Here is a 144,179-nt window from a genome sequence, read left to right as displayed (position 1 = left end):
TTCCCGCCGGTTCCACCCACCTGCGTCGCTTGCAGGTGCCAGCATCAGCTGGAGCACACAGTGGGAGGACAGCGGGAGGATGGTTTGAGGACGGCGGGGAATCGTAGCGGAAAGGTAAGTATCATTGTGGGATATTCCCGAGTGTGGCTTGGGGTTACTGCTTTTAACCACCAGGGAGGTTAAAGAATCATACTTACCTAGGTGGATGCAGCATCAGTCCGAAATCATGCTCTGTCCAAAGTACTGAGTGTGATTTCTTTCTGCTGCCTCCTTCTGCTATCACCATAAGTGTCTTCTGACAGGTTTTCCATACAACAAGTAATTAAAAAGATGATGGGGAGGAAAATTCCAGCACACAGCCTGAGACTGATATCCACAGCTCTACACATTCTTTGTGTACTATTTGAAGGGGAGGATGTCCCTTCTCTCAAATTAGGGCTCAGAGCTCCCCTTACTGAGATCTGCACTGTGAGACTTTAGATCCCAACCTTCTGCTACTAGAGCTGAAAAAATCCTTTGATCTATGTGTTTTTAGAATGATCTACAGAAAAAAGTCTGCAAATAAAGATGATTTTCAATCACCCTAAGGTAAAAAAAATGCCACAGTAATTTTCTGTACCCCGTTCCCAAACATTTACCTCCGATTCACCAAGGGAGTGGCTTTCCTGGCACTGTGTGTTAAAGGGTTAATGGTGTTTTCATGCTGTATATTTTTCCCTTTTATTCCTGCAATTGTCCCTGATGTATAGTCATAACATCTTGTTTGTTCAGATATGTCTGACTGCAGAAATAGTTACACATAAGAGCATCTTGATAGGTAAATTTGTAATGGAAACAGTTTAAAGTTGTGTAATATGCCAAAAAGTATCATGTGATCATGAGTCATATTGAAACCAAGCCCCTTATTGTGAAAATCATTTTTCTGTTGTTCTAACTAAATATATGCTCGAGACATTTTGTGAAATAATTGAACATGCTTTGACTCTACATTTTGTGTGCGTCTCTGTGTGTTCCCGAATATTTGTAGGGAGCTTATCTAGCCGTGCGGTTCAAAAGTCCCTTACATGTGTGTCTATGGACACAGCTAAGAGACACCTCCAAAGAGGAGGTGGGGATGGCAGCTTGGGGTCTTGCAGAAAAAAAAGAACAGCACTAATTTGAAAGAAAATAATCATCTCAAGTGTGAACATCCTCTTCATGAAAAAAAAAAACAAAAAACGAAGCGATTAATATCAATTTAAAGAAGCGCTGAACTCTAAAGCTGTGTCAAAAAATGGCAGGTGGAGGGCAAAAGACTAGTCCCCATTTTTTTCCTCTTCTCCTCCTTCTTCTTTCCTCATTACAAACTTTCCATGCTTTGTTCTGAACTGTGTCTCTGTCATCTTGGTAGAACCTTGGTAGGACCTTGCTTCCTCATGTCAGAGCCTCCAGCAAGGAGAACAGTGAGCAGCACAGTAGCAACATCACTAAATCTCCCTTCAAATCTTCCGAGACCAATAGTCAGAGAAAGCAGCCGTAAATTCAAGTTGCAAATGAGGCTGTAGGGTAAGTAGGCACTTGGTATGGTGTACGCAGAGTACTGCTATTTTTCAGGAGGATTTCCATTTTTAGGGTGCTGCTTAAGCACAATTAATGCCTCTAGATGTTTCCTACAAATAAGCAAATAAGGGTTCAGCTCCACTTTACCAAGCTCAAGATATACTGTATAATAAAAGTATGCGATGAGAACCTGTTGTGGGTTTGTTTGTTGTTCCTCTGCTTTCTTAAATGTTCCTACAATTTCTTTTGCGTTGTTCTTCCCCTCACACTTGCTGGAAGTGTCAGAACATCTGTCTGTTCCCTAGTTTCTAAGGCAGCCCATACATTATACATTTTTTTCTTTCAATCAACAGGTTGAACTAAAGAAAATGTCTTGATTCCCCCATACACACATTTAATGTGGATTGGGGAGTCCTGTCCATTGTGGTATTGTATTCTGACAGTGGGGAATTGTAGTCTGAAACGTCAATCACAGAATCGGACTTATGGACCTTTACAATACAGTTCTCATAGAACATTCAGGAGGAAGGGGAGTAGTGAAACAGCTTTTACTAGCCTGCACTGAAAAGCTCTTCCTTTTGGCAGTGTGAGAGCTGAGGTGTGCACATCGAGGGGGGCCAATGACCAGACACTGAGACCTGGGTGTGGAGACACCCGGGGCAGCACAGCACAAACCACAGCAATCCCATCTGTACATATTTTCATATACAGTACTCAGTTTTTCAAAAATATCAGATCTATAGCCCTTAGGCATGGTTTGGTTAAAAATAGCCAGCAGCAGGACAATACATCAACACGACCAGGTAGAATAGGCTAAAATGTAAAAAGCAAACAAGGCAGGTATTTTTCAACACCTGATACCTAAGTGTATCATCTCAAAGCAAATTTCTGCACATATGTAGGAACTCGGGAGAGCATCACATAAATAACAGTTATGCAGTCACTGGGTCTACTGTCATCAGAAACAAGATGGTGGAGAGCAGCTGCAGAAGACTTACTGGAGACATTATTCCATTAACTAGTGAATGGAACAGTTAAATATTTCCAAATCCCCTTCTTGCTCCTAACTAAATTCTAAAGAGAATGAGGAAGGCTAAGTAAAGGCTGAATAATAATACAGAAAACCCTCTTGTGATCAATCTACAAATATTAATATTTAATACATTAAAAATATATTTAATAGAGTCAGCATGTAAAAATGTGAATGTTGCAGCCAAGATTACTTTAATGTAAATCTAAACAGAAAAATTCTAATTTATTTTTGGATAGTGTGGGAATGGGTTAGGGCTCCTGTCAGTTTTTCTTTTTTTTTGCTATCCCGGCTGGGGAATTACACCCTTAATATTTTTACTGCCAGTCATTGAGCCATAAAGTGATGGGAAACCCAAAATTCAACAGTTGCACCAGAACAGATATCAAGGAGAAAAATTCCTATGAAGATACATGTTGATGTGACAACCATCTAAAAGGAAATTTCCCTTTACTTTGGAGAGGGATTTTCTCTTACTTCCTGCTGTGTCTCAAGAAAAGGAGGTGAAGATAAATCTCCCTAATTAGACACAGCCAGCAAAAACAAAAGAAAACTTGACGGGTTTTAACCAATTCCCACTCTATCCAAATAAAAAAAAAAATTCTTTGGCTTTAGTTACACTTACCCTACATTCACACCTATGCATTTTTTTAGCGTTTTGCAGTTTGCAGAAATGCACTACAGTCCATTTAACATGGTTTCCTATTGTACACGTTCACATTTATACATTTTGCAGTCGGTGCGTTTTTGGAAAAATCAGGGACTTTTTTTTCCTGCGTTTTGCGTGTAATAGACTTCAATGGAATCACACCAGAAACGCAAGTGTTGTGTTTGTGATTTTATATGGTATAGCCGGTTGCTAAGGAGCTGGCTGGGAAGCCAGCTGCCATGTCCTTAACAACCGATGAGTCATTAGCTGTCAGTGGGGTTCCCTGCTGACAGCTGAATCCAGAAAAAAGTGTTACCAGCAAAAACAAAAATTGTGAAAAAAAATGGCATGAGGTCCCCCCCAAAATCCATACCAGACCCTTATCCGAGCATGCAGTCTGGCAGGTCAGGAAAGGGAAGGGTCGAGCAAGTCACTGGATAGCCATGCCCCATAGCTATATAAGAAATGGTAGACAGCGGGAGCCGACACAACAGAGGCAGGTAGCTTCAGAGGAAGACTGTTTTTTTTTTTTTTTTTAGCGGGTCAGCGGCGGCGGACAAAGAAGACTTTACCAAAGAGCTATGAGGGAAGAAGAAACCACTGGAGAGAGAAGAGGTAGAAGAAACACCGGAGGGGAAAGACAGCAGATGAAGAAGACAGAAGAGGGAGTAGAAACCACTGAAAAAAGAAGAGGGAAAAGAAACAGCAGAGGGAGAAGACAGCAGAGGGAGAGGAAACCACTGGAGAGAGAAGAGGGAGAAGAAACACTGGGGGGAGAAGACTGGAGGAAGAAGACACGATTTTTAATAAAGGACTTGTCAAAAACCGTCTTTTGTTTTTTGTAACACATTTTGGTGAATGGGTAGGGGTACAATGTACCCATACTCATTCAAATGGGGGGAGCGGGATCCGGGGCCCCCTTTCTTAAAGGGGCTTCCAGATTCCGATAAGCCCCCTGCCCACAGACTCCCACAACCACTGCCCAGGGTTGTCGGGAAGAGGCCCTTGCCCCCCCCCCCCCAGGTTGAGGGCATGTGGTCTGGTATGGTTCAGGAAGGGGGGGGGGCGCTCGTTCATCCCCTCTCTATCCTGACCAGGTTGCATGCTTGGATAAGTATCTGGTATGGATTTTTGGGGGACCCCACGACAATTTTTAAAAAGATGTTGGCGTGGGGGGTGTCCCCTTCAAATTCATACCAGACCCTAAGGGCCTGGTATAGACTGGGGGGGCACACCATTATTTTCACAGTTTTTTTTGCCGGCAATTTTTTTTTTACAACTTTTTTTTATATTCAGGTGTCAGCGGGAAACCCAGCTGACAGCTGATGGCTCATCGGTTGTTAAGGACATGGCAGCCAGCCTCCTGGCCCACTCCTTAGCAACCAGCTATATACAGTGTGTTTATAGTGTGTTTAAAGAATAAAAAAAAACCTAAAACACAAAATGCTTAAAAACTACATGCAAAAACGCATTAAAACAAGAGGGTTTAAAAAAAGTAAAACACACCACAAAACGTGCCTGAAAAATGCATAAATCGCAGCCCGCATGGATGTGAAACTAGACTAAAGGTTAAATACTGAAAAAATAGGTGCGCTAAAAAAGAGTGCTATAATGAATCAACATACTGGCACATATGCAAACAATAAATCACGATCAAAATACAGTGATAAGTACAGCGTGGCTGTGTGTAGAAACAAAACAAAATAAATCCAATAGGTGAATGTGATCCAAACAAAAAGAATGAAAAAACCAATAGAGGTTCAAAAACCAATGATAGTCCACAAAATCCAAATAATATTGTGATCTTCACCATGTGACTCAAATGTGAAAAATAGGGTGTTGGAAATCAACCTCTAGTAATATTCAGGTGATATATAAAGTGACCCCCACCACCGACAGGCTTTCCTCCTTACCAGATGGAAATCGGTAAGGTGCAGATAAAGACTCAATATAGCCAGTTGGAGAGGAGGAAAACTTCCACTGCAATTCCACCCCGTTCGATGGCACAAAGGGGTCTCTTACCAGATGGTATGTAGCTTAGTGTTGGAAGAATACTCCTAAATGGATGTCCCCTCGGCTGGCTGGATATCTGGAATCGCATCTGCAACCATGCAAGTCCGCTAACTCACTTCCACTCCCCAGGGTTGTCATGTGAGGAATAAAGGAGCAGACAATAGTGTGATACCCCCGATATTTTATTCAAAAAAAGAGGTAATGCACTTACATGTATGTTGCAAGGAGACAGCGAAAAGATAACCTGTATGAAACGCCTATGCCCGGCTGCAGATCGGGCAATAGGTGACGTATGTGGCGGCATGACACGCCTCCTCTCTGATGCGTTTCCTCTGACAAGACTTCTGCTGAGATAGGATAGTTGATGGTGGGAGTCACTTTATATATCACCTGAATATTACTAGAGGTTGATTTCCAACACCCTATTTTTCACATTTGAGTCACATGGTGAAGATCACAATATTATTTGGACTTTGTGGACTATCATTGGTTTTTGAACCTCTATTGGTTTTTTCATTCTTTTTGATTGGATCACATTCACCTATTGGATTTATTTTGTTTTGTTTCTCCACACAGCCACGCTGTACTTATCACTGTATTTTGATTGTGAATTTATTGTTTGCATATGTGCCAGTATGTTGATTCATTATAGCACTCTTGTTTAGCGCACCTATTTTTTCAACATTTATTCTCACTAGGTTTAGTTCAGGTAGCAGCTTTACCCTTATCAGCGCACCCACACTATTTCACATGAAGGTTAAATACTAACATAATTAAAAATATGAGCTCTATAAAAATGCAATACACCTTCTTATTAAAGTTCCACCTCTCTGATACTCAACTGGATCTTCTGGAGTTTGGGTTCCTACCTTACAAAAAGGTAGAAAGCCTTAAATGACTTTACTTATTTGGTGACAGAGTTTATTTGTTGACTGTGTGGGAATTACACTGATAAATATTGTCTGTGGTAGCCTCCATGTGACATTTTAACCCAGGTTCACAGCCTTGATTACAGTTCAGATCTTTTTTAAAGAAACTTTGATGTTGAGGTCTTCATTCATCTGCTGTTTGTTATTGTCCCATGTGTTTGCCTTTCACTGAGTATAGGTTTCTTTGAGACAGGCATTGGAAAACTGACTCTCCTTATTGGTTACATCATTGCTTGATTAGACAGGATAGAGAACCTTAAAGATAGACCTTGTTTGGTGAGTGGCCATCATCTACCCAGTGTAATCACTTGCAGCCTACCATGAAACAATGTAAACATTACTTACTATAAACGACAGGGTCAGTACAAGTGCACAGTCATTCTACCTATCCCATCTCATCATGTAAACTAATTTCTATGGGTACAGGGTGCCATGCCAACTTAACATTAGGGGTACAGAGTATTTGTATTTTGGATTGTGTTTTGTAATGTGGTTTTTGTTCATTTTATTTTAGTTGTATCCTTGGACATCCCCACTGGGGTATTTATTGAGATAAAATTATTAAAGTCTATAGCCAAATCATGTCTTATAACTTATTCTTTTTGACATATTGGGCATTAATAGGAAGCAGATTTGATGTCCAGATTTAAACTTTCAGATCTAAAACCTTTCCAGCCATGTCTTGCATGGATTTTAATTGGTCACCTATCATGTTGTTAAATAATTGGTTACCAACAATCAGATAGTTGCATGTACAACAAGGAAAATTAGATGCAATAAAACTGAAGTACACAAACCAGCTTGGCTTAAACAGCCAAAGAATTTAAGCCTTCCCGCTACAGCTCAAGCCTGACAGCTAATACAAGGCAAACATCTCAATATGCTGTTTAGTTTTTCCCCTCCATTAGATTTCTTATCTTTGATTTTGAGGTTATTTGAGATTGTAAAGAAAGTGGACATTTAATAAGCATGTCAGTGATGCCTCTATCTCCTCCTAAAGTGACTTGGACAATAAAATGTTTACTGCATTGCTCATCAAACACAAACCTCTGACACTCATAAATAAACCAGGCTTTTCAACATCGCTCAGTCAGCCACAAGTAAAGTTACTATTTAACTTTACCAAGTTAAAGCTTGAAGATTAAAGTAAAATTGTCCACAGACTTAAGATTACAATTGGCCTATCCAACTTATTTCAGTAAGATTTTGGTAAAAATCTTTTTCATGTCATTCTGTAAGACCAAACACTGGTATCTGATTTCTCTGGAACTGGTGGTTGATGTTTTTCATTTCTTGAGTCACTGCTTTTGTTTGCCCCCAAAATAATGCTGAATGTTGCAGTATTTAACCATGTCCTTGTCTGCAGAGGCTTTTTCATGGCTTTTTTGGGCAATTTTTAGGTTAATAGTATTTTGGTGGTTAGAGCTTCTGACAATCATCTGATATTGTCAATGTATAATCTTTAAAAAGACAGCCTTCTTTTAAAAGTGAAAAGCAGGATTCCACTGTCACACTGATAGTCCAGACCTGCAGAATACACTGGGAGAGTTGTCTTCTAGTGCAATCTGCAGGGCTCGGATGTTGGTTTGATGATATAGTCCTGGACAGTGAAGGAGACAGCTGGTCCCCTCCATGAAACTAAGCCCTGTCCATTACCACAGTGCCTGAATTGGGAGCCTTTCCTGCCTCTACATAAACTTGGCCCTACTTAACCTTTCGAGAAAATCAAAATACTCCTTGCAAGATGCCTAACTGAGAGGATGGTTCCTGACCTTATAAGTACAGAATAAGAAAACCCTCTTGGTCACATCTACATTAGTGTCCATTGACAAAAACTACATATTAAATACCATAGGCAGGAGAAGCATTGTTCTCCTAAAGAAGTCAACTATGGACACTAAAGTAAGAGTTGTATAAACTTTATTGATGAAGCAAAAAAATACTACGCCTCAAAGGTTAGCTGAACACTTATCACTCTCAAATCCTTTCCCATATCTTAAAGTTTAACTATTATTATTATTCAGGATTTATATAGCGCCAGCGGTTTATGCAGCACTTAATAACTAAAGGTAAAACGTGTTTTTAGTGTTGGATGGAGTGGAGAGGGATTAGAACCCTTGTCAGTTTTTATTGCTGTATGTGGCCTCGTTTTTGTTCTATATACCTTTATCATTAAACGTGAAAGTAAAAGAAAATCCCCAAATTTTGGGTTGTTCCCAGAAAAGTAAGAAAGAGGAAATATTCCAATTGGGACACTAGTTCTGGTGACCTGGAGCTCCCCAAGGAATTCCCTTAATTTGCAGGGATTTCCTCTCATTTCCTGTTTGGCTATGTAGACAGGAAGTAAAGGGCAATCTCCACAACGGGAAACAGATGGCGATAAAAAACTTGACCGAGGTTATAAACCTCCCATGCTCTATCCAAAATGGAAAAAACAATGTTTTGCCTATAGTTCTACTTTAACCTTACCTAACCCTTAAACCCAATAAGTTAAAGCCTGCTCTCCCATACTTTTCAGTTACTGAAATATCAGGCCATACTGTACAGCTCCCAGTACTGTGTCAAGACACAGCTCCCAGTACTGTGTCAAGATCCTGGAAAAGAAAATAACTGATTGATTATGTATGGATTTATATTTTCTAATCAGTCAAATCGTTCTAATGCAAATGTACAATATTCTTCTTGTCTATGAACTGAAAACATTGCAAACACCCCTCTCTCCCTATTCTCTCAGCAGCTCAGCTCCCCTTCCATGATGGCTTTCTCTGTGTTTATATTAGGAATGAAAAAGCTGGGAGACTGCTGAGTCAGTTCTTATAGAATGACTTGAACAAATTTAGTGCTTCTGTGACAAACTTTAAGGAATAATTGCTCCACAGTGTCTACAGCTACAAATATCAGTGAGAATTGTTAGGAATATGTAAACACTTTGATGTTGGAGCATGGCCACAGATTTATTTTAAAGCTGTGAAAGCCCCCCCCCCACTCACACACACACAAACCAAACAGTAAGGGTTAATTGTTTGTTTAGTCTATTGGGGCGATCAGAGGAATTCCTACCTTATTCCTTGCTCCTGCAGTTTTCCTCCCTGCTGTATGACCATTCACAAAAAGCTGCTCCTCTTTGTTGGTCATGTGACCAGCAGTTCTGCAATGTACATCAGGACACTGAAGGCGTGCCCTCATTCCAGGAGTGAAAGGGAGCACCGACTGTTTGGGGGGGGGGGACACAGAAGTAGTCACCCCCCTAGACTAAATTAGCTCTTAGCTTTTTAGCTCTTACTATCTGGGGGTGGGAGAAGGGGGTTCACATTATACTGGAGTTCATGTTGAAGTGCCCAGGAAAAGTAAAGGATGGTGTAGGGACGGTCCAGTGCAGTCAGGCTCTGCCATTGTTTGGATGTCACCATGCCAATGGCTAGGACAAGGGTCTCTAACCTATCCAACTGTTATTTCCCTTGAGATCTAATACCCACTATTGTCTGCAGGCCACCAACAGACATGACATCACCATGCTAGCTTAGGTCTATAGGTAGATAGAAATACAGACTGAAATAAAGACTGATGCTAACTAATGCTAAAGAAGCACAAAGAGCAACGCTTACTTATTTGATATTCAATAGCAAAGAAAAGTTCGGTTTTCCTCTCTCCCTTTATGTGCTATTGTCTGAAAAAAATGATATGGGAACTAATACTGGAAACTGTAATTCTAATACTATTTTAGGAAATTCATAATGCTGCCGAAGAGAGACAAATGAGTTATTAAGGAAAAGTGTGGGAGGCACGAGTCATCAAGGAAAGGTAGTGTGAATACAGTAAGGAAATGAAATCATAGCTTCTGGGACACAGCAGCACCAGCCTTGAGTACTGTGTAGTGCAAACAGAGGACACTCCACTGTGTGACCTTCTTCAAAGCCCTCCGAGAAGCTTTGTCCAAACAAAGGACTGAGGTATTCCTACGTAGCAACTATGGAGCTAAAGCATGTTTAGACCAAAAACAACATATTTAATATATTGCACATCAGTTAATATTAATAATCATTATTATGTTAACAATAAAATATTGCACAACCGTTGTTATTTGTAGTGGCTCCATTCATTTTCTTTTTTTTAAGCTTTTTTTTTCTTTAGAATATATATAATGCTGCGAATAACACACTTCCTGTTCCTACACGTCTAAGCTTTTTTCTCCACAGTATCTATAGGGACTGCCCTGGTTGTCACAAAAATTGGACTTCAAACATGTCTGCATTTGTTCATTTCTATTACATGGTGGATTGAAGTAGTTTACACAACAAAGCTCACAGGTAGTAACAAGGACACTGCATACACTATCTGGCAAGATCAACAGGTATTTTCTTTACTTGCTGAAAATGTTCTTGGCCTGAATAATGAAAACAAATGCAGCTATTACATCTAAAGACTGGTAGGTTTCAATATTTTAAATTAGTGGTTTTGGATATAGATACACTTTAACATGGATGGATATCCAATAAAAAAAACTATTGCCACTAAATGAAGACAAACCGTAACTTTGATTTAAAATTGCAAACGCTCTATTATTACCAGTCCTTAAGGACTTTAATAAGAAAAAATGCAAACAAGCAAGATTTTTTAAAATTTGTGTATTATGCATTAAAGTCTTCCTATCCGTCTGTTCACACATACTGTAGCTCAGTGTATATTTTCAGCATCTGCCAAGATAAATGAACCTCTGCATATAGGTGGGAGTGATTTCATCTCGGCCTGGCCAATCAAAATGTTTAAAGATTGAAACCTGGAAGAAAACTGGCTATCAGCAGTTGGCAATGAGCTCCTGGACACCATATTGCTGAAGTGGAGGTATGTATGTGTAGATCTGCTTACCTCACAGCTTTTCTAGTGGCATGTTTTCATAAGAGTTAGAAAAAGTAAAGTAGATCCAAACCAACTCACTATAATGGCATAAAAGTTTTAGATTTTATTTCAAGTAGAAAATAAAATCTCTCAGATACAAAAAAAAAAAAGGCACATGTGTCGTCCGCAGCAAGTATACTGTAGTTAAGAACAAATGTTAAGAATAGTTACACCCGTACATCTACAAAAAATGTATGATCAATTTTTACGGAGCATATAGTCAACTTTATCATAGGGGTTTCAGGTGAATTTATAAGCTCAACAGTCAATAATAGCCATATTTATTATTGAAATTAGTGGAAGCTTTGTTTCCTAATGTGGTCCTGAATAGGCACAGTTAGCATCTGCTTCAGATAAAAAAAAAGGAGAAGGAGGGGAGCCTTGTAGGCCTATTCGGAAGATCTGAGAGCATAACATAGCCAACAAGTAAGGAAAAGAAGAAAGAATGTGTTGCCAGCTTCCGCAAAGAAAGTAAAGAGAGCTGTCCCAGGATTCGCTGACAGCCATAGAAGTTTTAATATGCTAATGTAAACATTTTTAAATCTGCAGCTTTCAAAAAAATCGTACCTGTTGATCCTGCCAGGAAAATCCTTGTTTAAATACTTCTTGTTATTGGATGCAACTGGCTCCCAGCTGTGCTCCTGCCAAGGGAACCTCTAATGGTCATGCCAACACATTTTACACCATTATCAGTATCAGAAACCCAATGCAGGGCAATCATATGCAGCTAAAGTTGGAGCAAGTGCATGTAGACAGGAGGTAGCTGAAAGAGTTCAAGAAGATCAGCAGTACTGAGGGGGAAAAATAGAATATGTTGCCCAAGTAGAGTTTAGATCTACTTTATGTCCTCATTCACATGGCCACTTTGGGCCATACACTGACAAAAATAAGCATACAGCTCATCACAGGGATTTGCAATCATCTGTGGTGTACAAACCAATGACAGGCACCACGGCTGTTTGCACGTAAGGGAAGCTTCACGCTAAGCCACTGTGCTTTCACCTCAGCGCATTGTGCCTGCAGTTTTGGTGTGAGTTAGCTATGCTTTTCTATTGACTTTGATTATGTCCTACGGTTTTGGTGCGCTTTCTGAAAGCACACCAAAAGTTCTGTTTGCGGGACTTTTGGTGTGCTTTTGGAAAATGCACCAAAACTACAGGACATTTGGCTGGTCCCTACTGAACAGACCGAGATTTGATCCATCAATGGCCAGCTTTAGGTAGGCACTCACAAGGCTTTTCATTAGAGAAATAGTGGAAAAATAACAAAATTATATTATGCCAACAGTTTGAGTTTCAGCCCACCTTTCTCGAGGCATTTGGCGGCCTGAGATTTGGTGAAACCAAACCTTTTATCATTTCACCATTTCTCAATTGCAAAAGTGTTTATAAGTGTTTATCTTACCTTAACTTATACAGTATATACAATATGTTACATAAGCTGTCTCCTGACTTGCTGTCTTACCTGCTAAATGTTTGCTTAGCCAATATCATAACCGAGGAATCCCTGCCAGTTCAATGACCTCACTATTACTATACTGCAGTTAGGCAGTGCAGCTTTGGTCACCGGCCCACATCGAGACTGCTGGCTGGACAAGGAAGGAGCATACCTGACCGATGATAGATGATTAGTGTGTTGATTTTAAACTTCCTATAACAGACCAAGTTTTACAGCAAAAGTGGCAGTAAAAGTGTTGAGTCAAGCCATTTCACATAGACAGGGGTACTTACAATGATCCACCCTTATTTATTTATATAGAACCGTTATCCAAAAAGGAAAAAAAATGCGTAACTGCTTAAAAAGTGTTATCTAGGGTTTGGCTTTCATTTGCTAGTCAAGTTCATCTTAAACTGCCAGAGCATCTAACACTACCTTCTCCCCAGATTGACAATGCTGCTGCCCAGGGGTCTTTCTGTTGCTCCTCCATCCAGAGTGGAGACACCACAAGACAGGAAGTTACTGACCGAATCACCAGGTGAAAATAAAGAGAAAAAGGCCAAAAAAACACACGCAGACACCAAATTTTAGGCAATGCTGGAGCCTGTGGGTAAACATTTTGGGAAAGATTTTACACAGCTGCTCCTGGTTCTTTTTGAAAAAATGTAGACAACATGAGGCAAGGTGTTTCTGAAATTAAGATATTGATTTTTTAATTTTTATTTAATTGTTCACATAGAAGTGACTGATATGTAACTAATCATCATGCTGTTTAATTACCAAATGCTGAAAATATACAGTATATGTATGTCTATGGAAAGATATAATAATATTTTTTCACCAAAATAATCTTCCAGCAAATTCCTTATATTTTTTTTAACTCAATTGTGACTCTGTTGGGGAGATTTTCCCTTATTTCTTGTCCCTGTGGCACATATACAAGAAATAAACCTAGGGTTCCACTTGTCGGCTGAAATTCATAAATATTCATATGCAATATTTCATACTTACCTGAATAAAACAGGAAAAAGATATATCTTTCAAATGTTATAGTTGCTTCAGAATGTAACAAATACATAAATAAAATAAAAATGAAGAATACAATTTTTTTTTTTTTTATTGTGAAGTAATTCCATGGACTAAATGTTTTACATTACCTGTAAGCCAATAAATGGTGTAAAATTATATTTTGATTTCCTTTTATTTTTCCTTTGTTTTTTGTTTTTCACAATTACATTGAAATCTGAAGTACTGAAGGGAAGTTTCATACAAAAACAAAACTTCCCTTCATTGTGTCCATCTCAGTGTATAGAGGGCTGCGATGGGCATGGAAGTTTTACAATATACTCCTTTATATACTTGTTTATTGCTTTCAGGTATCACCTCCTGGAGAAGCTTCTTTTCATGTATCAGTATAATACAAGCAATATGAGGGCAGATTTTAATATAACAAACACATTGCTAATTAAATGAAATGATGTCAGTATGGCACATATCATTATGTCAAAGCATGTCATTTTGTCAGATGTACCACTGTCAATTCTAAGGATAAGCTTTGGGTTCAGGTTGAGCGTGTATTAGCAGCAAACCCAACCTGCTTGTGGTTTGCAAACATGGCAAACTAACATAGCTGTTCTTCATTATAGCAACCAACTACCAATGCTGCACTGTCTTGTCTCTAAACTTACAGTATCTCACAAAAGTGAGTACACCCCATCTTTTCATGTGACAAAACAGAAGTAATGACACTTTGCTACAATGTAAAGTAGTGAGTGTACAGCTTGTATAACAGTGTAAATTTGCTGTTCCCTCAAAATAACTCAACACACAGCCATTAATGTCTAAACTACTGGCAACAAAATTGAGTACACCCTTAAGCGAAAATGTCCAAAATGGGCCCAGTTAGCCATCCCCCCCCCCCCCCGGTGTCATGTGACCCATTAGTGTTACAAGGTCTCAGGTGTGAATGGGGAGCAGGTATGTTAAATTTTGTCTTATTGCTCTCACTCTCCGATACTAGTCACTGGAAGTTCAACATGGCACCTCATGGCAAAGAACTCTCTGAGGATCTGAAAAAAAAGAATTGTTGCTCTACATAAAGAAGTCCTAGGCTATAGGAAGATTGCCAAGACTCTGAAACTGAGCTGATGCACGGTGGCCAAGACCTTACAGCAGTTTAACAGGACAGGTCCCACTCAGAACAGGCCTCACCATGGTCGACCAAAAGAAGTTGATTGCACATGGTGAGCGTCATATCCAGAGGTTGTCTTTGGGAAATAGACATATGAGTGCTGCCAGAATTGCCGCAAAGGTTGAAGGGGTGGGGGGTCAGCCTGTCAGTGCATCAAATTGGTCTGCATGGCTGTCATCCCAGAAGGAAGCCTCTTCTAAAGATGATGAACAAGAAAGCCCGCAAACAGTTTGCTGAAGAAAAGCAGACTAAGGTACATGGATTACTGGAAACATGTCCTGTGATCTGATGAGACCAAGATAAACTTATTTGGTTCAAATGGTGTCAAGCGTGTGTGGGGGCAACCAGGTGATGAGTACAAAGACAAGTGTGTCTTGCCTACAGTCAAGCATGGTGGTGGGAGTGTCATGGTCTGGGGCTGCATGAGTGCTGCTGGCACTGGGGAGCTACAGTTTAAAGGTGATGGACTGGCCAAGCATGTCTCCAGACCTAAATCCTATTGAGCATCTGTGGGACATGCTCAAACGGAAGGTGGAGAAATGCAAGGTCTCTAACATCCACCAGCTCTGTGATGTCATGGAGGAGTGGAAGAGGACTCCAGTGGTAACCTGTGAAGCTCTGGTGAACTCCATGCCCAAGAGGGTTAGGACAGTGCTGGAAAATAATGGTGGCCACACAAAAATATTGACACTTTGGGCCCAATTTGGACATGTACACTTAGGGGTGTACTCACTTTTGTTGCCAGCGGTTAAGACTTTAATGGCTGTGTGTTGAGTTATTTTGAGGGGACAGCAAATTTACACTGTTATACAAGCTGTACACTCACTACTTTACATTGTAGCAAAGTGTAATTTCTTTAGTGTTGTTGCATGAAAAGGTATAATAAAATATTTACAAAAATGTGAGGGATGTACTCACTTTTGTGAGATACTGTAGGTCAGGTGTTTTAGAATGGACTAAAATGGGGGATTTGTTATGTGTCAGTCCCCTCACTATAAAATGTTTGCAACCATATTGAAAATATGCTTAGCTGGTATAGAGAAGGCATAGGGACTTAGGGGGGACACTTACCAAAACTTTTACATTTAGATACTGGTGTAGCTGTGCATGGTAGCCACTAAGCTTCTAACTTCAGATTGTTCAGTTAAACTTTGGCAATAACACCTGGAAGCAGATTGGCTTATATGCAGAGCTGCACCAGGTTTTGCACGCTCCAGTTTTAGTAAATAACCCCACAGTGTTTGTGCAAAAAGGCATTGGTACAGTAAAGTAGATGTAAACTCTTACTGAATGTCCTTCAGGTTGAAAAGTGCTGTGCATCTTGGGAAATTTGGCGATGTGAGGGGAAGGAGGTTTTACATGTTAAAGTGGCTCTGTATCATCTAACAAGTCATAAAAATAAAAAAAGAATTTTGCTTTTAATTTGCCTAAAAATAGTTCCTATTTCCTGGTTCTTCTTAGGCAGTGGTAACGTAGCCAGAGCCTTACAGATGCCCCCTGGGGAGGCTATATAAGCAGCTTGAGATCTTTGAATTGCAGTGCTGGCTACATTTTTTTTTTAAATATTTTACCTTTAAGTTTGAGTTGATGGGAGCGCATCAAGCATTTGTTGCTGACAGTTCACGTAGGTCATTTTGTTCTTTTTTACTTCAAGAACATTGTGCACCTAAACTATACATGATATCACTCACATTCACCACACCCCTCCTCCATCCACCTAGATAAAGTAAAAGTTAGGCATACACCATTTCCCCTATAATCCCTGATTAAAACTGATATGCTGCTTTACAATTTTACACTGCTGTATCCTCTGTGGTATCTTCCTTTTTAATTTAGAAAATCTCTATTCTATTATTGATAGGTAAATGAAAACAGTCAGTATGGCTTAGCAGAACAAGAAAAAAGGTGTATAACTAATATTAAAGTGTTCACAAACTATTAATAAAATTGTTCAGTAGTTGCCTAAACATGTTTAGGCGTTACAAGGTGAGCTGCATAAACAGATAAAATATATATTTTTTTCTTTCCTTTTGCACAACAAAAAAGGTGATCTGCCACAAGCTTTGGATTGTTTAGGCAATGCCAGTTGGAGCATTCTACTCAAACGTTTTACCTTTGTCAAGAAAGGGAGTAATGTCTTCTTTGGCAATCAAAAATATTTATGAGCTTTGATTTGCTTGGTCTCCATATGATTGCACAAAGTTTGCTGGATCAAAGACCCTTTCCTTTGGCATTCACCTCAATTCTCTATAGATGAGAAGTTACATTTAGCTTTAGTGGAATATCTTTGTTACCATAGCAATAGCCATAGTAAGATCATTCTATTGGTATACACATCTGTGGTAGCAGAAAAAGGCTATCCTGCCTTCACGATAAAATTACACTTTCCACCCCTGTATTCATTGTCCTGCTCAATCTAAACAAGCCAACATTTTTTTGGTTCCTTGACCTTTTTTTTTTTTTTTTAAGTTTCCGGTCAAGCCTATCCTCTATTCATATAATCCTGCAGTCTGTTGGAATATGTGCACCACATATCCCATGAGGCTTCAGCTTACGAGGCAGCACTGAAGAAGGCAGCATATGGCTTTCATCAGGAGCCCAATTGTAAGAACCCAGAAACACAGCCAGCTCCTGAAAGCATAAAAGCATGATGGCGGCCCAGGACCTGTTGTGCAGCAGCTTAGCGGTGAATCACAACAAAACACTGGTGTATTCACTGGGTGTGTGAGAATGTTAAGAAATTTGTGTCTTATGGTAATAGATGTGAGTCAGAAAGATTTAGTAGAAACCAGCCCTATAGCTACATATGAAAAACCAGAAAGGAAGAGGGGAAGAGGTTAATCTAACCCCACATATATTGGGCTTTTAAATGTCGACTCCCAAATGAAAGAACAACCATATCAACAACTTATTAGAAAAGTACAAAAATGCATTTATTTAGTATCCACAGTCATATATAAACAACCTCATAGTATGTAGGGCCATGAACAGAAATATGGCTCATAAAAATATAATACATACAGTGACATCAATAATGTATAACGGATAAAAGGTGCATGATGTGACAACATGTTTTGCAGCCTATGTATTCCGCTTCTTCGGGGCTTCTGCCATCTGTATACACTTCACAGAGAGCTAATATGTGTATAGGAAAAAGGATAGGAAAATATAGGAAAAAGAAAAACAGCAACATAATACACATATAGAAAATATACATACTATATACGCATACAAATAAATCAACATAAATTGAACAATTCAATGTATACATGGGAGGGGGAAAAAAAAAGTTATTTGTTTTGGAAGGGGTATGGTACAAATAGGATACCTACCACAAATAAGCAAAAAGGAAAAGGGGAGGAAAAAAGAACCAGAAAGGAAAAATTGTAGTCAGATGTGTTCCAGTCAGAGGGAGACGAGAGAAAAATCACATCAAAGTCCACAAATTCCCAGATATAATTATCCGTCAAAGGGTGCGTAGGAGCTAACCACTGTAAGTTATGGGGTTTATCATACCATCCTACATACAAAAAATAGAAATGAAGAAAAAACACAAAGAGGACAGATTCTGTATTAAATACATATATAGGAATCCAAAAAGTTTTTTAAGGAGATCCAAAAATAAGATCAATCCAGCCATGTCACATGAATACATAATCATATCTCACCATCATGAGAGGAAGAGAAAAGTGTCCTCCATAAGGTATATGGGTCAACTGCCTACTTAAAAACAGACAAGTATCTGTGGGATTAGCAGCATGATGCCCGGGTCTCCCGAGACCCCACCAAATCACAAAGAAAATGAACCACAAAGGAAACACCCATATTTATGAGACCACAAGATGGGTGATCCTGAGTGGGGATTGGTGGAGGCTCTCTTGTTAGGCCCTAAGTATTCACAGCTGTGCTCACCTTGTTTATAATCAAGATCCCGCGCAATACAAAGCACCACAGGGCACGTGGACCAAATTACTTACGTGAATCTGGTATCAACAAGCCGCTGACGCCCAAAAGTGCCACACATGAGGGTCCCCCAGACCGCCATACGAGTGCCCAAAAAGCACACAACAGCCCTCCACACCAAAGATCTGCCACACATGATCAACCAAGCAGAGGAAACACTGCAATCATGTACACACCCCCAAACAAAAAAGAAAAGAGGGGGTAAAGGAGAGGAAAGGGAGCTCATCATAGATTAACATAACACCCAGAAAAACCCCTCCCAGGGAGGCCGAAAAAGACCTGACTGTGACACATCTAAGAAGTGAAGGGGAAAGAGAAAAAAATGTTTTTGAAATTGAAAATATCAAAAAAGCCCTTAGATAAAGGGGGCAAAGCTTATATAGCCATTTAACCCAGGGGGTATATCAGCCCGAAGGGTGAATATCCACCTGGATTCAAAATGTAAGATAGCATTATTGAAATCTCCACCCCATGGTCTGGGGTGTACAGTATCCAATTAATCAGACAGAAACTCAGATTATCCAGGTTACATACATGGCAGTTTTCAAAATGTCTCGCAATGGGACTTTCAGGAATCCCATCCCATATATCATCAACATGTTCCTTCACACATTGCCATAACATACGTTTTATTTTACCTACTTAAAAGGCATTGCAACCACCCCAAGGAGGCAAATAATGCCTCTAGTCTCGCAATTGGCAAAATGTTTATATCGAATAGTCTTGGAGCCTATTGTTACTGGTTCTCTACCAACTCGTATATAGTGGCATTAATTACAGTGGCCGCAACGGTAGGTACCCCTGGGGCGGTCACCACAAGGGTCCGATCCAGGGGTTCTATCGAAGTGGCTCGATGTAAGAATATCTCTAGTAGATCAATTGCTACGAAAAGTCACCCGCGGGGTTACATCAATATTATTTAGTTTCATAACTGTGTCCTCAGTAAGAAGATACCAATGTTTTTTGAGGACCTTGGTTATTTATGCATGCTGTTTCTTGTATTTTATAATGTTTCTGACCTTCACTTCCTCAGTGTTCTCGCGGTGTTCTCCCTGAAACAGTAACAAATCCTAGGGACCCTCAAGTGCCCTTTTGTATGCCCTTTTTAGTGCTCTGTGGCTATAGCCCCTCTGGAGAAATCTATCTTTGAGTGCTTTAGCCTAAACAGTTCCAACGAACCCGTAGGTATTGACCGTCGGGTATTCCCCCAATTATGTGTCGGGGATGAGTGCTTTTAGCATGAAGCAAAGAGTTGCCTGCTGTTGGCTTCCTAAAGAGGCTAGTAGCCACAGAGCCGTCCTGATGTTTAATGATAATGAGATCTATAAACGGCAGTGTATTCACATCAACATTCATAGTAAAATGTAAATTCAGTTTGTTAATATTCAATCTGGCAGCAAACTCAAACAGAAGTTCATCTGGTCCAGTCCAAAAGATGGGGATATCGTCGATGTACCTTCGTCATAGGGGAATGTGGCGGAGGTACAGCGACAAGTCCTCATTCGCAAAAATTGACTGCTCCCATCTCCCCAGGTACAGGTTGGCATATAAGGGGGCACAAGTGGTCCCCATAGCCACCCCCTGCACCTGGAGGTAATGGGAGTGGTCAAACAAAATGACATTATGAGTGAGTATAAATTCAAGTAGTTCAAGAATAAAGTTATTATACTCCCGATGAATGTTGCTCCTCTCCTCCAGAAACCTTCTGGCTGCAGTCAGGCCCAAATGGTGAGGTATACTGGACTAAAGGGCCGTAACATTGATGGATACCAATAGTGTAATGGGGTCCAGATGTAGGCCATCAAGGATAATAAGTAAATGAAAAGTATCTTTTAAGTAGGTAGGTAAACTTCCCACATGTTGGCGTAGATGATTGTCCATAATAATGCTGGCTCTCGATGTAACACTACCTATCCCTGATACGATGGGACGGCCTGGAGGGTCTCTAAGATTTTTATGTGTCTTCGGCAACACATAAAATGTAGGAGTGACAGGATGTTCAATGATAAGGTAGTCTCTAGGGTTTTGAGTAATAATGCCCTGTACAAAAGATCTGTCCACTAGTCTGAAAAATTCCAATTGGAACTGAGCACTGGTTAGGGGGGGTAGATCTTTTTATACCAAGCTGGATTCAAAAGGATGTTTTCACACATCTGTATAGACTCTTTGGTAAGGATAACAATATTCCCCCCCCCCTTATCAGATGTTTTATTGACAATCTTATGATGTTCCTGTAGTTTAGCTAAGGTCTCTCTCTGTACCTTTTCTATCCTTGACCTTAAGGTTCTTTGTGAATAATTCTCTCCAGATCTTGTGTAACCAATTGAAGGAAGAGATTTGCTCTAGAATTAGTCTGGGTGGGGAATTTCTTTGATTTGTTTTTATAATTCATTTGCCAGGTCGGGGATTCCCTTTTGAGCATAGCTGGGTTGTCACGGTCCTAATCTCTCTTAGGGCCTCGAAGTTGACAACTCCCCCTTCCCTGGCCATTTCCCTAATGGCTTTGAGTGCCCGGCACTCAGAGCGAGTGAATTCCCAATGCCCAAACTTTCTAATACCTGTCTCCCGTTCATTGGCTATAATGTCAGGACCTTCAAATTGGTGTTTGAAATTTAGTTTCCATATAAAAAGATTGAGATCCTTAACAACATCAAATAGATCTATGTCCATCTCGGGGCAGAAGTTGAGTCCCAACTTGAGGAACTCAACTTTTCACTTAGTGAAGGTACATGGAGTAATATTAATAATTTCAAAATTATCATCTTTTAGTGTTCAGGCCGGACCACAAAGGTGTCCATCTTCTCCTGTATTAGGCTTGTCTGTGGAATTCTGTTGGCAAGGTGTGGATCTAAAAAATCATCCTCTTCAGTGTGAATAGATGTTGGGAGAGAGGTACCTTTAAACTCAGTTTTCTTTTTTCTCCTAACGGAGCCATCACCCCTACCTTTGCCCATATGTTTGTAAGATCTATCTAACATGCCATCCCCAGATGGAGGGTCTTTACGTTTCATCGGGACTGGTGTTCTATTGTAATCAGTGCGTGACTCACCGCCGTTCCCCCTGCCACGGCCTCTCCCTATACAGCGACCATTCCTAGTGCCTCTCGCATGAGAAGTCCCCTGAAAAGAGAGGGCTGATGAGGCAGATGTGTGTTAGAATGTTTCTTGATAATAACCAAATAAAATCATGTCTTTAAAGTTATGTTGGCTCATTCCACATTTCAAAATAATGTCTCCGATTGGAAGGTAATTGGTCTTACTAAAGGACCAACTACAGCGCTTGCTAGTTTAACCCTTTTGGATAGCAGTAATAATAACTGAACCAAGTGTTATGTGATGACCATAAAAAATTGTCAATAAATATATATAATCTGTAATAGCAATTAATAAATGGTGTAGTGATTAAAGGTGACTTGTGAATAAAATAAATAGCAATAATAAAATCATCAATATTCTAATAAATAAATACGTGCCACAATGTGCATCAGTGACTTAATGAATAATATATGAAATAAATAAGTTCAACGAATATGATCAAGGATATAGTCCAAAAAAGTGACTGTAGTGCTCAAAATTTTATCAACAAAGTCCTCAGTGATTGTGAGTTTTCCAACAGATTTAAAAGTGCAGGTGCTCAGACGTGATTATCCATGACATCGATTCCTTCCACCGTGTAAATGGATAGAGTGAATCACTTACCGGATCTTATGGGTCCTATATGCCACATGGCATTAGGGCCACTTGAGCTTAGTTGCCCCCTGGGCTGGGATGGCTTCCCCTTTAAGGATCCTATGGGCTGGTGCCAGCTCCTTTGGCTCCGGGGTATACGGCCAGTTAATTATGGGATAAGGAGAAAGAAGCTCCAGATAGTGTAGTATTTCAAATTAGATTATTTTAGTTTATTACCCACAAAATTGGGTTAGATTGCAGAAAATAATAAAAACGAATCAATGGTGGTCAGCGGTGCGGGCTGCGCGTCCTTCCTGCAGAGTGGCGAACGGTACTTCTGGCTTGCATTCCACCTTAATGTCTTTGTCTACGTCTACGTTTATGGTCATCACATAACACTTGGTTCAGTTATTATTACTGCTATCCAATAGGGTTAAACTAGCAAGCGCTGTAGTTGGTCCTTTAGTAAGACCAATTACCTTCCAATTTACCTACTTTTTCTACAGCAGCTGCCGTACCCTATATAATATAATATACTAATCAATATTTATTATTAGAAATACTCCTAGGCACGTGGAATATACCTTGGTATATTTTTTTCACACAAATGTCTCTGATTGCCCTGGTACTAAGCATTCTTCCATAAGTAGGCTGTTATTTAAGTTATTTTTAGGCAACAAGAACATAATTACACTTATAAAGTCACTCAATTCTAAAGCGTACAGAACATAAAAACTGCCATAAATGAATGCCATCTACTAGGTTTTATAGGAATTTAATTTAAAATTATTTAGAAATTTGTATTTATTTATAGATATATATACTAAAAACATTATACAGGCACATAGGAAGAAAAACCATAAGAGGGATTTTCTTAACTCCAAAACAACTTCAAAGGTATACACACTGTGAATAAGTGATCTAAAACAAGGTTAAGCACATTCATCCGCCACTGTGCCACAGAAAAAACTGTATGTAGTGAATGAAACAACAAAAACGAAATCAGCATATTAAAATATTACTCCAGTAAAAACAGTGAGTATCCAGCTGCCACTTTCAAAAATCAAACAATGTGAACCACACTTAAATTCAACTAAATATAGGTGAACAGCGGCGCTCAAGTGTATACCAAAAATATCATATTTGTGAACATACATGAATAAACAGCAATATAATCTAAAGTGCATCTGCTAAAAAATGGTGAATAAATATAATGCGAAAAGCGTGAAAAAAAGTAACACAAATAAAGTCACCCAAGTGATTAAAATAAATTGAAATCAGAAGTTCATCAATTAAGTGCAAAAAATTGTGTTATAATGCACAATAAGCCTGTGAAGATCTTCACACCACACAGCACACTGTTAGTGCTCCATTCACCTCTCCCCATAAGTAAAAAATTCACCAAACCTTCATGCCTCACACTCTCATGTTTGGCAAGTAAGTAATTAAACCACACATGGTAAACTTGAATCCAGCAATGTGATTTCCACTCATATATGGGAAGAAAGGGGAAAGCTCCGCTAGTGTAGTATGTCTCAAAAATCGTAGAAAATTTATTTAAAACTTCAATCTTTGCACTTACATCATACAAAATAAAATAAAGCATGGGGTACACTATCCAATAAATGGCCATCGATTAAATCACACACCAGCAGGCAATGTCTCACCACACTGGGAACCATGCCAGAATGTCCCTTTACGCATTTCATCATAACGACTTTGTCTATGGATTCTGGAAAAAGTCCTAATGATGAAACGCGTCGGGGCGTGGTTATACAGCAACCGAAAATTACGCAATTGGCGTTTGGGGATTTCAGCAGAAGATTTCTATGAATAGCAGCAGCTAGCTTTAAATAATGCAAAATATCAATGGCTCAACAACTGAGCACCAGTGTGACATGAGCATTTCTAAGGTAGACCTGTGTTTTCTGAAAATCCTATTACTAATATCTAATTTGACTTTGGCTGTGGTTTCATGCCTTTCACGCAGTGTGGCATATATCATAATTTTTCTTTTTTATTTTATATTACATTTGTTTTATATACAGTCATACAGTATATATTGCAACATTATCTATTTACTATAATAACCATGGACTTTATCTACTCTTGGAAAGATCTTTTTTTTATTTCAATGGGTTATAAAGCATGAGCATTATCTGTATTTTCTTTTTTTTTTTTAGTTTACCCTCTCATTTATGCTATTGACCTAAAACCCTAAAGTAGGTGTTCCCCGGATTTTTCTTTATCTGACTAGTGTATGAAATAAGAAAGGATGAAATTAATTATCACGCTGTGAACTAATCTCTTATCACAGAAGCAAGCAAAAATTTCCTTTAGGCATTTATTAATAGTTCTGTATTACATGGTGCCTCATTATGGCATATTCAGAGATGCATGAATAAGGAAGTAGAACACTTCCTCTGCCTCTCACTTATCTGTGGAACAGTTATTGGTGAACAAATATCAGCTGGTAACTAAATCATGCTTTGCTATGTATAGCTTTGTTGACTTAGCCGGGCCCCTAGAAAGAACACACCCTAGATTTACCAGACAAACTGTCTAATAAATTCTAAATATTTTCTTGGGGGAAAAAAAGGTAATGAGATATGTGGACAGATATAGGTGGGCCTGATTTTCTTCCTTTTAGAAGGTCACTGAGCAGTTCCCATGCCTTAGAAAAAATATAGATTTTTATCTTCACGTTGACATGATGCATGAATGATCATACCAACTAATACCAAAGCAAAGGCAAGTATAGTAATAAATTATATTTCATCAAAAACATAAGGGTCAGTCCACCAAAACATTACAATAATGATGGGTGGAGGCTGGTGTCCTGAATCATTGGCTAGTCACCACTGGCTTTTTATATCTCTTGGGGACTTAATAAATTAATTATTATTTTTTTTATCAGAGGGAGTAGCCTTTCTGATTTTGCTGCATTCCCTGTAATGCAAACAAAATGATAAACAAAACAAGTTAAGCGGCCATAGATGGGACCGGCCGAGATTCAAACCATCTATAGGCAGGCTGATTGTTCCCTCTCGATTGACTTGGGTACAACCAGCATGTTGGATTTTTACATGTGAGTTTTGCCAACAGCTATAGCTGCTAGCAATAAGCGCTGTTTTCTACCGGCAAGAACGGTGAGCAAGTGTCCCTCTCTACAGCATGCTGGCAGGACACAAGTTTTTCTACTCTGGCTGTGGAAGTTTGGAAACCAAACTTTAAAAAATTGCAAATCTGGAATATATTTAGCTGATATAGGCCCAGGCCAATTTTCAGCTTTCAGTGCTTGCACACTTTCAATGACAATTACTCAGTCATTGAACACTGTACCCAAAAAATGACCGAAAACTGTGAAAAGTTGTATTATAAAATTTTGTAAATTAGGAATTTTTACTTATAAATTTATGACAAAATTTACACCGCTACATCTCTTTGGTAAAAATAACCCAAATCAGTGTATAGAATTTAGTCTGTGTGACAGGTATAGAGTCTACAGGCTATGGAACGTATCATTGAAAATCGATCAATGTACATGATCAATCAATGTCCTGACAACCTATTTCATTTCTTGAGGCCCCAAAACACCAGTAAAGTACAAATACCCCCCAAATTACCCCTTTTTGGAAAGTAAACAGTCCAATGTATTTAGTAAGAAGCATGGTGAGTTTTTTGAAGCTGTAATTTTTTCCCCACAATTGTTTGGAAAATGAAATTAAATTAAATTTGTTTTTCACAAAAATTGTCAATATTTTTCACATATGGCAGGAATACTTGCAGTTACACCCCAAAACACATTCTACTACTCCTCCTGAGTATGGGGATACCACATGTGTGAGACTTTTTCACAGCCTAGCAACAAAGAGAGACCCAACATCCAAGGAGAACCTTCAAGTGGCTGTGACGGATACATCGCTGATAGGTGGCAGTGATGGCCACTCTGTGATGGTTACACTGATAGGCTGCACTGAAGGCTGTTATGACAGGTACACTGATAGGCTCCACTGATGTCTGCCGTAACAGGTACATTGATAGGCTGCACTGATGGCTGCGGTGACAAGTACACTGATAGGCTGCACTGATAGCTGCAGTGAAGGGTACACCGATAGGCTTCACTGATGGCTGGGGTGGGAGGTATACTGATTGGCTGCACTAATTGCTGGGGTGACGGGTACACTGATAGGCTGCACTGATGGCTGCAGTGACAGGTACACTGACAGGCGTCACTGACATGTACACTGATGGCGGCTGTGATAGGTTATTTTTATTATGGGGCAATCAGGGCAGTGATAGGCACAGTAAACAAGGGGTTAAATCTGTAACTTACTGTTCCAGGATTCTTCTCCTCACGCAGGATCGATGTGTGGGGAGAAGAAGCAGGTAACAGCGAGTTACCAATCTTTGTTGACAGTTGTGATCTGCTGTGATTGGACACAGTGATCATGTGGTGAAGATCAAATGTCATTGGCTTTTTACCCTGAATGATGATGCACTGTGCCTGAGGGACACAGCTCACCACCGATCGCCGTGCTGCATGTCCCCAGGGCTGTACACAAGCAGTGAGACCGGGGGGACATCATATGACATCCACCCAGAAGGATGAAAGGCCTGCCCAGCCGTAAATCTGCTATAGGCTGGGCGGGCAGAGGTAGAGGAGGCCAGTAACTCAAAGTATTAAAGCCACTGGGTTAGCATAACAGCCATACACTTTTTGAGCAATGGCAGCTCCCTTATCTTTATTGGGACAGGTTTACTTTATCATTGAATATATGAGATTTAAAATTTTACTATATGACAAAATATCTCGTCTTTTATCACACTGCTACATGATTTGCTTGTATAATTATATTCTTCATGTAGACAATCAATAATCACACAGTCCTCAGATTTTCATTTAATTAGGAGGGAAAAGAATACTTGTATTGTTTCCATCACTGGAGAACATAAATGTAGCCAGAATAACGAGTTGCCAAATGGTTTTATCGAAGGTCCAAAAATGTCTTTACCATTACATATATATATATAGTATATATATATATATAAACATATTGGACTAGGTGGGACTTTATATGAGACCCAAGCTGGTGTTGCCCGGCGTCTCCATCCCTATAACAAAACACAAAATGAGGTTGAAGGATTGTAAGAGGTGCATTAAAGTCAGCCAGCCCCCAGTCTGGTGTACTCACCCTCCAGTCTGTCACCAACCAAATAAAACCTGTCTCCTGGTACAAAGAACAGGGGTTTAGTTGACACACATTTGCAAATGCATGTGAAAGCTGCAGAGCCACTTCACGGCACCCTGTTATATCTGCAGTCCTACACTCTTAATTTAGTGTCCTCACACTGGAGGCACATGGCCGCTAATGGGTGGATGGGGGAACAGGTGAGAGGGAGACAGCCCAACCTCCCCCAACCCATCCCCATCCACAACTGGCTGGCTGTTGTCTCAAAGACTCAAATAATCCTTCAACCTCATTTTGTATATATATATATATATATATATAGTATATTACCAATATATGAAACAGTAATTTTTTCTAAAACAGGGAAAATAAAGTGGCTTTCTTCAGCATAAATGCAACAAAACAGTCTATCAACATCTGGTATAAATCAATCCAAAATTCAGATCAATCAAACCTTCAGTGCACCGCCAGCAAAATCTTGTCCAATTCAACATATAAAGTCCCCACCTGCTCCATGGGTCTCAAGAAAGACCCCCACAGCTCAGAAGTGTCTTAGTAGCCTCAAGACTACATAGCTCCTTTCACAAGTGTGTCTTGCTCCACACCCCATGGTCACCTGCAGATTGCTTCCTGCCCTTTTTAGCCCTCTCCTACAGGTGAGTTAGCCTTTCAGGACCACAGTACCCATAGTCAGGGTTGGAGACTCAACCCACCCAAAATCTCTCTAAGCCTCTGAACTCTAAGTCCCATACCAGGACTTAACAAACTTTACAGGAAAACTGTAAATCGCGTTTCCCTCTTTACCAGATCACCCTGGTAATAAAATATAATAAAGTCCAAATTCAGTTTTTGTTTTATAAGGTGAAGATGTTTCAGAACCTCTGTCTGGTTTTTGGAGATCTTGAGGCTCCTCCTTGAATCTCTGGTGTCGCAGTAGAAGTACAGAAAGTAAAGTAAAAGATGTCTTTCTTTTTTTGTGTACAAAAATCTGCTCTCCCTGTAGTTCCGGAACCTCCCCGAACCCCACAACTTTGCTTTTTGCACAGGCTATGTTCAGTACAGTGCTGATGTTACTACAACTGATAGTTTTTGCACTGGGAGTTCAGGTTTTAACTAGGGATGATCGAACTTTTCAAAAGTTCGGTTCGACCTGAACACCCAAACTTCCCGAAAGTTCAGCCCGGATTTCAGAACCCCATTGAAATCAATGGGACCCGAACTTCGGTAATCAAAAAACACCATTTTGAAGCTCTAAATCCCAATAAATGCCCCTAAAAAGTGCCTAGGGTTCTGGGTCATGCCCCAGGGACTATTAATCACACAAAAAAAGTTCTTAAAAATTGTCATTTTTGATAGAGAGCCAATTATTGAAAAAATTATTGAAAAAAAAATGAGATTTATTTGGATTTAGTGTCTGGGGGGTCTAAAAAGTGTACCTGTGAAGTTTCAGCTCTGTAGCATGTCCAGAACCAGAAAAAAAAGTTTGTTTGTATTAGAATTGAAATAGAACAGGATAGTGGCTCCGCTATTTTCACACCTTGCCGGTTTAGTAGCGGGCGTTTTTTTGGGCATTTTTTGGGGGTCTTTGGAGGCAGGCATAACATCAGAACTTCTGTGTAGGGGTATATATACACACACACGTATGTATATATACACATACACATATATAGGTGTGAAGGTAGCAGAAACCTATGCTTGCGCTAATGAAATAATTAACAGGCATATTTCTCCGCTCCTATAACACCTATATGTGTATATGTGTATAAATACATATAAGCGTGTGTGTATATATATACCCCTATACAGAATTTCAGATATTTTGCCTGCCTCCAAAGACCCCCAAAAAATGCCCAAAAAAAACGCCTGCTGCAAAAACACACCTGGGCGTTTTTGTAGCTGGCGTTTTTTTGGGCATTTTTTGGGCGTCTTTGGAGGCAGGCATAACATCTGAACTTCTGTATAGGGGTATATATACACACACACACTTATATGTATTTATACACATACACATATATAGGTGTTATAGCAGAGAAGCCATATGGGTGTTAATTATTTCATTAGCGCAAGCATAGGTTTCTGCTACTTTCACACCTATTTATGTGTATGTGTATATATACATACATGTGTGTGGGTAGATATACCCCTACACAGAAGTTCAGATGTCATGCCTGACTCCAAACATGTCCTCAAAAAAGCCCTATAAACGCCTGCAACAAAAAGCAGGGTGACAGGGGAGAAGCCACTATCCGGTTCTATAAGTGTTCTAAGAGAAACGATCTTTTCTCTATAGCGGTCACCCTGACATGGAAGGGTTTTGTCACCCTGCCATAGCAGTCAGAGTCAGTTAACCCTACACTACACTACGGTCCCCTTACACTTAACACTTTCCCTACAGAAACTAGATTATTAAATCTAACTATAGTGTAAAATAGTACTCTAACTACACTAGATATCCCTTTCCTCACACTAATAATTGCTAAATGACACTTTGAGAACAGAAGTAACAGAACTGCTTCCACTCTCTTCCACAGCCCTGTATTAAAATGGTAGAGATTTGGCGGGGCTATCTTATATACTGGGGGGCATATTCACTAATGATTGGCCTCTGGACCCCCTAGTCACTCCAATCAAATTCCTAGCATTCTCCTGCCCCCTCAATTGGCTTTTGCTGATGGTTCTGGTCCAATCACGGGCTTTTAAAGCCCAGTTCCTGTTCCATTGCATTTTGGTCGGTTCCGGTTGCCGAATTCCGAACTTTTTCAGCAAAGAGTTCGGAATTTGGCCGAACCTCGAACAGTCAATGTTCGGGTTGAACCAATGGTCGACCCGAACCGTTCGATCATCCCTAGTTTTAACCAATACTAATCAAGAACAGCTAGTACTGGACATGTTCTGAAATGTTGGAGACTTTTTACCACGTATCCAAGCTTTATCATTTCACATTAAAGTGCTGATTGGGTGGGAAATTGTACAGAAAAAGGCCAGTTGTATGTGACTAAGTATTGCTATAAAATGCTCTGGAAAATGAGAATCTTCCCAGAAACTAAGCAAGATTCTTATCAGATTTGCTGGAAAGTGCACTTAAAAGATGACTACCAATATTAGGCATTGGCATGTGACATCTTTGGATATGCTAACAGATCTGTGAAGGGGGCAAATAACCATGATTATCTCTAACAGGAAGAATTGAAGAGTAGATATGAGCACAATAGCTATGCCAAGAATAATTGTACATTGTAAATGACACAGGTTTTGAAAAAGATTAGTCAAAATGATATTCAATTATCCCTATGTGGACTGTTTGGGCTAAATTTGCTTATAGTTTGTGTAAATATGGTTACTATACCATGCCCTTTCATAAAATTCATTAGGAAGTGCATTAATCATTTCTGCTGCTTAAATATGTAATAACTTTTACTTCAGGCATCACTAAATGGCAGAATGCGGGTCGGATGCGGACCGAGTCACTCTCCCATCTGGACTGATGCTGCTGCCGCTGTAAATACAACAGAGTGGAGAGCTGGAGGCAGCCTCAGGATAATGCTAGACGGAGAGCTGGAGACAGAACAGCTTTGGATGGAGGGCAGGAGTTGCCGAAGTTAACCATTCAAGTGTCCCAGCAGGTGGTTGGTTGTTAGGATGAAAGGCGGTCCTAAAAACCAATCACCTGCTGGGAGACATGAAAATGTAACACCCGCAGCTCCCGATCCCATCCTCTATCCAAAACTGCTGTGTCTCCCGCTGTCTAGAGCTTTCATGCCCCCTGCTCTCCACTTTGTGTGCCAGAGTAAGTTTGGAGAGTAAAGGGGTAGAGCTGAGGGGCTACAATGTGAATGGGGGGACAGAATTAGTGCAGGTCTATAATGTGAATGGGGGGGGACAGATCTGCGGGGGTCTGTAATGTAAATAGGGGGAAAGAGCTATGGGGGGCAAAGCTGAGGGGGGTTTTACTGTGAATGGGAGGAGCAGAGCTGAGGGGGGCTGCAATGTGATGGGTGGGCATAGCTGAGGGGGGCTGCAATGTGAATGGGAGGAGCAGAGCTGAGGGGGGCTGCAATGTGATGGGTGGGCATAGCTGAGGGGGGCTGCAATGTGAATGGGAGGAGCAGAGCTGAGGGGGGCTGCAATGTGATGGGGGGCATAGCCGAGGGAGGCTGCAATGTAAACAACGGGAGCAGAGGTGAGGGTGTCTGCAATATGAATGGGGGGAGCAGAGCTGAGGGGGCTGCAATGTGACGGGGGGAAGATCATAGGGGGGCTGCAATGTGAAGGGGAGCTGAGGGGAGCTGAAATGTGAAAGGGGGGCAGAGCTAGGGGGGGATGGGGGCAGAGGACATTGCTGTAGGGGGATGTGAAGGTGGGGACAGAGGATACTACTGGGAGGGTTGGTGTGAAGTGGGGGGCAGCGGACACTACTGTGGGAGGATGATGTAACTTGGGGCAGAGGAGACCACTGTCAAGGGAAAACTGTGATGTAAAGAGGGACTGAGGAAACTGATGTAAAAATAAGATTGTGCTTTCAGAGTAGGGGGCTGTCATGTGATTGATCTGAGTCATCGCACAAACAGGCGATAAATTTGGACCTCGACTGGAAGAAATTTTATGGATCGGACCTCTGTAAATTACAACTCAATACCCCTGTCCTACGTAGTTTATTCCTACAGTGCTATGATAGATTGTTTGGTGCACTAATCTATAACAACCAACTAAAATTACCATTAGTGTTTTCAGTTGGCTGAAAAAAACGAGCTGTATGGGTTTCTATTGATTACTGCCCTTTTCATATTACCATGGTGGTTTGCAATGCATTACCGAATCAGACTGTTGGAACTGATTCTCTTTTTACAGAAGGTTACACCCTAAACAATTCCCAAGCAGAGCTGTGACTAAACAGTGAAAGTAATTATCAGGAAAAGTTCTCTTGACAAGATTACCGAGAGATAATGTCTGTACTCCCTATTTCATCCAGGACAGAATACAGGCTGATACTTTCCCAGCATTGCATGCACAAAAGACCACATAAATTGTTTCCTACAGTTCTTGTTCTTTTGGTTCCTGAAGTCCAAGCCACATACATATAGTTCCTAGGAAGCTTTTCCCCAAGGCCTTGTTGGCTCCTGCTGTATTAGTCCAGGAAAGAAAACTGCATGTGAACCAAGGATCGTAGAACTGATATGTATTTATGAAATATTTTGTTCTGTGAGTGTGTGAAGGGAAACAAATAGTCTTTTTAAAGCCTAATGCTAGAGAAAATGATTTTTTTTTATATAGTAGGTAAGAGTTCAAATTTCTATTTTTGTCTGTGACTCCACTTGGGAGATTCTGTCTTTGCTTCCTGTCCTTGTGACACCAGTACAATAAATTAAGGGGGTGGTTGTCACAAGGACAGAAAGAAAAAGACAGGATCAAAAACATTGTAAGAAATGTTAACCCTTCCTCACTCTACTAAAGATATATTTTTGTTTTTGTCTGTATCTCAATTGAGAATATTCCTATCACTTCCTGACAGGATAAGAAATGAACAGAAATTTCCCAATAGGGACGCAGACAGCAATAGATAACTGACAGAACCTCAAAACCCTTTATTTTATGAAAAACTAAACTAAAATGTTTTGACTGGATTTGAAGTATACAGTGTATACAGTACATAAGTGAATTGTATGTATTATCAATGATGGTTAATACTTAAATATAGCTAAAGGCCAAACTTTTTTTAGTTTTGGATAGAGGGGAGAGAGATACGAACGCTTGTCAGGTTTTATTTATTTTATTTGCTGTCTGTGTCCCCGTTTAGGAGATTCACTCTCTCTATTTGTCCTGTTTACCATTATCATTGAAAGTGAAAGTAAAAGAAATTCTCGAAATTTGGGTAGTCCCCAGAAAAGTAATAGGGGGAAAATCTTCCAACGGGGACACTAGTTCTAGTGACCTGGGGGTCCCCAAGTAATTCCCTTCATTTGCCGGGATTTCCTTTCCCTTCCTGTTTGGCTATAAGACAGGAAGTGAAGAAAAATCTCCACATAGATGGCAAAAAAAAAATCTGACAGTGGTTATAACCCTCCCTTACTCTATCCAAAATTGAAAAAAAAAGGTTTTCCTATAGTTCTACTTTAAAACATTTCCTTATTGTGTAATTGTATATACAATTGTAATATTATATAATTGTATATGCACTTCAGGGGAACCATGTTTGCTCAATATATGTGAATGCTGTGCTTTGTTTATTAAATGTACATGTACATAGACAATAACAAAAATATAAGAAAACCAAGGTTTCTAATATATTAACAAAAGCCAATGAATCCGAGAGCCTGAAGGCAAGCAGTTTCTGCTTTGCTCTCTCTTTAGAAAACACATAATGCTCAGTGAAGCCAATGTAAATTAAAACAAGAATTTAATGCCAATAATGGAAAAAGATATGAAACATTACCTTAAAAAATGAATAAAAAATAAATACAATTGATCCCACCATGGCCATTACAGTTGACCTCTAAGTCTGACCAAAGACAGGATGATGTTTCATTGATCCAATGGAATTGAATTAAGCAAACTCCCACAACAATTGATTTATGCTATGTATAAAAACAATCAGAAAATGACTGATAAACTGGCCTACACTATTTCCAATGTACCAGTATTGAAGTACAGACACCTTAAAGAGGTCTGCATTTGCCTGTGTTGGTTTTCAGACTGATGACTCTGTTCTTGTGGAGTTCCTTGGATCAAGTATCTCCCCTCCAGGAATCAAGACCCAGATATGACCCCAACCCAAATATGGTTAAGAGAAAGCCTCATGCATACTAGGCTTCAAAAAACACCACTTTTGCAGTCTTTTGACATTTTTTTTCCTCTAAATGCCCCTCTATGTTGGCCTATGTGTCAATACACACATAGGTGTTTACAGGCCTTTAAAAAAAGAAGCATTTAGATGCAAGAAAAGAAAAACATTTTGAAATGGCGATAATTTGCAGTTTTTGAGCGTTGTTACAATATTCGCAATCATCTGCATCTCACTTGTTTGGACAGATCTTTGCTAGCGTGGATAAACAAATCTGTCAGGATAGTTTCTTCACGGGTAACTGTCTAGATGTCTCCTTTGCTGGCATGGGCCTTTATACTTCACTGTACAGGGTAGCTAACATTTATTTATTACAGGTACTTATATAGCGTCATCAATTTACACAGCACTTTGCATATATATATTGTACAAATTTCATTCAGTCCCTGCCCTCAAGGAGCTTACAATCTAAGGTCCCTAACTCATATTCATACATACACATTCTAGGGCCAATTTAGACAGGAGCCAATTAACCTATCAGCATGTCTTTGGGTGTGGAAGGAAACCGAAGTACCCAGAGGAAACCCACGCAGGTACAGGGAGAACATGCAAACTCCAGGCAGGTAGTGTTATGGCTGGAATTCAAACCAAGTGCTGCAAGACATACAGTATCTCACAAAAGTGAGTACACCCCTCATATTTTTGTAAATATGTTATTATATCTTTTCATGTGACAACACTGAAGAAATGTAACTTTGCTACAATGCAGTGAGTGTACAGCTTGTATAGCAGTGTTGCTGGCCTCTCAAAATAACTCAACACACAGCCATTATTGTCTAAACCGCTGGCAACAAAAGTGAGTACACCCCTAAGTCAAAATGTCCAAACTGGGCCCAAAGTGTTAATATATTGTGTGGCCACCATTATTTTCCAGCACTGACTTAACCCTCCTGGGCATGGAATTCCCCATAGTTTCACAGGTTGCAACTGGAGTCCTCTTCCACTCCTCTTGATGACATCGCAGAGCTGGTGGATGTTAGAGACCTTGCGCTCCTCCACATTTTGTTTGAGGATGCCCCACAGATGGTCAATAGGATTTAGGTCTGGGGACATGCTTGGCCAGTCCATCACCTTTCCCCTCAGCTTCTTTAGCAAGGCAGTGGTCATCTTGGAGGTGCGTTTGGGGTCGTTTTCATGTTGGAATACTGCCCTGTGGCCCAGTCTCTGAAGGGAGGGGATCATGCTCTGCTTCAGTATGTCACAGTACATGTTAGCATTCATGGTTCCCTCAATGAACTTGAGACTTAGTCTGCTTGTCTTCAGCAAACTGTTTGCGGGCTTTCTTGTGCATCATCTTTAGAAGAGGCTTCCTTCTGGGACAACAGCTATGCAGACCAATTTGATGCAGTGTACGGCGTATGGTCTGAGCACTGGCAGGCTGACCCCCCCCCTCCCTTCAACCTCTGCAGCAATGCTGGCAGCACTCATACATCTATTTCCCAAAGACAACCTCTGGATATGATGCTGAGCACGTGCACTCAACTGCTTTGGTCAACCATGGCAAGGCATGTTCTGAGTAGAACCTGTCCTGTTAAACCGCTGTATGGTCTTGGCCACCGTGCTGCAGCTCAGTTTAAGGGTCTAGGCAATCCTGTTATAGCCTAGGCCATCTTAATGTAGAGCAACAATTCTTTTTTTCAGATCCTCAGAGAGTTCTTTGCCATGAGGTGCCATGTTGAACTTCCAGTGACCAGTATGAGAGAGTGAGAGCGATAACACCAAATTTAACACACCTGCTCCCCATTCACACCTGAGACCTTCTAACACTAATGAGTCACATGATATTCATAAGGTAAAATGGCTAATTGGGCCCAATTTGAACATTTTCACTTAGGGGTGTACTCACTTTTGTTGCCAGCAGTTTAGACGTTAATGGCTGTGTGTTGAGTTATTTTGGGGGGACAGCAAATTTACTCTGGTATACAAGCTGTACACTCACTACTTTACATTGTAGCAAAGTATAATTGCTTCAGTGTAGTCACATGAAAAGGTATAAGAAGATATTTACAAAAATGTGAGGGGTGTACTCACGTTTGTGAGATACTGTAGATGTAGCTAAGAGGTGTAAACTGGCAGCAGGGTCTCTGGAGAGCTGAGCACAACAGAATGGAGAAAGCCTGGAAGCTTTACCATGAAGTTCAAAGATGGTCCTATAGGAGAGAGCAGGAGACAAGGGATCCCCCAAGGTTCAGAGTCTAAGGGCCAGCCAGTTTTCAGTATGGGACCCCTTGTGGGGATTTTCTTTGGCTGCTAGCTGACCCCAAGTCACAACCCCTGGGTGTACCCTGCTCTAGGCCCAGGAACTACTGAGAACACAGGCACGAAAACATCAGATAGTGGAGGACTGAAACAGACGGCTTGATAATGGCCAGCGTTTAATGCAGAAGACAGACACAGCTAAACAGGATTCAAGCTGGAGGTCTGGGCAGACAAAGGACTTGGATAACCAGAATACAAAATAGAAGTCAGGATAGGCAGCTGACATGAATAACCAGGATAGAAATGTGTATGTCAGTCTTTTCGATGTTCTCAACCCTTTGAGGCAAGGTAACAATCTTTAATTGCATGTGTGCCAAAGCGATGCTAGCCTTCATAGCTTGAATTTTGGAAAATTCCTGTTGAACTGAGCCATGAGGGGCCTTGTTGGCGCCACTCAACTGGACAAACTTTGAAGTCAGTCAGGTGGAAAATTTTTGCCCAAACAGTAAAAGCATCCAACAAAATGCAGTCACTGTCCAAATTTCTGACAGCCGCCAACAACAGCTGGCTGGGGATATTCCTCCGCTCTTTAGCGTGGATGGAGGAATCTATTGATCAAATCATGTATGGCTGGCCCAAACCTGGGTAGACACTAGTGGAATTTCGAACAAAAATTTGTATACAAATTTTCAGCACATTCGAATGTTGTGTGAAGTAAGTTCAAAATTTTGTATGCTTTTAACATTTGATTTGTGGAATGAATGTACTTTACTAAACGAAAACCACATACACTGTTAGAAATTCGCACATTCAAGAAACATTTTCCATCCTGTTCCTTTGAATTTTCTCATCACGCCGGTCAAAAACAAGCATCAATTTGACCCCATTAATGGTTTGATAAATTAACGAATGTTCTTACAACTTTCTTACATTAAAAAACATCAAACTAAATCTACTACTAGTGTATACCCAGCTTAAGACAAATGATCTTTATAGTTTTATTCAGAAGTAAAAAAAAAAAAAAAAATGGCTGTTTGGAATGGTATCATGCCAACTAAAATACACTGTATTGATCATATTAAGTCAATTATCTTTTTAATGGCAATTCATTTTAAATCATCTTGTAGTACTTTCTAGCCAGTTGATACAAAGTTTTATCTGTTTCCTCTTCCTGTATTTCCCATCTGTTGTCAAGCAAGCACTTAACAATTGACTGAGAAAAAACATTTTTGATGCAGATGACTAACATTTTCGAGAAACATAGATAGACATAGTAAATGGAGGTCAGTTAAAGTCAGTTTTTGGCAATTTTTGAATAATGGGACAAGTACATATTAAACTTGGTCAACCCTTCCGTTTTTTTCAGACGGAGACAGAAATATTTAAATCATGAGGAATGGTCTATGCTGACTTTTCACATGACCCAGACATGTGCTGACTTAGTTGTAAATTCCCATTGACAAGGCAACAAAAGAGTGCATGTAACAGATTAAAAAGAAAAAAAAAAAAAAAAATATATATATATATATATATATATACAGTATATTCATATATAATACAGTATATATTATATATTTATATATAGTTATTTTAAAGTGATATTAAAGTCTTGGATTTTTTTGTTTAAAAATAACAAACATATCATACTTACCTGCTCTATGTAATAGTTTTGCATCCTCCTCTTCTCGGGTCCTCCACCTGCGTTCCTGGCCCCTCCCTCCTGCCGAGTGCCCCCACAGCAAGCAGCTTGCTATGGCGGCCCCTGCTCTGTGTGTCTATTCAGACATGGAGAAGCAGCTCGCCCTTGCCCCCTCTCTCTCCTCATTGGCTCACTGACTTTGACTGATTTGATTGGCGCCCGTTGCTGTCTCAGCCAATGAGCAGGGGAAGTTCCGGACAGCCTAGACTCTCCTGTAACATCACTGGATTGAGATGGGGCTCAGGTAAGTATTAGGGGGGCTGGGGCTGCTACATACAGAAGGTTTTTTTATGCATAGAATGCATTAAGATAAAAACCTTCTGCCTTTACAACCACTTTAATCACAGCTAAAGCTATTGATTTAGTGAACATTTTTATTCATAGAAGATCTATATTGTTGTAGTGCTAGCCCCGTGGGATTCGCTGGGTAGGATGGATCCTCTATTCTTTGCCTAAACCTTCTAAAAAATCTCTGAACCTCTGACACACCAGATTGAGTGTACAAACATACAATATCACAGGAAATCACCGAAAGTAATACTTAGTACCCAATAGTAGTGCTATATCAAATAAAACAGGCACCAAACCAGGTAATAAAGGTAAACTCAACATATTGTCATTTAGTATGGTTGGTAACTAGGCAACCATAAAAATGATTAACAATAGTAATAACACAATTTTGCATACAACGTGATTAACAGTAAGGACTAGGCATAAGATGTCATTTGGCGTCCAAATCAGCATAAATAGTAGCAAGGCCACCTCATGTGCAGCGCATTTATGGCAGCAATGCTAGTGCTGGACCGACTGGGTATGCTCTGTCCAAAAGAAAAGAAGGATGGTAGCGGAGGGGGCAGGGGAACAAAGGGGGCTTGCATAATCTTTATATCAGTAGGGGCAGTCCTTTGAGATGTTCTTCTGCTGGCTATCATTGGGGCCCTTTAATAGCATCTCTGCACTTAATGGCAGTCCCAGTTAAACTGCATGCAGTATAGGTATAGTAAAGATACAATATAGTCTCGGCACAGATGCAAGATAGATGTGGTTCAGATACAGTAAAGGTTCGGTATAATGCAGTATAGAGTTGGTAAAGGTGCAGTCTAGGTTTGGAGGAAGTGTGGTATAGAGTGCAGTATGGGTGCGGTATGGATTGGGTACACTTGGTGTCCTGATTTCAGTGACTCAGTCCCTGCTAGCAGTATCAGCAATGGGGGAACAGCCCTCTCACCAGTGCCCAGGATGCTGCGGTGACCTCTCACTGAAGAAGGTAGGGAGCCCCCTCAGGCTCTCCCCGAAAGCCTCCAGTAATCAGCAGTGGGAAGCAGAGGGCGAGTGAATGCTCCAGTCTCCTTGCTGCAGCGATGCAGGTGATGTGATGTGGGAAGTGCTGTGCTGCCCCAGGTGTCCTCACTTCAAGTCTCAGGCTGGTATGGTCTCCCATTGACGGTCGATTATCCAGACAGAGGTCCTCTCTCGAACTCACTTGATGCCCAGAGGAAGAGATTTCCCAGGCAGTTTAATAAAAATCTCCCCACTCCTCCTACTAAACAGTGCCTATGGGATTTGTATTGTAAGGAGTCCATTCGCCCCATTATATGCCTCCTGTCTCAAAACCAAATCTCCAAAGATTCTCAGCAATCTGCATAGAAGTCTAAGGGCTTGCTTGGCTTTAGCTCTCCCCCTGCTGAGGAGGATGGTGGAACATAACAATAGCATCTTGGTAGAGGAAGAGAAGAATAAAGGACAATGTCTTTACCGCCATATTGCTGTAGCCCAGCACCTGGCTACATTTTATTTATAAACATTTACTACAGGTTGCACCCATGACACTGATTTGGTTTCGTAAAGGGAAAGCACAGGAGTAGCTTCTCCCTTGTACACTTAAATGAAACTTTGGGCAGTACCACACAAGTTAGAAAGAGTAGGGTAATTTTTTCCTTTGACTCAGCTTCAGTTGAATGTTTAATCTGAGCTTCAGCTCTTTGACTAACAGAGTTTTGCAACAAAATAGTTATAACTAGCCGAGCCATGTGAAAAAGACCATAAAACTGCAACTTGATTGTGTCAAATGACAACAAGAAGAGAAACAGAAATAGTTTCTGTGGGCAACAGCTACACTTTTAGCATAGGTTATTTGCTTCACTTTTTAGCTATTCTGCGTCACTTAAACCAAATTTAAAGTAGATAATACAGAGATGAACAGAAGTAACCTAGCTGTTCGATTTGCTGCTTCATAAGCTTTCAACTGATTTCGAGGGACTGTCCCTGATTTGGAACAAAGTCCCTCTTTTTCTCTTTCCTCTTCATTTGTCCTTCTGATCTAGTCAGATTTGGTGTGATATATATAGTTGTATATAAAATGCACTCATTATTTTTCAAAAAGTGTTTCACATTGCTAAGCTTTTTATCTACAGTAATTTCTAAATTGCTGCATTTGTGAACTTCAGAAGCCAATATAAAGGAAAAGTAGAGGTAAAAAAAAAGCACTTGTGGGTTTAACTAATAATTTCTTTTTTGTATAATTATTTTTTAAGAGGGTGTGGCAGGGGGTGTGTCCTATGCCTACATACTTTTGCTAATGGGTGTCCCTCGTTCCTATTTCAAAAAGTTGGGAGGTATGCACAAATAGTAATACAAATGTAATGCATGCTTTAGTGGACTTAGACAGAAATTTCAGCAGGAACCATATGAAATTTGATCCATCCATCTGCAGGTTAGTTGTACAAACAGCCTGTCGCTATTTTTTTTGTGTGATCACTGCCGAAGGCTATAGCCACTGGTACTAAATGAACTCAGAAGTCCTCAAAGCAGAGCACTTCTTTGTTCACTCACTACAGAGGAGATCAGGGAAAAGATGTTTACTGATCCCCTCCCACTTACAGCCTCCCACGGTGGGCGTAAAAGGTTTGAGCAGTTTTACAGCCACCCTTTTCTACCAGAAAGATTTAGGGCTGCAGAAAAATATAATGTCAAGCTCATGGCTGCTGCTGCCTTAGAGGTTGTGGTGGTGGCAGTAATAGGTTTAATGTTCAATGTTGCATACATTCTTGAAAGCTATAGTCTTTTAAATATAGTAACTTAAAACAGAAATCCAACTTTGATTTTTTTTTTTTTTTTTTTTATCAAACATCTCTTAAGATTAAAAAATGCAGCTCTCATTGCAATACTTACCTTCACTCTGATAGTGTCTATGATATGGTGTCTTACCATTACAGTTGCCCAGTGTCAATCTTCTTGGCTGCTCAAGTTGAATGAATGCCAGTGACCTGCAGGTTAAGACTGTCATTGATACCCCTTGAAGGTAGGGTGAAAGCTGGGGATAGGTTGTAAAACCTTTTAAAAAGTAGGCAGTTCCAACTTTTTATTAAAGTACCCAGGACGCCCTCAAAGTCAAGATGCACTACAGTGCCTTGAGTGAATCTAGATTGCTGGCACTTGGGTTTTCAGGCTTCCCCTTTCCTGCATCTCTCTATTGGTCAGTGAAACGCCCATCACATTAAATGCTTGTAAATAGCTAGTAAACTCTGATTCTGCTTCCTGCCTAGTGCTGCACAATGAATGTCTATTGGACATATTTGACCCAGCTGAAAAGAGTAGAATGTCTCTAAGAATCATCAAGTGGGGCTGCATCTCAACGATCATCAGGTGGGGCCGCATTATCTCTTCCTGCTGCTTAACAGAGGGAACATTTCAAAATCTGAACATGAAAATCAATAATCAATATAGAAGAGTAACAAAAACTTGTAAAACCAAAACATTTTCAGTAAAGTTGGCTAAAGATGGGTCACTTTTGGTTTTGTTCAGCCAGAGAGCTGAGACATTGTATTCTGACAGCTGGACTCTCCGCTGTCAGAATAAACTTATCATAAACTGCAGCCAGTTGGAAATGTGCATCTAGTAACCGTGGACTTTTTTTACAGGGATGTATAGATAGAAAGAGAAACACTGCATATATAAAACCATAAAGTTTATTTATACATCAAATAAAAAAAAAGAGAAGAAAACAAACACACTGAAATATGTCTGTTTAGATCCAGTATCAAGTGTTTAGATCCAGTAGAATCCACATTTAGATTCAACATGTTTCAAATGATCTTCTTCAGGAGTCCATGTGAAAGATATCAGTATGATGAAATCCACAAATTCTATAAAAACATAATGGACTGGAATCTACACAAAAAGAAGTATCTTTCTGCCATAGGAGGGACATGGTTTGGGGTGACAGGAGACAAAAGAATCCCAGAGAATCAAGATTATAGTAGATATCATCAGGTGCCCGTGACCCTGTAGTGCAAAAGATCAACGTCATGTCCCCACAGCACGCACCTTAAAGTGGAGTTCCGCCCTCAAATACCTTTTTTCAACGAAAAATACCCCTATAATACTAATCCATCGCCCTTTACAGAACCGCTATTCTCATACGTACAAGGTGTACAGTATTGGATTTCAGTCAAAATCGTACTTTTAAAAACGCTGTCTGGGCGCGGCCATCTTAGACATGGGCATCTGAAGCCGCAGTGTAATCTGCTGTGTCCTTCTTCCTGATTCCAGGGAGTGTTCTGGGAGTTCTTCCTGATTCCATCCTCCTGGGAGTGATGACAAACAGCTCCCAGGATGCAATGCAAAGGCGGAAGTGATGTCGGTGGCCGTAGCTACAGAGGGGGGAGAAGGAGGAAGTACAATCAAAAATGCCCTGAAAATAGGGTAAGGGAACCCCGAAAAAAAATTGAAAATGCCCAATTGTTGATCAGCATAGCGAGCACTCCAGGAATCACTAAAGTTGCAAAATAGGCCGGAACTCCTCTTTAATGAACAGAACAAAACATCCCTAGTATCCCAATAGATAGGGGGAGGCACCAGGCTTCTCCACTCTGCTTTGTCTCATAGATGTCTTGCAGAGTCCAGAATTTCAATCCATCTATGCTTTAATGCTGTAGTTACTTAGAATCACTGAAATACAGTGGGGGGCGATTTACTAAAATTGGTGCACACATAATCTGGGGGGGCTGCGCATAGTAAGCGATCAGCTTCCAGTTTTTTTGTCAAAGTTTAGTTCAATAAGCTGAAGTTAGAAGCTGATTGGCTACCATGCACCACTGCACCAGATTCTGAGTGCACCAGTTATAGTAAATCACCCTCACTGAATTTCAGTGAATATAAGTAACTACAGCATTAAAGCTAACTATAGATGGATTGAAATTCTGGACTGTGCAAGACATCAATGAGACATTATGATTTGTGTACTCTTTTGACCAAAGTAGCGTGGAGAAGCCTACCAGTTTTAGTAAATCGCCCACCAGTGTGTTTTCCTGCACCCAGGAATTCACAGGTGCTTTTTATGTCCTGCCATACAGGTAAATGGCAGTATTCAGTCATACTATTGAAAATGCAGGTATTACCAATGCAAGCATATATGATGCCAAACATCTGCATTCCTGAAATATGTGATAAGTGCATGCACAAGTAAACGCCGATGCAGAGAAGAATCACTTTTTATTAAGAGTATGGCTGTGTACAGCCGATCACTGGTATGGCAGTCTGCATAAGGCACCTGTGGCAATCCAAATGGAGGAAAACACCTGGAATTTAATGCCAATTATATTTCATATTTTATTATATTTTAAAATATTTTATATTTCATGCATGATGCCTAATAATAAATGTATTTTCATGTTATTTTGTAACATTTGTGCTTCTGAAACCAACAGAAGAAAATGTATGTTACTTGAATTAATTGATTTCACTACAAGTCTTTTTTCTCAGAGGTGTTAAAAACAAATATAGAAAGATCACTTGCTGTATTACAATGCAATAACTGCTTTATTTTATTCTTCCCCAGCCGTGTTTAGCGTTTTATAGGTCAAGCTGATTCTTTGTAAAGGAAAGTGTATCTTTTTTTCTCCAGAGACTTTTTTCTGCTTTTGACCTTGGGGATAAAGTACAATGGCCTATTACATATGATGTCTCTGACTCCCAAGAGGGAGCTTAGACATTTATACAGGGAGTCTGGCGACCAAGTGCTGGTGAGTGTCTCAGCTGCTGACTGCATATTGGACAGTTTGTTCAGCTACCATGAGGACAGGAAGCACTGAGAGTTTCTGCAGCAGTGGATGGCCTGAGATAATACCATTGTAAAACCAAGCTAAGCAGCCTCTCCCTGTGCTGAGAGCCCAGAGCCTGGCGTCTGGCTTCTTGGAGCACTGCCAGTCTTAGGTTCTCCAGTCCAGGGGGAGGGCGTGTGTCCCCTCTTTAGCAGTTCCATGCACAGCACAGCCACACCTCACCTTGCAGAGGAAATTTGGCTACGGCTCCAGACTTTATGACTTCTTCTTTACAAGTCCCGTTTATTTTCCCCCTACTTTCATCTGATGACATTCTCACAGGTTTCCTTGGGACCTGCTCATAATGACATATAACATAATAAGTGATGGGAGATCCTGATGCACTGCCCTGTGCTAGAAGCTGGAGCCCCATTCACTTTAAACAATGACATGGTGCTATGAAATCATCAGAGCTCTATCAGCAAGTATTTAACCCAGCCTTGGCTGTAATGACATCTGAGAATTGCTGGTCACTCCAACAGAGAGCTTGTTTGCTGAATCAGCATGCACATAATACAGGCTTATTGGCCATGGATGAGCATTGCTCACAGGTGACTACCTATCTGTGTTACATGGGACCACTGTGATGATCATACCGAAATGTTTATGTATGAGCACTGCAAAAAACCGTGGGGCAGTAGAATGTTAGATTCGTTTCCATTATATTGATTAAAAGAACTGTACATCCAAAGCCAAACCCCTTTTTGATAGAGTGTGGATGTGTTAAAATCCCATGTTTGATTTTTAACACTGTCTGTGTCCCCTCTCAGGGGATAAGGAAAATTTGTTGGCAGCACACCTCAATCTTTTGCAATCAAAATCAACTTCATTACCAATTTTCTCAATGTCTTATACAGGAAAGTGAAATATTTCAGTATCACCCGGGGTTCCTTCATGAGGCAAAGGGTCATGTTACTTTGTCTAAAAAAAAAAAAAAAAAAACCCTAGTGGGTCCAAAGCATTGGGTGGTTTTTCCAAAACTGTACAGCGCAAAATCTGGTGCAGCTGTGCATGGCAGCCAATCAGCTTCTAACTTCAGCTTGTTCAATTAAGGTTTGACAAAAAAAAAAAATTGGAAGCTGATTGGTTTCTATGCAGAGCTGCACCAGATTTTGCACTTTCCAGTTTAAGTAAATCAAGCCCATTGCATTTTCCTGTAAGACATGCTGAGCAAACGTTAATAAAGTTGGCTTTGAAGGCGGAAGATTTTGGTGTGATGGCAACCTTTTTTCTTCATCTGACTGTTGCAACACCATCCATTAGTTTCTTCAGCACTCTATCCAGTTTCATGTTAGCCATTCTGGGGAGAGTCACCTTTTTATTTATTCTGTTGACTATTTTCACCAGGATGAAAAGTGATGAGAAATCCACAATTTTCAATTCTCACCAAAACAGGAAAAACACTGTTTTCTATTGGTGACACCTGTTCTGGAGACAACTTTCTAAGAGGGGATTTCCTCTCACTTTGGAGAGATTTATTGTTTCTCCCTGTTGTGCCCAGCCAGAACGTGAACCAATATCTTCCCAAAGGCACACAAGCACCAAAAAAAAAAAATGACCAAGCAGTTGATCCAAGAAAAAAATGATTGAAGTAGTTAAAAAAAATCTCTATATGACTAGATGAAGCTTTAGCCTTTTAAATGAGAAGAGGGGAGCAAGGTGGTAACTGGATGTACAATACTGTAGTGATCTGCACACATTTCTGGGAAGACATCTGCCTGTCTATGGCCGACCTAATCACTCTACCAGCCTTACACTGTGAGATTATCGCAAGCATAATTATGTCATTGTTGGAGAATCATGACTGATGCCAAAATCAGTGATGATGTTCACATGTTTAGTCAAGACTATTGTTATTTATACTTTGCACGTTGCTCTCCGCATTGGTAATTAAGCCCAACACTGATCCACAGATTTTTTGTGGATCATTGTTGGGACTGAACAGGACAGTTGGTGTCACAAAGAATATTAAACTACCACTCCCACAACAATTATACAGTAAAAGGTAATTTATTGTCTAAAAAATATATTGTTTAATTGCTAGGGAAATGTTCGATAATATAAGATTGACTACTTTACCAAATAAATAAAAAAAAAAGTGCCTTCATCCCCTGAAGACGCTGTTTGCAGGGAAATGTGTTGGGTGGGGCCAAACACGTGACATCTTTACGCACGCTGGCAGGAATCCCCTGGTGCTCCTAGTTTGTTACATGCCTGTGATTGTCTTCTTATTGTAAGTACATTACATTATTAAAAGTCCATGATTTCGGGAACTCTAACTACTCGGCATCCCAATGGACACGGGTGTTTAACCACTTAAGCCCCAGAGGATTTGGCTGCTCAAAGACCAGGGGCTATTTTGCGATTCGGCAATGTGTGAGTTTAACGGACAATTGCGCAATCGTGTGACGCTGTACCCAAATGAAATTAATGTCCTTTTTTTCTCACAAGCAGAGCTTTCTTTTGGTGGTATTTGATCACCTGTGCGATTTTTACTTTTTGCGCTATAAACAAAAAAGGGCGACAATTTTGAAAAAATAACAATATTTTTCACATTTTTTTATATGAAATTCCCAAAAAAAAATTAAAATAAAAAAAAATCAAAATTTTTTAATATTTTAGGCCAGAGTAGGAAAGCTTTATGTTGTACTGCAGCACTCTACTTTGGGGGAGTAAAACATTTAGTCTACACCCCTGTATTGGAATAATGGGAGATGGAAGTGACCTGACACCAGAAATGGTGTTTAATGTCCCTGCTCCCCTTCTTAGCGGGTATCCTTTGTTAAATAGTCTTGTTAACAGTCGCTACCACCTTAAAGTACAACTATGGGCAAAACTTTTTTTTCATTTTCGCTAGAGCAAGGGAGGGTTATAACCCCTGTCAGATTTTTGCCATCTAGGTCCCATTGAAGAGATTTCTCCTCACTCCCTGTCCCCTAGCCAACAGTAATTGAGAGGAAATCTCTACAAATTAAAGGAATTTCTTGGGGACCCAATTGGAAGATTTCCCATCTATTACTTTTCTGGGGACAACTTTTACTTTCTCTTTCAATATTTATGGTAAATAGGACAAATAGAAAGGGGAATCTCCTTAACGGGGGCACAGACAGCAATAAAAACTGACAAGGGCTCTAATCCCATCCAAAACTATAAAAAAAAAAAAAAGTTTTGCCTTTAGTTATACTTTCAATTTTCTGCAAACTTCCTAGAAATACACTAAATTAAAAACATTTTTAGTTCCAAATAATTTTTATGTTGTTGTCATAAAATTCACAGAGTATTTCAGGAGCAAGCTAGAATTGCATATTATGATCACAAGGAAAGTTTGCTAGGACAGAGTAGTATTTGGTTAAAACAGGACTTAAAATTGTTAACTATTTACACATAAATAGCGCTAGGTCAGGAAATGTAGAGTACTGAAAAATGTATGTGTAGTATATACATCTTGCCGTATATTAAAAAAAAAAAAGCACATCTAGTTTATAAAGAAAACTAATGCCATCATGTGGTCATCTCTGAAAACCCTTTGTGTAAACCCAAGGCAGCTAGATAAATGCCACAGTATACATTTTACAATGCTTAACAAGAGGAAATTCAGGTGTAGGTTATAAAGAATGAATCACATCCTATGTCTATTTAACACATGCATTTTTTTTTTTTTTTTGTTTAGTGCCAAACAATAAAAAAGGAACTGATACTTGTTTAGTACTTGGAGTAATAAAGCATTTTACAACTGTGATGATGCATGGGATTATGAATGATAAAGGAATGAATTAACCAAAAAACATGTTCATTCTCATATGGAAATGTGAAAATATTGAAAAATGAAAATGTGAAAATTTAGGAAATGTGACTGTCCAACATAGAGAGTGAATCTGCAAAGTTAGCTTAATATTTAAAAAATCTAAGCAAGGTAAATAATAAATCAAGATACAAATTTTAATAATATGTGTGCACGGTTTCTGTCAAGGTGAATGTTACTATGGTGGTCAATGGTATGGTTAAAAATATGAAACAGGATCCAACAGCTTCTAATCTTTTTACACAAATAAATCACTCAATATGCCTCAATTAGTTGGTATGAAAGCCACATCTAGCCAAAACACAATATCTGCCTTTTTCAATAAATATTTTTTTATATTTTTTATTGTATTGTATGTGCAGTGACCCACAGCAATCAATCAGGATTTACTTTCTTGAAATCAGCCAAATGCAGTATGGGTTTTAGTTGGTTGGCCCTATAAGTTATCGTACTTAAAAATTAGCTTTTAAAATAGAAAGACCAAACTTTTTTCATTTTGAATAGAGTAATGGAGGGTATAATCACTGTCAATTTTGTCATCTGTGGCCCATTATGGAGACTTCCCTTCACTTCCTGTCCCATGGCCAAAAGAGAAAATGAAAGAGTCCTTTCAGTGTGTCACCAGGGTCACCAGAACTAGTGTCCCCATTGGAAGATTTCCCCTCTATCAGTGTTCTTATATCAAACCAAATTTGGGAATTTCTTTTACTTTCACTTTTTGTGATACTGTTAATCAGAACAAAAGCGGTGAATTGTGTTCTAATCCTTCTCCACTCTGTCAAAAATGAAAAAAAAAAAGTTTAGCCTTTAGTTATACTGAATTAATAAGTAGTAACGTCTTACACTGTTGGCCATCATCTATTGTCGAACGTTTAAAGTTAAAATTAAATGTTTTAATTGCCAACTTGCATTAATAAAGATGTACATTTTAGAGTCCTTCCTCAGGTGTAATATGAATAAAAACTCTTCATTGAAAAAGGTTATATGTGATGTGTCCATTAAACAGTAAAGGGGCATCTGTCAAAAAGTCCACTGGGTCAATGGCTATGAGAAATTGCTCAAATTATGACCCTTGATTTTACAGACTAATAAAAAGCAGATGTGTTTGGAAATATTCATAAAGTTCAACAGATCCTTCAGTTTCAGCAAACATATACAGTATTTTTGGATAAATAAGATCTGCAGGAAAAATTGTGAATCAGAAACAAATCTCTGCAAGTAGGTGAGTAAAAAAGAAGGCTCACTGTTGGGGATCAAAAGAATAACTCTGGTTTCTTTATTTCTTATGTGAACCGATGTGAGGCTATGGCACCTTGAATTCAATTCTTCTTTAACGAACTTAGCCTGGAGACATCACTTCTTCTCTTGACATTGGGCACTCACTTGCTACATTTAACTCCCCTGACCTAAATGTATTCCCCATTTTGTTGAAATGCCACAAAGGCAGTCTAAACATGAGATTATCTCTGGCACACCAAAAATGAGAGTGAAGGACAAGACATTTTACTTGCCACCAAATGCAGTTTTTTAGGGCCAAGCTTGAGGAAAAGGTCCTCAGTGGCTCTGAAACATTGCTGTTTTTGGTGAAAAAAAGCCTTGTCCTTAAAGCGGAGTTCCGGCCTATTTTGCAACTTTAGTGATTCCTGGAGTGCTCGCTATGCTAATCAACAATTGGGCATTTTCAATTTTTTTCGGGGGTCCCTTAGCTTATTTTCAGGGTATTTTTGATTGTACTTCCTCCTTCTCCCCCCTCTATGGCCACGGCCACCGACATCACTTCTGCCTTTACATTGCATCCTGGGAGCTGTTTGTCATCACTCCCAGGAGGCTGGAATCAGGAAGAACTCCCAGAACACTCCCTGGAATCAGGAAGAACTCCCAGAACACTTACTGAAATCAGGAAGAAGAACACAGCAGATTACACTGTGGCTTCAGATGCCCACGTCTAAGATGGCCGCGCCCAGACAGCTTTTTTAAAAGTAAGATTTTGACTAAAATCCAATACTGTACACTGTATACTGTAAGTATGAGAATAGCAATTCTGTAAAGGGCGATGGATTAGTATTATTGGGGTATTTTTAGTTAAAAAAGGTATTTGAGGCTATAACTCCGCTTTAACTCTCACTTTTGAAGTTCTGGTGGTAATCTTCTCTTTGGACTATGTATTTGATGGCAATACCTGTCATTTCACCATTGTACCCACTGATGTTTGCATTTTTTGCTGTATGGAGTGTACTGGATTACATGGATGCATTTTGCCAGTCCAGCACAATTTAATATTTCTATTCCTAGGGGAAGAATACTTGGAAATTTAGGTGACATCATTTACTTGTTTACTTAAATTGGATGTAAAGTCACTTATTTTTATTTTACTAACATAAAAAAAGTTATACTTTTACAATTAAAAAAAAGTTCCAATCACTTATACAATGGTATTGCACACAGCAGCCCCCTTGCCTTCTCTTCTGGGGTCCCCCGCTGGTGCTTTCTGCTCCACCATTTCCCCCACCCCCCCCCATAGGAAGCTAATACTTATGGTTGCACAGTTGCGGTTGTGCTCTTGAAATGGGCTGTGTGCACCCATAGACACACACAGTGCAGCTCAGTCCCACCCCCCACTCCCTCCTCACAGTATTTTACTGACAGCAGCAGGAGCCAATGGCAGGGCCGCTGTTAGAAATCATGAGGACCCATACAGTCTAGCTGACAGGACCCAAACCACCCCTCCTTCCCCGCGCGAACATATCAAAACAATAATTTTACTAATAATACATGAAAATCATTATTAATGGACACAAACATTCCACCATACATAAAAAACATAAATTCCGCCGGGAAGTCAAAATTCTCCCCAAACAATAACGCACATATTCCCCCAACTTCCATTTCAAATCCCCCATCCCAGCACAAATCTTTGCCCCCCCCCCCCATCCTGCAGCTCAAATCCCACCCTAATTCCCCCTCCTAGCACAAATCTCCCTCACCCTCATAAATCACCCACCTATCACACATCCTCTTTCTTCTCAAACTTTCTATCCTAGCACAAATCTTCTCTCCCGAATCCCCCCTGCCAGCACAAATCCCCCAATCCCTCCTATTAGCCTAAAATTAACCCAACCCCTCCTGGCATAAAATCCCCCCATCCCCCTCTCCAACTTACAGTGTGAAACTAAGAGCGATTTTGGTCTCATGTACTGTATAGACGAGCAGTCTTCTGACACGAGGCGAGAGCACAACGCAGCGCACCTCCTCCTTGCAGTTTCCTCTCTGCCTCTTCTCCTCTCAGTGCTCCAGCCTTCCATCTCCTTGTCCCGGTCCTGAGTGCGGGCGGGGGTGGGCAGGAGAGGGACCACAGCACAACATCATTAGGATGGCCCGGCCTGGGGAGAGAGAAGACCTACAAACAAACAGAGTGCTGGATTAATGTAAGGCTCAGGCAATTATTTTAAGGAAGGGAACAAAGGAACAGCTGCTGAACATTTGTTACTCTAATGCATAGATTGCATAAGGATAAAAAAAAAAAAAACATTTGACTTTATAACTACTATAAGTTTTTAAATCCAAGATTTACTATGCTTCAGTTGTGATTGAACACAGTATTGAGTGTGCTCACTTATTTTATTTAGAAATGGAAGGGGCTGGTAAATGACATATTGATTAGCCCCTTCCCCCACACTCCATCCTGAAACATCCTTTTACTGGCTAATTTAAATTGGTTGTAAAGTATTTTTTTTTTATTTTACTTACATAAAAAAGTTATACTTACCTGTTCTGTACAATGGTATTGCTCGGGGAATGAATAGGAAGTGCTCTGTGCTGAGTGGCTTCCTGTTCATTCAAAAATGGAAGAATAGTAAACAGTTTACTATGTTTCAGTTGTGATTGAACAGATTGAGTGAGTTCACTGTATTCATTTAGAAATGGAACGGCTGGTAAATGACATATTGATTATCCCCTTCCCCCACACTCCATCCTGAAATGTCCCCCACAGCAGGCAGTGGGAGAAGAGAGGAGGGAAGCCAGAAGCACTGCAGTGGGGGGGCATACAATGCGGGGGGGGGGGAGCCCAGGCAGAAGGGGGAATCAGAAGAGCACAGAGTGATTAGGGTGTGCTCAGGCACACATGGCATGCCTATGAGTTTGTCCGTAACTTTATATTATATGCAGAACCAAATTATTTATTTTATGTATGGAGCGCAAAACTTTATCCTCACCATGTGGTCATAGATGGGGTAGGGGACATAAAACTGAAATCCATCCAAAAGCTGAAAGCAAGAAGAAGTCTACAGTTTTGAAATAGTAGGTATGTGTATCTCAAAATACTAAATCAACACAAGTGTTGGTAGAGATCTACAGGGGCTCGAAAATGTATAAAATGTCCTTTCTATACACCAGTGTGCTGTCAATGGAATAAATGTCATCACATCACATTAACTAGGCACCTTAAAGCAGAGTTGCGGCCACATACACTTTTTGAGCTAAAAATACATCCCTAATCCTAAACTACCCCCAATTACCCTAACACTAACCCATCATTACAGTACATTACATTTACTGAAAAAAGATAAATTCTTACCTTTAAAATTGATTGCAGAGCGCGGGCCATCTCCGGTGTGGGCATCTGAAGCCGTGGTGTCCCCCGCTGTGTTCCTCTTCCTGGTTCTGGGCTACCCAAAATGCCAATCCCAATCTCACGCATGCACTGTAGATTGAGATAGGCACTCAGAGTAGCAGCCGGCCGTTCCCATTGCATCCTGGGATTGATGACGCTCATTTCCCAGGATGCAATGCAAAGGAGGAAGTGACGTCGGCAGCCGAGTCCGCACAAGGAGGAAGAGGAAGGAAAGTAAGTTTATTTTCATTAAAAACAAGGTAAGTGAAACAGAAAAAAATATTATTTATCCAATTTTTTTCAGGTTTTTGTATTTTAACTGATGCTGCAAAGTTTATTTTTAGGCTCAACTACTAACAGACAGTACATGGCAAATATCACGGACCCAATAATGAAGTCATTTTGTAAATGTATATCAGATTGTTCGTTCAGTTTCCAAAAAGTTAATTTTATGACAGTAAATTCACTTGCGTATTGACTAAGTAATATCTGCTGAAAGGTGACAGAGGGTAAGCAGCACTTGCTGACTTAAAAGAAGGGGCAGACGTCAATGAAAGGCTTCTTTTGTTTGCAACTTCAAGGACAAGAGCAAACAGAAGCCTTTTGCCCTGTGCAGGTAAGATTACCAATGATCTTTTTCTTTTTCCTTTCATGTTTAACCTTTCGCATGCCCACTCTCTGATCATGTATGATGGGACACTGAAGTTTTGACATCATCAGTGAGCACTGATCAATGGAAAATTCTGTCCTGCAAATCAAAGGAAACTTGGGATTACATATTTTTATAACATTTATCCCACTCAGATGTTCTTATATATTAAACTTTCTGATAATGCCTTAAATAAGTGAATTTCCACCTAAAATTTACAAATAAGGCGGTTGATTTGCTAAAACTAGAGAGTGCACCTCTGTACAGAAACCAATCAGCTTCCAGGTTTTACTTGTCAAAGCTTAATTGAAAAAGGCTGATTAACTATCACCAGATTTTGCAATCCCAAGTTTTAGTAAATCAGCCCCACTGTTCAGTGAATATTTAAGTGAATATAAAAGTGAAACTTCACTCTCTGAAACAACACTATGTTTAATCCTTATGCTGCTAGCATTAGTAAATAGATAGGAAATCAAATCATATTTACTTGTTTGAAACTTTTTTTTAAATATATTTGCAGGCCTAGGCACGTAATACATCCCAGGAGTCTACAGGAGGGGATTGCTAAGCTAAGCACACCCTCCTGACTGCATGCCTGAGCTTATAGCAGATGGATTCCAGGAAGAAATTTACAGTGAGTAAATGCTACATTAATCATCTGCCCTTGTTCAAGATAGTCCCGTCCAGAAATACGAGGGAGGCATTTTTCAAAGTGATTTTTTTTAGCAAAATAAAGCATGGAGACATGGATGGATGGGTGAGTTTGTGCTGAACAATAAAATTTATTAAATAGCGCTTTTAGTTTCTGGTGCTCAGATGCACTGTAGTTTCACTTTAATGATATGTTTGATTTAATGATATGTTCGATTTATTTATTATTATTATTATTATTATTATTATTATTATTATACAGGATTTATATAGAGCCAACAGTTTACGTAGCGCTTTACAGTGTGGGGGATTTCAACTGTATGTTCGATTTAATGATATGTTCGATTTCAACTGTACAACAAAAGAATTATAGAAATCAAAAAATGTAATGCAATATGGCAATCTGAAGACATTCTATACACAGTTGGTGTGCTAAATGGCCCGAAAAAATGTAATTTCCTGCTTGAGCAATTGACTCACTGATTTCCTCAGCCATTCACATGGGCTGAATATTGTTGGGTTTCTTTTGAACGGCCCAATGCCGTCTGATATTCAGCCAGTGTGTATGGCCCTTTAGAAAGAATGAGATTCTGCATAATCAGGCATAGGAAAATGAGCAGAAAAACGCTCAACTGGGAATAAGGGCTAAATGTATTTAACGTTTTCAAAAAAAATTACACAGTAATTACACAGTAAAAAATAAATTACTCAAAATTAGTGATTGACTGATACCGGTTTTTCGTTGCCAATACCAATACCGATATTTTGGCCATTGCATATCGGTATCGGCCGATATTGCCCGATATTTTCGTACATTTAATTTTTTTTTTTTTAATCACTTGACATGTACTCTTGTGGAGGGATCTGAGGGTCTAAAAGACCCAAACCCCTCCTCTGCACTTAAAAGCATTCAAAACGCCAAGTTTTGATGATGCCTCTAGCTGCAGGCATCACTCCGGTACAAGCACTTTCTTGAAATATCGGCAATATCGGTCACCTTGGTGGCCGATTCCGATATATCAGGGAAAGTGCATATCGGCATTCGATATATCGGCTTTGTCGATAATCGGTCGATCACTACTCAAAATAAATAAATACAGATTTGACTACACCTGCATAAGTAAACTAAACAATATGCGACTTTGTACTTCTCAGGTTAAATCCAGATTTAAAAAACGGCAAAAGAAGCAGTTATAAGATGACATTGGTCATCATATTTTTAGGGGACTTCACATCCCACTGTTTGATATCCAAAAAGCTTATTATTATTTTTGCCTCCATGACAGGCAATAGGCCAGTGTAAGATAAAATGGTCTAATTTGTTGTAATAAATTGCCTATGAATGGCCAACTATAGCATTATCCTCAAGCAATTGACTATGGCCCAGCTCATGTCATCTTCATAACAAAGACCTATAAAGGTGGGGCACCCATACCCAGTTCCATATTTTGTGCTGGCATCTTTCAAGGTGTTCTGTGTTTGGAATGACAAGACTTTTTTTTAGAAGAGTTGCCAAAGCAAGTATGAAAAGTCTAGGACAGTTTATTCTATGGTGGGCATGCTGACATTTCCATGCGGTTCACTGAACTCACTTTGTGGCCTTCATAAATTTTGCTCGTTGTAATTACCGTCAGTGAAATTAATTGAATTACAGGCTTTCCAACAAAGGATATATCCATCATCCAGCTACATATACATTATTTTGCCAGGTCACCAAGACCTTCATTTATCACATGGGCAATTTGCATAGACAGCCTGGGGTTGGGTTCAGTATTATTTACAGTTGGAGATGCAAGATATTTTTTGTGTTTGCTTCAATTAAAACATTCAACAAATATGTGCGACAGGATGCTGGATGGTCTATACCACAGTTCTGATGTCCTATTAAAATGAGTTTAAAATGTATTTTTATTCTGTGTTATAAGTAATAATTTTAGCATGTATTTCTTAACACAACATTGACATTTGTAACTGCATATATTTTACAGCATACACGGATGACTAGGGTCTCCAGTAACAACTTGGATGTCGGATAGTAATATAAAAAATAAATAAAAGAGCATTAAATACATTTTACACATAAAACATAGTTCACATTTATGGCCAGTAAAAACTTCAAAACGTTCAACATTGCCATTTGTATCTCTGAAAAGATAATGAAAACTGGCACATGGAAGGAGCAAAGCTCAAAAGTATAGCTCCAAATTGTTCCTCAGTGCTATCACGTATCCCTTTATCCCATCTCAAAAATGAAGGAGAAAGGTAGGAGGTGTGAAAAAGGAGTACTAAACATTTTCTTGAGCTAATTCAATGTACAAGGTACCCTGAGACATAAGATGTCTCCTCCAGTGGTTTGACCAAAACTTTGAGATATGAGTGTTTGCTATTAACTTTGCTGCTTTTTACATCATTGTTGTTCACCATAGCTCTTTAATAAGCCAACAGTGCATTGTTGATGGTAGTTTCTAGACAATATATACGGTTTGTATATATATATATATATACAGTAATACCTTGGTTTGAGAGTAACTTGGTTTAAGAGCGCTTTGCAAGACAAGCAAAATTTTCAAATAAATTTTGACTTGATATACAAGCGATGTCTTGATATACAAGTAGCCTCAAGTCACAGCTGAGTATAAAAGAGAAGAGAGGCGCCTCTAAGTGTAGCAATATGGTTAAATTTAATGAAGGTACAACATTTAGCAATTCACATGGTTGATGATTGGAACAGGCACATCTAAGGATGCAGTCATCAGTGGTAAAGCTGTCCACTTAGACCGTCCTCCGCACCGACATCTACGTCATCCCTTCCATGCTGCCCCTCGCTTTCAGAACGCTTTACTGCAGGGTGGTCTTCCCAGTCAGGATTACAGACTAGCAGCCGGCTGTGCAGAAGATAGTCTATGTGGACAGCTTTACCCCGGATGCCTGCATACTTAGATGTGCCTGTTTTATTCATCAACCATGTGAGTTGCTAAATGTTGTACCTTCATTAAATGTAACCATATTGCTACACTTAGAGGCGCCTCTCATCTCTCTTATATTCTGTAGCTCTGCTAGATTTTGCTTCTAATCCCCTTGTGGAAGCGGCTATTTGTGGATGGACATTTTATGGTTACGCAACCTATCGCAATGCTATAATCTTTTTATATGGACTATAAATTGAAGGATGAATAAATGGTTGTGGAACGAATTATCTGAGTTTCCATTATTTCTTATGGGGAAATTCGCTTTGATATAAGAGTACTTTGGATTACAAGCATGCTTCCGGAACGAATTATGCTCGCAATCCAAGGTTCTACTGTATATATATATATATATATATATATATATATATATATATATATATATATATATATATATATACCGTATATGTTACATTTAAAAGGAAAAAAAGGATTGGGTGGGGGAACACCTGTAAGATGAATTCTGGCACAATTCCCTGGTTAAATCTGGAAATGCAAAATGTGTTCCAGGTCTCCCCCCTAAAAGAAAGGAATGAAGGAAGGAAAGGGAAAGGGAAAGGGGTTGGGGGGGAGACACTAGAAAATGTTTATTAGGGCCAAAAGTCAGACAGTATAGGTCATAATTAAAAGCAATCTATTTTTATTAATATAAAATGTGAAAAATATATTCCCACAAGCTGCACAAAAACACTTCAAAGGAATAAGTGTTCAAATAAATATTTGCCAAAAATACAGTGTTCCAACAAATAATCATGAAGAATAAACACATATAAAGTGTAATTGTGCACAAAATATATCACATAAAGTCCATTAATCAAATGTGCTAACATAGTGACAGGTGTGAAGAAAAGAGCTTTGTGCTGAATGCTGGACACCACTTAGATCCACCACCTGCTTGATCCCTCTACCATCAGGGGGTAACTCACCCCAACAAAATGCCATTGCCATTGCGCTTGTAGCCTTGACCATGCAAATGGGAGGCATTTTGTTGGGGTGAGTTACCAGCTGATGGGAGAGGGATTACACAGGTGGTGGATCTAAGTGGTGTCCAGCATTCAGCACAAAGCTCTTTTCTTCACACCTGTCATTATTTTAGCACATTTGGTTAATGGACTTTACGGGATATATTTTGTGCACAATTACACTTTATATGTGTTTATTCTTTATGATTATGATTATTTGTTGGAACACTGTATTTTTGGCACATATTTACTTGAACACTTATTCCTTTTAAGTATTTTTGCGCAGCTTGTAGGAATATATTTTTCACATTTTATATTAATTGTGTGGTTTTAACCTGCAGCATATGTATTCAATTATTATTTAGTTATTTATATGATATTGAATTCACATGATTTTTGATTTACACACTGGTTATCACATTTATATTTTGTGTGATTTAGCGCGGGAGCTATTCTATTATCATTACAATCTATTTTTATTGTTACATTGCAAAAAGTGTTAAAACAGCAAACCCTAGGTTTGAAATAAAAAATATATCATGTTATACATATTACTATATAATACAATGTTAAAAAAAATAGGGTAATCCCACACAGTTCGGATTGACGTGTTTCGCCCAAATTATGGGCTTCTTCAGGATCCGATTCTCACAGATATTACTTTCATTGGATCAGAGACCAGGGGGGGTGCTTTTTGAAGCTGTGGAATGTAACCATCATATGCCATCATGGATACAGATCACAAGCTTATAATTCTGATTTGGGATGCCCCCCACTTTGGAGGTTTATGCCATTTATGGATTTTACTCTCATGCTATACACGGTTTTACAATTGTGATATATATCTGGTTGATGGCAACTACATCCACAATCTTTGATTCCATAATGTAAATTGACAATCAATTGTAGACCCCAGCTTTCATATCCTTTGGGAAATATGTTGATACTACACCATATTGCATATACTTCTTGTGGTTGGTGTTTTATAGGTTCATTTTATAGCCCATCATTTCGGTGAAACTTGTCGTTCCGAACTGTGTGGGATTACCCTATTTTTTAACACTGTATTACATGGTGATATGTATAACATGATATATTTTTTATGTCAAACCTAGGGTTTGCTGTTTTTTTTTTTTTAAATCAAAAGAAAAACTTTATTGAAATGTACAAACAGATACATAACATAGCAACAGAGTCCAGAGCACACTCAGCACAACCCGCAATGTACACATGCATATATAAACAACATGCAACGTTATCATAGCAGCCACTCAATTAATACATCCTACCCAACAAGAGAAGTAGGTATAAGCCCGTCCTAGCCGCCCACACCGCCCCCCCTCAACGAACACAGAAGCGGAGGTTGGAAAGGAAACAGTATCCAGCATGGCCGGCCCCCCAGTACTCACACCACCCCCGCCAAGATATTATTAAGGACCCGGTCCACTGGGGCCAGGCCCGGGACGGCCAACCACGGGGCCCACAGCGTGTCAAATTTTTTAGGGTTGCCCCAATGTTGGTAGATATATTTTTCTAAACTAAGCGTGTCACCCATTGCAGCAATCCACTCTTTAACCAAAGGAGCCCTCGGAGAAATCCAGTGCCGCAGAATCAGCTTTCTTGCCTGAAACAGCGCCCGGCCAATGGCCTGCAGAGCTGGCAGCGGGGCCTGAACACCACTCAGGATACCCAGCAAGCAGACTTTGGGATCTTCCGGCACCCGAACCCCGAAGGCCCCTGGGAGTGTCCCAAGCACATCCCTCCAATACACATGAAGCTTGGGGCATCGCCACAGGAGATGCAACAAGTCACCATGATCCCTCATGCACCTGCCACACAGAGGAGAGTCTCTCCTACCCATCCTATGTAACCTGACCGGAGTGTAGTGGGTTCTATATACAATATATAGTTGAGACAGTCGCTGAGCCACGTTAAGGGAACTAAGCTGTACAGCCGGCAGGGCCTCCTCCCACTGCTCATCCTAAAAAACTCCCACGTCCCGCTCCCAATGGGGAACCATACGAAGCGGATGATGATCCATAAAAGATCCCATCAACAGGGAATAACAATGTGAGATAAATCCCTTAAATTCACGGACTGTAGACATAAAGTGAAATATTGGTGCAGGTGACTGAACCCAAATATCCTCCCCCTCCTGGGCCCTGACAGCATGGTGTAGCTGGAAGTAGTAGAACTGCATGGACCGAGGAAGATGAAAAGCCTCCCTCAGTGCATCAAAGGAGCGGAGCACCCCACCGCGGAATATATGTTTCAAATGGGAAACGCCAAACCCCAGCCACTTAGCACCATACGGCAGCGCAGCCAGCTCGAGGTATCTGGCATTCGCCCAAATAGGGCTGAAGGCCATATAGCCCACTACCTGCTGCAACTGGTGAGCCTTGTTCCAGATTTTTTGCATGAGGACATACGTCGGAAACCGTTTGCTACATTTTCCCAGCCGCAGCGCCTCCAAATGCGACGTCAGCTCACCCCGGCCCACGGTGTGGGTCAGAAGGCCTGCCACAGACCCCTCCCTCCCCTCACTCATAGCCCGGGCAATATGTTGAAGCTGTGAAGCTAGATAGTACAACCAGGGATTGGGTACCGCCAGACCCCCCAAGTCCTTGGGACGCTGAAGGTGTTCTAACTTGATTCTGGGGTTTTTAGAGAGCCACAAAAGAGATCGAAAAATGGTATTAACAATTCTAAACACTCGCAGAGGGATAACCACCGGCGAATTGTGAAGAGCATACAGGAGTTGGGGCATAAGTATCATTTTTATAAGATTGGCCCGGCCCGCCAAAGACATGCGCAGCCTGGACCAAACCTTGACTTTATCCCTGAACCGAGCGAGAAGGGGGGCTAGATTGAGGCGCACATAATCCAGTGGCTGTGGAGTCACCTGCAGCCCCATATAACGGAATTCAGAGGACAGGGGAATCCCAGCCACCCCGACCGCCTGCGAGCCCTGGGTATCATCTAGCAACATCAAGGAGGACTTGGTCCAATTAATAAGCAGGCCGGAGTATGAGCCAAAAGTCGTAATGACTGTCATAGCCTCCATCAGGGAGCCCGACGTGTCGCCCAACAGCAGCATGGTGTCATCAGTGTGTAACATAATTTTTTGCTCCATAGCGCCGTAGCGGAAACCCACTATTGACTGATTTGATCTGACAAGAGCAGCGAGGGGCTCTATGGCCAGGGCAAAAATTAAAGGCGACAGGGGGCACCCCTGACGTGTACCCCTAAAAATGGAGAAGGGGCGAGACACCCAGCCCCCCTCTCTAATAGCGGCCATAGGGTCATGATAGAGGAGCTGCACCCAGGATATAAAATTCTCGCCAAACCCAAACCGGGACATGACTGCCCACAGGTAGTCCCATTCTACACTATCAAATGCTTTTTGTGCGTCAAGGGAGAGCAGTGCCCTACTACCCCCATTATCCGCCTGGGACTGTAAATTCAGAAACAAGCGACGGAGATTAATGGACGTCGACTTTTGCGGCATGAACCCCGACTGATCGAAGTGGATGATAGACGCAACCACCTGATTTAGCCGATATAAGATTTTTATATCGCTCTGTAAAAGCGAGATAGGGCGGTAAGATCCAGGGTCCAGACCATCCTTCCCCGGCTTCAACAAAAGGATAATGTTAGCCTTGGTCATGGAGAGAGGCAGCCGCATACTCCGCTTAGCCTCCGCAAAGACCTCCAGAAGATGAGGCAACGTCTCCTCCGCATATTCCTTATACACCTCCATCGGTATCCCATCCTCCCCCGGTGCCTTGGAATTGGGAAAGGACGCCGCGGCACACTGCAGTTCCTCCAAGGTCAGAGGAGTCTCAAGTAAGGCCCGCTCCGATGCCGACAAGGAAGGCAGGGGGATACTCCAAAAGCTCCGCGGCAGAGTGCTCCGCACAGGATCTATACAGGGACGCATAATATTCCAGCAAAACATCCATGACCTGATCAGGGGCGTTAACTACCCGACCCTCGCTGTTTCTAAGTGCTCCTATAGGCGGCGTCATTTGATGAGAGCGGGCAATCCTGGCCAAAAGGCGACCAGTGGACTCCCCCTCCTCATAGTATGCCTGCCGCTGAAAGAACCTCCGCCGCTCAGCACCAGAAGTGTTGATGCGGAGAAGAGCCTCCTGGGCCGCCAGCCATCCCTCCCTGTTGGCCTCCGAGGGGTCCGCCACATATCGGGCCTCCAGCTGGGTCACCAATCCCTCAGCCTGCGTCCCCTGAGCAGCCGTGTTTTTCTTAATGGCCTGAACCTCTCGAATGAACAAGCCCCGTAGATAGGCCTTAAAGGCTTCCCACTGAATGCCCCGCTCCCCTACAGCATTATGCACCACCCAGAACTCCCTCATAGCAGCTCTAAGACGGTCATGAGAATGAAACAGGTGCAGCCAGAAAGCGTTTAACTTCCACGGAGCCCTCTGCAACGTGGCACTGGGGCGCACCCCCAGGCACACCACTAGTGGGGAGTGATCCGAGACGCCCCGAGGAGCGTATCGGACATCCTCGACATATCTGATGGCGGGGGTGGAGCAGAGGCATAGGTCTATGCGCGAAAGGGAGGTATGGGTTTTCGAGAAGCAGGAAAAGACCCTGCCTCCTGGATTACGGAGCCGCCAGAGGTCAATCCAACCCAGCTCTCCGGCAAATTTCGCCAGTGCCGAGCGCCCCACCCCTCCACTCCCCACCGCAGCAGAGCGCCGATCCAACTGAGTATCAAACACACAATTAAAGTCACCCACAATATATACCGGGACTTCCGGACGGTTCACAAGATATACCACCAGCTTTCTCAGAACCTCACTATGGAACAGTGGCGGTATATAGATGAAGGCCAGAACACAGTGTACAGTATACAATCTACAATGAATAAATACGAACCGCCCCTCACTGTCAATTAGGCTGTGATGCTCCTGAAAGTCGAGGGACCGATGGACCAACACACTCAACCCTCGGGAGTAGGAGGTGTGAGTGGAATGGTATTCCCAGCCCGCCCAGGCATAATGCAGCCAGGATCGCGAGTCCGCATCCAGGTGCGTCTCCTGTAAGGAGCAAATGGCTGGAAAATGCCTGCGCAGGGCCGCAGAGACCATAGACCTCTTAAGCGGGTCCCTCTACCCCCGGGCGTTCCAGGAGACAATTGGAACCGCAGTCACTGTGGCTGACGAGTGGCTGAGGAGCTGGTGTAGTAAGGAGGGTTTTGGGTTCCTGGAGAACTGGGCCGACTTCTCAGTCGGTCACCGGCTCTTTGGTAGGGACGGATTGCACCTAAATGTGGTGGGTGCAGCCGTACTGGGTGCGAGGATGGCCAAAAAGTTAGAGGGGCTTTTAAACTAGGGAATGGGGGGGAGGGTACAGATGTAGAATTAGCCAGTGGAAAGCAAGTTTCAGAGGGCAGAAATGGGGGCATTAGCGGTAGGGTGTTCGGAGCTCCTATACCCAGGGTGGGTACGGGGAAAAATCAAGAGAGCAGCCTAAAAACATCAAATGAGGATAAATGTAACCGATCAAAATTACGAGGCTTGTATACCAATGCCAGAAGCCTGGCCAACAAGATGGGAGAGCTGGAGCTGCTGATGTTTGAGGAGGACTTAGATTTTGTGGGGATAACTGAGACTTGGTTTGACAGCTCTCATGACTGGATGGCGACCATTCAGGGGTATTCCCTTTATCGCAGAGATAGAGAGGGTAAAAAAGGGGGAGGGGTATGTTTGTATATTAAGAACAGTATACAGGTAAATATGAGGGATGATATTAATAATGGAGCTATGGACGAGGCAGAATCCCTATGGGTAGAGCTTCAAAGGAAAGGCACGGTGGGGAAGGTAATATTGGGCGTATGCTATAGGCCCCCCAACCAGAGGGAGGAGGGTGAGGCGGACCTCATGTTACAGATAGGATTGGCAGCAAGGATGGGAAATGTCATTATAATGGGGGACTTTAATTATCCTGATATAGACTGGGCAGAAGGAACCGCGCATTCAGCCAAGGCTCGGCAGTTCCTAAATGTTTTGCAGGACAATTTCATGGGTCAGATGGTGAATGCACCGACAAGAAACAATGCGGTACTTGACCTACTGATTACCAACAATACAGACCTGCTCACGGATATAGAAATACGGGACAACTTAGGGAACAGTGACCATAGGTCAATTGGTTTCAGTATTAATCACAGTAATAGGAAACACAAGGGTAATATAAGGACACTGAATTTCAAAAGAGCCAATTTCCCTAAACTGCGCTCGCTGCTAGAAAATATCAAATGGGATAGAACCCTGGGAACAAAGAACATGGAGGAAAAATGGGAGTGCTTCAAGAGCATACTTAACAAGGGGGTGGGCCAGTGCATTCCACAGGGAAATAAATTTAAAAGAGCAAAACTAAACCCTGGGTGGCTAAACTCCAACATAAAAATGTATATTAGAGCTAAAGAAAAGGCCTTCAAAAAATACAAGACTGAGGGGTCATTGGCAGCATTTAAGCACTACAAAGAGTGTAATAAGAAATGTAAAGACGAAATCAGGGCGGCTAAAATAGAACACGAGAGACATATAGCGGAGGAGAGTAAAAAGAACCCCAAGAAGTTCTTTAAGTATATAAACAGTAAGAAAGCGAGGCCAGAGCACATTGGCCCCATAAAAGATGATAAAGGAAAAATGGCCACAGAGGACAGAGAAAAGGCGGAAGTGTTAAATAATTTATTTTCTTCAGTCTTCACAAAGGAATCGGGGGGCTACACGAACCCCGCTTGTAAGGCCGAACTAAATAATACACCTCAGGAAGTACCGCCATGGCTAACAGAGGATAGACTTAGAGCTAAACTAGAGAAACTTAACATAAATAAATCCCCGGGATCGGATGGCTTGCACCCAAGGGTTCTTAATGAGCTTAGCCAGGTGATTGCCAGACCATTATTCTTGATCTTTAAGGATAGTTTACAGACGGGTATGGTGCCAGCTGATTGGAAAAAAGCCAACGTGGTACCAATATTTAAAAAGGGGCCGAGATATATCCCGGGTAACTATAGGCCGGTCAGCCTAACATCAGTAGTCTGCAAAATTTTGGAGGGGATGATAAGGGACCACATACAAGACTTTAGTAATGAAAACGGTATTATAAGTAGTAATCAGCATGGATTCATGAAAAATCGTTCGTGCCAAACCAATCTATTAACCTTCTACGATGAAGTGAGCTGCCACTTAGATAAAGGTAAGCCTGTGGATGTGGTGTATCTGGACTTTGCAAAGGCCTTTGACACCGTTCCCCACAAACGCTTACTGTACAAACTAAGGAAGGTAGGTATGGACCATAAGGTGAGTACCTGGATAGAGAACTGGCTCCAGGGGAGAGTACAGAGGGTGGTGATTAATGGGGAGTACTCGTATTGGGCGGGTGTGGAAAGTGGGGTCCCCCAGGGTTCTGTCCTGGGACCAATCCTGTTTAATTTATTCATAAATGATCTAGAGGAGGGGATATCTAGTACAATCTCAGTATTTGCAGATGATACTAAATTAGGCATGCCAATATCTTCTATGCAGGATGTGGAAATCTTGCAAGCAGACCTGAACAAAATAACGGGGTGGGCAACTACATGGCAGATGAGATTTAATGTAGAAAAATGTAAAGTAATGCACTTGGGGGCCAGAAACCAGAAAGCAAGCTACTCACTAGGGGGGGAACCTCTGGGTGAGTCTAGGATGGAAAGGGACCTGGGGGTACTGGTAGACAACAGGCTTGGCAGTGGCATGCAATGCCAAGCCGCCGCAAGCAAAGCCAACAGAATACTGGGTTGTATAAAAAAGGGGATTCACTCCAGAAATAAAGAGATTATTCTTCCACTCTACAAGACTCTGGTCCGGCCACATCTGGAGTATGCTGTCCAGTTCTGGGCACCGGTCCTCAGGAAGGATGTGCTGGAACTGGAGAAAGTCCAGAGAAGGGCAACAAAAATAATTAGGGGAATGGAGGACATCAGCTATGAGGAAAGACTACAAGCACTGAACCTATTCTCTCTGGAGAAGAGACGATTGAGGGGGGATATGATATCAATGTACAAATACTGTACTGACGACCCTAGCATAAGGAACAAACTATTCAGAGAAAGGAGATACAATAAGACACGTGGCCACTCACTAAAACTTGAGGAAAGGCGGTTTAACCTTAAAGTGCGTAAGGGGTTCTTCACTGTAAGAGCGGTAAGGATGTGGAATTCTCTTCCACAAGCAGTCGTATCAGCGGGGAGCATTGATAGTTTCAAAAAACGATTGGATGGACACCTTAAAGACCACAACATACAGGGGTATACAATGTATGGTTAAAAGCAAACACACACACACATCATAGGTTGAACTGGATGGACTGATGTCTTTTTTCAACCTCACTAACTATGTAACTATGTAACTATGTAACTATGTAACATGGTGGGTGGCAGTACATCAAAACAACAGGAGACATAATAAGGCAGGCCCATAGGGGCCACAGTAGCCGAAACAAGGGGCAGCGGCAGAGGCACTTCTGGCACGCTCGGCCATCAGCAGTCCAGCGGGATATGTAAGCAGGCTCCAGACTCCAAAACAGGAAGGCCAACATGACCCTCCAACAGGTAGAAAATAAACAAAATTACAGTACTCCAGTCCGTAGGGACCCCGACCCAGTACACAAGCTCCCAGGAGCAAGGTCCACAGTCACCAGAGCAGCAGTCAGTGTCCCCGAGAAGACCCCCAAATCCTTCCCCCCACCCTCGCCCAGGACAACAGGTCCCAGCAGCTTTAGAAAGAAAGCAGACTGTCCGCTGCTGTGAAAACATAAAAGAAAAAAATAAGGGAGGGGGAAAGCGGGGGAAGGGACAAGAGCAAACAAGCAGGGGAACCAAAGTTCTGCGGTATGGACAGATCCTTGAAGCTCCAAAAACAAACCATGGAAAAAAATCACGTATCCCAACAGATCTCCAGGATAAAAACACTAAAAGGGATTAGGGGGTCACCGCCCCACAAAACGACAGGACCGAGAGAGCTCGCCCCAGGCTCAAGCCGCACCATCGTTTGGAGGTGGCTGACGTGGGCGAAGAAGGTGCTCGTTGTGGTCAATCCAGGACGAAGCTTCGGACAGATCCTCAAAAAAATGGTGTTGCCCTTGTCATGGTCTTACCTTCTTGCTGTTCTCCTTCGTTTGACATGTGCTGGCGGCCATCTTGGTTTCTGGGTTTCTTGTAGCCTCCCACCCTGCGGCTCATCCTTCCCACTGGGAGGAGCTGGATGCCTAGCTCATATATATAGGAGGTCTGTGGCTTCAGTTCCCTGCTTGGTCCTCCTGTGTTCACATGCTTCTAAGACTGCTGCTGCTTCTGGTTCCTGTTCCTGGCTTCGTCTGACTACCCTGCTGGTTCCTGATTCTGGCTTCGTCTGACTACCCTGCTGGTTCCTGATCCTGGCTTCGTCTGACTACCCTGCTGGTTCCTGATCCCGGCTTCGTCTGACTACCCTCCTGGTTCCTGACCCCTGGCTTCGCAAAGACTCTGCATCGGTTTCGCCACCCGTTTGGACTTTTGCTTTATAGCTTGTTTTTCCATAAAGCTTTCTTATTTTCACTTATCTGTTGTTGTACGTCTGGTTCATGGTTCCGTGACAGCCCTCCAGCAATGATACGAAGCTTCGCCGGGTACAGCATAACGTATGAGGCCTGTAGTTTCTGCAGTCGTTGCTTGACAGCGAAGAATTTCGCCCTGCTCCTCTGCACCTCAGCAGAAAAGTCCGGATAAAACGAGACACGCACCCCGTTGTATTGAACATCTCGCCTTTCCTGCGCCAGCCTCAGGATGGTCTCCTTGTCTCGGTAATTAAGCAGGCGGGCCAGCATGGTTCTCGGCGGGCGTCCCGGTTGCAGGGGCCGGGGGGGAACTCTATGGGCTCGCTCCACAGCATACAGAGAGGAAAAGGCGTCCCCGCCAAAAGTGTCCTTCAGCCATGATTCCACAAATTCCGTGGGGTCTCTGCCTTCCACCTTCTCAGGGAGGCCAACAATTCTTACAATGTTCCGCCGGAGACGGTTTTCCACATCCTCAGCCCTCTGCTCCAGGGCTCTGGCCAGACCTGCAGTCTGTCTGGACTCCCTGGTCAGGGGGGGAATCTGATCTTCCATGTCGCTGACTCACCCCTCTACTGCAGTGGTGCGCTCCCTGACCTTCTGGAGGTCCTGCCGAAGAAGGGACACAGGCCCCCAAACTGCTTCTTAAGGTGGTCCACCGAGGCATTGCAGCGGTTTATGGCCCGTAGTATGTCCGCTAGCGTGGGCTGCACATCCTCATCCCCATCCCCATCCCCCTCCTCCATGCTATCCGGGATCTCAGCAGCACAGGCCTCATCCCCAGGCTCAATCCCTCCCGGGATGACTGGCCCAGGGTCAGCAGAGCTGGCAGCAGTGCTCGAGTCCTTCTCCTTCCCCACAGAGCCAGGGGATTTTTGGGCATAGAAGCTCCTTCGGCGGGTGCTTTGGGGGTTTAGAGGACTTACTTGAGGAGGAGGCAGACTTCTCCGAGCATTTGGACGGACGCTGCGGGAGGCCGGGTGCGGCGCCATCTTGGATCCCAGGCATCTTGGTGTCCCCGCGGGTCTGGCGGTGGAGCATCACCCGGACACGAGGAGAAGAGAGTCCCGACGTGTGCCCTAAGGTGCGGAGATGCGGCGGTAACCTGGTAAGCAGCCATGGAGACCGGGGAAAGGATCGTAGTTACAGATACTAGCGGGAGCTTGGTGAGTTGCGTCCTCTCACATGCCGCTCCAGGCCACGCCCCCCGGGTTTGCTGTTTTAACACTTTTTTTTCAATGTAACAATAAAAATAGATTGCTTTTAATTATGACCTATATCGTCTGACCCTTGGGTACATTAAAAATCCCCATTTTCACAGATTGATGAACCTCTGCCATCTTTACTTCTGAGACACTCTGATTTTCTAAGATGCTCTTTTTATAGCCAATTATATTACTGACCTGTTACCAATTAACCTAATTAGTTACAAAAAGTTTTTCCAGCTCTCCCTTGTTGCCACAGAGCAAAAAAAAAAAAGCTGGCAAAATAGGTGGTACTATCAAGGGAGAGCTATAAGAACATTTTGAAACTTATTAGGCTATTTGGCAACAGGTCAGTATCATTTTTGGGTTTAAAAAGAGCATCCAACTTTTTTGAGACCTGTTGCTGGCATCAGTTTCAAAGTTACCTTTTTTTCTTTCTTATTGTACATTTTATCATTTTAAACATTTGATATGTTGGCAAAGTAACACCATGCTTTGAATATACAAAATGACTTGTTTAGTAAACTAAATGTAATATATACTGGAAATGTAAAACATGTTCCAGGTCTCTCCCAAAAAGAAAGAAATGGAGGAAGGGACGGGAAAGAAAAAGGGGGGGGGGGGAGACACTAGAAAATCTGTTTCTAAAAATTGTTTAACAATTTCAAAATAATGTTCCTCAACCTGAAATTGCAATGACTTTAAATATATCATCATCTACAGAACATAATATTATCAAAAGATTTCAAGAATCTGGGGAAATCTCTGTGCCCTAGGGACAAGGCTGAAACGCAATATTGGAATGCCCTCAGATGGCACTGCCTTTAAAACAGGCATAATTCTGTGATGGACATCACTGATTGTGCTCAGGAATCTTGCCAAAAACACAGTTTACCGTGCCATCTAAAATTGCAAAGAAGAAGCCTTATCTGAACATAATTTAGAAGTACCACTGTCTTCTCTGGACCAAAGCTCATTTAAAATGGTCTGTTGCAAAGTGGAAAACTGTTCTGTGGTCATACAAATTTTTGGCAACCATTGCGCTGCGTCCTTCAGACTAAAGATAAGAGGGACCTTCTGGATTTTTATTAGCACTCAGTTCAAAAGCCTGCATCTGTGATGGCAAGGGGCTGCATTGGTGCGTATGGAGCTCAAGGCACAAGAACTTTCATTTAAATATATTTCACAATAGCCAAAAGGATTGAAATCCACTTTGTGTGCACCAAATTCCTTTGCAAACCCAGATATTGCTTGGAAAAGAATCAGTGAAATCACCATTGTGTTGTACATAACCTGTAAATGGAGCAGATCTGTTGGAGGAGCCCAGCAGGTCTGCATACTATAGATCGCCAACTTAAAACTAAAAGAGTATACAAGACCAGTCATCCTGCATAAGGAGACTGAGCAGCAGTCATTATTACAGGAAACCCTTGCACAAAGACAACATTTTATGCTGGATCACTGCACAGATCTGGAAGAAATACACAAAGCACATGAAGATTTAAATAAGAATACACGCGCCTCTTGTATTAGACAATTCCAGAGTTCAGCCTCAGATCAGTACAACCAACCCTCTCGCTGCGATTAAGTGATCTTCACATTTCTCAACACAAAAAGAGCAATAATGTTTTATCACTGTCAGGACTGTCACGTAGTCACTGTAAATACAATGCTTGTGTACTTCCCTGCTTTGTTAGAGTCCACCGTACTTCACTAACAGGCTGTAGACGGCCTCTTCGACTTATTTATGTCTTGTCTAGAGGGACATGGTGTCAGGATATGTAGCAAATGCCTTTCGAGTAACATCTCTTGTCTTCCCTTTTCACAACTTAAACAATTTACAGATTGCATTCCACCACTCTCATGAAGATGTCTTTGTGCTTGAGGCTGTGATCTTATTTTTAGAATTTTCAGCTTTGACATACATAATTTGCATAGTGAATTGGAAGTGGAACAAGGGTATATATAGTAATATAAAACATATACTTAAAAAGTGACTATATATTTTGTAAGGGAATGGTTGGAGTTCCTCTATACTGTTTGGAGATACAGTAAGTGGAAATGAACTAAGGATTTATTGTCACATAGTTGTTCAGGTTGAAAAAAAGACACTATTCCAAATAGTTCTACCAGCTAAATATGGTGTACCTTCTCTCTTTTTCTCCACCACAGGCCGTTGTGGACTATGGGCGGCTATTCATTTACGCCTCATCCCCTCACTATTTTACGCACCTGTTCAGGTGGAAACTCATTGAACAATATACCTGTAGAACCCTCTAGTGTGCTAGAATATAATGTACATAGTTGTTAATGTAGGTAAATTTTACCCTGGCTGAGAGACAGGATGGGTTGAATCTGGGTCAGGGCTCAGTGGCTCAGGAGGGCTGGATGACTCATCAATCAGCACCTCTGGTGAAGCTGTCGGTGGCCCTTGAGGGTGCCCCCTAGTCTGGCGGGATAACCTCTGATCTGGGGTTCAGGTGCTGGAAGGACCCTCTACAACACACAGAGGAATCCTTGCCTTTGAGCAGGTGTGAGGACAGCAGGCGAGAGAGTCAGCATTTCCGGGAGATGGACTGATGACTGTCAGTCTGGAGGACTGGGGAATGTCAGTCTGGATTACTGGGAGCATCAGGCAGGAGGACTGTGGTGCTGTAGCCAGGAGGACTATTGAAAGAGGCTGCGGCAGCCAGGAGGACTGGCAGATCCTGAAGAGGTGGTGCTGGGATCAGTGACAGCAGAAGGATATGCAGTGAATGTGTAAGTGGTGTCAATCTTCATCCTACAAGTATAGGGGCCCGCAGTCCCTGTCAGTAATGGGCCAGTGCTCTAGATTTTTAAAAAGTGACACCATTGGTGATTCTGCATTTAAGTAAAGTGCTGGAGAAGGGAAAGGAGCTGTATATAGGACTTTATGTACTAGGAGTTGTCCCTGAAGTTGCTTCAAAGTCAAGTGGGCATCCCATAATACCCCTACTCCCCATCCAAGTTTTATCCCCTTAATAAAATAAAAAACAAAGTACTGGACTGTTTTCAGACTCTGGGAAACTGTGGAAATTCGGTGTGCCTGGCTGCGCAGAGTGGGAGATCCCATTCTACTTGCAACTCCTACGTGGGATGCCTTACATACCCTTTTACTGGGAAGTCTTTTGTGCCATGCTGAGACTGGCAGTGTGCACCTATAAGTTTTCTATTCATTTGGTACAAATCCCAGTGTATTGTTCTCATACCTAGATAGATTTGTTACCGTGTATCTGTCTCTGTTATGCCTTACCTTGCTCCCAGTACTGCAAACAAACCTATGTATTTTGCACAAAAACCTTAAAACTCAATAACATTTTTGTGAAATAAATATGGTGTAGGACAAGCTGACCACCCCTAGACCACCTCCTGGATTGCACTGGTGGTGCAGAAGAGTTTGGTACCCATTAGCTTTGGATTAGACTTATATGTCTTTTTAAAAATTGTTTTTAAAAATGTTTACAAAAAAGAGTCGAAAAATAGTTCTAGTGGGTCAATTCACTAGTTATGAATATCATTATATCCAAGTCACATTCCTGTGTCCAAGAGCTTAAAGTGTATCTCACACCTAAAAAAAGTATTGTACAAGCTCTTAGATGCATTAATTTTTTTCAGGCTTATTTCCTTAACCACTTGCCGACCGCTGCCCGACTATATACGGCGGCGGTCAGCCCCTCCCAGGCAAAGTGATGTACTGGTACATCAGTAGCCTGGAAGCGAATAGGGGGCGAGTGCAACATATGTAGCAGAAAACAATTTGGCCTAAAATGTTAAAAAATTTTGATTTTTACTTTTTCTTGGGGGGAATTTCATATAAAAAATGTGAAAAATATTGTTATTTTTGCAAAATTGTCGCTCTTTTTTTGTTTATAGCGCATGATCAAAAAATCCCACAGGTGATCAAATACCACCAAAAGAAAGCTTTGTTTGTGGGAAAAAAAGGACGTCAATTTCATTTGGGTACAGCGTCGCACGACCGCGCAATTGTCCGTTAAAATCACGCAGTGCCGAATCGCAAAATAGGCCCTGGTCAGGAAGGGAGTAAAATCTTCCGGGGCTTAAGTGGTTAAAGCGGAATTAAACCTAAAAATGTTTTTAAAAACTCTGACAAGTAGGATTTTTATGACAGCAGAGACCATAAAACCCTTCTTGCCTGTCAGCATTTATATACACTGATCTGCACTCTGTATGCATGCATGAGTATGACATCCTCGTGGCCTTGCCAATCAAGCAACCAAAATGTCTGAACCCGGAATGACAATGAGGAGAAGATGGAAGAACCTGGGACAGCCAACAGCAATGAGAGTGCAGAACTGGAGGGGAATGCTTGTCAGGTAAGTCTGCCACAATGTGCTAATATGCTATTACAATATGGCATAAACTTTCTGGGAGGCGTTGTTTTATTTTTTTATGCAAATGTTTAACTTTGCTTAAATTTGCTTTCAGTGATCCTACCAGTAATACACTTGAGTGACAACACTCACTCCCTGTATTGTATCTCTGGAGGAGCAGAGTTATCACCCAGGTAGGGCTACAGGAAGGGCTAAAGAACACCTCTCCCTCTCCTCATCTTCATTACATAGAGGGGTGATTCTATGTATTCCCAGAAGATAACTGGCAAGGCTAATAAGAATGTCTGATATACCCTTTGATATATTCCTTCAGAATATTACAATGACTCTGGATTTCTAGAAAGATCCACAGGTATTTTTTGTTTTTGCAGAAAAGGCACTTAGCTGGGAAAAATTTAAATTTTTTGCCAACATCTCCATAATTAGATACCCGCCCATGTAATTTTCCCTGCTTACCATCCCAAATCTGGATCCAGAGCTGTCGCTCAAACAGCAGTGTTTTAAATACGATAAACTGGATCTACAGTATGTGGAAACAAGAGTTACTCTTTAATATATCTATCAGACAATGTTATCTGGATTGAAGCAAAAGTACAAAGTGATCATTGAGTTGCAGGATGGTATGTTATTCAGGTTATCCAGTAGAGCCAGGAATGTGCTAGAAACCATTCCTTGCAATATAAAGTTTGTATCTATAGGAGGGACTCCAAACGCATCTAATTATATGGAGTTTTTTTCCAAGAACTGAATTACTTAGATTGGTTGCTAGAGGGTTGAATTCATCTGCAACTGAGGAGAGGGATTCTGAAAAGCTGAGAAGTTGGGAAATTTCAGGTAGAAGGGAAGCTCTGAAAAGCTAGGAAATTTCAGGTAGAAGGTATGCATTTAATTATTATAAAGGAAGAATTTCCAATCTCCCCTATGGAAGATTGGAATGCGGTTTCCACTAAGACTTCTGAGATTTGTACTGTAGAATGGTGTTGGTAATTGGCATTATTGGCACATTTTAAACTCCCACATTCCAATCCTCCAATGGAGAGACTGGAAATTCTTTTTGCTTTATAAAAATGTTTGGTAACCTCCGGTGGTCTGTTGGTTCCTCATCTCCTGTTATATTATTTAGCTGCCAGATTTTCTCAATTGGCGCAATAGAATATCCCTCATTCTAGAGTCCCTTGGATTAAATTTGATATGGGTTCAATATATCCATATTACCTTCCTGGCCTATGTTGGGCTTCTAATGTCTCCCATTCAGCAATTGCACTATTTAATTCTCTGGTTTCACAATCCCTACATTTGTGGAATCTAAACAAACATAAATACTAGCTGGTCTCGTATATTTCTTCCTTAGCCTCTTTCTTAGGAGATCCAAAATTAGCTGCCGCATTTTCCTCCCTCCCTGGTAGTTTTACTTAGTGGGAATGCAATCAACTGACTAATCTTTCCTCTTTTCAGGGGAACTCAAGTTTCATTTCATTCTTTAGTCTTCAATCTCTAAAAAATATTCCCTATTGCGAAATGTGGAGATACTATGAGATGTTCTTTGCAGCACATTACTCCTTTTCTGCCCCAAAGGAGATCACTTTTTTGAAAAAAATCTGTAAGTCCACTTTTATAGGTAAAGGACTTATTTCCTCTATAAAAAATGCAATTCAAACTACTTCTAACTGATAAAATGCCCTATATCAGGGATCCTCAATCTACAGCCCTCCAGCTGTTGCAGAACTACACATCCCATGAGGCATTGTAAAACTCTGACATTCACAGACAAGACTAGGCATGATGGGAATTGTAGTTCCTGAACACCTGGAGGGCCATAGTTTGAAGACCCTGGCCCTAAATGATAAAATGGGAACAAGAATGCGGTGTACAATACTCTTCGGATTACTGGTATGATATGATAGCGAATCTCCGCAAATGCACTCATTCCATTAGAGAAACAGCTGTAAAAGTTTTAACTAAATGGTATTATACACCTTCTAGAATACATAATATGTTTGCAGATTTTTCAGGAAAAATGTTTTAGGGGTTGTGCAATTAGGGGCACCTATGTCCATATTTTTTGGAGCTGTGAAGTTGAAGAAAATATCTATGATGGCCTCACAAATCACATCTAGTTCTATTACTCTTTCTCCTTCAATATTTTTACTATTTGCTCCAATTCTGGGATTGTCCTCCTCTTCAGTACAATTAATCCATATGTTTTCTGTTGAAACACTATGGGCCATTTCATTTAATTGGAAGAATCCTTCTGTATCTTTCTCACAAATTAAAGACAGACCATTATGCTAGCAGAAGGAATATTTCATATGATTTTTGATTCCATGCACATTTTTCATTAGACTAGATTATCTATTTTTCTATTATCCAACAAATTTTAGGATAATATCTGTTATAAAACTATATTTAATATTGTGTTCTGTTTTTTTGAATATGCCTTATTTTATATTAATTTTGTTTCTGTTTCTACTAAATTATATGCAAAAATACGTACTGTTTTTCTGTACTGATACTGATTCTGTACTATACAGATTTTTGTGATATGCTATTTTATGCTGAATACTATAATGTTTATATATTGTAATGTTACCTGTTTTACAACATCTCTAAATAAACAGTTTGTAAACAAAAAAAAAATTGTTGGTAATCTGGGGATGGTGCCATGCATTTATCTACATAGGTTTTTCACTTTAAGATGTTCTATAGATTTAACTATTAACCCCAGGCTATATAGTTTATATAGGTCTACCAAGAAGCTGAGTGAGGACCAGAGTTCTACCAGTGATAATTTGAGGTTTGTCTGCTTTGTACATAGATGGACATCATGTTACCAACAAAATGGATTGTATAAAAAAATGCAAGTTAGCAAAGGGCTCCTCTTTCTAAAGTTATGCCAAAAGACACCTAACCGTCACACCTGCACCCTACCACCAAAGTGTTTGTATACACCTCCAAATGAGTGGGTTCAGGCATTTCCAATTAAATATTTTGTTAATGCTATAGCATTAAAAGACATTTTAGACTAAAGTGCGCTGTTTACTTTTGGATAGGGCCCTTGTTCTCGCATGACTGTGCCCCTGTTCACAAAGCCAGCTCCATAAAGACATGCTCTGTGGAGATTGTTGTGGAGGAAGCTGCACAAAGCACCAACGTTAACCTTATGAACAGGTATTTGATAGTTGCTATGAATTGTAATCTCAGTTGAAAGTCAGGTCTTTTTTCCAACTTCAGTATCTAACCTCAGCAGTGCGCCTTTGGCTGAAGGGACACAAAATACTGTGGGTGGTTTTTTTTTTTTTGGAAGATTGTTTTTGCTTATATACACATTTAAAATCTTTTGACTATAAAGTGTGTTTTATTTATATATATATATATATATATATATATATATATATATATATATAGTATATATATTGCATGTACAAAGCTCCCTGGAGTGAGCACACTTTCAGGCAGAGATACCAGTCCAGTGATGTAGTGACAAACAGTGCAGCATTTATTGGTGCTCTATACAAGTCTATTTAGAGCAGTGTTAATTTCGTCGACTAAAACGTTTTCGTCGACTAAATTAACACAATTTTAGTCCACTAAAAGACGACTAAAACTAAAACAATTCAGATGACTAAAATATGACTAAAATTAAAATGGCATTTTAGTCAAAAGACTATAACTAAAACTAAATCGAAATTTTCTACCAAAATTAACACTGATGCATGCTCAAAGCTTAATACCATAAATAATAACATATTAGATTTTTCACTCCAGGACCAGCAGTAGTATATAATGAGTTTGGAAATTTTAGAGAAATGCGTAAATAATGCATTACAAATTACATTTTAACTACACCCATTCGATTATAGATGACTAAAATGAGTTTTAGTCGGTTAAATTGTAGGACGTTTTAGTCGACTAAAATGTACTGGAGTTTTAGTTGACTAAATACGACTAAAACTAAAACACTTGCAGAAGACTAAAATTAGACTAAAACTAAAATGCCATTTTAGTTCTAAGACTAAGACTAAAACTAAATTGAAATTTGCTGCCAAAATTAACACTGATTTAGAGTCGGTTCACACTATGGCGACACGACTCTGTACTACTTCGGGGGCGACTTGTGAAGTCCCGTGCACCACGACTTCGGAGCGACTTGCACAGACTTCATATAATGAATGTCTATGCAAGTCGCTCCGAGGTCGCCCCGAAGTAGTACAGGACCCTTTTTCTAAGTCGGAGCGACTTGTGTCGCTCCTATTAGAACGGGAGCTGTAGCAGTCAATGGACCGCGAGGGACCGCAACTTGTCAGGCTGAGAAGTCGCCTGACAAGTCGCGGCAGTGTGAATCGAGTCTTACAGGTGCTGTACAGTGTTCTACAAAATAAACAAGGCGAAAACCCCAAAACAAAATTCTAGCTGTGTCCCGGCACTAACTACACAAAATCTACATCCAAACTATTAGGCTGAGGAAGCCTAATGCTTGTCAGTCTCCACATACAATTTTACAGCTTTCACCAACCTTGCAGCTCCCACAGACATGACTTGTCTGTTCCCCAGGCTCAAGAGCATTGACTCTGAGTTCCAGGTGAGCCTTAATTTGCCAAAAGGGAGAGGTGCAAAACCTGAACAGGATATAGAATGAGGTGGTTTCTAAAAGTGTATGAGAGGAGCCTGGGAGATGTGTAAACCTCAAATATGACTTTTTTAGGCTCCCTTTGAGACACTCTGCTATCTTATACTGTATATATATGTATGTTACTGTATGTGTGTGTGTGTGTTACTGTGGCATGCAGTGAAAAGATGTTCATAGCTTTAGTGGCGTGTAATACAATCACGTTATGAATTCTGTAATTCCTAAGCTGTCCCAAGTTCATACTGAACTGTCACAATGTTTATATGTTCTTTTCCTTATTTATATATTAGACATTCTTCTGCTGGTGCCACTCTAGATATGTCCCTTGACTCTACATTGCTCAGATCAAGAATATATAGATATGAGGAACAAAAACATGTACCGTATTTTCCGGCGTATAAGGCGACTGGGCGTATAAGGCGACCCCCATAATTTTCTAGTTAAAACATAGGTTTTGGGCTATACTCGCCGTATAAGACTACCTTCCTTCCGAAGCAAGGCAACACCATTAAAAAACATAAGATTTCTCATAGATCTCCAAGGTACCCCAAGTACTGTCATACATGTAATCTCTCTTAATATCTCCAAGGTACCCTAAGTATAAGTATTACCAGAAGATGTAATCTCAAGATGCTTACTGTGCGGGAATCCTGTACCTGTATACCGTATGTGCCGTAGCCTCAGCTACATACAGTATACCGTGTTGAGCCAATCACGGAGAGCGACGTATTCTATTATTGAATGCAAAGCCTGCTCGGATTGGCAGAGTCAGAGAGGCGGGCTGATGTTACTCCACCAAACCGAGCAGGCTTTGCATTCAATAATAGAATACATTGCTCTCCATGATTGGCTCAGCGCGGTATACTGTATGTAGCCGAAGCTACGGTACATACGGTATTCCGGTACAGGATTCCCACACAGCCAGCGTCTTGAGAGATTACATCTTCCGGTAATACTTATACTTAGGGTACCTTGGAGATATTATACTTGGCGTATAAGACGACTCCCCATTTTTGGACGATTTCTTTGAGGTTCAAAACTAGTCTTATACGCCAGAAAATACAGTATATATATATATATAAAAAAAAAGCTGATCTTTTCTATGTCAAACACTTTTATATTTATGTTTTATGCTGGAGTTCAGTTGTTATCAAATATAGGGGTTGATTTACTAACAGCAAGTAGACTGTGCACTTTGCCAGTACAGTTGCACTCTGCAAGTACGGTTGCGTCAGAGCTTAGTAAGTGAAGAGAAGCTCTGCTGACTTCCATCCTCCAATCATGTGCAACCAACATTTTTTTTTAATTTTCCTTGCATGTGATTGGGTATTTTTTTGCTAAGGGAAGCTTCATCCCATTTATGAACATCTGGAGCAACTGGACATGCAAAGAGCACAAGCTATTTGCCCTTAATAGGTCCACCCCCTTGGATGTTATTTTGAAGATCCATGGTGTGCTGACAATAATTGAATTGACTTGCATTGACATTCTGTCACAGAGCCTAAAAGTAGAAATTTATTTAAAAAAAAAAAAAAAACATGGCAGTTTATAATACACAATGCTTTAACAAACTAAATGTCACCCAATTTAGGGTTTAAATTGACTTTAAAATGGAAATTTTCTTAAATGTCATCGATTTTGTCCAATATTTTCCACTTTGTGTGGAAGTACCCAGCAGTTTTCCCTTTATGGTCAGAACTCATTTTCGCTAATGGCTGCAAGTACAGTATGTGCCCTGGAAACCGCTAATTAGAAGCCATGGCAGGAACTTTTATAGGTCGTTCTATGTGGAAAAATGAATGAGAATTATCTGCTCTATCAGCTATGACCAAACTATTAGAAAATACCTTTCTTTCAAAGAGAAAAGATAGTTTATGTGAGGGCACCTTGTTACTCCTGTGCCTATAGACTCATAGATGTATTTCATTTAGTGTAAGGTCTAAAGTTACGTAAACAGACATAGATTTAAAAATAATCTAACAGATTCCCCCATCCATACTATACAGCGAGGATGGAGGAATCTTGCACTGTGGCTATAGAGTTGTGACAGCCGCAGCTAGTGCCTGTCAGAATATCTAAACAGTGGCTGCAACTGATTGGATGAAGCCGCTGTTTGGCTGACAATTTTTTTCTGGCTCTTTTGATTTTTCAATCAAAGAATGTCGGGCGGGAAGTGGCCACCCACAAAGTGAAGTTTGAACGGTTCCTTGGGAACCAAGTAGAATCCATAAATTGTGTAGGCATCTTAAAAAACTGATAGTCACCTTCACAAGATGGTCACCTCCACACATAGCAATAATCCAAACAATTAATACAACCAAGCGCTCACTCCGATGGGGATGACAGGCATGCCGCTCTCTTCAGGTAGGGAACTCCAACATAGGCACATGAAAGAAAAAAAGGAGGCGCAAACAGCTAGTGCATTACCCGTAAACACCTTAAAAATGTTCTAATAAAATGCCAAAAAACATACTCACAGACATGGAGAATAAAATCGCATTACAAGAATCCAACACATGGGGAATGGAACATGTCCCTGTAGATAGGACCACTAACACATTTCGGGAGTCAAGCCCCCTTCATCAGAGCTGTTGGATTCTTGTAATGTGATTTTATTCTTCATGTCTGTGAGTATGTTTTTTGGCATTTTATTAAAACATTTTTAAGGTGTTCACAGGGTATTTCACTAGGTGTTTAAGCCTCATTTCTTTCTTTCATGTACCTCCACCCATAGACACAGTGAAGAACAAGGCTTGCTAAGTCAGTAATGGGGGAAGTTCAGCTGCAGGGAGACAATGGGCAGTACTGATCACTATGTAGTCCTTTGCCCTCTAGCTGCTGTTTTTTGGGCACAGTTTCCAGAGTTTAGTTCCTTTTTTAACCACTAGCTGTTCAGGGCAATTTTGACATTTCACATACATGTTAAAACAGCATTTTTTTTGTGCCTAGAAAGTTGCTTAGAACCTCCAAACATTATATATTTTCTGAAAGCAGATGCCCTGGAGAATAAAGTGGTAGTTTTTGCAATTGTTGTGTAGCGGTTTATCAAGCTCAAGTTTTAAGGAAAACAAAAACTAATGAGTTTTAGTGCACACAAACACAATATAATACCACATTTTTTTGTAAAATATAAAAGGTGATTTTGCGTTGAGTAAATAGATACCTAACATTCAAAATTGACATTCCTGTAAAATGGCAATAAACTATGGTACCGAAAACTGGCCATAGGTGATGCTTTAAAAGCCTTTACAGGTTATCACTTTAGAGTTATTCATAAACTATAGCCCTAGAATTTTTGCTGTCACTCCAAGGTTCACGTAGATACCTCACATGTGTGGTAAAACCACAGTTTAAGCGTGCTGGACCTACAGGCGCTTGCGTGTAAACACAGGGGGGATGGGGGTGCTTTAAATTTTTTTTAAATTTTTAACATTTTTTTTTTTTCTTTCCGGCTTATTTCTTTACAGAAGAGATGGGGGAATAGATATTTCTGATTATCATGGTCCTGGGCTCCCTGGAGGAAAGGAGGGAGGGGCTCTTCCCTGTGCTGTAAAAGTAATCACTTTTACCTGACAGCCAATCGCTGGCTAAGAAACATGATACCAGATTAATGGCTGCAGCCATGATCCTAGTATTAACCACTTGCTGTCAGGACGTTTATATACTGTACGTATGTGGGACATCAAGTGGTTAAAGTAGATCTAATGTAAGCTTTAACATGTTAATGTAATTTCAAATGTTGCTTTGTAATGTTTTAGGTATGCAGCTTTCATTTAAATAATACCTTTTAATCCTACTGTAAAGATCCAAGCACTTTCTGTCTTATCAATCTAACATCCCACATCCGCGCAACACAATATAAATGTGACAGAAATTATATATATATATATATATATATATATATATATATATGAACACACTATATATGTGTATGTATGGCATAAACTAAGGATACACTATATTATCAAAAGTATTGGGGGGCCTGCCTTTACACGCACGCAAACTTTATTGGCATTCCAGTCTAATGGGCCATACACACTATAAGATTTTCTGAAGACTTTTTCCTTTAGATTTACCAAAACCATATAATATGAGGTCAAACCTAAACACTTTCAATTTCTATGCAATCAGTCAGGCCCTTGCACTACATAGAAAAGGTAAATCTGAAGGAAATCTAACCACAAAAGTTGGATAGTATGTATCCAGCTTTAGTCTGTAGGGTTAAATATTGAGTTGGCCCATTCTTTGAAGCAATAACAAGTTCAACTCTTCTGGGAAGGCTGTCCACAAGGTTTAGGAGTGTGTCTATGGGAATGTTTGACCATTCTTCCAGAAGCGCATTTGTGAGGTCAGGCACTGGTGTTGGACGAGAAGACCTGATTCACAGTCAGTGCTCTAATTCAACGCAAAGGTGTTCTATCAGATTGATGTCAGGACTCTGTGCAGGCCAGTCAAGGTCCCCCACCTCAAACTCGCTCATCGAAGTCTTTATGCACCTTGCTTTGTGCACTGGTGCAGAGTCATGTTGGAATAAGAAGTTCCCACAAAGTTGGGAGCATGACATTTTCCAAAATGTCTTGGTATGCTGACGCCTTAAGAGTTCCCTTCACTGGAACTAAGGGGCCAAGCCCAACCCCTGAAAAACAACCCCAACACCATAATCCTCCCTCCACCATTGCATGGACCTTGCTTTGTGCACTAGTCCAAATCATTTGGTGGAGGGGGGATTATGGTGTGTGGTTGTTTTTCAGGGGTTGGGCTTGGCCCCTTAGTTCCAGTGAAGGGAAATCTTAAGGCGGCACTATACCAAGACATTTTGGTCAATTTCATTCTTTTACAATTTCACTTTGTCAAGTGTTTTTAATTTTTTCATTAGGCCTCATTCAGATGGCTGCTGACACCCATAGCCCGTGAATAAGCTTCAATTTTATACAGCTGTATAAACTGCTTTGTGGAGGCTGCCCAATCATTTCTATTAGGGTGCACACAGTCATCCATCCCAATTTGACATCTGTCCTCTGCTATGTATATTGACCCTTTTCTTTTGTGACAGAATGCAACTAGAAATGAAAAAACGTACAGTTGTCACTTGAACTGAAAATGAGAAGAAATCTTCCAAAGGGGAACTCTGTTCAGGTGACAACTGTCACTGGTAAATAGGGAAAAAAAATCTTACAGGAGTATTAACATTTGCCTCTTCTATTTAACCGCTTGCCTACCGCCGCACGACTATTTACTGCGGCGGTCAGCCCCTCACAGGCAAAGCGACATAGTACTACGTCGCTAGCCTGTGAGGGTCTAGGGAGCGAGTGCGCGCCCCCGGAGGCGCGCTCCCGCGCGGTCACGGGCCCCCCCCCCGCGCATGTGACCGCCGGACCCGATGTCCGCCGGTCACTCGGCGATCGTCGGTGCAGAGGGAGAAAGGCAGGCGGCTGATGTAAACAAGCCACCTGTCATTCTCCCCTGTGTAGAAACAGTGATCATACGGTTCTGCTATGTAGGACCGTTGATCACTGTTCCTACACCTCAAGCCACAGCCAATCACAGTTAGAATCACGCCTAGGGACACACATAACCCCTCCCTCTCAAAAAAAGTTAACCCCTTCACTGCCAGTGTAATTTTACAGTAACAGTGCATATGTATAGCACTGATTACTGTAGAAATGTCACTGGTAACCCCAAAAGTGTCAAAAATGTCAGTCAAGGGTCCGATCTGTCCGCCACAATGTTGCAGTACCGCCAAAAAAATCGCAGATCGCCGCCATTACGCGTTAAAAAAAAAAAAACAACAAAAATGACAAAAATCTTTCCCTTTGTTAGTAAACGCGATAACTTTTGCGCAAACCAATCAAAATACGCTTTTTGCAATTTTTTTTACCAAACATATGTAGCATAAAACAAATTGGCCGAAAATGTTAAAAAATTTTGATTTTTACATTTTTTTGGGGGAATTTCATATAAAAAAATGTGAAAAATATTATTATTTTTGGAAAATTGACGCTATTTTTTTGTTTATAGCGCATGATTAAAAAAATCGCACAGGTGATCAAATACCACCAAGAGAAAGCTCTGTTTGTGGGGAAAAAAGGACATCAATTTAATTTGGGTACAGCGGCGCACGACCGCGCAATTGTCCGTTAAATTGCCGAATCGCAAAATAGGCCCTGGTCAGGAAGGGGGTAAAATTTTCCGAGGCTTAAGTGGTTAAACTAAAAAAAAAAAAAAAAAATGAGCTATACATAGACTTTAACATGGTAAAGCCTATGTTATATTTAATAGTTGGATTTACATATACTTTTTTGATATGGTTGATCATACGGTGCAAACTGCCGTTTTAGTGTATGCGTATTCCAGACTGAGGAAAAATATGGAGAGGTAGTCCCTTACTATACAAGTGTAAAAGAGATGGTAATTTCCATGTAAGGGATTCCAACGCACTGCCCATGTCTCAGCCAGTACATTGTCACATTTTCTGTAGTGATAAGACTACAAGCAGGAAGTTGTGAGAGGTCAGGAAGGAAGTACTATGGGGCCAGAGTCGTAAGAGCAGTCAGGTCCCCTGTGTTCAATCTCTTACAAAAAGAGCCAGTTGCATTTTAAAACTAAACAAACCCAGCCAGTTACTCTTTAAACTCAGAGCTCCCTTTGACTTTATCAAAATAAGAGATGATTTGTGCAATTTCCTCATTCTTTTTCAGTGTTTCTAGGAGCTCGAGTGCTCACGGTGAACATGGGATTGTATGCGGCAATTCAATTTGACCCTGCACAGTTCAGAGGAAATAGCTCTACATACTAAATGCGATCCATTATGTTCCATCTGACATGGATTTGACTTAGCTAATAATGGCCCATCTCAAATGTCACCTGTTTCCTAAAATGGTGAAAGAACAGCGGATGGCAATATTAAATAGGAATAACTGGAATATTGACGGTCTTTGCTCCTTTCCCAGTTATATTTACAGAGGAAAAAAAAACTGAATTCAATTAAATTTACTGTGCATCTGGAAAGTATTCACAGCGCTTCACTTTTTCCACATTTTGTTATGTTACAGCCTTATTCCAAAATTGATTAAATTCATTATTTTCCTCAAAATTCTACAAACAATACCTTATAATGACAACGTGAAAGAAGTTTGCTTGAAATCTTTGCAAATGTATTAAAAATAAAAAAGGAAAAATTTACAGGTACATAGTATTCACAGCATTTGCCATGACACTCAAAACTGAGCTGTTTCCAATGATCCTCTTTGAGATGTTTCTACATCTTGATTGGAGTCCACCTGTGGTAGATTTACTTGATTGGACATGATTTGGAAATGCACACACCTGTCTATATAAGGTTCCACAGTTAACAGTGCATGTCTGAGCACAAACCAAGCCGTGAAGTCCAAGGAATTGTCTGTAGAGCTTCAAGATTTTTATCTAGGCTCAGATCTGGGGAAGAGTACATAAAAATGTCTGCAGCATTGAAGGTCCCAATGAGCACAGTGGCCTCCATCGTCCATAAATTGAAGAAGTTTGGAACCACCAGGACTCTTCCTCGAGCTAGCTGCCCGGCCAAACTGAGCGATCAGGGGAGAAGAGCCTTAGTTAGGGAGGTGACCAAGAACCTGATGGTCACTCTGACAGAGCTCCAGCATTTCTCTGTGAAGAGAGGAGAACCTTCCAGAAGAACAACCATCTCTGAAGCACTCCACCAATCAGGCCTGTATGGTAAAATGGCCAGACAGAAGCCACTCCTCTGTAAAAGGCACATGACAGCCCACCTGGATTTTGCCAAAAGGCACCTGAAGGACTCTCAGACCATGAGAAACAAAATTCTCTGGTCTAATGAAACAAAGATTGAATGACCGTTGTCATAATGGGGTATTGTTTGTATAATTTTAAGGAAAATAATTATTTAATCAGTTTTGGAATAAGGCTGTAACATAAAATGTGGAATAAATGAATCACTGTGAATACCTTATGGATGCACTGTAGGTACATGTGCCATAAGAAGTCAGAACTTGGTAAAGAAAAATTCTGCTTCGGGTAATAAAGAGGATATTTGTTGTATGAAAAAATTGAGTTACAGTATTATAATAATCGTATAACTTAAAGCGTCCCCGTACGGGCCACCAAAAAATAAATAAAATAAAGCGTACGTAAAGGCAAAAAAAACCCCCAAAAACTTTTAGATCATCTCTGGCTGTACATGCTGCAAATATAGAAATATGCCAGCAGTATAGCATGCTCCTAACTTCCTATTTGATATGACAAGACATCTTTGAATTCCTAAGCATATGGTGTCAGCCTTGCCAACCTAATTTCTGATGAATTGCAAAGAACACAGGCACTCCCAATCTCCATAACCCCTCCCTGTGCGCAGACAAAGAGCACAGAAAGCTTTCACCTCACAAGTTTTCTGACACATTTAACAGGTATTTTTTACACTTATTGAACAGATATAGCAAAACACTTTCAATGGTATGTTTATCGGACCAAGAGGTGGCACTTAAGAGAGGTTCCATGTTAGGGTGTACAGTAGAATTATAGGCAAAACTTTTTTTTATTGTTATTGATAGAGTAAGACCCCGTTCACACTTGGGCGACCTGTCAGGCAACCTGGTCGCCTGACAGGTCGCCGTAGGTCGCCTGCCATAGAGAAGCTGTGGACCCGTTCTAATAGGAGCGACACAAGTCGCTCCGACTTAGAAAAAGGGGTCAGAGCTTCTTTGGGGCGACCCGGAGTGACCTGCATTGACTTCAATGTTATGAAGTCCGTGCCGGCCGCTCCAAGGTCGCGGTGTGAGCTGCGCACCGCGACCTGTGAGGTCGCCCCGGCAAGTAGCGTCGCCCCAGTGTGAAACGGGGTCTAAGAGAAGGATATAACATCTGTCAGTTTTTTGTTTTTATTGGCCACCTGTGTCCCATTGAGGAAATTTTCCTTCAATTCTTTTACCATAGCCAAAACAGGAAGTGAGAGAAAGCCCCTGGAAATAAGGGAATTCCTTGGGGAGCCCCCAGGTCACCAGAACTAGTGTCCCCCTAGGAAAAATTTCCCCTCTGTTACTTTTCTGGCGGCAATCCAAATTTTGGGATTTTCGTTTACTTTCACTTCCAATCATAACAGTAAACAGGATAAATAGAGAGAGTGAATCACCCTATCGGGGGCTAGGACAGCAAATAATAAATGTTCTAATATGTATCCATTCTATCCAAAACTAAAAAAAAAAAGTTTTGCCTTTAGTTGTAATTTAATACAAAAAAATTTATAATTTTCACTCTTTTTCCCTGATTGACAGTACAAGGATAATAGGCAAAGCTCTTTTTTTACAGCTAAGGGGATGCACATTTTTGGTTCAGTCTTGCTCACCTATCAGACAAAGGAATAGGTAGGCAAAGGAACAGAGATTGCAATTCTTGCTACTGTGGATAGTGGCTAGAAATGTTGGGATGCCAGAAGAAAGTGTTTTGGTTTTCCCAAAAACTACATTAGTTTAGCTATATTTTTATTTTAGATCCCCTAGAAAATCACAATCAATCCCGACACTCTCAATTGTCCTTGAAACATGGGACATTCTAATTGGCCAAAGAAGTTATGGACTGATGTGTTCTTCTTACCTCCTGCACCCCCCCCCCCCCCCCCCCGTTTGACACTGAGGGAACCAATCCCACTAAAGGCGCAATTGGCTATTAGGGGATGAAAGAGGTAGGGGAACCCTCAGCTTTCCTGGCGAAAATGTATTTATTTATTTATTTATTTATTAGAGCACCCTGAGTTTTGGATTTCCCAGGATGCTTGAGAAAATACCCAAAGATACATGCAGGCACCTGATGATATATTTTACCTTGGCCCTTTCCAGACTTTTTACTAAGAAAGGTTATTCTCTAATACATGAGCATGTCTTAAAGATGAACTCTGGGATAAGCATATTGTCTAAATATAAGAGGTATGTGTATTTCTACTTAAATCTTGGTGAGCTTTGTTAATTTCTTCTAGATCTGTAGTAATCGATTGTAAAACTTTGTCTCTATGTGGAGGTTTCTGTAATAAAGACCGGTCACTGCTGCTCTCTTTCCTTGTGCAGGGTGACTGGTCTTGTATCTGCCCCTTCATTATAGTTTTTAGCAGGCAGCCTGTAGTGGGTGGGGTCCTTACATGTTCCACCTCATTTGTGATATATTGTCTTTCTTGCCCACGCGGCTTCCTTTATGTGGGGCTCACTATACGCACTGCCAGGTTCAGCGAACACAGAAGGTTTATAGAGAGCAATGTCCATCATAGTGTGCCTACACATTTCACCCTTAAACACAAATCCACCAATTCTTCATCCTTTGGAGAAAGATTTCAGTTGTTATGCAAACATGAAACCTTCACTCTTAATATTTAACCCCCTAAAGAGCTTAGCGAAGAGTTGGAGGTTTACACCATCATTTAAATCCTGTTAGGTTTCCAGTTACACTAATGGTATTTCTGTATATTTCATATATAGCATCTTTACCATGCTTTTCACGTTTATAATATCCTTCTCATGCTTTTCAAACAATATTCAGTAGATGTGTAGAAGACTGGACCACCCCCTCTTTTCATCATCAAGGTTTTTGCCAATAAGGTCATTTCCCTAAGTATCAATAGGAGTTTTTTCCATTAATCTATTAACTGCTTGTGGATGGGAAGGTTTTACCCCCTTAATGACCAGGCCATTTTTTGCGATACGGCACTGCGTTACTTTAACTGACAATTGTGCGGTCGTGTCACGCTGTACCCAAATAACATTGATGTCCTTTTTTCCCCACAAAGAGAGTTTTCTTTTGGTGGTATTTGATCACCTCTGCTATTTTTTGTTTTCACTATCAAAAAAAAACAAAAAAAAAACAATATTTTTTACTTTACTTTTTACTGGGCCAATATATATTCTGCTACATATTTTTGGAAAAAAAAAATCCCAATAGGTTTACATTGATTGGTTTGCGCAAAAGTTATCGTGCCTACAAACTAAGGGATAGATTTAAGTCATTTTTATTTATATATTTATTTATTTTACTAGTAAACGTGGCAATCAGGGATTTTTAGTGGGACTGTGACATTGCGGTGGACAGATCGGACAGCTAACTGACATTTTTGACACTTTTGCGGGGACCAGTGACATTACTACAGTAATCAGTGCTAAAAATATGCACTGTTACTGTACTAATGACACTGGCAGGGAAGGAGTTAACACCAGGGCTGACCAAAGAGTTGAATGTGTTCTAGCGGTCCCGTGAAGCGATGTACAGGTACGTTGTTTTGTGAGACAGACTTTTCTATTTTATTTACTTATTGCCTTCTGTAACATATTATCATAACATAATAATGTGCTTATGGTGGTTATTACCATGCATTATTCAATTGATTTTCATTTTTATTTACATTTTTATGTTATCCAAGATGATGTTTGTGTGATTATGTTCGTATAGTTCTGTCAATCCACCTAACATTGTTCATTTTGCTTTTTCTGACCTATTATGTATTTACACTGCTGTTAGTCTGTTCTACTCTTCCCCAGACCTCTTTGCGCTCCTGCCTGCCACTTTTGCTGAGGAAGGGCATTGATGCTGCCGCTGTTTCCATCTCTCAGCGGGTCCGGTTCCCAGGTCTTGGACAGCTGCTGCAGCTCTGCAGACTCTGGCTTTTACCTCTTTGACATTGGGTTCCCTTCATAATCCAGCGGCTTTCGCCTATTTTTAAAAGTAAGTGTGCAATATTTGTTTTTAATAAATGTTTTTGATGACAGATGAACATTGATGACGGATGAACATTGATGACGGATTCACTAACTCCTGTGCTTTGGCCACTTATGTTCTCTATATTTAGCACAGTAATAAAGCCACTGCTACATTTTTAAGGCAATATCTGGGTTCACAAAAGAATTTAGTACACAGTGTGGATTTATATCTTATAGAAGGGAGTATGATTATAGAAATATTTTAAAATTAAAGTTTTGTACCTAGAGTTCAGCTTTAGCCAACCACATACTCCCTCTGTTACAAAATCACCATAATATTGAGGCATTCTACTGTGTATATGAAGTCTCCAAACATTGGAGATTGGTCAACCCTGACGTTTGCTGACAAAACGCGTCGGATTCCGTGCTATGCCCCACGTCACTTCCTGCCTATTGGAACGCAAACCGGAACTACCATTGTGGCTCCATGATCTGGCTGTTCTTACGCAACTTTAATGTAAGTGACTACTATATTTAATAAAACTATACTTATACATACTACACTATGAGTTTCCCTACTTCTCTTGCGGCTCATTGAGACCACCACACCAATTAAAAGTGGAATCCTGTACAGCCCTTCCCTACTATAGTGAAGCAGACTCCCAGGCAATATCCCCATCCCAGGGAGAGGACACAGTTCCCATTGAGGCATTCTGAGGAACACCGGGAGCCACAAAAAAAGGGACCATTTACCTACACCAGACCCCAAGGGGTCGTCTGGTAAGTGGGCTGAACATTATGTGGCGGATTCCCCACTTTACTTTGCACCTGGATTTGCATTCCCACTGAGCACCTAGCACTTTTAAAATCACTGAGGACTTTTTATGCACTTCATGCAATCATTGCATTAAGCACTTTATATGAAACACCGAGGACTATATGTATTGCAATTATTATTGTTAGCACAGTCACTTTATAATTTGAGCACTTTTGGGGTGACGCACAGGTTCATAATCAGACTGTGAAGCAAGGAATGATACTACTATTTCCATGTATTTATTTGTAGTGATTTAATAATTTAAGCATTTATACTTTGCACTAACATTTGAGCGCAGTCTCTGCTTCTCTGAAACATTGAAATGGTATTATAAAACAAAAAAAAGAAAGCCTAAAAAAGGAAACGAATACAGCCCTCCCATCTAAGAATTGGTAAGCTGCAATATAATGACTGGAGTCTAAAAATTGACAGGCCTGGTAGTCGACTCCTGTGACTAATAGAGCTGGTACTTTGATGTTGCACAGAGCTTCTTAGTAATACATTAAAGCATCTAGAAATCATTGCTATTGAAACATAAACGTCCTTTGGTATTTTAAAAATAACAGAAAATGTGATTTACTTAACAACTTACAAGGAAAAAAAAAGAGATGCAAACAGTTGCACTATTTTGCAATAATTGACAGCTGGCATGGGTGCCTATGACCCATCTAACAATGTACTTCATGGTCATTTGTCACAATACCCACAACCCATTCCAGGTCACTACTGGTGGAATAAACCCTAAAGCATATCAAAGTCAGAATTTGTTAACTTTTGCACACGGAAGAGATTAAAACTCCATGTCAGGTTTGTTGTTGCTGTACTGTATGTGTCCTATTGGGGAGATTTCCCTTTACTTTCTGTTCCACAGACACAACAGGAAGTGATAGAAAAATCCTCCCTTGGACAGTTGTGCCTATTGAAAGAGGATTCCTGTGCTGGTGACAACATAAAATATCGATCTGAAAAATGATTGGTTGCCATGAGATACTGCACTTTGCACTGGGTTTTCCTTGTGCACTGACAGAGAATATGAAAATGCCAGTTCAAATCTTAAAAATCCTCAACTGCAGTTGCAAGAGATCTGAGTCCCATATTCCTTCCTTATTGATCTGCCATGAACTGATTGTCGAACACACCATAAGTTGTTAGATGTTGTTTACACTGGTGATGGTGAAAATGATGAGTGCATTTGGAATGCCTTTTGCTACTGATCAATAGATGTTAATCTAAAAGTCAGCTTCTCTTTATTCTTTGTGAAATTATCTTTCATGTTGGCAATGTTGTCTGTAACTTCTGTGACACGCCAGAGAACATGTTCATCATTAATCAGCTTCTTCAGATCTCAGGTGACATGAATGATGGTGACTAAACCATCCTTCGTAACTGACTTTGTTATTCTTATCGCATACCTGATTCAGCTTTGCGTTACAGGTTCAGCTTTGCAGAAACACTTCTATTCTTTGGCTACCTCTGTGTTTAAATCTCATATAGCTTTTCATTTAGAGCTCACAAGGTGCAAATGTTCAGTTAATATCATCACTGTGGGTGGCAAAATCATCGTCTCACAGTGGATACCTGTAATATGGAATGCCCAAATCTGCCCATATAGGCCCATCTAAAAAGGACCATAGGCTAAAGATGACTATTGAGAAATCCAGCCAATCTATGGGATGATCCTTGTGGGCACCAACAAATGCTGTAGACGCTCACAACCATCCAGCCCTGTGGAAAAAGTGATAGAAGTTATTTATTAGTTTTAGTAGATCAGCACTGTCTTACCCTAACAGATGTTAGCACTGGCAGTGGCATGCCTATACCTTATTGAGGAAGTTCCCTTCCTCAATAAGGTATAGGCATGTAGATCTAGAGTTGTATAAAGTACTCGAAACCCATACTTGAGTAAAAGTACAAGTGCTCAATCAAAAAGTGACTTGAGTAGAAGTGGAAGTGCTCAATCAAAAAGTGACTTGAGTAGAAGTACTAAAGTATTCAACATTTTTTGTACTTAAGTATTGCAAGTAGTTTTTTTAAAAATGTTGCTACTCAAGTACTGAAAGTAAAAGTACCAGTAGTTTTGAAAAAGAATTGCTACTCAAGTACTGAAAGTAACAGTACAAGTACTGTGTTATGTAGTTATTAAAGAAAGAAGTCAAAAGTTTGCACATCATATTGTTTTTTATTATTTCAAATGCAGCTTTTATTTATACATACAGTAGCATTTATTTTCGTATGCGCTGATAATACACATGTTTTGAGCTTCATGAAACCTGCCATCTACTGTTCTTGCAGTGGTAATTTTTATAATAGTAACGAGTAACTATGCAGCACAAAAAAAAATATCGGAGTAGAAGTATTGAAATCATCAAAAAAATGTAGTGAAGTAAAAGTGGAAGTAGGAGAAAAAAATTCTACTCTAGGAAAGTACAGATACCGCCTTTCGGTACTTAAGTACAGTAGTGAAGTAGTTCTACTTAGTTACTATACATCTCTGGTCTTACCCTAACAGATGTTAGCACTGGCAGTGGCTAGTCATACTTCCCTACCTCAATAAGGTATAGGCATGTAGATTTAGCATACCTTTTAAGGTACAAAGAAAATGTTCAATGGTTGGATTAGGCACGCACATGTCCTTTCTTATGTCCATGGCCACCTTGCACTAAAAAGCTAGTTCTGCTTATCTAATAGTAAACCACCCCCTTTCCAATGCAAAATGTTCACGTTTTACCTTTCAAAACAAACCTGCTTAAAAATTGTCAAAAGTATTCTTACCTTACTCCTACGTTCTGGCCATGGCACCTAGGAGAGGGTGACATCACAATCCTTCTTGGGGAGTTTTTGGGTTTACAAGACTAGTCATACAGTTTGTGCCTGTGATGTGTGTGGTTATCCTTTCTGAAAGTCCACTTCCTACTGAATAGAAGATGATGAGATGAGAAGTAGTGATTCAGAACTGAGCAATGGTGACATAGCAACCAGAAATAATTTTTTAGTTTACTTCAGTATGCTGAAAGTTTCTTGGTTGGTATGAGTTACTTCATACTATACATCCCTGTCACCATTTCTACTGTTTATAGAATAAGCTGTAGAGCCTATTCAAACCAGTGCACTACAGTATTGAATGTTATGTGCGTTGATAGGCTGTGGTGCCCTTAATTGTGAATGGCACCCCAATTTTCCTGCGTTGCAGAGCACTGCAATGTGCAGTAACACATTCCAATGCATTGCATTGCACTGGCCAAACTTAGTGCAGATCTGATTTTTAGTCTGCTGTGGTGTGTTGGCCGCTCATATAAATTAATAGACTGCCATTACAAAATGCAGATTAATGTGTGAAACATTTACACATGTGTGCTTAACACACCATAGTGAACTGTCCTAGTGTGAATAGCCCCTAGGAATCCATTAAATCAAAAATGATCTGCTGGAGGCATTGATGCATTCTCTGACTGGTCTGATAATTGCTATGGTGAAGTCTCTCTAGTGGAGAGAAGGTCACAAGATAGTGCCAAACTTAGAGGAGTTCTATAGATGATGGCCCACACCGACATTACACAGTCTATAAAGTTTAGGCAGGACTGTACAGGAACATTTGACCTCTTTTCGCAAAGAAGGTCAAGTCCGCTTGGGATAAGTATATCACCCAATATTCATCATTTACTCGATCCACCAATGGAATCCGAAGCCTCTACCTGGCTATATGGGGTCATCACTTACAAAGTGCTCCTGTGCCTTTAAGGAATCCTGCATGTACATCATTCACAGGGGAGAAATGTAAAGAAATCTCTCATAGTGTAACATATTTGATTTTTATTAGGAAGCGGTTAAAATGACACTTACATTAACAAGAAGTATCATAGGCATGTGGGAATCAGGGGTCCCCTGATGATGTCAGGTGTTGCTGATGAAACGTGTTAGGCGGGACTTTCCGAGACACGTCACTTCTGGTGGATGGAATGCAGATGGAATGCAAACCAGAGTTTTTTTCACATGCCTATGATACTTCTCATTGATGTAAGTGTAATTTTAATGCCTTCTTAATAAAAAAACAAATATGCTACATTATGAGACTTCTTTACCTTTCTCCCCTGTGAATGAAGCACATGCAGGATTCCTTAATGGCACAGGAGCATTTTGTAAGAGATGACCCCAGCTAGCCGGCTTAGGATTCCATTGGTGGATCGAGTATAATATGCTGTATATTGGGTGATATACTTACCCCAAGCGAGTTTGACCTTCTTTGCGAAAAGAGATCATATGTTTCTGTTGAGTGCAGAGTGTTACTATCTGGGTGCAGGAGAGCACTATTAATTGTTTTGGGTGTCACTTCTTTTCCAAGACACAAACTTTAACTTTTTTTAACTTCAAGTTTTATCATTTGGAACCAACATTTTATTGGGACTTTTTTATGTATTTAATGCTTAATGTGGTATGTATTATTTTTGAATGAGTGTGGTATAGTCCCTTTCAGTTTAAAGCAGCATTTATGGCTTTTTCTGAAGCTTGAAGACACGCAGCTCTATATATTTTTATACTTATTAGTTTATTGATTTTCTGGTAATAATTTGCACTGGGGATATTATTGTTGCTGTTTTAAAGGACTATACAGGAAACTTAAAGATGGACCTCATACAACAAAGGCAAGTATAGAATTGTCTAGTAATGGAAATCAACAAACATAGGTAATAGGTAATTGCAGCATACCTTATTTTTCTTTTCCCCCTTATTTTCCTCAAGGGTACCCATTCTTACCAAGGATGGATGAATCCTTCTCTCTTTATGTCCTAGAGCTTTGGCTCTGCCTCCTGGACATGTGATGAGAACTTCCCAGGAAGTACATCACTCACTCAATGAGGAATTGGAAAAATGAAAATTGTAAGTAAAAGCAATAAATGTTTATTTACCTAATCCGTATAGGATGGTGTAAAACCTTTATCCCAAAAAAGAAAAAACTGTTTACTGTAACTGATTATAAAATGTGAGCTGTGCTCATTCATCCAGAGTTGGTGCACTTTAATACAGGAGGTGTGTTATTGGGCAGATCAGCAATTGAAAACAGAGGAAAAAAAGCCTAAAAAAATAAATGAATGCAGATACCACATCAAATGATTGGTAAGCTGCAATATATTACATTTTTGGTTTTGAGTTTAATACTGCTTTAACCCTTTCGCTGCCAGACCTTGTGCTCCACTTTTAAACTCAGCTGGCAAAACAATTTTTGCAATATTTCCATTGCTTTTTTATTTTTCACTTATAGCTTTCAGAGTTTGTAAAAGACCCCCAAACCATATATTTTCTAAAAGCACATGACCAGTAAAATAAAAATAAGGTGCTACTGATTTTTAATGTCCCAAGATATCATGAGTAGCAGATAAAAACAGCAACTTCTATAAAATTCCTACTAAATATAAAAGCTTAACCTGTATTGAGTTTACAAATAACAAAAATGTCTAACTTTTAATATGCTCCTTTTTGCGAAATAGTGAAAATCGAACAGACACAAAAGTGTAAATATTCAAATTTCTCTAAAAATCTGTTTTCATTTTTCCCTTACAGCTTTCAGAATTTGTGAAGGACCCCTAAAACCATATATTTTCTGAAAGCATATGACCTCTACAATAAAAATACTGTAAAACCATTATTAGCAGATAAAAACACAGCGAATTTTACAAAATTCCTGCTAAATTCCTACTATACATGAAGCTTAACCTATATGGGGTTAATAAATAACAAATATTTGTAAATTTTACATTGCGCCTTTATGCAAATAAAGCCATATATTTTCTGTAAGCACATGACCAGTAGAATAAAAAGAAGGTGATACAGATTTTTAAGGCCCTGCAATTTTTGCACAAATGTTTATCAAATCACTATTTTCACCAAAAAAAAAAACACTAAAATCCTTATTTGCACACATAAACACAATATAACTTAGGTAATTCCTGCTAAATTCCTACTAAGGCCTTGTTAAGTGGGGTGTGCTAAAGTGTGCAGCAATAGTGGGCGGTGTTTACCTGCATTGGGATACACAGGTATACTGTGCATCCCTGTGCAGGCAGTCCTATTCATGTAAATTGGGAAGCACCAGCTGCAAGGACAGATCTGACATCCATGCAGGTGTAGGTGCATGGACCCAAACGCAGACAGTGTGAGTTCAGGGACATGCACCCACATGGATATCGCGTTGAGAGGAGTGGCTGAGTCCTTTTAGCTGCTGCATCTCAATTGACATGAATGAGACACCTGTGCATCCCTCTGCAGCTAAACACGGCCCTGTAGTAGTATGCCCCACGTGAACAAGGCCTTGGGTTTAGACTTATGGTTGGGTGTGGGGGAGGGGGAGGCAAAAGTGCATGATTGAGCTGTGTTTCTGCCAACCACCAACCACACCCCTCAAGCTGCAATAGGCAGCAGACGGGGGTGTTCACATGCTTGGGCTGCAGTGCTTTGCGCCATGGCAACGTTTACCTGACTTGTAGCGATGCCACCTGCCGAATGCTACACATTCATATTAATAGGGAAGCGCCGCAAACGCCCTGCAACTGCGTGCAATGCATGCAGTTGCAGCGCATTTGTCGGCAAAAATTGGGTTAAAACAGGTGGTGATATGGTATCCTCACCACCTGTCAGTACCCTCTGGAGCGTAGCCTTGGGGCTTCAAAGGCAAGGGCGATTTAGACGCATGTCTAAAGCTACCCCTTAGGGCCCTTTCACACAGGCTGTCTGATCAGGTTCGCCTGTCAGTTTTTCAGGAGAACTTAATCGGACCCTCCAGTTTCCTCTATGGAGTTTTTGGGGTTATAGCTCTGATCAGCGGATTGAAATCCACTGACCAGAGCTAAGGTTTTGTTCAGAAGAGTCTTTTGAACAATTCTGACTAAAGTGACCATAAGCTTATAACACAAGAAGGAATGAGGTCCGTATGGCACACGGACCTGGCCAGCTGCAAGCAGTTCTGTAGGTCTGTACGCTGTGCAGACCTGGCAGTAAAAGGGTTATTGGTGGAGGAACTGTGGGGATTTGTGCTGGGAAGATGGATCTAGGGAGAGATAAATTGTGCTAGGAGGGGGTCATTTGGTTGAAGATAATTTGGCTGGGAGGGGGAAATTGGGGAAGAGAATTAGTGCTGGCAGGTGGATTTGTGCCAGGGGAGAATTAGGGGGTAAAATAATTTATGTTGGGAAGGGGGTCGATTGGGAGAGGGGATCTGGATGAGAGAGTATCTTTGCTGGGGGTGATTGGGAGGGTAGAGGACTAGCACTTGGGGGGATTTGGAAGGAGAGGATGTGTGTTGGGGGGGGGGGGCAATTGGAGAAGAAATTTGGGAGGAGAGGATTATTGAGAGGGCATTTGGGGGAGGAGAGGATTTGTGCTGGGGAAGGGGGGATTTGGGTGAAAGAGAATTTATGCTAAGATGTGGATTTGTGGGAGAGAGGATTAGTGCTGGGAGGGGGGATTTAGGATCAGAATAATTGTGGAGGGGGTGGTTAGGATTTGTGCTGGAGGGACAATTTATGCTGAGAAGGAGGATTTGGGTAGGGAGAAGATCTGTGCTAAGGGTAAGGGGGCATTTGGAGGGGAGGGTATTAATTCTGGGGGAATGGGGGGGGGGATGTGTGCTGAAAAATGGGTATTGTGGTGGGGGGAGGTTTTGTGCCAGGAAGGGAAATTTGGGAAGTAGAGAGGATTTATGCATCAAATTACTACTCTCCTTGGGGTGCCCAAAGTTCCCCAGTTCTTTAACGATCCTAGGAATCCCCTTGAAGGTAAGTACTGAATTCTTTTAATTTTTTTACACATAACTTTTACACTTACTAACAGTAGGTAATGTGTAAAGCTGGGGAGGGAGCTGGCCAATTTTACAGTTAAAAGCATACAACGACTCAAAGGAAGATTCCACAGGAAGATTTACTACCTGAGCAGTCTGGACTAGACATTTCTAGCAATACTATTGTATTTTTATCAGGGCATTTTCTGTCAGCATAGACCCTTCCCAGTAGATTCAGCATTTTCACCACTCTCAAGCTGTATGATGAGATTTTTTTTTTCTTCTCAGAATGTTAACAGGAAAAAGCAGTAGTTGACTGTTGGCAGCAAAAGAGACATTTATGTAGATTATAAACAATAATCTATCACCCCTGAAAATATATAGCACAAGAGAACAAAAGATATCAAGTAGCGCCCATAACTGTAACCACGTACATAGCAGGAAGAGATCAAAGACATGTTAATGTTTGCTACGTGAGGAAAACTAGTGAAACCACTTTGCAGGGAAGAGTCCAAAGTAAAGAGAGGGTAATGTGTTTATCCTTGTTTTGTTTTAATGGCTGGAGTAGGGTGGCAGCCAGCACCTCCGGAGAGAGAGTGGCACCAGAGTGAGTTCCCTGCCGCTCAGATAGGATGGGCTTCCAATGAACTCTTGGAGCTATTACTATATAATGAAGTCTTCTAATTATAGTCAGACAAGCCCCAAATGAGTGAAGGGTGGATGTTCTGGGGCAAAGCAAGCTTTTTAAAACAGAAATAGAACATACAAAATTCTGCAGCGTTCATTCCAGCTGGCCAGTACTAAAGATCTAAATAAGTTGATGAAACATTTAGGTTAGTTTTTTTTTTTTGTTGTATGCATTTGAAAAATAGAAGAAAAATCAAACTGCTACATCAAGACACCCCTGTGAAGTGTTGTTCCACCAGACTGTCTGATTTGGGACATACAGTATTGTGTATATATAGTAATAAAGCATTGAAATAAAGATTACCTAAAGGCATTGGATGCCCAGGCTTCTTAGGGCATCTGAGGACCACCAGTGTGTGCCTGTATCCGTGTCTTCAATAGCATCACTCTGGGAGCCCCAGGTCCCTATGCCATTTTTTCCCACAGATTGAAGCCATGGCGACAGTGCGCATTTGTCAATAAACTCCTATCCTTCTGCCAGCCATGTTACTACTAGGCAAGGATGCCTTAGGTCAGTGGTCCTCAACCCTGGTCCTGAGGGCCCACTAACCGGCCAGGTTTGCAAGATAACTGAAATACATCCCAGGTGATATAATTTGCTGCTCAGTGATTGCAGTACTCTAGTCTGCATCTCCCCAAGGTAATACTTAAAATCTGGCCTGTTAGTGGGCCCTGAGGACCGGAGTTGAGGACCACTGCCTTAGATGTCCTGCAGTTTGCAGTTTAGGATGAATCTGCTCCCAGGTTGCCATAGGTAGCATACATCATTAGCCCTGCCCCAAGAAGAATGCCCTCTGCAGTGGGCTCTCTTCCACGGTGTATCTGAGGTCTGTTTTACTTTTTTAATAGCCTTTTTTAATAATGAACCCTGTCTACAGATTGACTCCTGTGCAGCTGAGCCGGCCCTTCGTGCTTACTTCCACCCCATAGTTCATCTCCTTTACATTTATGGACTTTACCCCACATACCGTTATGTAGGTAATGCCTCTACATATACATTCTTTTTCTGCCATGCACTGGCCTGATATCTTGCTTCCACAGTAGCTGTTACCCAGTGTATCAGAGCGCCAGCCATTCTTTTATTTTGTGTTACTTTTTTAATAGCAGAAGGGGATTTTTGCTAGGGGACTTGCTTTTGGGGAATTTGTGTTGACAGTAATTTGTTTTTGGGGTACTTTTTTCCAGTGAGGGATCTTTGTTTGGGTGAAACCTTTTGCATGAGAAAGGGGTTATTTGCTGATGGAGATTTTAACTTGGAGAGTTGCTTAAGTGAAGAGAGTTGTTTTTGGGGGGGATGGTTGCCAGGGAGTGATTTTGTTCTTGTGGTCAGGGGAGGGGGATGCGATGAAGGAATCTTTGCCAGGGTAGTTTGTTTGAGGTAAAGCAGTTTGCTTTTTTTGTGGGGGGAATTTGCTGTAGGGGGGGGGGGTTAAGATGCAAGAAGGGGAGATTTATGCAGGGGGAAGAAAGTTTTTGCTGGGGAGATTTTTGCGTACTTAGGGGAGGGTAATTTTGCCAAAATGCCATGCTTTGTGTTAGGTACTCCTCACAACTGCACTGCGTTGCACCAGTCAGAAGTGTGTAATGGACAGCACAGCATACAGAGTTCACAGGTTGAAAGTATGCAACACACACACTAGGGGGCAAAGAAAACATGAACACTAGGGGGATTTACCCCTCTGTCTCAGTGACCATTGCCACAAAAACATAACGTGAAGGGATAACTACATTTTAGAGTTGTTAATTGCCCTGATAGATGATTAACATGATTGCAAAGTCTTGTTTTTTTTTTTTGTTTTTTTTTTTAACTACCTCAATACTGGGCACTTAAGCCCCCTTCCTTCCCAGGCCAATTTTCACCTTTTAGCGCTGTTGCATTTTGAATGACAAATCATGCAACACTGTACCTAAACCAAATTTGTGTAATTTTTTCCCCACAAATAGAGCTTTCTTTTGGTGGTATTTGATCACCGCCAGGTTTTTTCTTTTTTGGTGCACAAATAAAAAAAGACCGAAAAGTTTGAAAAAAAAAAAAAATTTTTTTGTTTAGGTTATAAAATTTTGTAAATAGATATGTTTTTTCCTGCACTGATGAGCACTGATGACGCCGCACTGATGGGCACTGATATGTGGCACTGATAGATAGCACTGATATGCAGCATTGGTGGGCACTGATAGGCGGCACTGATAGGTGGCACTGATGGGCGGCACTGATGGGCACTGATGGGCACTGATGGGCGGCACTGATGGGCACTGATAGGCAGCACTGGTGGGCAAAAATGGGCACTGGTGGGCGGCACTGATAGATGGCAATAATGGGCACTAGTGGGCAGCACTGATAGATGGCATTGGTGGGCAGCAGTGATAGGGAGGGCACCACTGGCAGGCTCTCTGAGCTCTGTTCGCCATCCCTGGTGGCCATGGTGGGCATCCTTGTTGGTCATGGGTGGGCATCCCTGGTGGCTCTAGTGGCACCCCCCCCAGGGCTGCACTGGTAATCAATGTTCTGATTACCAGCACAGACCCCCCCTGTGATCAGTGAGTAATTAGAAATACTCAGATCCTCTCTTCTTCTCCTCACTGACTGGATCTGTCAGGAGGAGAAGAGATCGAAGCCGTTACACTGTTTACATTACATGACAGCTGTGATTGGACACAGCCGTCATGTGATCAGGAGGGCCAATCACAGGGCCCTCCTGCCGCATCTTGTTGCTCTGTGTCCGAGGGACACAGGCGCATCGAGATCGCGCCGCTGCAGCGCGATCTCGCTCCTTCTGAAGGACGTTCCGGAACGTCCGATCAGAAGGACGAGACTCCCACCCGGCCGTATATGTACAGTGGCCGGGTGGGAGGTGGTTAAATAACAAACAAGTTATACTTACCTGCTCTGTGCAGTAGTTTTGCACAAAGCAGTCCAGATCCTCCTCTTCTCGGGTCTGCCCCCGGGACACAGTTTGGAGACCACTGTTCTATGGTTATCAATACGCTGATGTTCCTTCACAGTGATTGTACTATTATCTGCCATGATGATGTTCTCATGTAAATTGATAGCCTCATTTCTTACATACCTTGCTCTCCTCTGAACTCAGGCAGGGTTACTGAACAGTCCAGCCCCAACATTATGGTTTATATGTGTACCTTCTACACTGAGTGTGAAGTGCTATTTACGAGATTATTTTGTTGTTATGTTTTGTTTGAACAATTGAAACAGAGTTGTCGCAAAAACAGGAAATGAATGGTGAATCCTCCAATGAGGAGACATGTTCTAGTGACACCAGAGGTGGGGGACTTGAGTCACATGACTTGACTTGAGTTAGACTTAAATCACCAGTTTGAGGACTTGAGACTTGCTTGACTAAAATTAATAAAAGACTCGACTTGACTTTGATTTGGTATTCATGACTTGAGACTTGACTTTGACTTTAGACATATGACTCAAAATGACTTTACTTTTTTAAATTATGAAATATTTGCATTTTCTCAAGTTGTGTTAAAGCAAAATGAATGTGCCTGTTATGTTTCTGACACCACAGTCACTTAAAACACCTCAGTGTGTTCTGATTTTTAGGACACTGGCTGTTTAACAATGGAAATACTTAACATGTTTTTAGTGACTGTGGTGTTGAAACATGACCGGACGAAGGATTTTGAGCTGTTTGGGCATTCAAAGTGTTTCTTTGCTATGCCAAGAAAAAAGCACTAAGCAGTTTTGTTAATGTTAAAAATAAAACAAAACCTTTCCTGACAACTGACTTTTAACTGATTTAAAGGTGAAAATTGGGGTAGATCAGTATTTTGACTTGATTTGTGATTTGACCAAAATAAATGACTTGACTTGACTTGCTTGACTTCTGGCAGGGACTCGACTTGACTTGCTTGCTTTTCGCCACAGTAACTTGGGACTTGCTTGAGACCTGAAGGTTAAGACTTGAGACTTGCTTGGTACTTGCACATGTGTGACTTACTCCCATGTCTGAGTGACACCTGCCTAAGGTCAGAATTCACCTCACTTTGGGGCGATTTCTTGTACTTCCTGTTTCATCTCAAAAACAGAAAGTGAAGTCAAATCTCCCCACCAGGTCAAAGGCATCAAACAATAACCCAATTAATGTTTAGACTCTTCTTTGCACTATACAAAACCGAAAATAAAGTTTTGGCATTATATACACTTTTAAAGGGAAGATCAACACCCCCTAAGGTTATTCTGACCTCTACAATTAATGTTACCTTTATAATGTTGCTCCTATAAGAGGCATAATATCATTTTAACCACTTGCCGACTGCCGCACGACTATGTACGTCGGCAGTCAGCCCCTCACAGGCAGAGTGACGTAGATCTACGTCGCTAGCCTGTGAGGGTCTAGGGAGCGAGCGCGCGCCCCCGCGTGGTCACGGAACCCCCCGCGCGTGTGACCGGCGGACATCGGTGCAGAGGGAGAAAGGCAGGCGGCTGATGTAAACAAGCCGCCTGTCATTCTCCCCTGTGTAGAAACAGTGATCATACGGTTCTACTATGTAGGACCGTTGATCATTGTTCCTACACCTCAAGCCACAGCCAATCACAGTTAGAATCACGCCCCTAGGGACACACACCACCCCTCCCTCTCAAAAAAAGTTAACCCCTTCACTGCCAGTGTAATTTTACAGTAACAGTGCATATGTATAGCACTGATTACTGTAGAAATGTCACTGGTAACCCCAAAAGTGTCAAAAATGTCAGTCAAGGGTCCGATCTGTCCGCAAAAAAAAATGAAGATCGCCGCCATTACGCGTTAAAAAAAAAAACAACAAAAATGACAAAAATCTTTCCCTTTGTTAGTAAACGCGATAACTTCAAACCAATCAAAATACGCTTTTTGCAATTTTTTTTACCAAACATATGTAGCATAAAACACATTGGACGAAAATGTTAAAAAATTTAGATTTTTACATTTTTTTGGGGGGGAATTTCATATAAAAAAATTTGAAAAATATTGCTATTTTTGCAAAATTGACGCTCTTTTTTTTGTTTATAGCGCATGATCAAATTAATCGCACAGGTGATCAAATACCACCAAAAGAAAGCTCTGTTTGTGGGAAAGAAAGGATGTCAAATTCATTTAGGTACAGCGTCGCAATTGTCCGTTAAAGTCACGCAGTGCCGAATCGCAAAATAGGCCCTGGTCAGGAAGGGGGTAAAATCTTCCGGGGCTTAAGTGGTTAAAAATATATTTTGCCCTTCCAAGACTAATATGGTGGAACTAGCATGGCAGTAGATGGGATATCTAATGCAGGTCATTTGCCTTATATGAAAACTTAATAATAGTTTCTAGTTTCTTCTTCTGTAACAGATGAAAAACGTTGACTTAGGCTAATGACTTACTTATATAAAAATATAAGAAATTTTATTTCAAGGAAGATGCATTGATAATACAGTCATTTTATTAGCAGAATTAGTAGAGTAGAGCAGGAGACAGGTCCTCTTACTACACAATTGCAGTACTCCCCAAAAAATACTTTTTGCCTTGAACTTCTCCTGAAAAACAGCCGTGCACTTCCTGGTATGTGAGGGTGCCTAGGCACGCCTAGCTGTATATCAGTATGAGATCTTCAGGATGAGTCCACATCGACAATTTAAAATAACTTTATTATAACTGGACCAATAACTGAAAAAACCTACATGTTGAAGGAGGAGAAGAAAATGGTCAGATTCACAAATTAACTTCATGACTGCAGCAAGTTTAAAGCACACCTGTTGGCTAGAGAAACACTTAAAACCAGAGGCAGGGTGATAATGCGTCATCTGCTGGTGCCTGCATGCACATTAATACCAGAAAGCCCCCAAGCTCCAAAGGCCTAATGCTTTCTATTAAGAAAACAGTGATCAGATCTTTTATAGTCACACCGTGGCTTAATACTTTCCACTATTTTTTTCTCCATATTGGCTATAAAATATGATGAGTAGATCACTGTACATTAGCTAATACATTTTTCACTAAACTACTCATTGTTGAATTTTGTGGCTTGCCTGGTTTAGCTTTAGCACTTCCACACATTTTGTATGCTACCAAAGAAGTGTTAGCCATCGAGACAGCTAGGTGTGACAGCCAAAGAGTTGAACATGTTAAAAAACTACCACCACATATTACAGCAAACATTAGGGAAAAATAAAATACATATGAAGTGCATCTCTGCAACATATGCATATTTGCCCATGTTTTATCTTTTTTTTTTTTAGGATCCTGTAAATACAGGAAAATGCCTGTGGATCCTTTTGTTAGCTAAAACAGCATTTTAGTGGACTGAATGGTGTCAGCCCTGACCGGCTGTCTTTTGCTAAACTACTGAATCCCCCTGTCTTCTCATCTCTACAACCCAGGGACTAATTGTTCTGTAGCCCAGATTAAGGACTGGGAGTTGATATAGTACCAGAAGTATAAACAGGAGAGCTCTGAATTTCTGACACGATCAACAGTTACGTGTTGCACAAAATGCCTTTTGTATATTTAACAGACCAAAAGAGAGCAGTTTACATACACTTTAAACTTTCTTTCAACCTAATTCTGTAGAGCTACCCTAGTAACAAGCAGGATTTCATAGTGAACCTAAATGGAGAGAAGGGTGGGACTTAACATTTCTAAAATACACTAAATCCATATTTGTAAAAGAAATAAAATAATGCCAGTCCCTTTTCTGTAATGCACCTAGTATTTGTTTTACCTTGATCTTTTTGGATTGGTCGATTTCATTATCTGTAAAGTGTGGTCCTGTCTTCCTTTAAAATCTGGTAGCATCTAGAATTCACCAGAGTAACGCTGTACCCAAACAACATTTATATAATTTTTTTTTTTTTTTTTACCAAAAATAGAGCTTTCTTTTGGTGGTATTTGATCACTAGTTTATTTTTTGTAATATAAACAAAAAAGACCAAAAATTTGGAAAGAAAAACAATATTGTTTACTTTCTGCTATGAAACATATCCAATAAAAACATTTTTTAAAAAAACGAAACTTCATTATTTTTGTCCAAAATGTGTTCTTCTACTTGTCTTTGATTAAAAAAAAAAAAAAAAAAACAATAAGTGTATATTGATTGGTTCACATGAAAGTTCTAGCATCTACAAACTATATATGACCATATATATACTGGGATGTTTTTTTACTACTAATGGTGGTGATTAGCAACTTATAATGGGACTGTGATAGTGCTGCAGAAAATCTGACACTAACTGACACTATGGGGGGGCTGACTGACTACCATTGACATCACCAATGACACTAATACAGTGTTCAGTGCTAGTACTATACACTGTTATTGTACCAATGACACTGGCTGGGAAGGGGTTAACATCTAGGGTGATCAAGAGGTTAAATGTGTGCCTAACAATGTGTAATGTGTGTAAAATATGCTGCTTTTACTAACATCTCTTTGGTTCTTATCCCTGCTTTGCAGGGATAAGAAACAGAGAGATTGTTCCCTCTGTACAGAGCCCTGTGTTATTAGTCAACACAGGGCTGTTGGCCATAATTGAACACAGCCAATCAGCAGGTCCCGGTCATAAATTGTTGATTGGGGCTTGCTGATAGACTCCCGCTGTGTACTGACACAGCGGGTGTTTGGGGTAGGGGGGGCGCACATCCCCTAAACCTGGAAGCAGACAGCGACATACGGGTACCTCGCTTTGTCTGCATATACATTTGCAGTACATTGCTGGCGAGCAGTCCGCAAGTGGTTAAAGATGTCCTAATCACCTAATATGCTACTGCAATAAGCAAATCAATGAACAACCACAGGCAGTCTCCAAATTTAAGCAAATATATTTACCCTAGTTAGAGCTTTGCTTTGTCACCACATATTGCTAAGTTACTAAGTACAGCATTTTACTGTTTAATATGGCAGTCAATGAGTTACACCACAGAAATAAAGAAATAAAGGAAACACAGTGAATCACTGCCGTCATTTGATATAGTAAGCAAATCGATGTCTTTGCCAAGTTGCCAAGCGTGCGTCTGAAAGGGGATTTGTGTGTGTGAGGAACAAGTAGCTATTAAGCTCATTAAACTAAGGGAACTGAAACAATATACCATGTTTCTTCCTTGTAGTAAAAAATGTGGCCTGGAAAAATACAATAAATGTGACTTTTATTATATGAGCAGCTTAAGAGTGCTGAAGAAAACTTAAGACTATCTACAGTATATGGAGAGAAAACATGGGTAACAGTGTGAGAAGCTTACCACAGTAACTAAAACATATAGTAGCCTTATAGATCGTTATTAAGATCAACTGCAGGTCTAGAATTCTAAGGATACGGGTTTTTGGTTTAATTTATGCTTTTCGGTTGAACTTGATAGATGTGACCACAATAAAGTGTAGCACCCTCCTAGGTAGGTGCTAGAAGAGAGAGTATAGTTTTTGTTTTATTCTGCTTACCAGAGAGATTGCCAGGTACATTTAAATTGCTCTCTGCCTACCAGAGAGCAGGATCAATTGGTAGGATTATCTCAGGTGCAGCTCAGTTTGACTGAAAGGTTTCACACTGGTCCAATAGGGAGGCATATTGGACAGTTGGAGGAAACCAGACAAGTGAGGGCACAGGCATTTTTACAGCCCTGGTGACAGGCAGAGGAAAGTGCTTCTGTGCATGCTGGGTGACTGTATAAATGCCAAGGGCACATGTGCTCGAGGTCTTCGGCCGGAGAGCGGGGGTCTTCTGTAGAAGCTGCTACATGGCCTTGGGTGGTCCACCTGAGGACCTGAATGTCAGAGAGGAGCTGAACCCAGGGGTTCTGCAGAGCTGCCTAGAAGGGGGACACTGGAAAGAATGTGATTCTGCCTACAGTGAGTACAGATCTGTGTCATGGGGTCTGTCATGTGACTTAATCAAGACCTAATTCTTTCATTCAAGTGGCGGTATGATAAAAGCAGTGTAGCTGCTTCCACAAATAACCTGGTGAGACCAAGTAAGAGTTGTCCTTATCTACTGTGAATAGTTCAGTTGGAGTATCCCACTATTCCTTTCTCCCATCCAAGTTCCACAATAAATACAAAACCAAATACCCTGGATTTTTTATTGAGTAACGAGCAAACGGGAGTGAGGATGTATGTGTGGAAAATCCCCTAGTGACTGTCTGCAGGTAATCAGAGGGAGACCCAAGAAGTCAACACACAGCAAGCCCTATGGGGACACTGCTACAAAAGTAAAGCCAAGGACTTTCTAGGGTGGCACCAATTTCAAAACAAACGTATATAAAAATATTTCCAAATGCATTAGTCATATCATACAAAACTTCAAAAGAAAATCATATATGATGTTCAATACAATTACAGTAAAGCAAGAGCTTTGGGCTTTCCACACTGTGGATCAGGAAGGAATGAGGTCTACTCCAATATTACCACCTTATACCAGGACAACAATGAATCCTGGATCTCTCTGCCTCTTAGTCCCGTATAGGATTACCCACTAGCTATTTCTATATGAGGATGAGTGTAGTTTCAGACTGATGTGATCATATGATGCCAAAAATTGTGACCACAATATTGAGAGCTATGGAATTGCATGGATGTATTCTAAATGTTTCACTGGTGGACCTGATGAAGTGGAGCTATCTATGAAATGCATTGACCACAACCTACTATCTGTGAAATGGGACATTCAGTACAGTACAAATATGTAAGTGATCCTTGTAGTTGGTCAAAAAAGGAAACACTGTATTGAGCATCATATGTGATTGTTTTAATTTTTTGCATAATGTGACAAGTAAAGTTGTAAATATATTTTATATACCTTTGTTTAAAATGTATATCCCTGGGTGCCATCCTAGAAAGCCTCTGGTTTTTACTTTGTTGTAGTCATTTGTTGGGTTGGGATGATGACACTCTATGCCTTTTGCCTACTGTCACTCTATCTCCCTCCTCTCTCTCTCTACACATCTTTATTCAACCTAAATATGTAAGATGGGACTGTGGTCAAAAGATCTGAGAACTAATCGCTTCTCGGCCTTTTGGCTAAGATCAAGTGTAGTATCTGTTCTTATCAGTTGGTATGGACCTTGATGGTTAGTATCGGCAGGGGCTGAAATGAACCGGGGCGCCCTGGGCGTAACTGGGGGACCGGGAAGTAGGCACTGTCAGAGAAAGCCGGATGGGTCCACCGCCTTCTGATTTGAATGGGTCTGCCCCTATCAGTTTGAAGGGAGCGAGAAAGCCGGCTTTGTCCACCGGTTAGTACTGCTCCTGGATGTAATTGGTAAGGAATGCGGATGGCGGTGGGAGGGCCTTTCCTCCTGGGTGAATCTGGCTTGCAAGGGGGGCCTTTTTCCCCAGTTGAAGGCAGGCTCTCCCTAAGCTGTCTACTTTCCAAACCTCCTGGTAGGAAAGGGCTACACTGGGTCTGGCCGGGGGCCGAGACCGAAAAAGCCCGTGGTGCACGTGCCCCTGGGGTGGCAGCCCAGGGGTGCCTTAATTCTCACTGGTGAGGGGCAGCTCGCCTTGAGTTTTTTGGCACCTTGGTCACTGCACCACACACACTTTTTCTGCACCTGCCTCTTGGGCCAGGCCTTTTGGCTTAGACCAGAGGAATTTGTATTTGTATTTCACATTGGCACCTATGCACTTCTCCACTTCCCCTTCCCCACCTTTTTGTTTGTGTGTGCTTTTCTTTGTAGTGTGTCACTTCACTTTCACCTTTTTCTTCCTGCACGACAAGTACGGTGTGGGTCTTCGGGCCTACCTTGAACGTCTTGGGAGGGGGCGGATATGGCCTTCTGGCTAAGTTTGCCCTCTCTCATGCGTTCTCCCTTCGGGGGAGCCCTGCCTAGTACTTGGGGAGGGCTGTTTCGGCAGTCCCCCTAGAGAACGGGGTTTGCCTGGTTTTGGCCAAGCAGACCATTGGAAGTACCTCAGTCCCTGTCAGGAGTCTTGCGCCCCAGGGGATCAAGGTATAGGTCCAACCTCTTCGGAGGCCAGACCATTCGCACACCCTGTGCAGTTTTTGTGTTCTTCACGTTTGCGTGTGTGCACTTTTTATGCACCGGGTGTAAGTCTTTTGAGTGTGTTCACACACCACGGCTTAAAAAAAAAAAAAAAAGATCTGAGAACTACACAACTGTTCTACTGAATGACTGTGGAAAAGTATGCAGTTACACCACCAAAGCAATCAGCCGACCTCTGTAGACATTGGAACACTGATAAATAATAGCAATCATCTGGGAAAAAGGATGACCTTCCCTTCAAATTAGTAAGCCCAGAGATGATGCCATAGGTCAGGACTAGCCTTAGCTCCCAACTGCCCCTCATTTCAAAGGACTGTCCTTCTTTTGAGACCAAATCCCTCTGTCTCTCATGCAGCTTTAGCTGGCCTTCTTTTTGATCTGATGTGTAGATGTCTATACAAAATGTATTTTTACTACCAGAAGTGTTATGCTGCACTAAACTTTTTGACCAAACTCTGAATTTGTTATTTTGAAAAGCCAAAATAATGGAAACATAGATATAAAACAAATCACTTGTGTGGTTTAGCCAATCATTTTCTGCATATTAGATCTTTGTGGTCCATGTTATTGGGGCCATCACAGAGCATGTCCTTTGCCTACATACTGTGTGTTAAAGATGTCCCACTTTATCATTTCAGAAGGTATGGAAGTAGCCCATAAACATGTAATCATTCCTTTTTTTTCATCATCAGCAAGTAGGTGAGGAGATAATCATCTTATGCCGATTGGTAGCTTCAAAATCAGCCATGGACGTTTATAGATAAAATCCATTCCACAATGCTAATCATAAAATTGCATGAAAGCCTGTCTGTTTAGGCAGGGTTTTAAAATGCCTCATCTGCTACCCTAATGGCTCTATCTTTTATTAAAGTGAAGTTGTGTGTTAATGATGGTGTTGAAACTAAGTGATACTGGTTTGTGTATCTCTGATAACAAGAGTGAAACCAATCGTGAGAAACACAAATGACAAATCATGGCTGCTTCGATAAATGCTCCTTGTGCTTCCTTATTAAGCTCTTGTTTAAGTAAACAGTCTGTTCAGATGAAAGGAGAATTAATTTAATACAAACTTTCTCTGTTTAATTATTGTGTATTATCCTTGATTAGTGGAAAGGCAACCTTACAAGTAAATTATGCAGATCTGCATTGTGTGAAGTGACATTCCCATTTTACTGTAATGTTAACTGGCCTATGAGGTGTTTAGTGAGCTGCTTTGTCAACATGTTAGTAGAATCCAAACAAAGCTTCATTGTATGCCTGGAAAGAGCTCAGAATCATTGGGGATACCCTGCTGCTACAGTTGTGATATGACACAATACTGAAAGTTCCTAATTTGTTAATTCACAGTTATTACCTTTGGACATTTTACATTCAATGGCAGGTAGAGTCATGGGCACATCCTGCACCACTTTGTATGTAGAATAAACATTTAGTTTACCAACCTGCTTGAAGTGAAGAAATTCACGTGGCAGATGAAAAAACTAAACCTAACGTCTGACTGAGTCTAAGTTAACATTGATCATTGCCATGCCCTTTACCTTACCCAAGTGATATCCTGCCCAGGGTGCCATGTAGTCTGCCACATCAGCCAATATCCAGTTTGGTGTGCGTGAGGACCTTGAGGAGTAAAAAATGAAGAATGTGTTAAAGGCAAAGTAAAAAAAGAAATGCATACATCTTAGTAAATTACATCATATGTTACATAATTGGGCATCAGGACTAGGTGCATAATATTATTGTGTGATGGGTTCTCACTTTTAGAACCGTAAGGTTGCATATTGTGCTAAGAAAAAATATCATTGCTAAATGAGCTGAGCACTCTGATGCGTTTGAAAATTTTAACTATGTATGAAAAAAAAAGAAACTCGATAAAAGCCAAATCTTAATCGGACAGGTTTGGATTTTTTTTTGTGTATTTGATATCTGTTGCCTAAGGTGGGCTTACCTAACCAAATTGTTGTTGAGCAATACAAGTTATGTGCAGATGAATGCTACTTCCACAAATCCCCGTGAGAACCTTATCTGTAAAATGATAGCTACATATCACATGGGTTGCCAGTATGTGCCAGAACGCCTCTCTACGCCTAGTCTATGCTGATCTTATATGTATTGCTCTATGGAAAAACCACTTTACATGCTCTCTGGTGTTCTTCTTCAACTATGTTTAGACGCTTACAGCACCTGTGCTCAACATCAACTAAGTTGGAACCTGCCACTGTCTCCCTAAGATGCCCAGGGCTTTTTTTCTCAGAAAATAGGTGCAGGAACTCAACCATTACCAAACCAGGTTTTTTCAATAAAAATACCCCCCGGACAGTCAGGTCTAGTACATTTCATAATGGATAGCCTCTGAACTGTCCCAGGTCGCACTTACCTTTTAGAAGAAATACTTACCTTGAAAATTTCTTGTCCAGCGCTGCCATCCAGGTGTGGGCAGCTGAAGCCAGGGCATCCTCTTCGGTGCCCTCTTATGTGTCCTCTGTCTAGCAGGGAATGACATGCCTACGCCAGAACTGACGAGCGAAGCTTGTGCAGGCGCATTGATTCCTGGGAGCGATGACGTTCGGCTCCCAGGAGTCAATGCAAGCAGGAAGAGACGGCGCGGGCGGCCGCAGAGGGTGGAAGTGGAAGGAAGGTAAGTATACTTTCTTCAATAACAAGGTAAGTAAAGAAAAAAAATCGGAAGTATCCAACTGTTGTTTAGGGGATTTAAAGCAAGCGGATGGCCCAAAGTTGTTTTTGAGGCTGGAACTCCGCTTTAAGGTGAATACTACTACCAGTCTCTATTCATTCAGATATTAGCTGGTTAAATCAAGACATCTGATGACCACATGTATCACTGTATGTGATCATCATAAAATTGCCACAACTGTCCTCCAAATTTAATATTTCCTGACTTTGAAAAAAAATAATGAAAAGAAAACACAACTACAGTATTAAAGTATAACTAAAGGCAAAACTTTTATTTTAGTTTTGGATGGAGTGAAGAGGGATTAGAACACCTGCTAGTTTCTTTTGCTGTCTGTGCCCCCATTAGGGAGATTCATCTTCTCTATTTGTTCTGGTTACCATTATCATTAAAAGTGAAAGTAAAAGAAAATCCCACATTTTGGGTTGTCCCCAGAAAAGCAATAGAGGGGAAATCTTCCAATGGGCTCACTAGTTTTGAGGATACGGAGGTCGCCAAGAAATTCCCCTAATTTGCAGATATTTCCTCTCACTTCCTGCTTGGCTATGGGACAGGAAGTGAAAGGAAATCTCCGCAATGAGATACAGATGGCAAAAAAAAAAAAAAAAAAAACTCTTGACAGGGGTTTTAACACTCCCTTGCTCTATCAAAATAAAAACAAAAAAAAAATGTGCCTATAGTTCTACTTTAGGCCTTTTTACCCTGTACAGGGCAATAGTTTAGTCCATTATGTGTGCATTTCCAGAGCTTACTCTTTCTCCATTCAGTCTGCACTGATTTGGGCAATTAAATGTAAATCCACAGGGCATGCACATAACTATCAGGGTCTCTTGCTTTCTTCATTTTGTGGGTATAATGCATACTCTATGAAAGTCTACATTTTACATAGTTTGTATTTGCTCAGACACAGGCATTTGTTTTCAAAACTGCAGATATCAGTGAGTATCTTAAGCAATTTAATTCTACAGAAAGTACTGCTTTGACTGACATTGTCATATTTTTTGCATGTTCGTGTATCAGACCCATTGTTTAAGTGGAAAAAAGCCATGGACACGTTGACAGCTATGAAACTGTTCTATAAAAATGAAATTAAAAATGTCCTTATTTGCATTGGCAATACTATTTTTTGCATTCTGTTCTTTTTATTGTATCATCTATAGCTAAGCATTTCCATAGATATTATATGACTGATATCAATCTTTACAATATTGTTTAAATCGCAATGTGATGGAATGTCTATGCAGAGCTCAGTGAATGTGCTGAAATTTCAGTTTGCAAGGAATAACTGATAAAATTCAAGGAAAAGAGAAAAGAAACTGTATTTTTATTTGCACAAGAATGGAAGATAGAAGTTAGCTTAACTTCACCTTATTCACTAGGCTCTGGGAAAAAAAATCCCTTGCAAAGTGAACATTCTATTTGCCTTAAGTAAATCAAAATGGAGTTTCCTTTATTTTCACCTTTAATTCACTTTTATTTCCCAGAAGACATCAGGGGCACATGCATAATGCAAAAAAAATAGACATTCACCGGAAACTATCATCTGTGTTAATGCAAATATATCTAGGGTGTAAAGCAGGCCATATATCATAAGACTTTCTTTCCTGCAACCACTGGTCAGTCAGTGCTGATGGGGGAATCCCACCCGTGGAGATATTGTGTTCTCCTGGTTGGGGGGGGGGGATGCATGGGGTGCTGTCCCTGCCGGCAGAACACAGTAATTACTGCTAGCTGATATAGCCCCTGGTAATAATTGCATGCTGCTTGAGTACAATCCACCTGTCCATAGTTGGATCGAATCTCGGCCAGTCCCTGCTAAACAGGCCGAGATTCCATCCATCTATGGCTGGCTAAGGGGTTTTCAACAGTAGAATGTTCTAGTCACAACCTTAAGTCTATGACTAGCCTAATCCTGAGTTAGGCCTAAGTTACGTATACAAAAATTATATATGAATTGATTTTAGGTCAGAGAAATTACAGAGTTTAGGGGTTCTAATACATACCAATATCATTGTAAATGGTGCAGATAGTTCATTGTGCAGATGGTTGTAATGATACAGCAATGCTTTAACTCTTGCACAGGAGTGAGCAGCAATCTGGATGTTTGTGGTGGCCACAGACCTAAGCAGGCACTTTCAGTACACATGAACAAGCTTTTGGCTGGGTTGTTTGTCCTACTGCATATTCGTCATCTACACAAAGCTGCCCATGCATTTTAGAGGGTGGTTGGACATGCACAGAACTAGAGACTGCTACATAAATGTATAATCTCTGTTTGGCCAGGTATAAATGTTTATTCGAATGAAGAGAGGTGGGGGATATTGACTCTGTGATGAGTAGATGAGCCCAAACTGGTATTATTATTATATAGGGTTTATATAGTACCAACTGTTTGTGCAAGTCTTTACAAAATGGAGGGAGACAGTAAAATTACAATACAATTCAATACAAGAGGAATCAGAAGGCCCTGCTCATTACAGCTTACAATCTGAAATATATTTGAATTATTCGCTATTTCTGAGCTGCTGCTCTCATACTATAAAAATAAAAATAATATATACTGTATATACAAAGTCCTATGTACACGTGAACATCTGCACTCACAGACACACTGCCTTTTTATTATTGGAACTGAAAAATTATATCAGTGCCATCAAGTGGAATAAGGGGAGTCCCTTAGCTCCCCTAAACCAGTGTTTCTCAACCTTTTTTTCAGTTGTTGCACCCTTTAAAATTCTGCACAATCTCTAGGCATCCCATTCTAAAATGTAAAAATAAAACTAAATGAATAGTTTTACATAACGCAGCAACATCCATACACATGGGCCATCCAACATTAGAAGTAATTTACAGTATTCCTCCACAATTGCAAACTGGTACTGACTAGTATGTTAGCATTTCTCTTCTCCTGCAGTGTCTCTTCTTCTCAGTGGCGGCTGGTGCATTGGGGGCACAGGGGAGCTGCCCCCCTATGCATGCGTCCGGCTCCCTAATCTACATGCAGGGTGCCGGGCGTATGGATTCCAATGTTTTTTTTTTCTTTTTTAAGCACGTGATTAGAGCCAGAGGCTCTAATCACAGGCTTCAAAAATGTTGTGTGACAATAGCGAATGAATATTCCCTATTATCACACGGATCCTCCTCCCAGCCAATCAAGAAGCGGGTCTTGAGACCGAAAAGAGAGGCCATGCTATTGGCCAAGGAGGAGGAGGGAGGAGACGCAGGAGAAGCCGCTGCTCTGGGAAGCCTTCGTCGCCTGCTCTCCACTTCAGTCCAGGATGAGTGAGCCGGCGACGGGGGGGGGGGGGAGGTTAGTATGGTGTGCGAGCGAGTTGGTGTGGTCCTGGGGGGGGGGGTAGGGTGTGGTCCATCTGCCGCCTCCCCCCCCCCGTCCCATGAAGCACCAGCCGCCACTGCTTCTTCTGCTTGCCAATGTGACACCAGCACTGATGGAGAGGGAAACAAGGAAGGTATGCAAACATCTGTCTCCTTATCAACCAGTGATGTAATTGGTTGTCAGGATGCCAGTGGCTTGACTGGTGCACAGTGCCCAGGGTTGTAATACTGCAAAGTTAAAACCTGTGGCAATTTGTTGCAATTTATAGGCATTTAGCCAAGGCACCCCGGAAGAACCCAGGAGACACACCAGGGTGCCACGGCACCCTGGTTGAAAAAGGTTGCTCTAAACACACCCTGGGACCGATCCAATCGAGCACATGTAAAGACAGCAAAGGCACAAGGATGAGCACATTTATTTTGAAAACAATGCATTTCTCACAAGTAAAATACTTGTTTCCAGCTTTGAGTGCAGGGGTAGACATGCAGCAGCAGCCTAAAGGCATAGATGGTCAGTAAACCTTACCATTACTGCAACTCTTGACCAGCTCCACAGAATGACATCCAGCTGTGCCTACAGCCACAAACAAAACACCTCACACACCAAGCAAGACATAATAGGGAAGGGAAATGGATGGCAACGCGTTTCAGGGGCCACATCCTCATTCTTTAGCCTCATTCCCGTAGATGCATGGTTCCTTTTATTAAGGATACTTGCTTAAATATGCATGCTTAAACATTATTCCTTCCATATTTTGCCTAATGCATATCTTTTTATTATTATATTATTATTCAATTTATTATTTTACAGAGTTCATAAGTGCCATTTTTTCTCATTAATTTGAGTTCAGAGCTGCTTGTCAAGCTGTCAAATGCTGAAAACATCTATCATAAAAAAAGTCTTTCTTCAACTGATTTGTTTTTGTAAAGCGCAAGATAGCATGAAATAAACATAATCATCCAATAACTATCAAATGTTTATGGAAATGTTGTTAAGGGGTAGCGTACGTGCGGAGCTAATAAATAACACCATTAGACTTTAAGATATGTATGATAACAGCAAAACAATCTAGGCCGTGTGCAGAACATGGTGTGGGCACACTGTACCTATTCTACACGACGGGAAGGGAATTGTATTCAGCTGGGAGATTGAGGCTGTTAAGGCTGGGTGGTTTCCTCCACATACACTGTGGGAGGAAGAAGGTGGACAGAATGCAGCAGGGCCCATAGAATAGAATGGCACTCAGAGAATAGCGGGTGAAATACAGCTGATTGTGTGAAGCATTATCCACTACTCCCTGGAGGAATACCAAGGAACAAGGGGAGGTGGGAAGCAAGCTGAAGATTGGAATAGATTAAGATCTTTTTTTTTTTTCCCTGCTCTTACACTGACGACTGCAGCAACGCCTCACCCACTCCCTACCAACTAACTGTCAGCAAGCCAATACCAGGCACCATGGCCAAGTAATTGCTGATGACATGCACACTGATTTTTTTTTCCCAAATTCGCCTTCCTGCCTTTTTGTAAGAAAAATAAACTAGATCAGCGCCGTAACAAACATGACAGGAAAAATAACAACACTTGTGCAGGACTGATATTGAAACAACGCTGGTTCCCCGCCTTGTACAGCAGAAAACCCCCTAGGCAGCTGCAAGGAGAAAGATTAAATCAAGAATGGCCCCATCAACTCATTTCAAAGGTCAGCATCATAATGTTAGCCACAATAAGATAATGCTGCCATACTGATGTAAAAAGGGTCCAGACACAACGCTAACAATTAAAAATATACAATTGCTAAAATGTTAAAACTTTCAACATTATACTTATAAAAAAATTCAGTCTAAATTTAAATGTTAATGTTGGCAGGACTAAACTTGATGTGGTTGAGTTCAAATGCTTTTGTTAATTTACTGACTTTTATTAAAGGGGAACCTATCTAGAGGTTCAAATCCACCTCTAGATAACTTAGAGATAAAGACATAAGTTTGTGCACAATTTCCCTTTCCATTTTTATATTTTTTTTAGCTTGGGTGGGCAGCTTAACCACTTTACCACCGGAGGATTTTCCTGCTTTACGTCCAGGTCACTTTTTGCAACTCGGCACTGCGCGACTTTAACTGACAATTGCGCGGTCATGCAACGCTGTACCCAAACGAAATTTACGTCCTTTTTTTCCCACAAACAGAGCTTCCTTTTGGTGGTATTTAAACACCTCTGCGCTTTTCATTTTTTGCAATATTAATTAAAAAAAAGGGAAAATTTTGCAAAAACATTGACATTTTCTACTTTGACAGTTAAAAAATATCCAATATATTCAATGTTTGTCATACATTTAGGCCAAAATGTATTTAGCTACATGTCTTTGACAAAAAAATTCTCAATGAGTGTATTCTTAACCGATTTAAGACCGGAAGATTTTACCCCATTCCTGAGCAGGCTATATTTTGCAATTAGGCACTGCGTTATTTTAACAGTTGTGCAACGCTGTACCCAAATTAAATTCATGTCCTTTTTTTCCTCACAAATATAGCTTTCTTTTGGTGGTATTTGATCAGCTGTGCGATTTTATTTTTTTTAAAAAAAAGAGCGACAATTTTAAAAAAAAAACAATATTTTTTACATTCTGATATATAACATTCCCCAAAAAAATTAATAAATCAAATTTTTTTTAACATTTTAGGCCAATTTGTTTTCTGCTACATATTTTTGGTAAAAAAAATCACAATAAGCGTATTTTGATTGGTTTGCGCAAAAGTTATCACGTTTACTAACTACGGGAAAGATTTGTCATTTTTATTGTTTATTTTTTTTTTTACTAGTAATCTGCAATTTTTTTTGGCGGGACTGCAACATTGCATTGGACAGATCGGACCCCTAACTGACATTTTTGACACTTTTGGGGGTATCAGTGACATTACTACAGTAATCAGTGCTATAAATATGCATTGTTACTGTAATAATGACACTGGCAGGGAAGGGGTTAACTTTATTGGTGATCAAGGGGTTAATTGTATGCCTCGTGCTTACTGACATGTGTGGGGGGAGGGGGTTGTGTGACACAGACACAGATCGCAGGTTCAGCTATGCTGAATCCTTTAATCTGTCCCTGTCTATCACATAGGAGATCTGCCTGCTTTGTTTACACAAGTGGGCGGATTTCCTCACTCGATCCCCGACGATCGGGGAAGAGCGGCGGTGATCACCGCCTCTCCTCCCCTGGCCCGACTCCCGTTGTGTCTGAATACAGCTGGAGCGAGCCTCTGGCGGCTCGCGCGCCGCCGAGAGAGGGGAGAGTCTGGTGACATAGGTCTACGTCGCCAGACGATAACGAGCCACTTTGCCGCAGTACCAGCTCAATGAGCGGTCGGCAAGTGGTTAAAGAGTATCTTTCACTAGGAGGAAGGGGGGTAACAGTTGTAGGTATGAAGTTAAAGTATCCAAAGGTACCAATCCTTCTTGTCATGGTTGAATTTCCAAAATTGCAACACTTCCTGAAGCTTGCCTGCCCCTTCTTACCTTTTCTCGTTCCTAATGGACAATGAGGCAGCGTTTCAAAGTGATGGGCCAATAGGAATGCATAGAAGCAGAGTTTAGCACAAGCTTCAACACTACCAGGAAGTAAAGGGGTGGACATGGTCAGCAACAATACTCAAATAGGCCGTGGTGTTTAAACAATGCTCAATTGCAGTGGAGGCTGGTGAATAAAAAAATTGGGGGGATGGCAAAACCAACACCCCCCCTGGCAGGATGGCCAGCAATCAAATCTACCACCCCCCTCCCCCCTCCCAGGACGGACGGCTGGCTGCCCAGCCGGACAGCCAGCATCCTTACCTGCTCCTTCCCCGAGCGGCTGTGAGTCTTCTCCCTCTTCCTGGCCAATGGCCAGTAAAATCGCTTCTCTTTTCAGCCAATCAGGAAAGGGGTCTCACGACCCGATTCCTGATTGGCTGGGAGGAGAATCAGTGTGATAATAGCCGATAATTAATTCGCTATTGTCATACAATTGGGTGGGCTCAGGGTGCAGTGCTCTGCGCCCTGAACACACCCTTTTTTGAAGCTTATTAGAGCCTCTGGCTCTAATCATGTGCTTCAAAAAAAAAAAATCCCCAATTGGAGTCAATGCGTTCGGCGCCCTGCATGTAGATTAGGGGGCCGGACGCATTGATGGGGGGGGGGGCGGCGCCCCTGCGCCCCCAATGGACGGGCCGCCACTGCTCAATTGGTACTAAGGGGCCTAATGTGTACCAAGAAAATTTTCCCACACCATTACATCACCCCCACCAGCCTGAACCGTCGATACAAGGCAGGATGGATCCATGCCTTCATGTTGTTTATGCCAAATTCTGACCCTACCATCTGAATGTCGCAGCTGAAATCAAGACTCATCTGACCAGGCAATATTTTTCCAATCTTCTGTTGTCCAATTTTGGTGAGCCTGTGCAAATTGTAGCCTCAGTTTCCTGTTCTTAGCTAACAGGAGTGGCACCAAGTGTGGTCTTCTGCTGCTGTAGCCCATCTGATTTAAGGTTTGTTGTGTTGTGCATTCAGAGATGGTATTGTGCGTACCTTGGTTGTAACGAGTGGGTATTTGAGTTCCTGTTGCCTTTCTATCATCTTAAACCAGTCTGCCCATTCTCCTCTAACATCTGGCATCAACAAGGCATTTTCGTCCGAACAACTGCCGCTTACGGGATACCTTCTCTTTTTTTGGACCATTCTCTGTAGACCCTAGAGATGATTGTGCATGAAAATCTCAGTAGATCAGCAGTTTTTGAAATACCCAGACTAGCCCTCCTGGCACCAACAACCATGCCACATTTAAAGTCTCTTAAATCCCCTTTCTTCCTCATTGTGGTGCTCGGTTTGAACTTCAGCAAGTCGTCTTCACCATGTCTAGATGCCTAATTGCTGCCATGTGATTAGCTGATTAGCAATTTGTGTTACCAAGCAATTGAACAGGTGTACCTAATAAAGTGCCTGGTAAGTGTATATTTTATTGTGAACCTTTCACCTGGAAATTATAATGGTTTTGGGTAAATTTTTGTTTGAATTGCTTATTTCACAATCCTCTACCTACCCCAGATTCTATTGGCAGCTGGGGTCCTAGTATCGGTTTATTAAAGAGCAAAATTTAAAGATTTGAAATGTACTTGCAGGGCTTTATAGTGTCTTCTTCTATATGGTTATTTTTTAAACTTCATACATTTGACTACAATTAGTGACCGGTATGAACATTATCATTTAAATGACAAGGTCAACAAACATTAACATTATTATGCTCTACAATAACAGAGAAATTATAAATCTGCTTAGCAAAAAAAGTTAAGTGGTTGTAAGTTGAAATATAAAAAAATAACATCCTTCTATACTGTGTACTTGTCTTTCACTAAAGCACTGAGTGTCATTTCTCCCTGCTGCCTGGTTCCTCTGTTATCAGCATTACTCAATTCTGGCAGCTTTATCTGACACCAAGAGTTAAGATGTTGATGGGAGAGGGAGCTGCAGCACTCAGCCTGTGACTTATATTCACATCCACACAAACACAAAAATCTACTGCGCTTGGGAGTGGGCCCATACAATAAACATAGGCTATATTTCAGCCCTGGCTTGTATAGATACACTTTGTTTTGCTGCCCCCTTTTAAGACTGGGGAAGTCTGGAACAACTGAAACCACAAAAAGACAGAGAGGGCGCACAGACCTGGTGCATTATCCTATAACCATTGTTTTATTCATGTAATAAATGGTAAGTATTAGCCCTCATGTACAGTGGACATTTTAACAGCTGCTGTTTTTGGCGTCAGACGTTTTTTTCTGCAGCCAATAAACTCCCCAGCATGTTATCCTATGTGTCCATGCACACATAAGCTTTTATCAGCATTTTTGGTAGGGCCGTTTTCTGGCTGTAAAAAAAAACAAAAACCAGTGGGTTTTGGGTGGCGTTTTTCATCTGTAAAAACGCTCTAACGTCAAAAAAACGCAGATTAACGTCAAAAAACGCTGCTAACTGGCATTTTTTGACGTTTTTTATTCCATTGCTTTTTTTAAGCCTAGGTTCTGTTTCAAGGTGTCATTCATGGAACATAGCCTGGGTTCACACTGGTTAATGCTGAACACCGCATGTGATTTGCACCGAAAACGCACCGCATTCCTGTGCGATGCAATTTGAGCCATATATTTTGTATGGCTCAAATTGCATCAAATTTGCACCAAAATATTGTAGGACCCTTTTTTTCTCCACACCTAATCGCATTGCATGGGTGAGAACACCCATGAGATGCGATTCTGGCAAGCGCACTGCATTTTGCAATCTGTTTCAGGGTATCGTTCAGTGAACATGAAGCCCTGTTGACATTTTGCCGATTTGGCATGCGATTTGTCATGTGGAGCCTATTTCCGGCAACGGCACCGGCTCACACTGAGGGCAGGGTTGAAATCATTCAGCTGAGCATGCACGATTTCATGTCAGTGCAACATGGATGGCGATTTGACAGACATCTGTATGGGTTCATGCTCAGATGTCTATTGAAGTCGCCAAAAGTAGTGCACTACTTTTGGGAATCGGTGCCACTCCGCAAAATCAGGGTTGCACCAATTGACAATGACATTGAAGGCAATAGGCTCTGATTTGGCATGCAATTTGACATCTCAAATCGCATGTCAAATCTACACGATGTGAACGGGGGCTTAATGTTCCATGAACGACTCCCCGAAACAGATTGCAAAATGCGATGCGATTTTAATGCAGAGGAAAAAAGGGTCCACATTTGCACCAAAATGCTGTAGGGTCCTTTTTTCCCCCGCATCTAAATCTTATCACATGGGTGTGCACACCCATGCTATGCAATTCTGGCAAGCATTGTATTGCGGGAAAGTGGGAGTTACTAAAATAGCAGAGAGGTGATTTTAAGCTAAAAACACTCAAAAACGCCAATGCAAAAAAGCTGATAAACACTGAAACACTCACTACAAAGCTACTGGTGTTTTTATAACGTCCAGTGTGCATGAGGCCTTATACTCACAGCATAACAAATATATATATATATATGTATAATACTTACCATTTATCACATTAATAAAGCAATGGTTATAGGATAATGCACTAGGTAGGTGTGCCCTCTCTGTCTTTTTGTGGTTTTAGTTGTGATTTATATTCACAGTTAGGCTTGTACCCGGTAATGTGTGACAGGGGGTGTGTCCCTTCCCTCCAATCAGGGCCCAGAGCTGTCAGCTCTGTGAAGACTTCAGGAACTGCTTCTAGAACTAAGAAGAAATCCTTTCCTCTTTATGTTTTCAGAATAATCTACAGAAAAACATAAAGATATACAGATGCAAAATATGTAGGAGGATTTTTCCATCTCTGTGTATCACCTAATGCTAGTCACTTCACAGGATACATGTGAGGGCTTACAACCACTTTAAATATATATTTTTTAACAGAACACTTTAAATATACACTGCTCAAAAAAAAATAAAGGAACACATCAGATCCCAATAGGAAAAAATATAATGCTGGATATCTATACTGATATGGACTGCGTAATGTGTTAGGAACAAAAGGATTCCCCATCGTTTGATAGAAATGAAAATTATCATCCTGCAGAGGGCTGAAATCAAAGACACCCCGAAAATCAAAGTGAAAAAATGATGCAGCAGGCTAGTCCATTTTGCTGAAATTTTATTGCCCCAACTCAAACTGCTACTCAGTAGTTTGTATGGCCCCCACATGCTTGCATGCATGCCTGACAATGGTGGGGCATGCTCCTAAGGAGAAGACGGATGGTGTCCTGGGGGATTTCCTCCCAGATCTGGACCAGGGCATCACCCAGCTCTTGAAAAAACTGGGGTGCAACCTGGCAGCGTCGGAATAACCGAAACATAATGTCTCAGAGGTTTTCTTTTGGATTTAGGTCAGGCGAGCGTGGGGGTCATTCAATGGTATCAATTCCTTCATCCCCTAGGAACTGGTTACATACTCTCACCACATGAGGCCAGGCATCGTGATGCACCAGGAGAAACCCAGGACCCACTGAACCAGCGTAGGGTCTGACAATGAATTAAAGGATTTAATTCCAATACCTAATGGCAGTCAGGGTGCCATGGTCTAGCTTGTAGAGGTCTGTGCATCCCTCCATGGATATGCCTCCCCAGACCATCACTGACCCACCACCAAACTGGTCATGTTGAACGATGTTACAGATAGCGTAACATTCTCCACGGCTTCTCCAGACCCTTTAACGTCTGTCACATATGCTCAGGGTGAACTTGCTCTCACCTGTGAAAAGCACAGGACACCAGTGGCGGACCTGCCAATTCTAGTGTTCAATAGGGATGATCGAATGGTTCGGGTTGACCATCGGTTCGACCCGAACATTGGCTGTTCGAATTTCGGCCGAATTCCGAACTCTTTGCGGTAAAAGTTCGGAATTCGGCCACCAGAACCGCCCAAAATGCAATGGGACAGGAACTGGGCTTTAAAAGCCCGTGATTGGCCCAGAAACATCAGTAAAAACAATTTGGAGTGAATAGGGGGTCCAGAGGCCAATCAGGAGTGAATACGCCCCCCATACGCCCCCCAGTATATAACATAGCCCCGCCAAATCTCTAGCACTGTATTACAGAGGCTGTGGAATAGTGTGGAAGCATTTCTGCTGCTCCAGTGTCATTTTGCAATTATTAGTGTGAGGAAAGGGATATGCAGTGTAGTTAGGATACTATATACCACTATAGTTAGATTCAATAATCTAGTTTCTGTAGGGAAAGTGTTAGGTGTCAGGGTGACCGTAGTGTAGGGTGAACTGACTTTGCTATGGCAGGGTGACAGAACTCTTCCATGTCGGGGTGACCGCCAGAAAAAAAAGATAATTTTTCTTAGAATTTCAGTAGCACAGGGATGGGGCTCCGCTCCATTCACACCTGGGCGTTTCAAACATCTGAACTTCAGTATAGGGGTATATATACACATATACACATACACACATATAGCTGTGAAAGGAGCGGAACCCCATCCCTGCGCTAATTAAATAATTTCAGTATCGCAGGGATGGGGTTCCGCTCCTTTCACACCCATATGTGTGTATGTGTATATGTGTATATATATGTGTGTGTGTATATATACCCCTATACAGAAGTTAAGATGTTATGCTTGCCTCCAAAGACGCCCAAAAAATGCCCAATAAACGCCTGAAACAAAAACGCCCAGGTGTGAAAGGAGCGGAACCCCATCCCTGCGCTACTAAAAAGTCAAAGAAAAATTATATTTTTTTTTCTGGTTCTGGACATGCTACAGAGCTGAAACTTCACAGGTACACTTTTTAGACCCCCCCCCCCCCCCGACACTAAATCCAAAGAAATCTCTTTTTTTTTTTCAATAATTTTTTCAATAATTGGCACTCTATCAAAAACGACAATTTTTAAGAACTTTTTTTGTGTGATTAATAGTCCCTGGGGCATGACCCAGAACCCTAGGCACTTTTTTGGGGAATTTATTGGGTTTTAGGGCTTCAAAATGGTGTTTTTTGATTCCAGAAGTTCAGGTCCCATTGATTTCAATGGGGTTCTGGAATCCAAACCAAACTTTCGGGAAGTTCGGGGGTTCTGGTCGAACTTAACTTTTCAAAAGTTCGATCATCCCTAGTGTTGAATAGCGAATGCCAATCGAGCTCCACGGTACCGGGCAGTGAGCACAGGGCCCACTAGAGGACATCGGGTCCTCAGGCCAACTTCATGGAGTCTGTTTCTCATTTTTGGTCAGAGACATTCACACCAGTGGCCTGCTGGAGGTCATTTTGTAGGGCTCTGGCAGTGCTCATCCTTGCACAAAGGAGCAGATACCAGTCCTGCTGATGGGTTTAGGACCTTCTACGGCCCTGTTCAGCTCTCCTAGAGTAACTGCCTGTCTCCTGGAATCTCTTCCACGCTCCTGAGACTGTGATGGAAGACACAGCAAACCTTCTGGCAATGGCACGTATTGATGTGCCATCCTGGAGGAATTGGACTGCCTGAGCAATCTCTACAGAGTCCAGGTATAACCTCATGCTAACAGTAGTGACACTGACCCTAGCCAAATGCAAAACTAGTGAAGAACAGTCAGAAAAGATGAATGGAGGGAAAAAAAATTGCAAAAAATGCTACTTAACTGACCAGATCAATATCCCAGGAGAATACCTGACTTGATGCTATACTCTGATTGAAAAGTGTTCCTTTAATTTTTTTGAGCAGTGTATTTAAATGCAACTTTGAAAATCTGTATAGTAAGCACCACATTGTGCTTGAAGTTACTTGCAGCTTTACAGGGACCTACTTACCTACACTACCATCTCTGGATCCTGGATCCTCTAGAAAAGGGGTTCTTAAACTTTTTTTTAATCCAAAGACCCAAATAAAAAAAATATTTACCATACTTGGAACCAAGAAGAGAATTATTACCAAAATATCGCCAAAGCCACACAAAGATAAAACTAAAATAAAATAAAAATGAGCATATTATGATCAGGGATATGAACCGACCAAGGCTGTGGTGGACATTTTCAAAAATACAGACCTTAATGAAGGCCACCAAGCTACATTTCAAATTAAAATAATCAAAAAACACTCTGTCTACTCTCTGGCCTTGTTCTACAAGTACAAATAAGTTTAAAATTACATTATGATCTTCTAGTGGAGCTATATAGGAATAGAAGTAGGACACATATATGACTCACGAGGAAGCTGGGGGCTGGGGCACGCACTGAGACCTGGCATGGGCAGGTTTAGAGGAGGAAGTTCCGTTCTCCTCCTCTGAAGGTCAGGGCCTGGCGTGGGTCAAGCACCTGATTGGTTGATAGGATTTCGGCGGTCTTACAAACCAGCGGGCAGTGACGGGGAGGTGGATCAGTGAATTCTGTTAGACAGCAAGCATATTCATCTTTCCTGCTCCTCTGACCAACTCCCCGTGGCCCAAAGCAAAACGGGCGGCCGCGGATCATGCAAGGACCGCTCACGGGCACCAGTGTCCATGAACAGACACCTTGCCAATCCCTGATTGTGACAAAACAATAAATACAATTCAAAATAGAACACAGATATTTGAGCATCATTCTAATGTAAATGCTCATTTATATAAAAAAAAAACAATTTAAAGCTGATCTCCAGGCAGATATAAATGATATAAATGAATGCAGCTCTGTATTCTTCAATTTGATCATTATTTTTTTTTTAACTCACTCAGTGTAAGTGCCTGAGATTGATCTGATATCAGCCTCTCACAGTCCCTGTACAGCAGAGATCAGACATTGGGGATGATTTACTAAAGCCAGAGTGTGCAAAATCTGGTGCATCTGTACATGGTAGCCAATCAGCTTCTAACTTCAGCTTCTTCAAATAAACTTTGACAAAAAAAAATGAAGCTGATTGGTTTCTACGCACAGCTGAAGAAGCTTTTGCACTCTCCAATTTTAGTAAATCAACCCAATTGTCTGTGTAACTCCCTCCACTCCTTGCCTTGAATATGCTGTATTGTCCCATATCTGTAATGTTCACTCATCTACTGAAATTTCGCTCGGATGCACTAGGCTACATAGTTCAGCGTCAAACCAATCACAAACACATTGGTAACCAAATTTGGGTCCCAACCCATTGTTTAACCAGTTCTAGACCGAAAGGATTTGCCCCCTTAATGACCAGACCATTTTTTGCAATTCGGCACTGCATTACTTTAGCGGAAAATTGTGCAGTCATGCAATGTTGTACCCAAATAAAATTGATGTCCTTTTTTCCCCTCAAATAGAGCTTTCTTTTGGTGGTATTTGATCACCTGTGCAATTTTTATTTTTTGCGCTATAAACAAAAAAAGAGCGACAATTCTAAAAAATCGATATTTTTCACATTCTGCTATATAACATTCCCCAAAAAAAAATTTAAGAATCAAAAATTCATCTTTTTAGGCTAATTTGTTTTCTGCTACATATTTTAGGGAAAAAAATCGCAATAAGCGTATTTAGATTGGTTTGCGCAAAAGTTATTGCATCTACAAACTAGGGGAAAGATTTATGTCATTTTTATTGTGTTTTTTTTTTTTTTTTACTAGTAATGGCAGCGATCTGCGATTTTTAGTGGGACTGTGACATTGCAGCGGACAGATCGGACCCCTAACTGATATTTTTTACACTTTTGGAGGGACCAGTGACATTACTACAGTATTCAGTGGTAAAAATATGCACTGTTACTGTAATAATGCTATTGGCAGGGAAGGGGTTAACCCTGTGGGTGATCAAGGGGTTAAATGTAAGCCTAGGGGAGTGATTCTAACCGTGGGGGGGTGGGCTTGTGAAATGATCATAGAGACCTGTGATCCAATATAGAAGGATCACAGGTGCTCTGTGATCATTCCAGAGAGAAGAACGGTCAGCTGTGTTTACAACAGCTGACCGTTCTTCTCTCTCAGCGGGGAGCGATTGCAGGTGTCAGGCGGCAATCGGAAACGTGGCCCCGTGCATCGGAGTCCCCCCTAGCAGCAGGCACACGACCGATGATGGGCTACGCCGGCGGACGGTCCTTAAGTGGTTAAGAAACACTTGCCTAGAAAATCCTATACAAATACAGACTTCCAAAAGTTGATATTTACATAGACACGTCTCCTCTTTCCTCATTTCCTTCCATTATAAAACTGTTTGAGCCTGGCAATTGGTTGCTGAAACACCAAGCAATGTGAGGATTTCTCACACTCTGTTCCCTTGAAATGATAATGCTTTGAAGGACTCCAGAAGAGATTGAAAGATATTTGATTGAGTTTACTAAAGCCGGCCATAGATAGTTCGAATCTTGGCCAGTTCAGCAGGAACAATGTATGGGCAGGCTGAATGTACCCAAGTTGATCGATCGACTAAGGCCAAGGGTTAGCTAAGAAAAGTTGCAATTAAATTAACAGCAGCAACAATATGGATCGCATATGGGAATGCTTTTCCTGCTGACTTCATAGATGTGGCATTGAAAGGAATTTAGCACAGTTTTTCGGCAGTATCTTATCATAGGTGATCTTAAATCTTCTTATAAGAAATATGTAAAATCATCTCGCCAGCTAGTGGCAAAATACCTCTAAAAACCTGGACTGGAAATGTATATTTATTGATCCAGTCGGAAGCAGAGCTAGCTGTATTTTTGCAATGGCTTTCATAAAGTGTTACACTTTATACCCGAGCAATCAATACAAGACTATGAACAAAATTAATGATTAAAAATTTTAAGGTCACATCTCAAATCGAATCTCCAGTCATGATGTTTATTAAACAAAGGTGTTGCTGTTACAGAACATGATGGTAGTTCTTAAAGCCTATCTAAACCCAAATAAAAATGTCATATATTGCAATTTACCTTAATTGTGGTGGCTACATTCATTTACCTTTTCTTCACCTGATGATCCAGTCGGATTCCTTTTTTTTACCGTTTTGGGATTATGGTTTTAAAAGCTTACAATTTTAAGTACCTCTGTCAGTGTTAAATCGTTTGCCTCGACCCTCTAACTGCCACTTTTGTTGGACAGCTTGTCCAATAATGCGATATTAAAATAAAAACCAAAAATGTAATATACTGCAGCTTACCAATTACCAATCATTAGATGAATGGCTGCACTAGTATTCTTTGCCTTTCCCCCCTCTGTTTGCACCTGGTGATCTTGCCAATAATATACCTCCTATATTAGTGAGACATCTGAAAGAATGTGGGACAGTAGTCAGAACTTATATTATTAACATTATTCATTAAACACTTGACTCCAAAATACTCCTTTGTGGATTCAATTCAAAAGAATGAGAACAGGAGGCACATCAGACAGCAGCATTGTCAGTCCAGGGGGCTTAAATGTATTGGCAGATTTAGATACACTAACAAATTCAAGTCAAACTCCAGCTCACAATTTAAAATTAGTTATAGCAACCAGTTTTTTTCCTTTTGGGATAAAGGTTTTGCACAGATAAATGAAAGCTGATCATTGTAAGCACCCCTGCCAGTGTTATGGGGTTTGTCTCATCTATGTAAGACAGTGCTGACAGGTGAATCCCTCCTACTGAGCCATTGTCTGCTCCTGGCGGGGGGATATGGGCAGACGGGGGAAGCCATCCCCGCCGGGTAGAAGACAGTGATTATCGCTAGCAGCTAACTTTAGCAGCCACTAACGACAATCGCAAGTGAATCTGGCAGGCTGGTTCTATCCAAGTTGATCAACTTAGAACTTTCAGCCTGCCCATTTATGGTTCGAATCGGAACAGGCCAAGATTTGAACCGTAAATGAATAGGCTGAGTGTTCTAAGTCGATCAATTGATCAACAATTGATCATCAGGAACCGGCCTGAGATTCGAACCGCCTATGGCCTGCCTTAGAGATGTATTCTATCAATGAATGCAAAGCTTCCTCTGATTGGCTGAGTCAGAGAGGCGGGCTGATCATGTCCCAAACTCTGACTCAGCCAATCAGAGGAAGCTTTGTATTTATTGATAGAATACATTGCTCACTCTGAATGGCTAAGCGCTGCTGTGATGAGACTGGATGTCTCAGCCCAAACCCGGATGTATGGAGTCTCAGCTACATCCAGTTTATATCGCACATCCAGCGGCCTCACGTGTTGGTAAGGGACATCGTTAGTTTGAGCCAAGCTGGCCAAAACAAAAGTATATGAAAAGATGGAATTCAGCTTCAAGAAGATGAGGAAGAAAAGCGGTTATACGGAAGAGAGGAGTAAAAGAGTTGACAAAGAGAGAGGAAGGAAAAGAGCCTGTCTGGAGCTCCGCTTCTGCCATCCTTACAAGTCCACCATTATCCAGACAGAAGTTCCAAATATGAAGTCCAAGGGTTCCTTTTTGAACATCGATTGTTTATCCCGCAGCACAATAACCGTTTATTCATTAAGCATAATCCATGTTAAGTTGCGCTTCATCTATATATACCGTAATTAATTTACAAATAAACATTTTACAGATAACAAAGGATTCTAAGAGCACTATGGGTTGGGTAAAGGGATAACACAGTCTAGCAAGATCCCTTTGAGGCTCCAATCCGATTAAAACTTGGAACTAAACCCTCTGATACAGGAAGAGCCACTGTTGTTAAGACTTACTGGGGCTGATTTATTAAAATAATAGAGGCTTAAAGTAGTGTCTAAGCACATAGGCTTGGTGAATGAGATGAAGCTGTGCTGACTTCAATAATGCGTTCATGTACAAAGAAAAATCCATGCACATTATTGGGTATTCTTTTCAAAGTGATTTCTACTTAGCTTTACCTCCTTCTTGAAGCTAAGTGAAACTTCACTTTGTAAATCCTCGACCGCTTTTTTCTTTCATCCCCATTTACATTGTACTGTAAATAAAAGACAGTACTGTCTTCATTTACCACAGTTAACGTGTTACTAAACCCACAACAGTAAAATCACCCTGGATGCAATAAAACATGCTATACTCACTGTGGAACCTAAGGGGTTAATTCTCTGCATTTTGAAAAAAGGCTGTTTGATCCTGTATGCACAGATCCTCCCCTTCTTGCATTGTCCCCATAACATGTCCAGATAAGACAGAGTTACTGGAGTCAGGCTGAACATGCTCAGTTTGGTGTGTATTGCTAGAGTTTTTTTTTTTTTTTTCTTAGGAGGGTGCATGTGTACAGGACCAATCAGCACTGTCCAGACAGAGGGCCAGGGGTCTTGCATCCTGATAGGACAGCCGGTGCAGTATGAAAACTCCTCCTACGAGCTTTACCCAGGCACTGATAGAAGTCACAAGACTGTTATATACTGCTAATGAGAAAAGGTATTTAGCAGTTTATATTTACTAAAATAATTTTATTTCCATGTACTGTATACTGTGGGAGACCAGATATAGTGAATGCAGGGTCCTGGGTTTAGTAGCATTTCCATGTTCTGTGTACTGTGGGAGACCAGATATAGTGAATGCAGGATCCTGGGTTTAGTAGAATTTCCATGTTCTGTATACTGTGGGAGACCAGATATAGTGAATGCAGGATCCTGGGTTTAGTAGAATTTCCATGTTCTGTGTACTGTGGGAGACCAGATATAGTGAATGCAGGATCCTGGGTTTAGTAGAATTTCCATGTTCTGTATACTGTGGGAGACCAGATATAGTGAATGCAGGGTCCTGGGTTTAGTAGCATTTCCATGTTCTGTGTACTGTCGGAGCCAGATATAGTGAATGCAGGGTCCTGGGTTTAGTAGCATTTCCATGTTCTGTATACTGTTGGAGCCAGATATAGTGAATGCAGGGTCCTGGGTTTAGTAGCATTTCCATGTTCTGTGTACTGTCGGAGCCAGATATAGTGAATGCAGGGTCCTGGGTTTAGTAGCATTTCCATGTTCTGTATACTGTTGGAGCCAGATATAGTGAATGCAGGGTCCTGGGTTTAGTAGCATTTCCATGTTCTGTGTACTGTCGGAGCCAGATATAGTGAATGCAGGGTCCTGGGTTTAGTAGCATTTCCATGTTCTGTATACTGTTGGAGCCAGATATAGTGAATGCAGGGTCCTGGGTTTAGTAGAATTTCCATGTTCTGTGTACTGTGGGAGACCAGATATAGTGAATGCAGGGTCCTGGGTTTAGTAGCATTTCCATGTTCTGTGTACTGTCGGAGCCAGATATAGTGAATGCAGGGTCCTGGGTTTAGTAGAATTTCCATGTTCTGTGTACTGTGGGAGACCAGATATAGTGAATGCAGGGTCCTGGGTTTAGTAGCATTTCCATGTTCTGTGTACTGTGGGAGACCAGATATAGTGAATGCAGGGTCCTGGGTTTAGTAGAATTTCCATGCTCTGTGTACTGTGGGAGACCAGATATAGTGAATGCAGGGTCCTGGGTTTAGTAGAATTTCCATGTTCTGTGTACTGTGGGAGACCAGATATAGTGAATGCAGAGTCCTGGGTTTAGTAGCATTTCCATGTTCTGTGTACTGTGAGAGACCAGATATAGTGAATGCAGGGTCCTGGGTTTAGTAGCATTTCCATGTTTTGTGTACTGTGGGAGACCAGATATAGTGAATGCAGGGTCCTGGGTTTAGTAGCATTTCCATGTTTTGTGTACTGTGGGAGACCAGATATAGTGAATGCAGGGTCCTGGGTTTAGTAGTATTTCCATGTTCTGTGTACTGTGGGAGACCAGATATAGTGAATGCAGGGTCCTGGGTTTAGTAGTATTTCCATGTTCTGTGTACTGTGGGAGTCCAGATATATTGAATGCAGGGTCCTGGGTTTAGTAACACTTTTAGAGTGATACAAAGCTTCACATGTGAAAAGTAAGTTAGAGCACCACCTGTTGACTGGATAGAAAACAACGTAATACTGATAATATTTAATTTCTTCAGTCCTTATCATAATAAATAAATAAGGAAAATGTATGCAAAATCTCAGTTCATTCCGCTAACAGTTTTAGAGGCTGACCGAACTGTTTTAGATTTAACAGCAACCAAACTGATTATGATTAAGTGTTTGCAAAGAATACAAAAAAATATTACAGCTACTTCAAAGAAGTAGAAACAGACTTTAACATAGGGTGAAAACAACAAAAATGGAATGGGAGCTTTGGATTCCCATAAAGCAGGCAGCGTAAACTCTTCTACATTTCCCTAAAGGTTTGATAAGTAGCTTCCATTAAAATCTAATAGAGGATTCAGTACATAGATTTAATATTTTCTGAACAATGTATGGAGGCAGCCCATTGATGTACTGCAGCCACTAAAAAAACAATAAGTTGTGTTAGCACCAGTGTGTTGTTTCCTTCCTACATAGTAAATGTCAGTTCAATAAGAAACAATGTTTAAATAAAGCATAATGTGACAAACATCATAGACCTTTTACACAATACATTGTTTACACGATAACAGGTGATGTAATGTTGGTATTGAGAGAATTGTTTCTCTGTTAGTATTGCTGTGTACGGTGACATTAGAAATTCTATTACTGATAAAATGGACTCATTTTACCAAAACCCTTCTTCTCATCTGATAATGATGATTTTGAAAAATACTTTACCATTTTATAAATAAACTGTAGAAATGGGTTGGTATCTTAATTTAGAACTATTGGTAAAATAAATATGAGATACAGAATCTCACAAAAGTAAGTACACCCCTCACATTTTTGTAAATCATTTATTATATCTTTTCATTTGACAACACTGAAGAAATGACACTTTGCTACAATGTAAAGTAGTGAGCGTACTGCTTGTATAACAGTGTACATTTGCTGTCCCCCCAAAGTGTCAATATTTTGTGTGGTCACCATTGTTTTCCAGCACTGCCTTAACTCTCTTGGGCATGGAGTTCACCGGAGCTTCACAGGTTGCCACTGGAGTCCTCTTCCACTCCTCCATGATGACATCACGGAGCTGATGAATTTTAGAGACCTTGCGCTCTTCCACCTTCCATTTGAGGATGCCCCACAGATGCTCACTAGGGTTTAGGTCTTGAGACATGCTTGGCCAGTCCATCACCTTTACCCTCAGCTTCTTTAGCAAGGCAGTGGTCGTCTTGGAGGTGTGTTTGGGGGTCGTTATCCTGTTGGAATACTGCCCTGCATCCCAGTCTCTGAAGGGAGGGGATCATGCTCTGATTCAGTATATCACAGTACATGTTGGCATTCATGGTTCACTCAATGAACTGTAGCTCCCCAGTGCTGGCAGCACTTATGCTGCCCCAGACCATGACACTCCCACCACCATGCTTGACTGTAGGCAAGACACACTTGTCTTTGTACTCCTCACCTGGTTGCTGCCACACACACTTGACACTATCTGAACCAAATAAGTTTATCTTGGTCTTATCAGTCCACAGGACATGGTTCCAGTAATCCATGTCCTTAGTCTGCTTGTCTTCAGCAAAGTGTTTGCAGGCTTTCTTGTGCATCATTTTTAGAAGAGGCTTCTTTCTGGGATGACAGCCATGCAGACCAATTTAATGCAGTGTGCAGCATATGGTCTGAGCACTGACAGGCTGACCCCCCACCCCTTCAACCTTTGCAGCAATGCTGGCAGCACTCACTACTATTTCTCAAAGACAACCTCTGGATATGACGCTGAGCACGTGCATTGGACTGCTTTGGTCCACCATGGCAAGGCCTGTTCTGAGTGGAACCTGTCCTGTTAAATCACTGTATGGTCTTGGCCAACGTGCTGCAACTCAGTTTCAGGGTCTTGGCAATCTTCTTATAGCCTAGGCCATCTTTATGTAGAGCAACAATTCTTTTTTCCAGATCCTCAGAGAGTTCTTTGCTATGAGGTACCATGTTGAACTTTCAGTGACCAGTATGAGAGAGTGAGTGTGATAACACCAAATTTAACACACCTGCTCCCCATTAACACCTGAGACCTTGTAACACTAATGAGTCACATGACACGGGGAGGGAAAATGGCTAATTGGGCCCAATTTGGACATTTTCACTTAGGGGTGTACTCACTTTTGCTGCCAGCGGTTTAGACATTAGTGACTGTGTGTTGAGTTATTTTGAGAGGACAGCAAATTTACACTGGTATACAAGCTGTACACTCACTACTTTACATTGTAGCAAAGTGTAATTTCTTCAGTGTTGTCACATAAAAAGATATAATAACATATTTACAAAAATGTGAGGGGTGTACTCACTTTTGTGAGATACCGTATATGATGCAGTCTGTCTCCAGTATTACCAGGGCAATTTTTGTTTTTCTGAACCCCCGTGGCATAGTTTAATTACCTGTTGATCCTGCCAGGAGATCTATTATTTTTAAACTTCCTTTAACAGGGTGACAACTCCAATGAAATCACAACAGTGTTGACACACAGTGGACAGAATGGTCTTAATTAGACATCATTTAAAATGGTCTTTATGTAAGCAACAAAAATATTAAAGCCCAACTCCATCAATAAATAATGTATAAAATAGCATGCGCTAATGCCAAGGGCAAACCTGGTATATCAGTCCACAGTTCAATGTTAATTCATTTGTATCTTTTAAAACACTGCATCTAAAGTGAGCCTTGCTGCTCTTGAAGCTAGCCAGATACCGGAAACTGGAAAAACACAAAGAGAAAAGAGAGCGCCGGCCCCTAGTCCTTTATTAAAAAAGTAGAAATACAAATAAATCGCACTCACAATTTATAAACTTGTCTACAAATTGTGAGTGCAATTAGTTAGCATTTTTACGTTTTTAATAAAGGACTTCTGCACTAGGGGCTGGTGTTCTCTTTCTTCTTTCTTCCTTGTGTTTTTCCAACTCCAGCTAGCATGCTTTAGAGTAATATTGAAGGTTCAGGCCCCGTTCACATACAAGCGACGTTACTTCGGAGGTCGCGGTGCGAGCAGCGCGCCGCGACCTTGGAGCGGCCGCCACGGACTTCACAACATTGAAGTCTATGGCGGTCGCCTCCAGGTCGCCCCAAAGAAGCTCCGGACCCTTTTTCTAAGTCGGAGCGACTTGTGTCGCTCCTATTAGAACGGGTCCGCAGCTTCCCTATGGGAGGTGACCTACGGCGACCTGTGAGGCGACCAGGTCGCCTCACAGGTCGCCTTAGTGTGAATGGGGACTTAGGCTTTTTGTTTTAAAATAACAATTATTTTAGACTTATCTGCTATGTGCAATGGTTTTGCACAGAGCAGCCCCGATCCTCCTTTCCTTGGGTCCCCTGCCAGCGCTCCTGGCTCAACCCCCCCCCCCACGGGTGCCCCGATAGCAAGCCACTTGCTATGGAGGCGCTGGTGTGTGCTCGCTCCCGAGCCCTGCTCTGTGTGCCCACAAGTGTCTGTGTGTTGCCCCCACACCCTGTCACTGGCTCTGATTGACAGCAGCGGGAGCTAATATGGAGTGAGAGAGCTGAGAGATCTTCGGATCTCGGGCACATCACTGGATCGAGATCAGGCTCAGGTTTTGTATTTGGGGCGGGCTGTGGGGAAAGCTGTATGCAGAATGTTTTTTATCTAACTGCACAGAATGCAGTGAAGGAAAAAAAGGACTTCTGCCTTTACAACCACTTTAAGCAATCAATATTTGTTTTCTTTTGAAAAAAAGGTATAACCTATATAAATAAAAGCTGACTATTTTGAACACCCGGGCAGTGATTTATGTTTTTTTTCCAATCCCTGAAATAGTATCTTTTGCTGGAAGGCTTGGTCAGCTGGTATAGTTTGGGAAAAATAAATAAAAACATGTGAAATAAAAAAAGAAATTCACATACTGTATACTTTCCATACAGGTATGAACTCCATACAGAACTCATCTTTTTTAAAAGAGCGGTCTATATGGTATGATAAGGGATATGATAAATGAAATCGTGAAATATACTGTAGGTGCTGCTACTGCTGACCTCTTTCCTGAAAATGCTAGGTGCCAGGCTGTTGTTTTAACCCTTATGACTACGCAATATAGAAAAGTCAGAGAAAAATATTATTTGCATGCTTATTCCAAGCATGTGGTTAAGGTATTTGGGTGAATAACTAGCCTAAAGCCTCGTACACACGCAATGATTGTTGGCCGTGAATTTTCGGCCAACGTCCGATCGGCCGATTGTCGGCTTGTTAGTATGATGCTTCCGACAACCGACTGAGACTTTTCGGCCGAACAAAATCTGGTTGCAGGCTATAAAATTTTTGTTGGCCGTCAACAGAACGGCCGATTGTTCGTCAGTCAGTACAGATTTCGGCAGACAAAATGTGATGAGCAAGACTGGGCATGCTCAGAGAAGAAAAAACACACGAAAAGTAAACCAGCACATGACATCACTTCTGAAGTTGGTTTTTGTTGGCCGATAAAATTAGTGTGCAGTCTAGGCACATTCCAACCAACACAACAACACTGGACAAAAGTCGGACGATCGGTCGGCTTACAATCGGTGCGTGTGTACGAGGCATAACACCCAAGGAAATAGCATTTTTATAGGGAGATATTATCAATGACAGGTTTCCCTGCAACAGTTATTTTTTAACTTACAGAACATCATTTTGACCATTTTATGAGCTGGTAAAGTGAGCGTAGGACAGGCAGCCCATTCAATGAATGATTCTCTGAGTGCATGCATATATTTATTGTTTATTGTAATAAAACAAGTTGCATGCAGACATCCAAATTCAGGTAAATCAAAGCAGATCTTCGCTGCATCTGAGCACCACAAACCAAAAACACTATTTAATTAATTTTTAATATTCAAAGCAAACTCCCCCATCCATCCATGTCTCTATGCTTTATTTCGTTGAGTAATCACTTTGAAAAACATCTCCCTAGCATTTCTGGCTGTGGCCAGCTTGAGTAAGGGCAGATGATTCATGTAGCATTTAGTTCCTGGAATCCAATTGCCCTTAGCTCAGGCATGCATGCAGGTGAGTGCGCTTAGCTAAGAAAACCCTTTCTCCTTTCCTCCTCTCCTGGGATGTATGACATCAGTTGCTTAGGCAAGAAGCCAGAAAGTAACTGAAGAAATGTAAAAAAAAAAAGTTTAGAACAAGTCAATATAATATACTTTCCTATCTATTTACTAATACTGGTAGCATGCAGATTTAAAAAAAAAAATCAGTGTCAGAAGCCTGAAGTTCCATTTTAAAAGGTTAATCCATAGGAGCAACTTCAGGACTTATGTAGGACTAAGCAAGGCCAATGCATTAGGTTTAAAAATTGACAATGTAATACAAAATCTGAGCTGCCTATTGGCACTTTTCCACTGCAAGTATCGGCTCGGCTCCACTCGGCCCTGCTTGGCCCTGCTTGGCTCTGTTGGTTTTTTACTGCATGGTACCGCATGGTACAGTGTTGGAACGGTTCGGTATGGTTCGGTACGGTTTGCTTTTCCACTAAAGTAAAGTGGGTGGGATAACAATGATTCTTGACTAATCAGTGGCTAGTAGTGACAAACAGTCAAGGCTGCATGCAAAGGATTGTGGGATATGGTACCGGTACGGCCCTGTTGGAACCACAACTGAGGTGGTACTGTTTAAGCGAGCCGTACCATTCGGTTCCATGTAGTGGAAAAGCGCCGCCATACCGTACCGTACCGAACCATTCCTACACCGTACCATGCGGTACCAGCAGTGGAAAAGCACAAAAGCGAGCCAAACCGTTCGGTTCCATGCAGTGGAAAGCGCCACATGAGACTTCTAAGCAGCCGCTGACAATTGTGACTATGAAAATATTGATATTTTTTGGGGGGAAACAAAAATAGAGAAAGGTTTTGCTTTATGCAGTGTTACATTTTTTGGATTTTTGAGGTCTACTTAGCTTTCTTTAAAACCTAAATGCATCATTCCATCTCCGAAGCTGGCCATGCACATAGCAATTCCATCAATTTCAAACACTTTCAAACCACCAATACTTGAAAATATAACCAAAAGGCGTCAGAACTAAAGCTGTCTATAGATTGATTGAAATTCGGCCAGTTCAGTAGAGACCAGCCGAATGTTGATCCATCTATAACAGGTAACATTCGGCAGAAGTTTATCTAAGGAAAGTTGATCTAATGATCAATTCTGTTAAACAGGACTTGAAAATTTTTTCTTGATCATCCGGCTGCAGCCACTGATCAGTGTATTCTCGCAGCGAAGGAGTCCTATCATCAGAATACAATAGCACAGCAGGGAGGCATGTCTATGGCTGATCGAAAGAAAATGAGACATCTTTAGCCAGCTTTAGCGATCTGTCATCAACAAGTTCAATCAACTAGGAGATTTCACCAATTGTTTGCAAGCTTGATCAGATTGCCAGATTAAGGGTAATACCAGATAGAGATAGTAGGAGTAGATAGAGACCCTATATGATTTAAACATCTCTGTGGTTATTGTACCATCATCTCACCAAAATAAAAGTCATATTTTTTTAAGGTTTTATAGGAAAACTATTGTTTTGTTCTTTTTTTTTTTAATCTGTACAGGTGTCTACGTAGAAAACTTTATGTGTACAGTATATATAGTTTTAGTCCAGCAACTGGTATTTCTAGATATTAAAAGTTCCAATTTCAACAAATTTGTAGGTGAAGAAGATGTGCTTCATTTATTTTATACAGTAGAATAGTGATTTCTACATATTTTGATTAGGCATCATAATTGTTATATCATTCATTAATATAAACCATATTGCACCATGTTTTCTTTTTTCTTAAAAACATCAAGTCAATGAATCAATTGTGTATTAATCATGGTTTCATTTAAAGTGCTTTTAGTATAAAATAAATGTATTGAAACATTTGTTTATTTCTTACATTGGACTGCTCCAATAATTTACTTTTAATTCTGAGAAATAAAAACATAGAAATTTGTCATTTTCCCGGTGAGAACAGATTGAATTACCTTGGTATATTTATGGTTACAAAGTGCAAACCTAAGGTTATTCTATTGTCCCAACGGAGAGGAAAGAAACAGAATCCTCTCAGAGGCTAATTAAACATGGAAACAATTTGTGTACATGCAGAAAACAAGGCCTGTCGTTCTTCGGTGCCAATAATAATACTCTATTTCCTATTTGCACTGTATAATGCGCAGGATGAAAAACAAGTGATACTGTTCTACAATCCCTTGTGATACAGTTACAGAAGTTTTGTAACTTAATAATGTAATAGAGTCTGGATCACATTGAACAGGCCTGAGGATGGCTAAAGCTAAACTGTGGACTTCTGGCATAACATGAGGCTTATTACCTAAAAGTTAAGCCATAAACACCAGCTAGATATGTCACTGCTCCAGACACCTTACTTGCTCAGAGTTACTCTCGTTCCACTGGATATACTTAGGTGATAAACGATCACACTCCAGGGCAATTTAATAGAGTGGTGAAAACTTTCCTTGATGATGAAAACTTTCCTTGATCAATGATGTAACCTAAAACACCTAGCTCGTAGAAATGTAGGGTTCAGTTTCATGGCCGTTAACAGTCTCTTTAAGAAAACTCGTTATGAGGGAAACAGGAAGGCTGCCATTGCCAACCTGTCCTTCTAAAATGCTAGTTGGTTAATTGTCAAGTTGGTTATTTTGCTTTAACCACTTGCCGACCGCCGAAAGTACATATACTGCGGCGGTCAGCCCCGGCCAGGCAAAGTGACGTACCGGTACATCACTAGCCTGTCACTCGCTTGTGAGCCAATAGCGGGCGAGCGCGTGCCCGCTGAGGCATGCGTGCGCCCCGGGTCGTTCCCTAACAAGTCAGTGCGTGTGACCGACGGACCCGATGTCCGCCGGTCACTCGCGATCGTTCGCCGGGAAGGGAGAAAGGCAGGCGGCTAATGTAAACAAATTTGTTTGGGTACAGCCTGGTACGACCGTGCAATTGTCCGTTAAAATAACGTAGTGCCGAATCGCAAAATATGGCCTGGTCATTAAGGGGGAAAATCTTCCGGTCCAGAAGTGGTTAATGTATCAGAGACAATGGCCACCAAGACCAAGAGTGTCCTAATAGTCACCTCATTGGAGACACAGTTGGCAATGAAAACCCAACAGAGGTTCAAACCCTTACACAATGTATCCACCATATATACACATTAAGATACCCATAGATGCTAGAAGGTAGACTGTCCTAAAGGCATAAACTAGCAGACCCAGGCATCTGAATCTGCCAGCAGGGTACTAAACATGAACAGTTTCAGAGAGGAACCCATGCAGAGAGGAAGAGGGTACATGTTACAGACAGACTCAGCACCTGCTTATTGTGGGAAAACAATGGTTACAACAGTTCTCTAATGTGTCCAAACACTATTTTCCATGTGTCTGATGACATCTTATTGACATGAGATGCTTTTCAATCAGGCCAGATCATGCAACAGTCATCTCATATCTATGAGTGTCTTTACTATGCTTTCCTATAATCGGCATTGTTAATTTGCATGCCCCCACTCTAGTGGTTTAGCTCCATCACTGTTTGATTCCTTTATAGGCATCTTCAGGTGCAAAAAGATAAAAAGCAAATAAAGAATGGCATCATTTTTCATGGACAGATAAGAAAGGCAAGTGGTCATAATATTCATAGGGTGACCATAGACAATAGATAATAGTCTTCCAATCCAGCTGTTTTAGTCAACAATCAAATGAGCATGGATCTCAGCAGACATTACTGGCCAAGGGTTATCAGTGGGAGAAGAGATCTGTGATGTTGAAAAACCTTGTGCTGTTTCTACTGTTTTCACAAAATGACCATTGTATTAAGGGCCCAGCAGTTAAATAAATATGTGAGGGCAGTGGTGTATTTTGGTTTTGTGCTGCCCTAAGTAAGACTAAAATCAGGTGCCCACCCCCACCTCATCCAAATTTGTCCCACCCCAGCTGCTTTAAAATTGCGCACGCCCATGCAACGACGACAAACGTCATTAATTTTACTATCCATAGGCGATGCTTTAAAAACCTTTGCAGGTTACCACTTTAGATTGACAGAGGAGGTATGGTGCTAGAATTACTGCCCATGATCTGCTGTTCGCAGTGATACCTCACATTTGTGGGACGATCGCTGTTTGCGTGCATGCAGGACCGACACACGCATTTGCCTTTGCATGTGAGCATGGGAGGATGGGTGCACCTTAATTATTTTTTTTAATTATTAATTCACGTATTCATTTTTACACTGTTGTTATCATTTTTATTTTATTTTTAAACTTTTATTGCTTACAAGGATGTTAACATGTGACAGATATTCTTTATGGAGAGATCCGGGGTCTATAACACCCCAAATCCCTCCTCTGCACTTAAAAGCATTCAAAACACCAAGATCTGTGTTTTTGAATGCTTAATATTTTTGAAAACTGGTGAACTGGAAGTGATGTCATGTCATCCCTTCCAGTTTACTGTTACGAACAGCCAATCAAAGCCGATCCCGGCTTTGCTTTGCCATCCGTCCATCTGGCAGACGTGCCAGATGGTAGCCTGGGTCTCCCGGTGGAATGGGAGAGCCTGAGGGAGTAGTGGACGGTGGCGGGAGGGGGGGGACATCCCCTCCACTGCTTGTAATAGCAATAGTAAGCCTCTCCGATTGCTATTAAAAGAGAGCCAAGAGGCAGCTCTAAAAGATGTTACCGGGGTCATCCCAGTACAGGCACCACTCCCCTGAAAAATGTTGCCTAAGGCAAATGCCTTGTTTGCCTCATAGTAGATATGCAACTGTATGAGGGTCCCCTTATTGTGCCTGTACAGCTTTGGTGGCCTCTGTAGCCAGCAACTACACTATAACTCTTGATTTTTTAAATCCGTCTCACAGTTCATACTTTTAATAGAGAAACACTTTGAGAACTAGGGTGATTCTGAACCAGTAAAATGGAAAGTGTATTTACGACGGCTTCAAATTATGGGTCAAAATAAAGGCAAAGTTAATTTGCAAAAACCCACTATTGTAACAGGTGCCAAAGTAAATGTTGAGGGCCAAAGTGACATTCCTCACCTGCTACTCCTGAGATGAAGATTCTGATAAGAGAACAAGTTGATGAAGTTAAATTAGACAAGCCCAGTACCCCCTGCAGTGATAAGCTGTAATGCAGGCTTGGTCTACCCATGTGGTCTCCTGTCTGAGCCATGATCTCCCTAGTGTTTACAGCTTTAAATAGGCTACCTGTTTGTCAGGAAGATTAACCTGAACAATGAATGGGCACTGGATAACAAAGTTTTCCTTTGGCACAGCTTGCCAAAATTAAGTTGCCAGTAATGTAAGCACTGTGATTTTGGCCCAATTAAAATGGCATTTGTAACATAACTTCATCAATTAAGTGATCTGGTTACTAATTGCTATGTTATTAAACAATTACCTTACGTGACTTTGATTTCCACAGAAACGTTAAACATGTCACAGTCCACTTAGCCACATAGAGTTGTAGCATATTGTAATACATTTACCCTGTATCAATTTCTAGACATTAATCTTAGTTTCAGCTAACCATTTTTAGGGAGCTGAAGGTCATGCTACACAAATCCTGCATTCCTTCGCTGATACCAGGCACTGGCCTGGGTTTCTAAATATCCGTAAACTAAAATTCTAAAAGTTCAGTCCAAATTAGAATATTTTATTTATTTATTTATTTATTTATTTTTTGCAGTAGCCAGGAGTTGAACTCGGGGCTCCCCTAGTGGAAGGCGAGAACGCTAACCACAGAACCAGCGTACCACTGCTGTTTTAATGCATATTGTGAACAGTGGCTTTGCTTGCCACAAATATGAGCATCAAAATCCAGGTGTTTTGGTTGAATCATGGCACACCTTTTAATATTTGACGCAAAAAAATTTTTTAGTAATGTGATCGTTGAAGAAAAGATGGTCAGGTCTCTCCTCTATCATTTAAGATATCTCCAGCTATCAAGAGGCAAGGACATGAAGTACCTAACCAACAATATCAATAGTTTTATCAATATAACTTAAAATATTAACTTATGTTCTAAAAAAAAAAAAAAAGGTAATATTTCCTAACAGCTTTTGATCAGACAATAAAATTATCTAAAATCTAGCATCAGCTAGAACAGTGGAACTAAGCAATGTATTCC

Source organism: Pelophylax lessonae, assembly GCF_965119305.1.
Source record: "Pelophylax lessonae genome assembly, chromosome: 5".
Taxonomy (NCBI): Eukaryota; Metazoa; Chordata; class Amphibia; order Anura; family Ranidae; genus Pelophylax; species Pelophylax lessonae.
The sequence above is the reverse complement of the archived record's forward strand: the minus strand, read 5'-3'. Positions refer to the sequence as shown.